General features: G+C 36.6%; 9 protein-coding genes and 1 non-coding gene across 11 annotated transcripts; 3 read left to right on the top strand and 7 right to left on the bottom strand.

Moving 5' to 3' along the window:
• Positions 1-10334: 10334 nt before the first annotated feature.
• Positions 10335-11258, bottom strand: LOC131908211 (olfactory receptor 5M5-like). The gene has a single exon (XM_059259259.1). It carries the CDS (start codon positions 11256-11258, stop codon positions 10335-10337), a length of 924 nt encoding a protein of 307 aa, XP_059115242.1.
• Positions 11259-16501: 5243 nt separating this feature from the next.
• On the bottom strand, positions 16502-17440 carry LOC131908210 (olfactory receptor 5M5-like). Its single transcript, XM_059259258.1, has one exon. It carries the CDS (start codon positions 17438-17440, stop codon positions 16502-16504), a length of 939 nt encoding a protein of 312 aa, XP_059115241.1.
• Positions 17441-35934: 18494 nt separating this feature from the next.
• LOC131908207 (olfactory receptor 5M5-like) lies at positions 35935-36918 on the top strand. The gene has a single exon (XM_059259256.1). It carries the CDS (start codon positions 35935-35937, stop codon positions 36916-36918), a length of 984 nt encoding a protein of 327 aa, XP_059115239.1.
• A 3856-nt stretch (positions 36919-40774) lies between these two features.
• LOC131908209 (olfactory receptor 5M10) lies at positions 40775-41710 on the bottom strand. The gene has a single exon (XM_059259257.1). It carries the CDS (start codon positions 41708-41710, stop codon positions 40775-40777), a length of 936 nt encoding a protein of 311 aa, XP_059115240.1.
• Positions 41711-43392: 1682 nt separating this feature from the next.
• On the top strand, positions 43393-43578 carry LOC131910206 (U2 spliceosomal RNA). Its single transcript, XR_009379059.1, has one exon. It is a non-coding gene; the product is annotated as a U2 spliceosomal RNA (small nuclear RNA).
• A 7508-nt stretch (positions 43579-51086) lies between these two features.
• LOC131907760 (olfactory receptor 5M10-like) lies at positions 51087-52034 on the bottom strand. Its single transcript, XM_059258857.1, has one exon. The coding sequence runs from the start codon at positions 52032-52034 to the stop codon at positions 51087-51089; it is 948 nt and encodes a 315-aa protein (XP_059114840.1).
• Positions 52035-57197: 5163 nt separating this feature from the next.
• On the bottom strand, positions 57198-58151 carry LOC131908206 (olfactory receptor 5AP2-like). The gene has a single exon (XM_059259255.1). The coding sequence runs from the start codon at positions 58149-58151 to the stop codon at positions 57198-57200; it is 954 nt and encodes a 317-aa protein (XP_059115238.1).
• Positions 58152-66896: 8745 nt separating this feature from the next.
• LOC131908205 (olfactory receptor 5AP2) lies at positions 66897-69608 on the bottom strand. Of its 2 annotated transcripts, XM_059259254.1 has the most exons (2): positions 69580-69608; positions 66897-67809 (listed from the first exon to the last, which is right to left on the bottom strand). In XM_059259254.1, the coding sequence occupies exons 1-2, from the start codon at positions 69606-69608 to the stop codon at positions 66897-66899; spliced, it is 942 nt and encodes a 313-aa protein (XP_059115237.1). The 2 variants fall into 2 exon arrangements, with proteins under 2 accessions (XP_059115237.1, XP_059115236.1); XM_059259253.1 differs by lacking the exon at positions 69580-69608 and having other exon boundaries at positions 66897-67850.
• A 7491-nt stretch (positions 69609-77099) lies between these two features.
• On the top strand, positions 77100-78032 carry LOC131908204 (olfactory receptor 5AR1). Its single transcript, XM_059259252.1, has one exon. The coding sequence runs from the start codon at positions 77100-77102 to the stop codon at positions 78030-78032; it is 933 nt and encodes a 310-aa protein (XP_059115235.1).
• Positions 78033-90247: 12215 nt separating this feature from the next.
• On the bottom strand, positions 90248-91183 carry LOC131908203 (olfactory receptor 10A7-like). The gene has a single exon (XM_059259251.1). The coding sequence runs from the start codon at positions 91181-91183 to the stop codon at positions 90248-90250; it is 936 nt and encodes a 311-aa protein (XP_059115234.1).
• Positions 91184-111233: the final 20050 nt, after the last annotated feature.

Below are 111233 nucleotides of genomic sequence, written 5' to 3'. Positions count from 1 at the left end.
CCAAACCCCACATTTAAAATGCACATTTACAATATTTATATCACACTTTTATCTCTTTAAGGATAGGAATTAAATCTTGTTAATTATTAAACCATGAGTATTCTAAATATGTGTGTGTGTGTGTGTGTGTGTGTGTGTGTGTGTGTTTAATTACGGAAAAGAAATATCAAAGGCATCATAGGAGAATGAGACATTGATAATACAAAAGCATAGAGAGTTTGTGGTGTTATTTACTTTTAAAAAACAATTGCATTTGAATAAATTATTTGTGCAAAGGTGTTTCTTGGAAAAGTTAACATTCAGTTAAATTTATCTACCATTTCAAAATACACTATTAGAATATTGGAGGGATGATTTTTGTCATATGTAGGAAAGAAATTATGTCTTTGGGAGAAAAATAATTTGAACTAAAGGTTTTATATTGGGCAAAATGCACCAAATGCTGCAAAATTGTATCAAGCTTTCTCTCACATTTGCAAGCTTAAAATGATGGCTTGAAAATAGAGGGTCAACTTTTTTTTAGTGAAGGGAGAAAAGAGAGGAAAGATAAGATAGCATTGTGGGTAGAGTATATGTGGTAAAAACACAAAATGTTCATATGTGTAAGTGCCCTTGTGATATCCATCAAGTTAAAAAAAATAGTGTAATAAAAAAAACACAAGAAATGCAAAAAAAAGAAAATACTCAGAAAAACCAAGAACAAATTTTTGCCCAACATACTTATAAAAGACAAAGCACTAATGTCAAAACTCAGTTGGAGTTAGTTCAGCAGTAGAAGACTGATGAAGCATATATGATCATGCATGATGCCCCAAGTGTAATTCCCAGCACTTGCATTCTGCCGTGTGGATGTGTGTGGATAGGTATATAATATATATGCATATCATATATCAAATGAATTAATAAGTAGTTATCTAATATATGAATTGCAGCATAGTATTTTTAAGATAATTAAAAGAACAATATTTAATACTTACAAAGAAGGAAAATTACACTTACTTCTGTAGCTAATATTTAAGAAGTTGAGATCTGGTGTACCCTAATTTATTTTAAATTTCTCCTCCTATTGCAACCGACTAACACTGAATTTTCTCTTCACTTCATTGCACCTTAATACTCAAAATACATTTTTATTAAACTTTTTATTTACTTTTATTTATTGTGAGTGTGTGTGTGTGTGTGTGTGTGTGTGTGTGTGTGTGTTTCAACATAAGTGAAGTTCAAAGGACATCTCATTCTCTCCTTCCACCACATGGACCCTAAGGATTCAACTCAGGTCATCAGGCTTGATAGAAAGTTCTCTTACCCATTGTACCACCTTTCCAGCCCTCATACTTAAAATCTTTTATTGGACAAATTTCACAAATCATGCTTCATCATGAAATTAGTGACCTCGTTTACTTCACTATGTAATTTAGAAAGGAGATAATCAACTAAGCCTCCTGTTCACTTACCCCAACGTTTATATACTTAATAGGTGTTGTTTGGATGGATTGGTTGTAGTAATAATGCTCCCATGGTCTTTATTCCTACACCAATTTATAGTTTTAAGCTATTTCTCTGAGTGTGACAAACACACCAACAAAACTTACTAGGTAAATACAAATATGATCCTCCTGTTAGTCTTAAGAAAATTGAGATAATTAGGAGAACATCCACCTGAGAATGGCTGTTAAATTCGATGTGTGAACACAAAATTATCTTGTTTTTAAATCTCCTCTACCAGATGTTGTTCTGTAACCTGGACCACATCATGAAACTCTCTCAGGTATATGATGTGATATCCAGAAAAATCCAACTGCAAATCTTTGCAGAGGACAGGAACAACCATGGCATTCTTACGTAGTACAACAAGGGAAAGAATTGTGTGGCAACTTCCCTTAAGCACAAACATGCTTGATCATGGGACTACTTTGTGTTTTTCATTAATCTAGACCTAACGTATCTGTTGTAACTTTTTTTTCAGAGCTGAGGACCAAACCCAGGGCTTTGCACTTGCTAGGCAAGTGCTCTACCACTGAGCTAAATCCCCAACCCCTCTGTAGTAATTTTATAATCCAAACCAAACTGGGGCTTCTGCCACAATTCCTGCAGCAGTCCTTACTCCCTCACAGACTGAGATATTGTGAATTAACCTAGTTAACAGATTTCCATGTACCGTATTTCTCACTTGGAGAAGTGAGTTTATATCAAAAGGAATATTGATCACATTTTCTGTTCCTCAACCACTACCCTGGTTCAGATTGTGTTATGAATTTCTCCATTTCATCAGAGAGCTATAAAAAGAGACTATGACTTTGGCCCAATATAGGCTAAATTTGTCTTTTACATGTTGTTTCTGTGTGGTGTTGGAGCCTAAACTCTTTCTGGAGCCTCTCATCATGTCCTTCTGTGTGCCCATGCAACTAAAAGTCATCTAATAAAATTCTTACCCCCAAATAATCCTCCTTAGTATCCCTCTTAAATCTGTCTCCAAATTCCTTTAGCATTGTATCAAATGTAGAGAATATGACTGTTCTTGACATAGGAGTGTATGAGAATCTGCTTAAAATGTTACTTCTTATATCTAAAGGAATCACAGCTTGATAAGTGACCATTATTTTCCAAATTGCAGGCTATAAACATTGAGCAGAAAAAGTGGCTCACAGGAAGGAAACTGAAAGAAAGCATCCCACAGAAGAGCCTTATTAAAAAAAGTTTTAGGCTCAAGGTCATAAAAACCCATGAAAAGATGCTGAAGGGGAGGAGCATTAGAGGAGATAGATGCTGTGCTTAACATTATGGGACCCTGGAAAGCAACAACTTTCGATTCAGTAAATAGAGTTCCTATCTCTCCCAGGTTTGGAGAGTTTCAGGAGCTATCTTTCATCCCATTTGACCTGGCCTAAGTGCTAGAAGTTGCAAAGCATGTGGCTAGGGGAAGAGCTTTTAATAAGAGGTGCAAGGTCACAGCAGCTCCCTGTACTTGGCATTGAGAAAGAGACTACTGGAGGATGTGCCTGGTGTTTGGGATAGAGAGAATCAGCTAGGGAGTCTGTGGTCTGACCTAAGTAGTGATATCTATCTCGTCTGTAGTAACACTGATTATGAACTGTAGAACTAAAAAGAACACCTCTTTAAAAATCCATGTCCTTTCACAGTCTTTCTAGTAAATAGAAATTTATAGGATTCTGAATGAATGAATATTCCAATAAGAAGCTTACAAAAATAGATCCTGTTTAAAGTCAGACTAAAGCAGGATGCTTTAAGAAGAGATTTCTAGGAAAGAGGAAGGAATTGCAGAAATACTGTTGACTCTCTTTGTCAGTGTTAGTGTGTTAACATACTTTGGGTCACAGCCTTTGCACCACACTGTGTTCAACCACTTACCCTCAGTAAGCCAATTTAAGAAGTCAAATTAATAGTAGCAAGCAAATAAAGGACATTTATTCACTATAGCCACCTTGAGAAGAAGAACAAAGAGATACAACAAATACCCTAAGTTTTCCTTGGGGTCCTGATATATTATTGAAGTTTAAACAGAGGGCCAAGGACATGCACATCTGAACAGTCCTGGTCAATATGTTGCCCTGTACACCATTGACCCATCCTTGTCTGGGCTTCCGTTTCATCCTATGAGGTAGTCTGGTAAGCTGTAATAACTGGGTAAACGAATTTACTAGAGACAAGTGACCTTCAGGTTGGGACATTTCCTTCTCCCAGAATGAGATTCTTGGGATAAATTCCATTTCTCTGGGGTCCATTTTTTCAATATTCTGAGAGTCAGATTGAGAGACACATGTCTCTTTAGAATATCTTAACTTCTCCCAGTTAGAATTTGAGCTTTGACTGCATGAAGACAGATGCAGAAAATGCTGTCTGGGTGTTTCCAGGAGGCAGAAGCACTTACCCCCTGAAAGACTGACCCTTACTGTCAGTGAATATACTGAACTTCAAAATCTGCCATGAAAGCAGCAGAGTGGCCTGAATATGCTTTTAGAAGAGAATGCATCAAAGTTGAATCAGTTTTAGAGATCTCCAGGGAAAAGCACAATTGTGTCATTCCATGCTTGTAAAAGAAGAGTTATACAATATGCTTCAAGTGAACAAAAGAAACATAACTAACTCCTCTTGAACAATTATTGTTAAGGTGAGCTATAATCTCAATAGTCAGCACATAATAACTGCTGTTAGAAACACAGTTTATACTGCTCAGAGCTGGTCTCCTTTCTAGACTTCTTTGGGTGTGCTCTTAATCACAGTAAATACCAAGATTTCTGTTTCCCACTGATTAGCTAATTAAAGAAAATCCTGACTGTCAAGGAATTAAAGTTAATAAACATAATTTCTTGGCCTGATTAGAGACCAGTTACTTTCACTTGACTAAACAGAGGGAATAAAAACACAAGACTTACTTCTGGCTCTGCCATGCACCTCTGTGCTCAGTCTCAGTAGAGGTTTCTGGACACTGCTATAAACTCTAAAATATACCCTATTTATACTTACATGAGGGAAGTGTGCCACCCTAAGCCAATCTCTGGAGGGACTGAGGTAAAGGAAGATTAGCTTCACACTGGGGAACACTTTCTTGGCTTTAATAGGAGCATTTTGGGATCCAGAAAGTAATTAACCACTTCAGTCATCATAATTTCTATCCTTTCATATTTAGAGTATCTTTTTTCTGAGCTCTGCTGAGGACATATTTTGCTTTGATTGCCTTTTTTAATATGCTAAAAGTAAATGAGGTGAACTTAGTCATTGCTATCATTCCCTAAGAAATTATGAAATCCTATGATTTGATGATTCCAAGTAAGCAACAAAAAAGAGCATTCAATTTAAATTAAAATTCTAGAAAATAGAAAAAATAATTAAAATAATAGATATCAATAGTGTATGATATGTGAGATGCTCAGTAGTTCAAGCACTTGCCTTTAATCCTGATTATGTGATTCTGATCCCTGGGACTCACACAGTGGAAGGGGATGTGGTGATATTTTCTTTGTGCTCTAAGAAATAAAGCTCACCTGATGATCAGAGGAAAAAGCCAGCTACTATATTAAACATAGAGGTCAGGCAGTGGTAGCACACTCCTTTAATCCTAGCATTCTGGAGGCAGAGACTCATCCGGATCTCTGTGAGTTCAAGGCCACACTGGGAAAAGAGCCAGGCATGGTGGCACATGCCTTTAATCCCAGCACTAGTTAACCATAGAGGTCTGGAGATCTGTACAGACAGACAGGAAGTGATAGAGCTGGGCAGAAAGAGGAAGTGATGTAGTTGGGCAGAGAGAGGAAGTAAGATGGCAAGGCACAGAAAGGTAGATAGGCATGAGTATACAGGAAGTAGTTCTCTTAGGCTGAGGATTTCCTAGTTGTAAGACCTTGTGATGAGCTTGTTCTATCCCTTCGATCTTTCAGCTTTCACCCAATATCTGGCTCTGGGATTTTTATTAAGACCATCTAGCAATTTGTGCTACAAGGAGAGAACAGTTTTCTCAAACTTGTCCTCTGATTGCAACTAACACCCCATGGCATGTACATGCCTATATATACCCCCCTCATGCACATAAGTAAATTAATTAAAAATGTAATGGATAAAATGGTGCATACTCACAATGGAGTACTATTCAGCAGTAAAAAGCAATGATATCATGACATTTGAAGGCAAAAGGATGAAACTAGAAAATATCTTGAGTGAGGTAATCCAGACTCAGAAGGACAAACATGATATGTACTCACTCATAAGTAGATACTAGGATAACCAGACTGCAACCCATAACTCCAGAGAAGCTAGCTAACAAGGAAGACCCTAAGAGGAATGCATACATTGCCCAGCGAAGGAGAAATAGATGAGATACACATGAGCAAACTGGGGGTGAAGGGGGGTAATGGAGGGCAAGGGATGAGGGATGACAACATAAGGGAATGGGAGGTTTGAGCTGAACAGGGACAGAGTGGGAGAGTAAGGAAAGACATAACCATGATAAATGAAGACATCATGGGAACAGGGAGAAACAGGGTGCTAGGGAAGTTCCCAGGAATCCACAAAATGACCCCACCTTAGATTACTAGCAATAGTCAAGAGGGTGGCTGAACTGGCCTACTCTGGTAATCGGATTAGTGTATACCCTAACTGTCATCATACAGCCTTTATCCAGTAACTGATGGAAGCAGATACAGAGATCCAAGGCCAGGCGCCAGGCCAAGCTCAAATGTTATTTCCACTGAGAAGTGTAATCCAATTACATCTTACTGTATCCATTACCTTCTTTGTCTTTTTTGCAGTAAACCCTAACACCTGTGTGAAGCATACATATCTTCTGGGTTTGGAACTCATCCTGGTTGGCTAGGAAAGAGAGCATGACTGAGGCACTCAGCAAATATGAGGATTGCCTACCCTTCCATATTCAGGGAATTCTGTAATGGTGGCTACCAAAGTAGATGTGTGGACTCAATGTAGGCTTCAATTCAATTGTTCTTCTAATTTTGTTAGCACCACTGCTGTATAAATGATGTTTGATGGATCTATTGAAGAAACAATGGGTATCAGCACTAAAGAAAACAGAGATGCTTCAATACATTTTAAAGATGTTTTCTTTTCTCCCATAAACAATTTTTAAAAATCTCATGTGAGATTCTAGATAGCAGTTGTAAAATCTGTTTTTGTTAAGATGACTTTTAGTAGTCAAAAGATTGTCACAATACTGAAACTACAATATTGATACTACAATAAAGATCTTATATGCAAACTGGCTCATTCATGGAAACGTGAGGAATTAAAGGTTTTTAACACAGCTGTTTAGACAGTCATGTTGGTGAAAGTAAATTGGTATAACATCTGAGATTACTAGGAGACAGTCTTACAGCAAAGTCCTAGATCTTCTAGCTTTTGAAATCATCTGCCTGCTTTCCACAAAGATAAAACCAATAGGCAAGCCAAAGTAGACAAGGAAAAGCCAAAAAGGCCTCAACCTTATAGGCGAAGAACTATAGGCAACTAAGGAATGCTAAGAATAAGAGAAATAGTCTTCCCCAGAGAAGAGTATACCAACTGTTTATCTAACACCAAATGGTCAGCCCTGAAAACATATACACAAGTAACATTATAAAGACTGAGCAGGTTACATTTAGGAATATATATATATATATATATATATATATATATATATATATATGTGTGTGTGTGTGTGTGTGTGTGTGTGTGTGTGTGTGTGTGTACGTATATATACATATATATGCGTGTAATACAATGAAAAAGAAGTCATTTTTAAGAGAGCAAGGAAGGATATATAGGAGAGCTCGAAAGGAGGAAAAGGAAAGAAGAAATGTTATAATTATACTATCATCTCAAAAAAAATTCAAAATTAAATGTAAGTAATGCAGAACTAGAAAACGATAGTTTTGTTAAATATTGGAACCATATTCTGTTGTGTATATACTGTAATAGGGGGAGGTATAAAGTCCTAAAGACATACATGTATATCTTCAAAAGAGAAAATTTTTAGAATGGGATTGATGGAGGTAATTTGGAAACAAAAGAAAACAGACAGGCATCTCCAGAAGCAGAATTGTTCTTTAATCAGTACAACTGAAGGGTCACAGTCTCTCCATAGAGTGGAGACTACGCACACATGGAATGGGGGTCTTGAGGTTTTATGGGACAGAAAAGCCAGAAGTTTGGGGGTGGCAGAGTCCATCTGGTCAGGTCCCCTGAAAGTGGTAGATACCAATGGGTTTGGTATGTGTACCTCCTCATCAGATGCTTCCACAGGTGTCATCAGTCAGGTCACCTTTCCTGTCCAGAGCTTCTCAGGCCACCAGAGGCTTTTATGAACCCTTCAGACATAATTTAATCAGCACATAAGAGTACAGCTAAACAGAACAATGAGACCGAACTATGTTTAAATGAATATGTTTCACAAATAAAGCACAACATGTGAAAAACTGAAATGTAAGCTGTGAAGAGTTTGTAGACATGACATCAAAACATCAGTACCATCACAGTATATTGAAAAGCTTTTACAAATGAAGTAAAAATGATAAAACAACTGTCTAAAAAGTGCGCAAAGAGCAAAATATTAAAAAGTATGTAATTTCATTTGTAATAATAATCTAAAGAAATGAGAATGTAGATTGAATCCTCCCCACTGGAGAATGTTTAAGAATGTGGTAGAAGAACATTTGCACATTCTTGGTATTCTGATAGTGAAGCATTTGAAGGAGAACCATGAATTTAAATGTGAATGCATCCTATGATGCAAAGTTTGCACTCACCTGAAAGAAACTCTATCACTGGGACATATTTAGACTCACATAATTCAATTTAACACTTGGTTTTCATATTGTCAAGAATGTGGAAATATGCAATGATACTTTAAGAGTCGAATTGGGTACATGTATCATGTCTTGCACTGTCACAGACAATATTAATGAAAAGTGATGTTATATGAATCGATATGGATATGCTTAACAATGTTAGTTAAAAATGAAACAGTTTGCAGGGACACAGAATTATTTTATCTCCATCAAGATTTGTCTAGCCAAATCACACTGTGTAATTCCATAGATACACAAACACCTAATGACTAAGGTAACTCTACATATTGATAAGATACACTAAATTACAAGAAGCATTTACTGAGAAAGCTCAACTTTTAATATCAAAATGTATTAAATCAGTGCCAACATCGCATAAAGATTGGGGAGTGATAACAAAGGGCTCATTACCTCATTTCCTTTTTGGTTAATGTTAAAAATTGGCCTTCTAAACAACTAAACGATAAATTCCTAAAATTAATTTTAAAATACATATAATACCAAATGCATTGCATTTAGGAAGCAATATAACTCCTGAAGACCAAACAGTGAACGAATAAAATAAATGTTATTTGATAATATGTAAAAATAAAAAGCATTTCAAAACATATGGCAATAAAAACAGTTAAAATGGAGAATATGCATGTGTATAACTATGTAGTAAGAAAATGGTAATACTTTAAGGTAAAAAATCTAAAATAAATTTAAGAATATATAAATACAATATTTGATAAGCAGACAAAACAGTGAAATAGGCTTTATCACAAAAGAAACTGGAACAAGCAATGAGTAGGTTAAACTGTCTGTGACCATGAGGTCAGAATTGTGCAGGTACTTAGGAATACCATGAACTGATAAGGTTAAAATATCTAAGGCAGCTATTCATAGAGAACAGGCAAGAGCTGTGTAACTGTCCTCAGCAGGAATGAGGATGTTCTAAAGAGACAATTCTGTTCCTCTCTTTGCTATCACACTACTGAAACAATGAATAATCACCCACTACCCCTAGTGGAAAACTCTCTAGGAATCTCAGATTGGGTAAAGGAAAAGCCCAAGAATCTGGTGTGAAGCAAAGGGGGAGCTTGCACCCCTAGAATTGATTGACAACTTGTCAGTTCATTTTGCAAAAGAGACTAGAGCTGAGGCATTGAAAATTGACAAGACCACATAGTACCTTGACCAAGACTTCATAAATATATAATTCCTGCATTGTATTTAAATTTAATACTCATGATCACAAAGATAGACTTGGAGTGTCACTGGACTCCTTTACTCTTCTTCTTAATATGACCTTATTGAATAAATGCTTTCTGCTTTTGTTTGTGTTTGTTTTCTCTGCTTCTCAATGTTACTTGTGCTTTTAAGTGGGCTGCTGAGGATGAGTCTCCAACCCTGGCTTGTTAGAGCTGCCAGGATCCACAGGCACAAACACCTTCTATAACTCTAATGAAGGAATGGAGGAGAGGTTACAATTTGAGGGTCATCCATAACAATAAAAGACTCAAAGTACAGCCATCAAAAACTATGCCTTTCGAACAAACTTTCCATGTGCAGTGGTGTCATTGGTTCAGTAATATCAGCTGAAAGACACATTTTAAAGAAATGATATTAGTTATATATCCAAAACAAACTTTTATTGCCATATAATTTGTATTAAAAATAAGCAAATGAAACTTTTTCTTTCTATGGATTGAAAAAAAATTGCAAAAACTACAAGTCAGAGCACTGGATAATTACATAATTTACAACTCTGAGTCACTTTTTAAGGGCTATGGATACAATCATGTTCTTTATTAATTAAAATAAGCACTGGCCCTGCTCCAGTTTCTGAATTACTACGCTACAAAAAAAAAATCACTGAGATTACACTGTAATCTCCAGCTAATGAATTAATACAAACTAGTAAATTGTACATGTGAATTTAGAAACATAAAACATAATCAGTGGCAGAAGAAGGTCTGTTCAATTAAAACACACAGTACTTTGTCAGATAATAAGAACATTTTACATACAGGTGAGTATGTCAGCTTTACTCAAAAATCATTTCTGGATAAGTTTCCTTATTGCATTTTTCACATCTTTGTTCCTCAGACTATAGATGAATGGGTTTAACATAGGACTTACAAAGATATAAAAAACAGCTACAATTTTCCCTTGTTCTACAGATGTCTCTGAAGGGGGCCTCAGGTGCATGCAGAACAATGTTCCATAAAAGATGGTCACAGCTGTCAGATGAGACCCACAAGTGGAGAAGGCCTTGCGCCTCCCCTCTGCAGAACGGATTCGCAGGATGGCTGCAAAGATGAAAATGTAGGAGATGAGGATGATGGTGAGAGAGCAGGTGAGGTTGGATCCAGCCACCACAAACATGGCAGTTTTCTTCACATAGGTGTCTGAGCAAGCAAGGACCATGAGAGGGGGGTCTGCACAGTAGAAGTGATTGATCTCATTGGGTCCACAGAAATTCAAACGAAGCATCAGGATAGTCTGTATCAGACCATTTACAAAGCCATAAATGTACTGTGCAGCCACAAGGGAGAAGCAGACACCTTTGGACATTTTGCTAGTATATAACAAGGGCTTGCAGATGGCCATGTAGCGGTCATAAGCCATTACCGCCAGCATATAGTAATCTGTGATCACCAGGGCAATAAAAAAGTGGAATTGAATAATGCAGCCAATGAAGGAAATGGTTTTTCTCTTGGATAAAAAGTTAACCAGCATCTGAGGGGCGACTGTGGTGGCGTAACAGAGATCTACAAAGGAGAGGTGGCTGAGGAAGAAGTACATGGGGGTGTGGAGCTTGGTGTCACTTCTGATTAAGAAAATCATGCTCACATTGCCAATCACTGTGATGAGGTAGATGAGTAGGAAGACCACAAAGAGCACAGGCTGCAGCTCTGATCGATCTGTCAGTCCCAGGAAAATGAACTCAGTCACTACTGTGTAGTTTTTCTTTAACATCTTGTTATCTTGGCTCCAGAGAAGCTCTAAAGAGGAAGAAATTTTAAGGGTATGATTATTATGCATGCAACATGTCATCATTCTGCATAACACTGAGTCCTCTTCTTCAAAGTTGTAAATGCACATGGCAGAAAAATGACTCAGGGCTCTGGAGATATAGCTCAGAGGTTACCAGCCCTTGTTGCTCTTGTAGAAGACTGGGTTCAGTTCTCAGCATGATAAGGAGGTGTCTCACATTCCTCTGTAACTTCAGTGCCAGAGACTACTGTGCCCTCTCCTGCCCTCTGCAGGCACAAAGTACACACACGCTGCACATACATAAATGCAGACAAAATACTACATACGTAAAATAAATAAATCTAAAACAAATTAAAGTGGCTTAGGAATATGTGCTTAATGTTCTAAAATTTCACCAAATATATATGGAGCCGTGTGTGTGTGTGTGTGTGTGTGTGTGTGTGTGTGTGTGTGTGCAAGTCTTCTCCATGTTTACTCTGTTTTCCATGAACATGATTTTTTTTTCTCCTAAAATGGTCTTTGCCTAAAATGTTGTTTTTCTCCAAATATACTTTCAGATGTGTTTCACAAAGTGTTAGAGATTGAGAGTTACCTAATTTTCCCTAGCTAATTAAGTTGGGAAATTAAACTGAGTATGACACATATCCATGTAATCATTGGATCTCTCTAATTACTCTTCTGAACCCAAGATGTCTTGTAAGCTGTTCCCTCATTTTTCAACTGAAGTTCCTCATCCCAAGTAGCCTACCTCATGATGCTCTCATACCAACAAAACTCTTAGTTTTTAAAAATAAGCTCAGCATCTGCATTTTTTTTTGCTCAAGAAGAAAAATAATTGTATTGAGGGAGAGAGCACTAGTCAATATTAAATATTTACATACACAAAATATTAATATATAAACACATATGGTATATGAGGGAATTAAATTCTATACATATGCCTGTGTACATGGATGTACATGTGCATACATTGGTGGTGTCGCATACTCATGAGGGGCATTAAAAATGTCCTGCTAGGATGGCAGGAGATAATGAAAAAATACTGAGAAACAAATCTTCAGACCATAATGATTTGCTATACCTTTAACTCAGCCTAACACTTGTAGAAAATTTCAATAGTGCTAAAACATGAATTCTATACAGGTTTCTAAAAGCATAAATTCTATATTCTTTTATAGCATGCTGAAGTAATAATCATGTTATGAATCTACCTGTGACAATACTGCAGGCATTACCATAGAAATAAAGAGCTCACAGATATCATATCATGGAACATTTCCATTCTCCTTTGATAACAAAGGTCCACATGTATCAGGATTGTAACCTGGCTCTTCCATGATAAGCACAATACCACTGACAGAAAGAAGTTATTTATGCACTCCATAAGGGCTTCTTGTGCATTGCATTTTGCTATTCTACAAATTAGGACTTAAGTTTTATTGGATAGGGTAATAAGATACCAAAGAAAAGTCATATTGGTAAATGAATACTTACTCTGAGAAACAGAGAAGACCTTCAATGGTGATATTGCTAAGCCATTAAAGTAGAATTCAGGTCAACTTATTTTATCTACTAAAATACATACCTCTAGATTCTAAAATTAAGAAAGGATGATTATTCCTCCTGTGAAAGCAGAGTCACTTTGCAATGACAGCACCGATGTGAAGAAGCTGAATCGTTTATAAGAGCAAACTCTCATAGATCCAATTCCCTGTGGCTCAATTATTGTTTGGAATAAATTGTTTAGATTATGAATAACCCCTAGCTTCCTGTTCTAAAAGCCTAAATCCATTGAGAGCAGTTTTACCCATTCCACACAGTCATCAGAGATTCAGATCTTCCAAGAACAGTGAACCAAAGGTCTCTTTACTTATTTTAGCTTGTGCTAAATATCTTTATTTTTAATTATATATATATATATATATAAAATTATATATATATATATATATATCAAGTATATATATATATACTAATGACTGCTGATAAAGGGCCCAGGGATGAGCCCCCTATTTGTTTAACCAATAATAAATGGCCAGTCCTGAAATCATATACATACAAGCAACACTGAATCAACTCAGTAGGTTGCATTTGTATATTTATGTTTATGTATGCACTTATAATAGTAATAGTTAAGGAAAAGGGAGGGCATTAATTTGAAAAGGAATAATAGGGCAGAGAAGGGGTTGAAAGGAGAAAAGGGATGAGTGGAAATTTGCTTATTTTTATAATTTGCTTTTGATATAGAGTCCTGACTATATAGCTCTGGCTAACCTGAAGTTCCCTGTGCAGACCAGACTGTCCTACAGACTCATTTCTGCCTGCCTCTTCTTAGAGTGCTGGGATGAAGGCATGCACTACAACATCTGACCTATATATGTTAATTAAAGTCAATATTAAGAAGTAAATAAAACAAATATTTAATAGCATATTTTTAAAATATAACATATTTTGAAATATTTGGCTGTATATTTCAGGGGCCAAAGAGTGGTGAAAGCTCAATTAACTGACTTTGAACTGGCTGTTTACTGATTCTGAGCCTCTCATCTGGCTTATTTTTTTAATAGAAATAACTATTACTACCTGTGTATTCTCAGATACAGCCAATCTGATGAGAAGACTCCCTTGTTGTTCTAGGTGTATTCTCTTTTAGCTGATATTTCTAATTATTTTCCCAACCTGGCATTATCAACTTCACAAGTAATTAAGTTTGTGTTTGATTAGAGCTGACTTTGATCAATAGGAGGAATCAGGGAAACATCAGAAGCAGGATAAGAAAAGTAGCTCTGTGTCCTTCTCATCCCCTTCTTATCTTAACATGAGCATGCTAAGGTTTCCTTGTCCATGCACAGAGAACTCCTCCCTGAGTGTTTCTTGCAGTATAAGATGTTCTTTCCGTCTCAAGCTCTCAATGGCTCTGGAGGCAGCATCACTGTCCCTGATCCTGGGGCCTCCAAGTGGGGGATTTTTTCTGCCGTAAGCCTGCTTCATTTTCATTAAATTCAGTTTTTAAGGTCACCTTTGTTCTCATTCATGATTAGATCCTAAGCTTAGACAATAGAGCAGAACCTGGCTTTAGTGCCATTCTGCAATCTAGGCCAGAGTAACACATGCTACGTACTTAATACATATTACATACAGCAGGATAAAATTAGTCACAATAGCTATTTTCTGTTTTGTTAAATGTTTGAAGTATTTCTGATGTGTCAATGTTTGAGGTTAGAAGGACAAATGAATCACCCTCCATCTGGGTCCTGATTCAATTGCTCAATTGAGAGTCATATGAGAGTCAAATACTATAATTACTGGCAATATGGCAGGCAAATTTGAGTTTGACCAGGTTGCTTAGGAATGAATTTCTCTTCTGCCCTCTGTATGGACATAACCTAGGTACAACAAGACAAAGGTTGAATGCCCAATATCAAGTCCTATAATCCTTTGCATAGGCAGGAATGCAAGATAGAGGAACCATGTGTTATTGGCAGTGTACAGTTTGGCAAAACATTGACAACAAACGAAAACTGTAGAGATGTTCATATATAAACACTCAAAGCAGTAGCACCTTTTCAGAGATACGTATTTATAATTGCATGAAGTATATCAGCAGGATTTCATATCAACAGGGAAGCAGAAATACACAATTGTTCCTTCAGAACAGAACAGATGCATATGCTGTGAATAGATGGTATATGGACAAGGACTATATGAGTGAAGAGTGCACCTAAATAAATTAGTGTGTAGAAGTCTAACCCTGTGAGTGAAAATACAATTTCAAAAGAGAAATAACCAATTTCCTTCTGTGAAGTTGGAAACCTTTTTTATAAAAACTGTGTGTGCTATGTTAACTATGTTATATTAACCTATGAACATATAAACAACTAGCTACTGAGCAATTATACAGAAGTCTAGAAACTTTCAAGTATTTACTGTAGGAAATTAGGACAGATACAGAGCCAACCTGGGAGAACTTCTATTTCAAATACTAGAAACGACTGTGACATCATGTGTAAATCTGATAGAAATGACTTAAATTTACGAGGAGACATTTCATATCATATTTTTGTCTGTGAGTAAGCTGTAAATAGTTTGTTTCAAATTTTAAAAAAGTTGCAACATGTTGTGCTGGAAAGATGACTCAGCAGTTGATGCACTGATATACTCTTCCTGAAGATCTGAATTTGATTCCTTTCACCCGCATGGCAGCCAACAACCACATGTTAACTCCAGTTCCAGGGCATTCTTCATTCTTTTCTGGCATGCACAGGAAGTACACACACCTGGTACACAAAATCAATGCAGAGAAAACACTCATTTACATAAAATAAAAAGTAAATAATCTCAAAAAGTAAAATCTTAAAATAAAACATGCTAACATTTCAACAATATGAAAATTAGAGAATGGAAAGCTATGCCTTTGTATATAATAGTATTTACATATATAGGTATAAGAAGAAATGGTTTAATTATTAATAATGCTAAATGAATAGGAAAAGTATGAACATTTTAATATTAAAATAGGCAAAGGATGGGGACATGTCACAAGAGAAATCTAAAATCGACACACAAATGAGACTGTTAATTATAATGAGTTTTTTTGCACAAAATAGCTGTACACTAATGTGGCTAAAGAATCAAATTACTGTTTATTTGGAAACACCAGACAATGGTGATGAAAGAGGAGAGGAGCAGAGGCACACTGATGAGAACGCAAGTTCAATAACAGAAGAACACCAAGCCTGCTAAGGGAACATTGACATTTCCATCAAGATCAAATGTATAGAGATTCCATCAGCTCAATAAAATCATTTGAAAGGTCTATCTTGCAGTAATAGTCTGAGATATATCTCTGAAAAATTCAGGAGTTAACTTGTAAAACATCTTAAAAAGAAAGAACTGACCTACTATGGTTGGGAAATTTCAGGAAAATACTTTGAAGAACACACACGTAAATAAAGGAGCTTACTGCCACGGCACTGGGCAATTCTACTTTTGATAACATATCTACCATTTTCCATATTAACTTTATATAACAGTGACAATATCTCCAGTCGATTTTAGAATTATTTTTATTCATTCATCAAGATGGACTGTAATATTTAACTTACAAAACAGCACACACTATTGTACTTTGTCATTTATGAGACAGAAATTAAAATTATTCAGTGGCAAAAAGTGATTGGGTAATTTTAAATGCCCATTTTCTTAGAAAGGGTTGTGTAACTCTCAACTTACTTCATAAACACTTCCTTCTTGACAACTTTCCTTATTGCTCTTTTCACATCTTTGTTTCTCAGGCTATAGATCAAAGGGTTTAACATTGGACTTACAAAGATATAAAAGACAGCCACAATTTTCCCCTGCTCTACAGACTTCTCAGAAGGAGGTCGGAGGTACATACAAAACAAAGTCCCATAAAAAACAGTGACAGCCACCAAATGAGACCCACAAGTGGAGAAGGCCTTGCGCCTCCCCTCTGCAGAACGGATTCGCAGGATGGCTGCAAAGATGAAAATGTAGGAGATGAGGATGATGGTGAGAGAGCAGGTGAGGTTGGATCCAGCCACCACAAACATGGCAGTTTCTTTGACATAGGTGTCTGAGCAAGCAAGGACCATGAGAGGGGGGTCTGCACAGTAGAAGTGATTGATCTCATTGGGTCCACAGAAAGTTAAACGAAGCATCAGGATAGTCTGTGCCAGACCATTTGCGAAGCCATAAATGTACGTGGCAGTTACAAGAGAGAGACAGACACCTCTGGACATTTTGCTAGTGTATAACAAAGGTTTGCAGATGGCCATGTAGCGGTCATAAGCCATCACTGTGAGCATATAGTAATCTGTGATCACCAGGGCAATAAAAAAGTGAAACTGTATGAAGCAGCCAATGAAGGAAATGGTTTTTCTCTTGGATAAAAAGTTAACCAGCATCTGAGGACTGACATTGGTGGCGTAACAGAGATCTACAAAGGAGAGGTGGCTGAGGAAGAAGTACATGGGGGTGTGGAGCTTGGTGTCACTTCTGATTAAGAAAATCATGCTCACATTGCCAATCACTGTGATGAGGTAGATGAGTAGGAAGACCACAAAGAGCACAGGCTGCAGCTCTGATTGATCTGTCAGTCCCAGCAAAATGAACTCAGTCACTGCTGTGTAGTTTTTCTTTAACATTTTATCGTCCTGACATCAAACAAGGCCTGAAAAATGAAATAAAAATGTATTTGGATTTTTTTTCATTTCTGCATACTTCCAATCACATTATCTGATGCATTTTTCTACTTTTCTCAAACTGTTAACATATGTAACAAAAAGAAATATCCTAGTAATCATTTTAATTATTTGACTGATGTTTTGAACATCTAAATTGATAGAGAAATAGTGACAGGTAGCAGAAAGGTAGATAATATATCAGTAGGTAGATAGATAATCGGTAGAGGGATGTTAGATTGATCAATAGATAGATAATAGCTAGATCCGTGTTTCTCAACCTTCTTAATGCTGCAAACCTTTAATACAGTTCCTTATGTTGTGGTGAACTTCAACCATAAAATTATTTTTGTTGCTACTTCATAACCAGAATTTTGCTGCTGTTATGAATTGTAATATAAATATATGTGTTTTCTGATGTTCTTATGGAACCCCTGTGAAAGGGTTGCTTGACCCTCAAAGGCATCATGACTCACAGGTTTAGAACCAATGAGTTAGATGGACACATAGACAGATTGTAGACAGATATATGATAGGTGGATGATAAAAATTGTAACTATATTCTTAATGACGCTCTAAGATTTTTTTCTGCATATCGTTTCATACTTCAGGTGTCTTTAGGTTGACAAGTGTTTATCACATTTCTTTATTACTCCCGGAACATGAGGGTGCAAATGTTTTTGTTTTGATACCTACTCCTATTTTTGTGATGGTTTGAACCTTGTCTGTGTTTCTCCCAGTTAAATGAGTTTCAGAAGGTGAAGCTATTAAAAATAGCCCATAGTTTCCTGAAATCGAGATCACTTCCCATGCCCCTCTTCATTCCCATAGGTATTTTTCAAGCTATTCTTTCCCCCACTCTCATCCACCTCAAGTAACATTTTACCAACAAATATTTCTCAGCTTTCATACACTGCTCAATTTCTCACTTTCTTAGTGCATTTTGCTCATGTAGAAAATAATTGGTGTGGGACAACCAAAAGTGTCTTGCCTACTTCATGTATACAAAATGTATGTATGGCTACACTCCATGAGCAATGAACATATGTAGCTGTGGACATACCTTGATGACATTCACTGTTCATGCTGGGCTGGTGTCAAAGGAAAAAACAGTGTATCTGCAGCCTCTGGTGGAACAGCAGGAGACAATGAGACAATTTAGAGAAGGGAATCTTTAAACTGTACTGACTGTGCTATGCTACCACTGATTCTAATTTTTTAATGTTTTAATAAAATACCAAGCTCAATACAAATCCCTTGCTATCTGTCATCAGAAATAATAGCCACATTAACTACAAAATTACATAGCACCTATGCTGTTCTGGATTATATCTAAACATTTAGGTAGAGTGAAAGTGACCATGGAGAGCCTCACAAAAATTGGCATCCTCTTTCAGTGACATACAAATACTTATGATGCTGTAGGATACTGGTCCTTATTTATAAGTACAATATCAACCAAAGTAAGTTACTTTATAATGTGTTCTGTGAATTGACATTAAATATTATTATTTATTACAGTACTCCATTCCATACTTGGAGACCTTAGAACTATTGACTAGTACAACAATGCACAAAACAAATTACCTAACTAAAACAATTCTAATTATTTTATGCTTTTCTTATTTGGTGATTATGGGTGTGACGTAGACAAGTACTTTAATGTGTTTATGTATTGAAATATTAAGATTTAAAATATTCAATATCTTTCCTCAATGAGATTTCTGTATTATATAATCAGTACTTTAGGGAAAGGACCTTGCATTGAGAAAAAATAACACATGTAGGGTACTACATGGCTACACCCAAAACATCTGAATGTTTGTGAGTGGCATAAGTGCATCTGAGCATGCTGGGCTTGGCACTTTTGAAATTCACTATACGGTGAAAATCTCTCCTACTTGTGCTTCCTGCGTGACTCAGTCCTCCAAAGTGTCTGAACCATTGGTCTTTGGCTTTCATAAGAATTGTGACTAATTGGCTTGTGTTAAGTTTCATTTTCAAGTGAGAAAAGTAACTAAATAATGTACCTTCATGAAATGTACCTCTTATTAACTTTTAATAATAAAGATTAGAAACATGAATGTGTCTAGTTTTCCAGCCAAGTGGTCATAAAAATTATGACAGTATGCTTTTATTATAGTGTAATATTGTGAACTTAAAAGAATCACAAAAATTACTAACCACCATTTCTGATAAAGCAAATGAAAATAAGCATATAATTATGCAGAGTCAGCAGAATGCAACCACGCCCAGGTATCTGCTCTCTACTCCCTGAGTTGAAAACTTAGGTCCTTTTGTTTCTAGTTGTATGGCTTGAGAGAACCATTAATATCATTATGTTTTAGTTTTCAAACCCATAAAATATTTTCATACGTAAATCAATTTTATGTGAGGAAGTTAATTCAGGAAAATCATTTAAGTAATATAATGCAGCAAATACTTTAAAAGTTTTAGTCATAATGAAGATGAGAGTCAGGGTGTGAGCAAGATTCAGAATCAAAGCGTGGACTCCTCACAGGCTAAGATGGTGGCTTCTATATGGTTATGGATTCATCCACATCTACATAAGTGTTTTCCTTATTGATAGGTATTAATGTTCTCCTTGGTCTATCACCTTTTCCATGATGTGAATATACACATCTTTGTCATTTATCAATGAGTAGTTTAGCCTGAGAACAGTAGTATTTCAATATAATTGATTCTTAATTCAGAATTATAGGTTGTAAATCAATTTAATTTACTGATTAAAATGTGTGTTTCTGTTCCAAACTTAAATGAACCATGAATATCCTACCTGAAGAAGCAGTGTAAGACCACAATGGTAGCATTGACATACAGACATTTGGGATTTTATAATAAAACTGTTTCATAGGCACCAAATCCCTATGGTTCTATTATTTTTTTCCAGGAGTGATTTGTATTATAAACAACTACTGACAATGATAAACTCTTTGGTGACTCTAGTTTCACTACTCAAATCATAAGAGAATCAAATCTCCAAAGAATGGTAAAGCAATGGGACTTATAATTTATTTTTGTTTATGATGAATGTTTTCATACTTCTGTCTTGGGGAAGCCTTATTTCCCTTGGTTGCAGTTTCTAAAATATAATAGCACACAAGAGAAAGAGTTTCAGAGTCTGAGAAACCTGAACATCAGTTAATTTTTCTTAGTTTGGGCTACCTATTGAATTCAAAACTTGCCTTTACATTTTCCGTAAAAACAGAGAATGTGGTGTCTTTATAGATACTGTATGTGTGGTGACGGTTTAGACTACGTCTTTTTGACCCTGACCTCACCTCCACCCTGTTTTTATCACCCATTAGTAACTGCCCCAGTGCTGTTGCTGTGGTGTTTAGCTTTACTCTGATTTCTGCTAATGGGAGGAACCAGTAAGATGGCACTAATGGAAAGGAGAGAGAAGTAGCTTCATGTTTCATCCCATTCCATTTCCGGTCCAACCTCAGCATACTAACACAGTCACCAACTTCTAAGAACTTAGTACTGAGTATATATTGTAATGGGACCATGCCTCACCATTCCAGGATCCTGTGATAATCCCTCTGTTCTGTCTAGTGAGTTTTCCTTCCATAATAAATTCCTTTGCCCTTTAAGCAGACTCTATGGATTACTCCCATTAATATATCAGATAAAAAAAATGGCATGGGATTATTTTTTGTTTCCAGCTCTCAAACAGCTTTGAAAATATACACTGAACTGGCTCCCTGCCTCTGTTGATTTAATTTGTTTGGATTATATCTTCAATCTTCTATCATTAATAATTTTTTTGGATTCCTTTAAGCTAAACAATTTCAGAAGAATTTTCTGTCATACTGTATGCTTGACTCGGGCTGGAGTGACACTCAATAGTTCCTCAGAAAATGTGGTAATAGAGACGATGAAAGTATTAATTTTGTTTTTTTGTTAAAAGTTTATGATATTTATTTGTACATCATGGTTGGAGTTTAAAAGATATGTATATACATATACACTCATATATATATATACACATATACACTCATATATATATATATATATATTTAATGTGTATTGCCTGAAAGTATGTCTGTATACCACAGGTCTTTCTTCCTGGCAGTGCCAGAGGCCAGAAGGCTTTGGGTCCTTTGGAACTGGAGTTACAGAGGGTTATAAGCCATCATGTGGGTGCTGGAAGCCAAACCAAGGCACTCTGTAAGAAAGTATACGGCCTTACCCACTGAGTCATCTCTTCAGTCCCTGAAAAGGCCTTGAATTACCTTTATTCTCTATCCAGACTCAATTGAAAGCTAAGCAGGGAATGCAGATGTTATACTTGCTGACAGCACTGAGTCATTCTTGAGTTTGACTTTGTTCAGTGATGATTTCTGCACCTCTTCTATGAAACGACCTTATTTGATAAGTAAAAATGTTAGTATGACTGTCTCCTCCCTTCACTTTTCAGGATTATGATCAATTCATGTGTTCTTATCAATGACACAGGAAAAGCAGAGAACTTAACACACAAGTAGCTTCAAATCTCATTCTTGTTAACATAGACACCTGATGAGTGCCAAGAAAAGATTCAGGGACAGTTTAAACCATTCTTCTCAAAGTCACTTGATACTCTGTATTCAGCTTTTTATCATGCTATTAACTCCCTAGAGACTTTATTTTTTTCCATAAACATCTGAGTCATGTTGATTTCCTTGTCCTTTTCTTCCACAGCCATATGTCACCTCCATAATATTTTAATTGCCTCACAAATCAAGTTTTCCTACAAATGTAGAAGAATTAAATTATCAAAATGTCATGAAATGCAAAACAAAAACCAATGATGCCTTTGAAAATATCAGGAGATACATTTTATTAAAATTCGGAAAATTTTTATTAATTATTTCTCTTAAAATTTACAATTTTGAGACAGATGTGAATAGAAGTCCATGGATTGACAAAATCAAGTTGGTTTTCTGCTTCCTTTCTACGTTGGATCACTCTCACTCTGGTATTAGGTCCCATACTTCCTGCCTGATATGTTCAGTGGTTCTTGAGTGCCAACTCTTCCTGAATGTTTTCCACATAAATATTAATGCATTCTTTTGTCAGCATGTTTTCAGAGTTACCCACGGAACATCTAAGAAGATAATATTTTGATTTGAAACCTAACACTAGTTGTGTTGTAAGTAAAACAGTACTTAATTACCCTGAATTTTTTCATCTGTGAGAAACAACAGGTACTATTTCTGTCATAGTACAGTGCTAATGTTATACTTGCTGTCTCCAACACACACACACACACACACACACACACACACACACACACACACACATACACACTGGAATGGGTACTACATCCATTTTAAGTGCCTTAGCCACTGGCATATATTACTTGTCACACTAATTTCAAATATTCATCACAATTAATTACACAAAAAGTGTGAAAATAACATCTGCCATTGTTTGATTTTCTTGATGAAAAGTAATACCAGTCAGAAAAAGCTGCTGTTCCTTCACACAAGAACATTAATCAATACCCACCCAGCCAAGTAAAAAGGCAGTAAAACTGAAAACTGTGGATGATTCATAGTAGATATGAGGTAAGCAATCTTTTTGTCCAAAATAAAATTATTATTATCAGAGTCCACATCTTTTTTTAAAAAATTAGATATTTGTTTTAAAAAGCAAGAGATTCCATAACATTTTTTCAAGGATATCACACACTGAGCCTATTCATTCCTCATTGCTCTCTTCTGTGTCATCTTTCCTTTGTAACTAACTCACCTATTCATCCAAAATGGCCACTTTCTGTTTCTATGTCAAAGATGTGTGTGTGTGTGTGTGTGTGTGTGTGTGTGTGTGTGTAGATAATTTCAACTTATGAAAAGCTTGTTTAGTATTTAAAATGTTGGAATTGATTATTTTTTTCAAAATCAATAGTCCAGTTAGTATAAAGCTCATGAGAAAAATCAACTCAAGAGTTTAGTAATTAAGTACAGGGATGTATTATTAATTATTTTTTCTATTCTTTTGCTCTTTGGTCTTTTGGGGGCCCACCACCCAGCTCACAAGTAAATCACACACAGAGGTTTATTCTTAATTATAAATGCCTGGTCTTAGCTTGGCTTGTTTCTTGCCAGCTTTTCTTTACTTTAAATTATTCCATCTACCTTTTGCCTCTGGGCTTTTTCCTTTTCTTACTTCTGTATATCTTACTTTCACTCTTACTCTGCAGCTGACTGTATGGCTGGGTGGCTGGCCCCTAGCATTCTTCTCTTCTCATTCCCTTGCTCTTTTTCCCCCAGATTTCTCCTTTTATTTTTTCTCTCTGCCTACCAGTTCTACCTGTCCTTTCTCCTAACTTGCTATTGGCCATTCAGCTCTTATTAGATCATCGGGTGTTTAGACAGGCAAAGTAACACAGCTTCACAGAGTTAAGCAAATGCAACATAAAAGAATGTAATACATCTTTGCATCATTAAACAAATGTTCCACAGCATAAACAAATATAACATATCTTAAAATAATATTCTACAACAGGGATGTGCTGTAGAAATATCTTGGTGTGTAAGAGAACTTGTTCTTGCAGAGGACCCAGGTTTGATTTCCAGAACCCACACAGTGCCTCACAACTACCAGTAACTCCAGTTTCAGGAGATCTGATGTCCAGTTCTGGCATTCATAGGCACCATGAATTCACATGGCACACAGACATATATATGAACAAAACATAGCAACACATAAAATAAATCTTTAAAAACATAGAATGCATGTATGTATTAATATACATCTGTTCAGTAAATAAAATGCTACCTTTGTGAATATTTTCAGGGCTGACAGTTTGGCAGTAGACAACCCCATGATGTTATCTTCCCTGGGGAAGACCACTTCTCTTATTCGCAGCATTCCTCAGTTATCTACAGTTCTTTGTGTAGGGTTGGGGCTTCATAGATTTTACATATATGCATGCAATAATAATTAGCAAAAATGAAGCTATGAATTTGAAGGAGATCAAGGAGAAGGGGTATATAGGAAGATATGTAGGGAGAAATGTGAAGAGAGACATGTTTTATTATATTATAATCTAAAAAATAAAAAAGTGCCTTTTTTTATAAAAAGGACTTAAAAGTTGAATTTGAAATGGTTGGTCATGAAGTGGAAGGAAGAAATGTAATTGAATTAGAATCTCAAAAAATACAAAAATCAAATATAACTGCCATTAATAAATGCAAAGAATTACCTTAAATGAGTAAATGTAACTAATTAAATTGTAAAATGTAATTTCTGGGCTTACTAGATGTCTCAATCAGTAAGTCATATGTCTCAGAAGCATGAGGACCTGGGTTTGGATTGCAAGAACTCACATAAGAGGTCAAGCATGGTGCTGTGTGCTATGATCCAGCAATAGCTTAGTGAGGGGCTAAGGCAGGAGGACTCCTGGGAGCTAAGTTAGCCTAGCCTACTTAAAGAACTTTCAGGTTATGGAGTAGACCCTGTCTCAGAGAAGTAACACCTGACACGCTAAGACATCTTCATTCTTACAACACACATAAACACACCAAAAATAAGTGAATCAATAAAAATAATTAATGTGTCTAATAAAAATTTCTCTACAGTTAGACTTTATGTGATTACAAAATTTGGGAGACACTGTAATATCACATTTGGTCTTGCAACTATTCCAATAGCTAATTAAACTGACAGAATGTCAATATAAACATCATAGGAAAAATTTTTATTAACTTTGACAAGTGTTTGTGTATATTTTTACATATTAATATATCTATATAATTAATTTACATGTATTTAGTGATTTTTCATCTAGGTCCTGAACTTTATTTATTTATTTTTTTGGTTTTTTTTTAGAGAGAGAGAGAGTTTAATTTGGCTTATAGTTCCAGAGAGATGGATTCCATCATGACTGGGAAGGCACCGCATTCAGGAAGGAGAGTGATTGCATTTCATCTAACTCAGGAAGAGAGAGAGGGAACAGAGAATGGGACCAGCCTATGCACCCTCAAAACCCTCCCCCAAGTAGCATGCTTCCTCCAGTGAGGCTCCCCTTCTTTGAGGTTCTATAATGTTTTCAAGCAGCACAACCAACTGGGGACCACGTGTTCAAACACAAAAGCCTCTGAGGAAAATTCCATATTCCAACCACCACAGTGATTATGTCCTTGCTTAGCACTGCGTCCCTTGTAGTGTGAATAGCTTCATCATATTTAGCACTAAAGAAAGAAGAGTCTGGAGCCATGTCTCTGCAGAATATAGGGGGGAAAAGGAATAAGCATCAGAAACTTTAATACAATTGTTTAGCTCTGAACTTTGAGTCATACATGTGCAAGAGATACGTGTGTATGTCCTGTCTGTGGTTTTTAAAAGTGTTTTTAAAGTCTATATAAAAAGCAAACAGCAAAGGAAATATGAAAAATGATAACTACCGTTACTAGAATGGATAAGACCTTTGTTAACTCTAGTTATTAATCAAATTCAATGAACTGATGTTTTCCTGAAAGGTGAAAACAAGTGGATATCAAAAAGCAATTTTTTTGTCAGGTGATAGTGACACTTGCCTTTAATCCTAGTACTTGGGAGGCAGACGCAGGTGGATCTCTGTGACTTCAAGACCAGCCAGATCTACAGAACTAGTTCCAGGACAGCCAGGGCTACACAAAGGAACCATGTCTCAAAGAAAAGTAAAAGAAGCAATTTTTTGTTCAATATATTTCTAACCCCCCCAATAATATATTTCATTAGTTTATCTAGCATATTTACTCTGAATTCATATCCCATACACTCATTAGAATAAGTCTTTTAAAATATTGTCAAATTTAACAAATACTTTTGCAGACTAGAGAGGCAGTCCAGCAGTTAAGTGCATACTTGTCTTGCATAGGATATGAGTTAATTCCTAGCACCTATATTGGGTATCTCACAACTTCCTGTAACTCCAGCTCCGGCCATTTGATGCCATCTTTTGGCCTCCATGAGCACTAGAAACACACACACACACACACACACACACACACACACACACACACACACACACACATTTGATCCCTCCTATTCCCATCCCTACCCACCCCTAGTCTATTCACAAAAATATATTCTATTTCCTTTTCCCAGGGAGATTTATGTGACCCTCACTGACTCATTACTTTGCCTCTCTGGGTCTGTGTGCATGCTTTAATCCCAGCACTCAGGAGGAAGAGGCCAGCCTGGTCTCCTGGATAGCCAAAGCTACACAAAGAAACCATGTCTCAATAAAAACAAAATGAAACAAAACACTATCATTCTGGCTTCTAATGTACCTGACTTTTGTTTGTCCTGCTGTCACCCATCATGACAGGAACATCTCAAAGTCATGTGTCTTTTGGCTAGATAGTCTTTCTGGCATTCCTAGTCACCCATATCCACCAAAGTCTTCATAGGGTTCATAGGTTAAGGAGTCTACTATGTGGAGTTAACTCTGTGGCATAACATTTCAGGTATAAGCTCATAACTATTCTCTTCCTCATATATGTAATTTGGAATTTGCAAACAGAGCACTATCAATGACAGATGCACAATTATGAACTTTTAAAATAACCTGAATCTGAAAATCACTTTGCTGTGATTACACAACAAGTTGATACATGGCCAATGCATGCATTAGGGTACTTTGGGATATCTTGTCCTTAGACTAATCCTACTATTGAAGCCTCCTAGAAACATATATGCATTTTATTGGTGGTGAGACTTTATGGGAGTATCTTCTAACATTACTAGCAGACACAATCTCACAGCAAGCCCCATGATTTTCTGGACCTTATAATCTCTCTACCCCCTCTTCTATAATGGACTCTGAACATTAGATGCAGGATGTTTGGGGTTTTTTTGTTGTTGTTGTTTGGTTGGTTTGTTATTTAGTTTGTTTGTGTTTGATAATGTGTCCATTTTGGACTAGGCTCTACAACTCTGCACAGTGATTGGTTATGACTTTCTGTAATCACCACTGTCTGTTTCAAGGCCTCAATCCAACATAAAGAACCACAAGCAGCTAAGAAATTCTTAGGGCAGGAGAAATACTCTTCTCCTGTGAAGAGTACACTGATTAGTTATCCAATACATAGTGGACAGTACTGAAAACATGCTTTCAAGTAACATTTTACAGACTGAGCATGTTATAGTTAGGAATATATATATGTACATATATTTGTATATGTGTATACATGTGTGTGTGTGTAATAACAACTAATCAAAAAAGCAGCCACGAATTTGAAAAAAAACATGTAATAATATACAGGATGATTTGGAGGGAGGAAAGGGAAAGGGAGAAATGATATATTGTAGTCCCAAAATTAAAAGAAAGAATACACACATATTATGCACATACAATATTATATATACACATATTTATCTATATGTAAACATATATGTATATATGCATACACATAACAAGAGTTAGAGTGGAATTGCCCTGTAACAGGGCAATAACACCCCTACTAGACACCAGAGGCTAACAAATAAAATCCCAGTGACAGGAATGGGGTATTTCTTTTGTAATTATTGGCCAGTGAGATTCCATAAACCTCCAACCAGTACAGACTATTGCTATTGCTTTAGTTACCTTTTAAAACTTGAGGATAATTGGACTTTTGGGCATTTTGATGTCTAATTTTTTGAGTTCCTTATATATTCTGGATATCAGACCTCTGTCAGATGTGGGGTTGGTGAAGACTTTTTCCCATTCTGTAGGCTGTCGCTTTGTCTTGTTGACCATATCCTTTGCTCTACAAAAGCTTCTCAGTTTCAAAAGGTCCCATTGATTGATTGTTTCTCTCAGTGTCTGTGCTACTGGTGTTCTATTTAGGAAGTGATCTCCTATGCCAATGCATTCAAGACTACTTCCTACTTTCTCTTCTAGCAGGTTCAGAGTAGCTGGATTTATGTTGAGGTCCTTGATCTACTTGGACTTAAGTTTTGTGCACGGTGACAGATATGGATCTATTTGTAGCCTTCTACATGTTGATATCCAGTTATGCCAGCACCATTTGTTGAAGATGCTTTCTTTTTTCCACTGTACACTTTTGGTTTCTATATAGTGTTATTCATTTATACCACATATTGTTTGTTTACATGAAATAGAATTCTCATTACTTTGCTGAAAAATGACTATCCCAAACACTGTTATTACATTCATTCTTTGTCAATATTTTCATTTCAACATATAATTCTGCTACCTATAACTCAGTAATGTAAATACCCCTACTGTACTGTGATCTTGTATTACTTAATCAATTTTCTTGACAATCATTGACCTATCATTTAAGATTAGTACTCTTAAGCTCTTCATGAATGTGCTGAGGAGTGTACTTGTGTTCCTGTTGCTGTCCTTGCTTATTAACTGTCTGCCCAGTATTATAGATTTTTAAAATTATCTACAGAGATATGATAACCCCTAGGCAAAGAACTCTCCACTGCTGGTGGGAATGCAAGCTTGTACAACCACTTTGGAAATCAATATGGCGCTTTCTTAGAAAATTGGGAATCAATCTCCCCCAAGATCCAGCTATACCACTCTTGGGCATATACCCAAGGAATGCTCAATCACACCACAAGAGCACTTGTTCAGCTATGTCCATATCAGCATTGTTTGTAATAGCCAGAACATGGAAACAACCTAGATGCCCTTCAACCGAAGAATGGATAAATAAAATGTGGTACATATACACAATGGAATACTACTCAGCAAAGAAAAACAATGACATCATGAAGTTTGTAGGCAAATGGATGGATCTAGAAAAAAATCATCCTGAGTGAGGTAACCCAGACTCAGAAATACAAACATGGTATGTACTCACTCATAGGAGGATACTAGATGTGGAACAAGGATGACTGGTCTGCTACTCACATCACCAGGGAGGCTACCTGGAAAACAGGACCCCAAGAAAAAACATGGGGATTGCCCAATGAAGGAGAAATGGAAGAGATCTACATGAACAGCCTGGACATGAGTGGCGCTAATGAAGGGCGAGGGTCGAGGGTCGAGGGAAAGAGAGCTTGGGGGAGCGGGAGATCCCAGCTGGATCAACAACAGAGAGGGAGAACAAGGAATAGGAGACCATGGTAAATGAAGACCACATGAGAATAGGAAGAAGCAAAGTGCTAGAGAGGCCCACAAAAATCCACAAAGATACCCCCACAACAGACTGCTGACAATGGTCGAGAGACAGCCCGAACTGACCTACTCTGGTGATGGGATGGCCAAACACCCTAATTGTCGTGCTAGAAACCCCATCCAATGACTGAGGGATCTGGATGCAGAGATCCATGCCTAGGCCCCAGGTGGAGCTCTGGGAGTCAAATTAGTGAGAAAGAGGAGGGTTTATATGAGCAAGAATTGTTGAGACCAAGGTTAGATAAAGCACAGGGACAAATAGCCAAACGAATGGAAACACATGAACTATGAACCAGTGGCTGAGGGGCCCCCAACTGGATCAGGTCCTCTGAATAGGTAAGACAGTTGATTGGCTTGATCTGTTTGGGAGGTATCCAGGCAGTGGGACCGGGTCCTGTGCTCAGTACATGAGTTGGCTGTTTGAAACCTGGGGCTTATGCAGGGTAGCTTGGCTCAGCCTGGGAGGAGGGGACTGGACCTGCCTGGACTGAGTCTATCAGTTTGATCTCAATCCTCGGGGAAGTCTTTGCCCTGGAGGAGATGGGAATAGGGGGTGAGCTGGGGGGAAGGGGAGGGGGCGGGAGGGGGGAGAACAAGGGAATCCATGGCTGATATGTAGAATTAAATTATATTGTAAAATAAAATAAAATTAAAAAAAATTGAGGATAAGACTTTACTGAAGAAGATACCACATTCTTGAGTCACAGAATCAAGTTGATATCCACCTGGAGGCATCAACCATGCTTTGCTTTTCCTTTCCTACACATTAGTATGTTTGTGATAATGGAATAGTCTATATATTTTAAATTTTTCCTTTCTATAATAATCTACATCTTTTAAATGTCAAGCACTAATGGTGAATGAAATTCAGGTGCGGAAGACTATCTTAGTTATAGGAAAGGTATATTATTACTCCAAAAGAACAGTAACAATGCATAATAAGCATATTATTTTAAATCTGGCCCATAAATTCCAGAGCTTTAATCAGATTTTAATTATATGTATGGAGGAAATAGTCTATTAACCAGTAATTCCTTAAAATTATAAATATATCCTTGTATAAATGGTTCGTCTTTATATACCAAACATATTATTATTTGAGCCAATTTTAAATAAACTAATTATCACATTTATTTACTAATTTAATGTGTATTCATTAAACACTAATTGCATATATAAATTTTTATGCATATCTCTACAGAGGATATCAAGATAAAACTGACATTAATTCTGTTTTCATAACATTTTTAGAGAATTAAAACAAGTAGAAAATTACAGAAGGACACAAACACTACCAAATGGAGAAAAAACACTAGAGAAACTCAGGAGACAAAAATCACAATTTTTTGTGAGGGCTTGATGAATGGGGTAATGAAAAGATTTTCTGATTTTTAAAAAAAATGACGGGAGAGATAAATCTTTAAATTGGCCCTTATGTTAGCCTAGATATCAAAACCAATCCACATTTTTTTTATTTATTTGAAGAGACTCCAAACATTTCATGATAAATTTAAATTAAATAATAAATTAATATTCTTACACATGGAGATGTTTCAAGTGTAAATAACTATAAAGGGAGCCTTACTGATTTCCCCTGACAATTCCTTGATTAATACTTAGGGATATCTTTTTCCCCAAGGTTAATTGCTCAGATATAAATTCTCCCACCTTTGGTGACAATCAGAAACCATTGTCTCTCCATAGGTAAGTCTGATTGTCCAGATGATGAAAAACTCAGAGGAGATAGTGTTTGATTTCTTATTATTTTCCTTTTCTAAACATAAATAGAATGGCTAGTGACCTTAAGAATTTTTTTTTTTCTGGTTTTTTGAGACAGGGTTTCTCTGTGTAGCTTTGCGCCTTTCCTGGAACTCACTTGGTAGTCCAGGATGGCCTCGAACTCACAGAGATCCGCCTGGCTCTGCCTCCCGAGTGCTGGGATTAAATGCGTGTGCCACCACCGCCCGGCAAGAATTTTTATAATGAAATGAAACTGTAGGCAGACAGACCCTGATTCTCCCATGCGGAAGGAAGCTGAGCTGACAACTGATGGATGATAAACAGGTTCTGTAACAATCCTTGTTGTAGTCCAGGTTTAGAGCCCTCTTCTGTGCTGAGTTCTAGTTCCTCAGTATGGTAGTTTTTGTACTGACATTTTAGCTATTCAAAAATCAGAACCATAGAATCTGACACAAGAAAGTATATTCCCACCTCCACATGCATTTAACTATTTTGTAAGTTTCTACTAAAAAAGGAAGTGTTAAGAGAGTTGGGTAAAACTAAGGAGAGAAACAAATGGTGAAAACGTTTCCTTCCTCATTGCAAAAAGCTCTTCTCATGTTGGCTTATGCTGAAACATGATGACATGGTTGAACCCAGGATCTTCCAGACAAGTGATCAATGTTTTGACCAAATGCATGCTCATAGCCCAGGCTTGTAAAAATTGGTAGCATCTTTTTGCCACATTCTCCTCAGTGCTGATATTGCAGGTCTAAACTATCAAACACGGCTTGTTTGTCCCCCTTCTCAACACTCTTACAGATCTCACCCTTTAAGCTGAATCACCTACTTTTGTTAAAGTTCTCAAAAACAAATTCTCTGAAGCTGGGAGTTGGCCTGGGATGCTACCACCCTGACATTATGCACAGAGATTTAATTCTTATACCAAAGCATAAATGGAGTGATTTTTAAATGAAACTGGAATAATTTATGCATTTAATTATTATATTTTATTGGAATATCACTATCTATTACATTTTCCCATTTACCTCTATTCATCTTATAATGAAGAAATCACACTGAATGAAGAGAGTGTCGTAATAGTGTTATTTATTCATGTCCTGGAGGCCCACGCCAAAGTATATCAAAAGGATTCTCTGTTCAAACATTCTAGAGGCAACAGAATACTGTGGGATCTGTTTATGTTTTTATTTTTTTATTTCTGAATTCAGGGAGAAAAATTTTATGATATACATTGATACAATGATAAACATTGATGACAGAAATTTTATATTTGGGGAGATCATTCTAGCATTTAATGGTGTGTTAAAATACACTAAAAAGAGAAACCATAAACTTACAGAATAAAGGCACCTAATGTTATCAACCAAAACTGTATTCATTCAAATGGGTTATCTCAACTATGAAAGGCAATTTTTGATCCATTCTTATGTAACACAATCACATAGAAATTTGCTAAGGATCTCATTCTTTGTTGGCATCCACCATGGATGAGGCTAGGACTCAGCTCTAGACCTACCTTCTGGTTGATAACCACTGGTCTAAATGTGAATATATGATTTTATTGAAACAAGAGAGTAGTTATAGTTGAAAAGATGTATACTCTGTCTTTCCTCCTGAACTTCTGGAATGTCATACAGTGATCAAATTTAATCCAGATTCAGCTTTAATTTCTTCCTAGTAGTCTAAAATGAAAAAGTTTAGAGCTATGAATTCTCCTCTTAGCACTGCTTTCATAGTTTCCCATAAGTTTGGGTATGTTGCAATTTCATTTTAATTGAATTCTAGGAAATCTTTAATTTCTTTCTTTATTTCTTCCTTGATCCATTTGTGTTTCAGGTGGGCATTATTCATTTTCCATATTGTAGGCTTTCTGTAACTTTTGTTTTTGTTGAAATCTAACTTTAAGGCGTGGTGGTCTGATAAGATACAGGAGGTTATTCCAATGTTTTTGTATCTGTTGAGATTTGCTTTGTGACCAAGTATATGATCAATTTTTGAGAAGGTTCCATGGGGTGCTGAGAAGAAGGTATAATCATTTTGTGTTAGGATGGAATGTTCTGTAGATATCTACTAAGTCCATTTGAGTCATAACATCTGTTAGGTCCTTTATTTCTTTGTTAAGTTTCAGTCTGGTAGATCTGTCTTTTGGTGAGAGTGCTGTGTTGAAATCTCCCACTACTAATGTGTGGGGTTTGATGTGCGATTTAAGCTTTAGTAATGTTTCTTTTATGAATGTGGGTGCCTTTGTATTTGGGGCATAAATGTTCAGAATTGAGACTTCATCTTGGTGGCTTTTTCCTGTGATAAATATGTAATGTCCGTCCTGATCTCTTTCGATTGACTTTAGTTTGAAGTCTATTTTATTAGATATTAGGATAGCTACACCAGCTTGCTTCTTAGGTCCATTTGATTGGAAAGCATTTTCTCTGAGGTAGTGTTTGTCTTTGAAGTTAAGGTGTGTTTCCTATATGCAGCAGAAGGATGGATCCTGTTTTCTTATCCACTCTGTTAGTCTGTGTCTTTTTATAGGTGAGTTGAGACCATTGATATTGATGGATATTAATGACCAGTGATTGTTAATTCCTGTTATTTTTTGTGGTAGTGTTGCATTTTCCTTTTTTGGTATTTGTTGGACTGGGATTATCTATTGTCTGAGTTTTTATGGGTGTGTTTAGCTTCTTTAGGTTGGATTTTTCCTTCTAATGCTTTCTATAGGGCTGGATTTGTGGATAGGTGTTGTTTAAATCTGGTTTTATCATGGAATATTTTGTTTACTCCATCTATGGTGATTGAGAGTTTTACTGAGTGTAATACACATGGAATATATACACATATACACAATGGAATACTACTCAGCAGAGAAAAACAATGACAGCATGAAATTGCAGGCAAATGGATGGAACTAGAAAATATCATCCTGAGTGAGGTAACCCAAACTCAAACATGGTATAAACTCACTCATAAGTGGATTCTAGATATAAAGCAAAGAACAATCAGACTGCAACCCACAGAACCAGAGAGGCTATATAGCAGGGGAACCCTAGGATGACTGTGGCTTATAATAAGTTTTGGTTTTACTCAATTACTGGGCAAGCCTCAATGAAACATTTCACTATTAGGATAAGAATGTATACTGTATCAAGCAGATAATAGATATAAATAAATAAATAAATAAATAAATAAATAAATAAATAAATAAATAAATAAAATACATCCTGATGTACCTCCAGCTTGTGAACCTCCTGCCCACATGTGATCAAGCACATTGGTGCAGATGGGTCAAATAAACTTGTTTAGGGGAGTGGAAAAAAAAGTTAAGGATTAATTACAAGGATTAGATTATACCCCACCAGAACCAGCTTTATTATTTAAGTAAATTCCTAGATGCTCCTTCTTTCTTTAATTTTGATTCCTCTTAACATTCTTCACTTGATAATAAGTATTTGCAGCTGTTCATACCCTAGTAATGTCAGAGAGATAAGAAATCTGCTTGCTCAGGAAAAAAATCAGTTTGCCATGCCAACAAATGTCCTCATTGATTCAAGTAATGATGTATGTAATATGGTCTATGATCCAGGCACTCGTTCATGTTCTAGGTAATAATACAAACTAAGTTTTTGCCCATATGCAGCAACTAGAGAATCACAGATCAAAACAAATAAATAATCATTTCAGTAGGAGAAGTGGAACTTAGACGTATAGATGGCAGAATCTAAACAGCTACTTAGTTTTCAAAATTTCCAGAGTTTCTCTTTATTGACAGTAACCACACGGTTTCTGGATGATCATCCAATGGCCCCATTCCATTACTCACCTACTGCAGGAGCTACATTTGAAGAGCAGGAGTCCAAGTTCCTCATTGGAAATGCCAAGAGTGAAGCCAAGTCCCTTGTACTATGGCAGACTTCTGGAAGAAGTTGTTTAGTAGCCATAGCAGCATGGTTCAAGCTCTGCAAACTCTCAGAGACTGCATGTTGTAATCAACACAGTAAACCAACTGATAAGAACATGTCAGTTCTTCAATTTTGGAAGTAATTTTAACCTTCTATTTTGTTTACACACACACACACACACACACACACACACACACACACACATATGTTCAGTTCTCAAATACAATGTCCAATATGGACTTGCAACTTCATGGAATTTTTAGAGTAACAGAACAAAAGAAGCTATAAGTCAAGGCGTTTTAAAAAAATATGTTGGTGGAAACATAAGTGGGCAATTACATCAGGCAGAGGAATCTCATCTGCAGGCCTCAGATGCTGTCTGATACCATTCTTAGCTTTTCACATGGGTAGAGAACAAGGTGATAAGTTATACATTCCAAAGGGTTTTATCAGTTTATCAAAATGTTAAATCTGATACAGAGGGGGATAGATCCTAGGGTAAGCCACATGAAATAGTAACCAGACTACATTCCATCGAAGGTCTTCTCTGTTGACCAGCTATTCAGAGAGCTTCTTTTAATAATTCCCATACATACTCCTAAGGAGCATTTTGTTGAGTAAAAATTGATGTGGGTTTTTACAAATAATTTAATCAATATTTCTTACTTGTTTTTCTATTAGGGACTATGAAGGTGTACTCAGACACAAAGCACAATGACACTGAGGCCACTGAGTTCATTCTTCTGGGACTTAGCACTCGACCAGAACTGCAACCGATTCTCTTCATGGTGTTTCTCATGACTTACCTCATTACGCTGACAGGGAACTTTGGCATGATCTTATTAATCAGGTTCACTCCCCGGCTGCAAACTCCCATGTATTTTTTCCTGACCCACTTGGCATGCGTGGACATATTTTATTCTACCAATGTCTCTCCTCAGATGCTAGTCAACTTTCTATCTGAGAAGAAAACCATTTCTTACATTGGGTGTCTGGCTCAGTGCTTTGTTTTTGTCACGCTGCTCTTAACTGAATATTACATGCTTGGTGCCATGGCCTATGACAGGTACATGGCAATTTGCAACCCCTTGCATTATAGTACGAAAATGTCCCGGCCAGTTTGTATTTGCCTCGTCACTTTTCCCTACATCTGGGGTTCTATGGTGGGCACAATGCAGGTGATATTGACCTCACGTCTTTCCTTTTGTGGACCCAACACCATCAACCATTTCTACTGTGCTGACCCGCCCCTCTTGATGTTAACATGTTCCGACACTTATATCAAGCAAACCGCCCTGTTTGTGTCAGCTGGGATTAATCTCACAGGTTCCCTTCTCATCATTCTCATCTCCTACATTTTTATCTTCATCACCATCATGAGGATCCGTTCCAGCGAAGGGCAGCGAAAGGCTTTCTCCACATGTGGCTCACACCTGACAGCCGTCACTATGTTCTATGGGTCCCTCTTCTGCATGTATCTGAGACCAGCAAATGAGACGTCGGTTGAGCAAGGCAAAATTGTGGCGGTGTTTTGTATTTTTGTGAGTCCCATGGTGAATCCATTTATTTACAGCCTGAGGAACAAGGATGTGAAACAGGCTCTAAAAAGAGTATTCATAAGAAACCTCTGCAAAGTGGAGAAAAGTTCAGCACCTACAGTTTCCCATTAAAGAAAAATACACCTTCAATTTTAATAGAAGCTGTGAATTTGAGAAGGAGGGGAGGAGAGGAAGAGGTGGAAATTATGTAAATACAACACTCATATATAAAATCTCCCCAATTTTAAATTAAAGATGTTTTAACAATACTCTGATTTGTTTTGATTGAATGTGGTTCTTTGGAATGATAAGAATATGTTTTAGAGTGCATAATTTGGGATTGAGTGAGAATATAATTGACATCATAGATCTGAAAGTTGTTGGAAGAGCTGATTGACAGGAAATGCAATCCCAGACATCATTTTTTGTGATTAAACTATATCCTGAGTTTACTCTTGCTTGATAAAGGTCTCTCTACCTGATTCATCAGCATTTAGACTCTTCCTTTCACTTTGTAAATCTGTATTGATTGACTCCTTTTTTGACCCAAGATGAGTTACAATATATTATTTGGATTTTAATAACATGATTTCCACTCATGTGGTGACCATACAACACATTTTAGCATATAAATTCTTTGTAATATTTAGGTAACGTTTTCTTCACCTTCAAAAGGAACTCTATATATACGTTTCTGCTTCTAACAAGTTACTAAACAGAAATTATCTGCAAAAGTAACAGACAATATTAAGTAGTATTCCCTGATGCTGACAAGAGGTATAAGAGCACTTGGATCAAGCATTACTCATAAGTATCAATTGTTAGTTACTTTCTGAAAGATAATTCACTCCAGAAGAAATCAGCATGGATTTTAAAATTTTCAAAGTGTTTGTTTATTTTTATTTTTTGAGATAGCATTACACTTTGACTTTATTTTTTCCTCTATTTTTCCTTTATTTAAAATTTATTTTGAAGAACTCTAGCAGGCCAAGCATGGCAAACACGGCACTAGCAGGTCTTGCCCTCCCTGTTTCCCTCTCCCTTGCTAAACCATTAGAATCCATTCTTGGCACTAACCACCAAGGTCTGTTCTCTTACTTGGCCACTTTCATATACCTGACTCATTTCTGAGGCTGATCAGCAATATCTAACTATCAAAACATCAAGGTCAAGCAATCAAAAATCCCCATTTAGCTACACAAATTAACCAGCTCCAAGATCTTCCTGTATCATCTGAATTCATACCCTTTCTGTATCTCTTTACAAAACAAATATGCAGCTAAAGACCAATAATAAGATAAAACAAAAACAAACACACCAAAATAGGACAAAACAAACAGAAAAAAATCAAAGAAAAGGGACAAGAAAGACACATAGACATGTATGTTCATGTACTATTTAATCCATCAGTTCTACTCTTTGTAGTATATCCTAAATCAATGGTTCTCACCCTCCCTACTGCTGCAACTCTAATACAGTTCCTCATGCTGTGGTGACCCCAACCATAATATTGTTTTTGCTACTGCTTCATAACTGTAATTTTGCTGCTGTTATAAAACAATGTAAATATCTGATACGCAGGCTATCTGACATGTGACCCCAAAAGGGTCTCAATACACAGGCTGAGAATCACTGTTCTAAATAGAAAACCAAAGTTGTGTGAACAAACATCATTGTAATTACAGTTGAAAGATTTTCTTTTCAGGAAAGCAACTTATTTTCTCTGCCTAAAACTTCAAATATTAAGAATAAAAATAATTATATTTTACTATTTCATTTTTATGATTAAAATGAATAATGTGAAAAGCAGTAACTATATTGTTAAATGTCACATGCTTTCATGCTTAATGATTCATGTTTTATCATATTTTAAAAAAACTGCTGAAATGCCATTCACCTAACACTCACACTATGTAATGAAACAAACAATTAAATTATAATCATAAATAAAAATATATATAAAGACTAAAATTAGGTCAACCACTTGTACTAAGAAAGGTGACATGTCTGAAAGAAAGCTGGATTTCTCTAAGACAAAATTTAAAAAATGAATGTCCAATATGAAATAGGCAGCCCTGAGAATGTATACTTATAGGTAATTATACAGATTTAGTAGGTTGTATTTATGTATGTAGGAATGTGTATGTGTGTGTAACAATAAGAAAAAGAGGACATGAATTTGAAAAAGATCAAGGAGTGAGTTCATGGGAGGATTTGTAAAGAGGAATGGGAAGGGGGAAATTATGAAACTATATTATAATATCAAAAAAAACAAAAAATGTTTTAAAATAACTATAGAATTATTTAGGTAATTCAATGTGTATTTTTCAATTATTAAAAATATATACATCAAAAAGGATTATAATCTGGACATCAAATCATTTTCATGGCTATAAATGGAAGCAATACTGGAAAGATTGGTGAAAATATCACAGAATAAATAACTTGCCATAAAAATGAAGTAGGACAAGGGATCACATTACAAAATGAGTCTTTGCCATTGCATTACTCTTCTAAACACCTGTCCTCCATTGCTGTCACCGCAGATCACATTTTTAAATCCCACTGTGTCATAATACTACTGATAAATCACAGGCCTCTTAAATATAATTATTATATATTAATGACCCAAGTCATCTCTCTTTTCTTAGAGTATTGCTTCTAAAAGAGAAATCTGACAGAACTTTAGACATATTCAGTGAACCAAGGCTCCAAAATAGTCAAGATTTACAAAAACTATAGATAATTTATTTTCTGCAAAATTCTGCTCTACATTTTGCAGCAAAGATTCCTATAAAATTTCTGTGTTGACATTTGATGAAAACATTAAAGAATCAAATATTTAAGGGAATTTAAGGAAAGTTAACTATATTTGTTTCACTATACAGCAATCTAGCTGTCCAATAATGAATGAGTTAAGATGAATGGAGAATATAGCTCTTTACCTCACCATTTCTGCTATTGAGTCTGTCGCTAAAAGATTTTTGTCCTACACTTTATCTAGGAAATCAGATTTCATTGACTCTGGCCCTTCTGTATTTATATACTTGTCCCATAATAATCATCAAAGATAAAGAGGCCATAATTTGAGAGAGAGTCAAAGGCATGGCATGGAAGGGGTTGGAGGGAGGAAAGAAAGGAGGGGAAAGATGTAATTATATTTTCACTAAAATTAGAAGTTATCCCAAACAAGATTTCACTAACTTTAAATCTCAAGAACAGTAAGATTACATTCACTCCTACAGACATGTTTCCACGGATGGGTGGACAAAAGTACATAGAAGTAAATAAATACACCCTATTTTTCCAAATTACCAAATTCTAAATGCAAGTGATTGTACTGAAAATTATGCAGAATATACAGCTGGATGAGTCTTATTAATACTCTTATCAATATATAAATAGATGTCATTCAAGAGAATATTTCCAAACTTGGAGAAGATTCCTAGTCCTATTTAATACATGGGATGATTTTTTGAATGCTATGTTTTGAGAAAACTAACAGAAATTTTGGGATGATGATCTAGATCTTTAATGTTTACAAAAATGTTCAATTAATTATTAGACATCAGACCAAGTTCTTTACCCAAGACATTGCATCAGAAATGATCTAATGATTCAAACAAGTATTTTTGGCATATGTTTTTAACCACATTATTCAAAGAAGATGAACTGTAAAGGTTAAAAGGATCATAGATTTGTGATTGTATACATGTATATGGAAGCAAGACTTTGTATGGAATCATTGAACACTAAATGAAGCCTATTTGTAGTTTTTCTGCTAAAGAGGGTATTTCACAATGTCTGTATCATAGATTTTACCAAATGTTTTCCCCAAAGATATTAATTTCAAGAATAAATGAGGAAAATTTACAAATAGGATACAGGTTGAAAATAGTCATAATGCAGAGGCAAATGGGTTGCTTAAAATGACTTAGTTTAAATAGACACAGAGTGAGTTCAACTAAACATGTACACAAATTGACATTTATTGAAAGAGTTTTCCTTTAATCACCTGTTTCATGGCACTGATGACATCTTTGTTCCTTAGGCTATAGATCAAGGGGTTCAACATTGGGCTCAAAAAAGTGTAAAAAACAGCAACTACTTTGGACTCCTCTACAGACTTCTCTGATGGAGGTCTTAAGTACATGCAGAAAAGAGTTCCATAAAATATGGTGACTGTTGTCATGTGGGAACCACATGTAGAGAAGGCTTTCTGCCTTCCTTCAGCAGAACGGATTCTCAAGATAGCTGCAAAAATGTAAAGGTAAGACAGAAGAATGATAGTGAGAGAACTTGAGAGAGTAAAGCCAGCTACCACAAACATGGCCATCTTTTTGACATGAGTGTCAGAGCAAGCCAGCATGATGAGAGGAGGGTCTGCACAGTAGAAGTGGTTGATTTCATGGGAGCCACAGAAAGACAAGTGGAAAGTGAGCAGAGTCTGAGAGAGCCCATTCAGGAAGCCAAAAACATAAGGGAATGTGACTAGAGAGACACAGACATTCTTGGACATCCTGGTATTGTAATGCAGAGGACTGCAAATGGCCACATAGCGGTCCAGTGCCATTGAAGCAAGGATATAAAACTCAGTAATCACCAGAGCAATGAAGAGGAGACACTGGGTGAAGCATCCAGCATAGGAGATTGTCTTCTGGTCGGAGATGAAACCATGCAGCATGTTTGGAGTAACATTGGAAGAATAGCAAATGTCTACAAAGGAGAGGTGCCCAAGGAAGAAGTACATGGGCGTTTGCAGGTGGGAATTGGTCCTGATCAGCATAATCATGCACAGATTTCCTGCCAGTGTGATGACAAAGATGAGCAGAAACACCACAAAGAGGATCCTCCCCAACACTGGGCTGTCTGTGAGTCCCACAAGAATGAAATCCATCCCTGCAGTATGGTTTAGGGGTGTCATTTTCTTACACCTTGCAAGTTGAAAGTGACAAGAAATGTGAGCAGTGCCTTCTCTTCTGTACTGCCCATAAGTTCCACTCATTTCTTCATGTCCTTCTTTTCATCTGTGGAACAGTTACTCTTCTCAGTATACACTCTACCTTTGCTATGCTATTTTTTCACCCTGCATATTTGTGTTATATCTCCCTTTCCTTCTCTCTGTATCTATTTCTCTCTCTCTCTCTCTCTCTCTCTCTCTCTCTCTCTCTCTCTCTCTCTCTCTCTCTCTCTCTCTCCCTCCCTCCCTCCCTCCCTCCCTCCCTCCCTCTCTCTCTCTCTCTCTCTCTCTCTCTCTCTCTCTCTCTCTCTGCCTGTTTCTGTCTGTCTCTTTCTGCCTCTCTCTTTGTCTCTCTCTGTCTCTGTCTCTCTCACGCACACACACATACACACATGCTTACATGAGTTTTGACTCATTTCTTCCAAACTTCCTTCCTTCCATATATGTATCAACTTGTCTTTTTGCATACATCTGTGTTTTGAAAGTTCCTACTTTTATTATATGTTCCAAACTTCCTGAAAAAAATTATAAAGTAAACCCAAAAGGTCAAAGTAAGAAATGCAGCTAGCTAGTTACTTCTATCATGCAAGTTGACCAAGTAATGTATGTTGGGCTTCCCACTTTTCTCAGCAGTGATATTATCTCATTTCAGATACAAGATAAAAAATGAATACTAATTGCTGCTTTTTGCTTACAACCCATAGATGTCTCACCTAACTTTAGTTATATAGAGAGAACTTAATATATAGAATTTGTCTTTTAATATGTAACAAAGATTCAGAATCCAAATTAGTCTTTCGATTGACAGTTCACACACTTACTCGTGTGCACAAACAAGTGGAATTTCTATTCTATTCCATTATAGGAGCTTATAGCAGTTAACAAACTCTTCCCATTCCTACAGCACACATTACACTGTAACTATCAATCATAGCAAAGCTATGCAAATGAAATGAGTCACTTTCTGATGTTAGAAAGTCTCTTCCTATAAAGGTAGCCTTTAAGCAGTCAATAAAAAATTCAACTATCTTAGAACAAGTGCAGAGTTTTTGATTTTTATTTTTATGTTATTAAATAATTCATGAAAATAATTTATGGAACCACAGGTATTTGAACAATGGCCTCTCTGTTATTGTGTATGAGGGGCTAAATATATAAAATCACAAAGCTTCATCTTGAGGCATTGCACACTCAGACAACTGTGTTTGTTCTCCAACTGTATATCTGAAGAACATGCATATGATCTGGATTCTCCATGGACACAGAAATATCAAAATATGAATAGAATGGTCAACAGCACTTTTTGAAATAAATATGTTTTCTAACGTGATAAGATAACACACAAACATTCAAGATACATCTTTACTTACCAAATGCAGAAAATAACTATCTGTGGATATGTATGTACCATATATTATAGAAACAAGGTAGAGGGATTTATAGTATATTGATTCAAAATAGTCCCATCGGTTTCAAAAATAATTCCAAAGATCCAATTAATATATTCTTTGATTCTCAGGGGCAGAACATTAATTTGATGGTTTGAGGAGCTGATTTTCCTTTGAGACCAAATCTCAACTGGATTTCTGGGTATACAGATTGCCATAGTATGCATAAAATCACAGCACGGATAGAAAAGTATACTGGCATCTTTATTAGCCTTTTGGCTATGATCAAGTAGAGTATTCCTTTTCATGAGTTTAATTCCTGTTACATCCTTAATATGAAGAAAATATATTAAATGGACTTTTGGAATTATGGTATGAAAAAGGACATTGCACATCCTGCCCACATGTCAACTTAATATTGCATCACTACCTGAAATAATTCACACAAAGAACTAAAAATATGTAAATCGTGTGCCAGAAATTTCAATATGTAGGCAATAACATGAGAATTTTATTTTATTGTTTGCTTTTACCAAGTACACTAAGTACACAACTGTTTCTTCTTATGAACACAGACTGAGGTCATGGGGAAGAAGTTCTGCTGTCTGAGGGGTGAGAAAAAAATAGTTGACAAGAGATTTGAGCAAATCCAATAAACTGGTGTGAAAGAAGCCAGGTGGTGGTGGTGCATGCCTCTAACTCCAGCACTCGGGCAGGCAGATTTCTATGAGTTCAAGGCCAGCCTGAGCTATAGATTCAGTTCCAGGACAGGCTCCAAAGCTACACAGAGAAACCCTGTCTCGAAAAACCAAAAACATTGGTGTGAAAGAATTGATAAAGTCTGGAGTATTTTATAGAGCAGGGCTTCAGAATTTAGACTGGGATTAATGTGATCTGTGCAGTTATGTTTTCAAGACACTAAGAAGCACAGACAAGTCTGAAAAGCACGATCATTTACAAATGGAATGACTTACAACTTCTTATTGGAAAGGACATTTAATAATAGATTCAAAAGGGATTGAATACTATTTGGGAAGGCATTAATTAGTGAGTGAAAGAGGAGGCAAATGTTTTTTGGCACATGTCTTTCAATATGCAGGTAAGTCCAAGTCAAACCACTTAAATGTGTCAAAATAAAGTGTGATGATTATAAGGGAGGCATCCTCAATTTTCAAAGACATACAAATAATTCTATGACAAATCAGTATTCTTTTTTTTTCAAGTAACAATATCACTATTTTATTTTTCTTTTCACATCCAATGAATGGTTACACAGAGCTAAGCAAACAGAAAAGATGTAGCATCATGAAAATACAGAACAGTTTTAAATCTTGTTTGGAAAGAAGGAGAACAAAGTTGATTCAAATCTGTAGCTAAACATGGTGTAGAACAGTGTGCAACATTTAGTCATGCTGGGTGAACTCCAACTTCATGGAAGATAGCAAAGAACTGCACTATGCCAATGGCGGAGAAGAGAAATACAAATGCTTTTACCCACTCTGTCTCTGTAGGAGTCATCAAAGCACCTGCGTCTTGGTATCTGAAGCACAGGACAGAGAAGCATTACATGGAGTTGTGTTTTAGTTCATGCAGAGAAAAGACTGAACAAGAACAGTTCCTGTAGTGTCTTCAATTGCCCCATAACCAGCAAGGACTGCTATCCCTCCAAGGCAATGGAAACATCTAAATTTAACTCTTCTCCTAAAGAAGTAGGGTGTTCTGTCCATTCCCACCTGAGGACCATAGACATGGGCAGGATGAAAACAAGTCCATTGAATTTGAAACAGGGAAGGATATTCCCCACAAGCTGATGGGTCTCACATAGGCTGTGGGTTCCTCATAGCTGATAAAGAATTGCTAGGGTCACCAACTGGATCAGGCCCTCTGAATGGGTGAGACAGTTGATTGGCTTGATCTGTTTGGGAGGCATCCAGGCAGTGGGACCGGGTCCTGTGCTCATTGCATGAGTTGGCTGTTTGAAACCTGGGGCCTATGCAGGATCGCTTGGCTCGGCCTGGGAGGAGGGGACTGGACCTACCTGGACTGAGTCTACCAGGTTGATCTCAGTCTGCGGGGAAGGCTTTGCCCTGGAGGAGGTGGGAATGGGGGGGTGGGCTGGGGGGAAGGTGAGGGGGGCGGGAGTGGGGAGAACAAGGGAATCTGTGGCTGATATGTAGAACTGAATTGTATTGCAAAATAAAAATTTTTTAAAAATTTAAAAAAAATTAAGCAAATCTAGTAAAATAAGTAAATATTGTACAAATATATCATACCCCATTTTAGGTGCTGAAAACACAGTCTGTGTATCCTAAGAATGGTTCTTGGGACTCTAGCACTTCTTTATCAGTATTCTTTTCTACATTTTTAAGTCAAAATATATTTCTTTCAACGTAAAACTGGAGAATTCAGCACCTGCCAGGTGAATCTTTTCTAGCCTGAGTATGAAAAATGTTCTCTACTTCCATTATAATATGAAGCAAAATTAGTATAAAATAGCATAATATAGTTCTAGATTCCAGCACCCTACTGGGGATGGGGAGATTAGAGCCTAATCTTCCTAAAGAAATGTCTTCCAAGTTCTATGTGAAATCTCAAACAATGAGAACTTTGACTTATATCAAACTTCCAGCTTGGTGCTGTTTCCACTCTGCTGTCTCCTTTTCCTCTCAGGAATGTCTTACCTAACTAATGGCTACTTAGCTACTGTTGTGGTTTGAATGTAATTGGCACACATAAACTCACAGGGAGTGACACCAAAATGTGTGGCCTTGTTGGAGGAAGTGTGTCATTGTGTTGGTGGGCTTTGAGGTCTTCTTTGCTCAAGCTTACCTCAGTGTGACACTCTGAGCACTTCCTGTTGTCTAAGAGTCAAGATATAGGACTCTTAGCTCCTTTTCCAGCATCATGTCTGCCTGCACATTTCCATGTCCCACCATGATAATGGACTAAACCTCTGAAACTGTAAGCCCCCCCAATTAAATGTTTTTCCTTTATAAGAATTGCTGCGGTCATGGTGTCTCTTCACGGTAATAGAAAGCCTAACTTTCTGCCTTATTTACTAAAATGGGGACCTATTGAAGAAGAAATCCAATGTTAACCTCAAACACACACACATACACACACACACACACACACACACACACACACATACACACGACACACTCATACACACAGTTGCATAAATTAAACACATTAGCAATAAACTCTGAGTTTCTAGTAATGCATCAGTGTCACATTAAGTAAAGAAATAAAAGCTTAGGATGTAAACTAATTACATGGGAAATCCGAGGCAAGTAAGGTAGATTGTTAATGTCATTCTATTACAGACAGGTTAAAGAAACAAGCTGAGTACACAGTAGGGTAGCAGTCTCAAGTCTTAAGTTTATTTCAACAAAACTAATTGCTTTTTATTAATTTTTAATAAAATATAAAGTAACAGATTTTATTTTGAAATTTAACCAAGAGTGAGCTCAGATTTGAATTCATGACTCCATGTTTCCTGTGTCTTCCACTCTGTCTGTTGTATGAATCTGAATCTGTTCCTGCCTGAATGCTGACTCCTGTATCTGTCCACGTGTATGTGTGTTTCTTTGTGTCTGTTTTTAAAAGGGCTTCACTCTATTTTTATTGAACAGCATAGAAGCATCACATGAGGAAAGAATGGTATCCTTCACAGAATTTTTAAACAGAATTTTACAAGGGATTAAGTCACTGGCTTCAACTGAACCACACTGACTCAAACAACAAACAGCACTAGAAAAAAAAAAATCATTGTTTATCAACCCATATCCATAAATGTCAATTTCAAACTTTATGGTAGATTTTAAAAGATTGCTTTCAAACTCTGTATTTGATGCTTTCAGCACATGATACACATGCACTAGTTTTGGTCAAGGGCACAGAAGTGTACACAATTTAAGATTACAGCTATGCATTAGCTTAGGTTATAAAACTTAATTACTTGCCTTGAATTTCCCATGGAATTAAATTTTATTTTAAAATTATTTTTCAGCCTGCTCCCCTTCCACCCCCACCCCCATTCAACACCCTTTAATATTGTGCAGCTATTGCCATAATCTAATTTTAGGTTACTAAAAAAAAACTTTTTATTGATTCTTTGTGGACTTGACATCATGCATCTTGATCCCATTCATCTCCCATCCCTTCATAGCCACACTCTGCCCTTGCACCTTCCCCCACAAAATGAAATAAAATAAAATATAAATTAAAAAATCCTATTGTGGATGCTGTAGGGTAGCCCAGTGAGTCACACAGTATATACCCTTTAGTTCATACATCTTTACTTACAAGTGTTCATTGCAATGAGTCTATGGCCTGGTTTGAGACCTTTGGCTTCTGTTACCCTATTGTTCCTGGCCCCTCACTGGGACTCCTGTTGGATATCCTGTTTTATATCCTGTTGTTGCCCTGTGTCATGGAGATCTTGCAGCTTTGGATCTGCAGGACTGGCCCCTTCACCTGCTCCAGTGTGCTTCACTTTCACTGATGGGGTGGATGTTGGGGTGGGCCAATTCATAGCCCTGGAGGATAGCTGGGTTGGTAAGCCCATTAGCTCTCCCTCATCCTCACCACCAGGGTGAGCACTCCAGCACTGACCTGACTAGTTTACCCAATGCAGCTGGCAGCAAGGGGTAGGGACAGTTCTACTCTCACATCCTTGGGACTGACTCGCCTGCATCCACACACCAGGGCCAGCTCTACTGCATTGCCCAGGCAAGGTGCAAGGCCCACTCTACTGAGTACTGCAGATAGTGATGGGCAGGGCTAGCTCTACCACTCTCATGCCCCCAACTCCAGCTCTTCCATCTACCACAGGTGGTGAGGGGGGAGGGGAAGGGCATCTTTCCCTCACCTAGGCCACCACATGGCAGATGGGGAGCAGGGTCATCTCTCCCATTTGCAGGGACAGCTCACCATCACCCTCACCGACAGAGTCAGCTCTACTGTCCTGCCCAGGCAAGAGGCAGGGCCAGATCTCTGGAGTGCTGTAGCATTAAGGAGCAAGATCAGCTCTCCTGCTCTCATGACCTCAGGGTCAGCTCTCCCTCCTGTCAAAGGCAACAAGAAGTGGGGAGAGCATCTCTGTCTTACCACCACATGGAAGATGACAGGTAGGGACAGCTCTTCCATGTTCATCCTCTTGGGACCTTCTCACCCATGTTCCTTTTAGCAGGGGTTAGTTCTACTGTGCTACCCAGAAGAGGAACAGGGACTGCTCTCTTGAATGCTGCAGCCAGTAAGCAGTGGGCTCAATTCTGTGTCCCCCTTTCCTCACCACGGTGATGTGACAAGAGCCAGGGACATCAACATAGAGTATGACTGGGGCAGGGCCATGGGCCCAGACATGGCCCTTTGCAGCAGCCCAGGTCCATACATTACCATGGTTTCAGATGGCAAGCATTTTACCCACCTCAGCTCACTCCTCATCCCCTTCCTCTCTTCAGATCTGCCTCTCTCCATAGGACATGAACCATTCTGTCTCTCTCTCTCTCTCTCCCCCATACTCCACCATATATTTGTTCACCATAATGGCACCCGACCACTTGGCCCCTCAAGGTGTCTGTCAGGCCTGTGGATTCTTCTTCCCACCCATGGCAAGGAGTCTCAGGTGGGTGTGTGGGTCTCCTTCATCTGCCAGGCCCTAATCCACTTTCCTTTAGCATAAAAGTCATTTATAGCATTTTTACTCCAACAGTATTATTAGCTATAAAATTTTGTGTATTAATCACCAGTATCACCTTATAAATTAATAAAAGTATGCATTTGCTATTTTATATTTAGTTAGGCCATAACAATTACAGATTGTTTAAAACTAATATTAGCTTTGTAAAAGTTTATATAATAAAATTGAATATTGATATAATATATTTTAGTATAACATATCACTAGTATATAGACAGTATTTCATCCATCTTTAGGAAAGTTTTTGTATATAAAAGTAAACTATTCTACCAAATTACTGCTTTGAGATAGAAAGTGGACACTCCATGCCTCTGTACCTTCCTGAGCACTCAGAACCTTCTATTTATTTTGTAGGTGGACATAGTATGTATCAAACCATAATAATTGAGAGCTTTAAAATCATTCAAAATAGAGCCAGTGAGATGACTGAAGGGGATAATATGTTTTCTGAGATCAGTCATTGGGACTCAAAGAATGGAAAGAATCAACTCCTATGAACTGTCTTCTGACCTCTGCCTACCAGCTTTGGGACATATATGTTTCTCTACTCTCAACACAAGTGCAAAATAAACCAAAGATAATATTTTTAAAAATATACAAAATATTTAATTCAGAAATTCTGAATGTATCCTAGATGGAAAAAGAACATTCAAACAAAAAGATAGACCATATAAATATGTTCCATGGATGCTGTAGTAAAATGCTTTGCAGGAAGGTGAAAGAAAATATGTCATTTAGTGAAAACTACAAGTTAGTCTTGTTTTGATTCCTTCTATGTTTCAATAGTTTTACATTTGTTATTCCAAATTTGATGTGTATTTTTTTAACAAAGACAAAATGACAATTACTAAGTATAAAACAATGAATTATTTATGTATTTAAATATTTATAATTAAATACTTAAGTATAGAGATGATACTTCTTTATGAAAATCAATGTTGATTTTCATGTATGGCATAAGATTTCAATTTCGCTTTAGTGCTTTATTGAGACATGTGAACATGAATTTACTTAAAACAATTGTAAAAGAGTATAATGAACCTCATTCATAGTGTTAGATATCAGGATTACAAATTTCTTCTTCACCCTGACTTCATAGTTCTTTTAAGGGGTATGTGAGCATTTACATTAAGAAAATGTAGTCTAAATAGCTGTAATAATTAAATTTTTCTACTTTCATATGAAACAGTAAGATAATTCTATATAAAATGGAGAAAATTATTTTACACAGAAACTTCAAAAAATTAGGTATTAGATATTTCTAAAAAAAAATCACAGACACCATAACCATCTTTAAATTTTCACTAACAAGAATAAATGCACGGTTTAAACTTATAATAACACCATCCTCAGGATCCCATCTAGCATTCTGATGGGTTGGGAATCGACAAGTCCCAAGGTTAGGATAACAGATTAGGAATGAGAAAATGAAGGGCTTTCATGTGTGTTGTTGTGGACTTCTGTGTAAGTTCATTCATTTCTGAGCCAAGGACTCCCAGGCCATAAATAAACACAATGACTACCTCATTATTTCATTAACAATGTATAAGTGAAACACACATACAAAAATGAGAATTAAAAGTTATTTTTAGCTGGGCAGTGGTGGAACACGCCTTTAATCTCAGCACTCGGGAGGCAGAGCCAGGCGGATCTCTATGAGGCCAGTCTGGTCTACAGAGCAAGATCCAGGACAGGTACCAAAACTACATGGAGAAACCCTGTCTCAAAAAAAAAACAAAGTTGCTTTGATATTTTGAGTAATTGTTTTTTATTTGTTTTATGCCATTTAATTGATGAGTTGGAAATCAAAGTAATCATTCTGTAGTGTTCTTTATAGTAGAAAAAAATTAACCATTGTTAAAAAAAACTATAAAATCATTCATCCTTTTTGAAATGCTCTATACCTTCAAGCATGCCATCATTCATAAGATACAATTTTACCTTGTTCTATTTAGGACAAATTAGTTAGAAACTAAATTTTATATAAATTAAGATAATATCTTTATATGGAATCTTGAATAGTAAATAAAGAATACTCTGAAATTATTTCAGTATTTTCCAATTTCAATATGGTAGATTTATTTAAAACGTAACTAGAAGGTATAAAGTACAAGAGGAAAATGTCAAAAAAAAAAAAAAAGACGTGGCTACTACAGGTATATGCTGTTACACAGGTAGTGAGTCTGAAATACTAGCTTTATCCTACAAGGATACTATGTTATCAGAGATACTAACTAATAAACACTTTCCTAAAACAAAATTTTCTGACAGAAATTTCCCTTGATCACCTGCTTCACAGCATTGATGACATCCTTATTCCTTAGGCTATAGATCAAAGGGTTCAGCAATGGGCTCAAAAAGGTGTAAAAAACAGCAATTACTTTGGACTCTTCCACAGACTTCTCTGATGGAGGCTTTAAATACATGCAGAAAAGGGTTCCATAAAATATGGTGACGGTTGTCAGATGGGAACCACATGTGGAAAAGGCTTTTTGCCTTCCTTCAGCAGAATGGATCCTCAAGATGGCTGCAAAAATGCAAAAGTAGGACATAAGAATGATAAAGAGAGAGCTTATGAGAGTAAAGCCAGCTACCACAAACATGGCCATCTTTTTGACATGAGTGTCAGAGCAAGCCAGCATGATGAGAGGAGGGTCTGCACAGTAGAAGTGGTTGATTTCATGGGAGCCACAGAAAGACAAGCGGAAAGTGAGCAGAGTCTGAGAGAGCCCATTCAGGAAGCCAAAAACATAAGGGAATGTGACTAGAGAGACACAGACATTCTTGGACATCCTGGTACTGTAATGCAGAGGACTGCAAATGGCCACATAGCGGTCCAGTGCCATTGAAGCAAGGATATAAAACTCAGTAATCACCAGAGCAATGAAGAGGAGACACTGGGTGAAGCATCCAGCATAGGAGATTGTCTTCTGGTCGGAGATGAAACCATGCAGCATGTTTGGAGTAACATTGGAAGAATAGCAAATGTCTACAAAGGAGAGGTGCCCAAGGAAGAAGTACATGGGCGTTTGCAGGTGGGAATTGGTCCTGATCAGCATAATCATGCACAGATTTCCTGCCAGTGTGATGACAAAGATGAGCAGAAACACCACAAAGAGGATCCTCCCCAACACTGGGCTGTCTGTGAGTCCCACAAGAATGAAATCCATCCCTGCAGTATGGTTTAGGGGTGTCATTTTCTTACACCTTGCAAGTTGAAAGTGACAAGAAATGTGAGCAGTGCCTTCTCATTTAATGATGAACTGTGCATTCATCATTGATTATTTGTTGATCTGCAGCACAATTCCTTTTCCCATCAAATGCTTCCAAATACTTACACATCATACCCAACCTATATGGTTTTGGTAATCTGTTTCTGTTTTTTTTTCTTTTCATTGTATCCCTTCTAATCACACAACAGACAAACAAACAAACACAACTGAGGTCTCACTGTTTTTCCTCTTCTCTCTCAGAATTGTATGCTTATTCATCATAGTCAAATATTTTCCTATACGTATTTACACAAGTATACCTATGTTCTTAGCAATATCCATGTAGAATAAATTGCCACATTTTTTAAAATATTTTTTCTTGAGGTAAAAGTTTTAAATGCATGGCACTTCATCATTTCTATCAAGTAAATGAAGAAATATGTGTGTCCAGTATTTGAAGCTAACATATCCTGTGTATTTGAAGTGAGAATAGAATATAGACATCTACTGGGCGGTGGTGGTACACACCTTCAATCCCAGCATTCAGGAGGCAGAGGCAGGTTAATCTCTGTGAGTTCAAGGCCAGCCTGGTTTACAAAGTGAGTTCCAGTACGGGCTCCAAAAGCTACACACACACATATAAAAAAAATGAACATCCAATGCAGCATGTTACTTACAATCTTACAATCCACAATTGTCAATAAGAGAACAAAGAGTCCCTGAGTTCTGATGTTTGTCTTTTAAAAATTATGATAGTTTCATAATTAAGGCAAATTTTCAACATACTATGGTGCCAGTTACTTGAACTCTCAATAACCTGGGTAGTTGCATAAAGAAGATTGGTAATATCTGGCTAGCCTTTGGAAAATTAATCCACATAGCAAAACCATGTCTTCAAAATCTAAACCCCCACCAGTACCACCAATGACAATAAAACAATAATCCTAAGAATCTAAGAATTGTTCTCTCTATGTTGGATGTTTATCAATACATTAACTCCTGTGCACTGCAAACTCCATTTTCTGACATTACTCATCAATATAAGATTACAGCAGTCATCACATCTTGTGCCCCCACAGAGTATATGTTGTAGAGCAGAAGGAATAGATATTAATTCATAGAAAAAGATATGCAACATATTGTCAAGTGAAAACAATTTATGATATAAAAAAAATAGTGGAAACATTTTAGACAGAATGTAAACTCTTCTTGAGAGGGAGGATTGAACAGTCAAAAGGACATTCAAGTGTCTAGAATAAACCCATCTTTATAGTGTGAATTTTTTGTGTGCAAAATGTTCTTATATTCTAACCCATTCATAAGATCATTTGTTAAGGAAAAGATGGATTCTTAAATATGGTATCAATGCCAGTGGGATTTATCACCTAGGATTTCTATGGGTTTGTAATATGTGATAAAATTGTATCAATGCTTCACTTTAAAACCATTCTTTACTTCCTTCTCACACACACATCAGAGTTCACATCTAATAATGGATTCTTCAGAGTCACTAAGATATATTGACACATGAATAAAATGTTCAAAGGCAACTGACAACATATTTCTGCACAATGATAGATAACAATCCATATACAAGCACACAAATATATTTTAGTTATCAAATACAAAATTTAACCTACCTGTAAACATTGACTTACTACATATCATACAAAGTAGGAAGATTTATAATGTATTTTCTCGGTATAATCCCCTAAGTGTCTAAAACCAGTCTTACAGGTCCAATTTAAATGTTCTTTGATTCTCAAGAGAATAATCTTAATTTAATGTCGTGAGGAGTTGTTTTGATATATGAAGCCAAAACCTCCCCTTAACATGTGTAAACAACCCCCCTCTCTCATGTGCATGCTTTGTGTGTGTGTGTTATTTTTATCTATTAATTTCAATAATAAAAGACAAGTAAATATAGTTAGATGATGTTTTGTATATTTAGTATACAAAAGTAAAAGAGACTCCACCTGGAGTCTCTCATTTATCTCTGTTCATACTAAAAAGAAATTATCCAATGGGATTGAGGGATAAAGTATAATACGAGATAGTCTTGAGGACAGATCACTGAAACAATAAAATACAAATACAACTGTTCACTTGTTCCTCATTTCTTGAATTTCATTGAACTCCACAATTAAATTTTTTTGTTTTTCCAAAGTAACTCTATCTATACAAATTTACAAAGTAAATTTTGCTCCCTCATAGTCAAACAAATCAAAATATCCTCTGAATATTTAGTTTTAAGTTGATGATAAGAAGAAAGTGAATGATTTGCAAATTATATTTCTTCTCTGTTAAAAAAAACCCAGATAACACTGTTTGCCACAAGAAAGTTAAATAAAATAGCACAAAGAAATTGTAAGCATGTAGATCATAGGAAATTAATTTTTTTGTAAATAGTGGCATCAATGTTCTGGTAGAAACCAAACACTTTCTTATTTGATTCAAAGTCTGCTTCACAAGATGGTTACTGCGTACTGGACCAATAACCCATGGCCGACTAATACATAAGCCTAAGGCATAGCCTGATACTACTTCTCTGCTAAATGAACATATTGTTAAACTTCTCACTAAGTTCTTATCATTACACTCATGCATTAGTGAACCTCTCAGTCCTTATCAGAGAAGCTTCTTTTTGTAGTAGATGGAGATTAATAGAGACTCTTAACTGATCAACATTTGAGAATAAGAGACTGTGAAGTGCTGCTATAAATGAAATGTCTACATCATATTCCCTCCCTTCAAGGCTCAGGGTTGACTGGAGAAGGAGGGGATGAAAAATTTTAAGAGTCAGAGGTACTGAGCATCTGCAGCAAAATATGTTTTGTTGGACATACCATAACTGTTACAGAGATTAAGTCCCAGTGGCTTTGTCTGTATCCCCCAAACCTGCAAAAGTTCAAGCCAGTCATACTTATTTTATAAAAGACTAGATTGAAAGAAAAAAATCAAGATACTGTAGCCTTGGTTGATTTTTTAATTATAGAAAAATAATTATAATTCCAATTTTATTGTGGATCATGTCAAAGCTAAGGAAAAAAGTATACAAAAATAACAAGGAATAATTCATTTTCTGCTGTAAGATTGTGTCTATGATGATCTGAAAACATACGTGTTATAACTCTTTATTCCTTATTGAAGTTAAAAATGAAATCTTGGCTAATTGTTAAAAATAGACATCAAGAGAGTTTAGAAGATTGCAAAAGGTTGTCTGGATGACACAAATTGTTATCAGTTATTGAGAGCTTCTGGTAACAAAAGGCCATGGGAGTATACAGCAGGCGACAACTAGGGTTCAGAAGATTAACCTATCAGACCAAGGGTTATGGTGGAGGAAACCATCAAGCAAGGTGTTTTAGAATTACAGTCTTTTGAATGAATTGGCTATTTCTTGTTGTAAACTTCTTATGCAGTAACAGTTATGACATCTCCCCATTACCGTGCATTTTCATTAAATGTATAAATATAATTTCATGATTACATCTCAATCTTATGGGCACATATATCTGTGGGTGGTCATGAAGATGGCTTTTCATTTAGCTGTATAATTTTGATATATAGAAAATATACTAGGATATGCTTCATAGCCAGATCCATTGTCCCACAAGACTGTAGACACTTAAAGGTTTCTTTGTTCCTTTTGCTCAGACTAACACAGAAAATAATAATCTCCCCTTAGTCTAACACAAACTGCACATATTTAGCTCATTTTTACCTCAGAGCAAGTTCAAACTAGACTAAAGGCCTTTGTTTAAGATGATAAGTTTAAAACTTTACAATTATGAGCAAGGCCAGAGTCTCAGGTGTCTCACCAAGGCTACTAACAAAAAACACCCTAAGAAAGACCTGTCAACTCTTCTCTTGCCAGGTCTGCTGAATAAAAAGCCATGTCTCAGAGTTTGTCATACTGGGCACTGCACCCCACACACACACACACTCCAGTCCTGAGACCTTGGAACCTTATGTCACCATGGTAATGGCTCTGCTTCTTATCGTCTATTCTAGGAATGTGCCATGACCTTGAGGGTTTTGAAACTGTTCTCAAGATTGCAAGGAGTCTTCTGTTAGAAAAGTGAGAAGTCAGGCAAGAGAGGAGCTAAGGATGAGAGCTGAAAAGAGGTTGTAGACTTAGAGAAAGAACACAGACAGAACGACAAAGAGATCAGAGAACTAACTTAGAACAATAAAGTGAATGGAATGAAAAAGCATGGTGTGCATAGATTCAATTGATATCCTTAAGATTAGAATTTCAGTTGCTTGGATGAATGTTCCTTGGACTCTGGGAGAAAATTATTAGGGCAGGACCTCAATAGTTTGTGATAATCAGTCCTACTTAAATTTATTTTCAGAGATACAGTAATAACATTTGGATCATACAGCATAGCAATTTTTTTTTTCATGGTCTGAAGCAGTTGATATCATGGAAAGAAGCAAGCATGAGACATTTCTTTGGTTTAAATCGCCAGAGCATCTACTTCAATGTGGTATATTATCACAAATATTAGTTGTCACATTGAGTCAGCATTGATTTTCTCCTACCCCAATAAAAACATAGTGCACATATCTAATTTAGCAAATGTTTAATAACAACTCCGTGCCGTTCTGGAAGAAATAGAAGTAAAACATTGAAATTTGTATTCTGCCTTCAACATGCTTCAAATAATTCAAAAAGTTCCAAATATTTCCATGTTATTTCTGATGTTCACATTCTATAATATCCAGTAACACTTTTTGTATTATACATTGTATTCTTGAGACAAATATGAAAAAAAATGAGGTTGATAATGCTAATGCATGTCTGATAAATTAGTCAAATGTGCCTATCATGATTGAAATATTTATTTATCATATACCAGATGTTTTGGCAACTCAAAATGCACAGCTAATTTCCATGTATGACATTGACCATACTGAAAAAAATTGTCTTGGTAAGATTTCTGATTCTGCTAGACAGTGCACAACCTTTACTTACAATATGTATTTATCAGGTGGGTGCAATAGACATCTTTTTGACATGGAAGAGATTAAGAAGTATCTGTAATTTTAGCACATCAACTTTAATACATAGAAGCAATTTAAGTAATCAGATAGCAAATTTAAAAATATATGCTAACCTGCATAAAATAAGAATGCATAGCATTATAGAACATGTTTCTGTAAAATTTTTTTCACTGCTTCTTTCACATCTTTATTTTTTAAACTGTAGATAAGAGGGTTAAGCATAGGAATCACTACTGTGTAAAATACAGAGTCAATCTTGTCCTGCTCCATCGAGTAGCTAGTAGTAGGTCTCAAGTACATAAAGAGAATCGAACCAAAGAAGATGGTGACAGCCATGAGGTGGGAGGCACAGGTAGAGAAGGCTTTGTGTCTTCCTTCTGCAGAAGGCATCCTCAATATGGCAATGAGGATGCAAAGATAAGAAATGAGAACAATCAGAACACAGCTGAGAACAGTAAAACTGGAAAAAACCATGATCACAATGCCATTGATATGGATATCAGAGCAAGAGAGTTTGAGCAGAGGTGGGGTGTCACAATAGAAGTGATTGATCTTATTAGAGCTACAAAAGGACAATCTGAAAGTCATCCCCGTGTGGATGGCTGCATTGCCAAAGCCTGCTAGGAATGAAGTAATCACCAGCATGAAACAAATTCTCCCAGACATGAGAACTGGGTACAGCAGGGGACTCCAAATGGCTGCATAGCGGTCATATGCCATCATGGCTAGCAGGAAGCATTCAGTTCCCAAGAAGGAGCCAAAGAAGAAGAACTGGGCAGCACACCCATTGAAAGAAATGCTCTTATCCTCAGCCATGAGGTTCACCAGCATCTTAGGAGTGACAGTTGAAGAGGAAGAAGCATCAACAAAGGAAAGACTGCTCAGAAAGAAGTACATAGGTGTGTGCAGACAGAGGTCAATCTTAATCAGTGCCATCATGCCCAAATTACCCACCATGGTCATCATGTAGATCACCAGAAACAACGCAAAGAGGACACCTTGCAGATCTGGATTGTCTGAGAGGCCCAAGAGGATAAATTCTGTCACTTCTGTCTCATTTTTGCCTTGAATTCCTTTCATGGTTCTGACCATCTGTGCTGCAACATAGAAGAAGTTGGAGCAATGCATTGATTTAGATGAATTCATTGTACAGACACATATATACATATATATAAAGACATACAAGCCGGATGGTGGTGGCACACGCCTTTAATCCCAGCACTTGGGAGGCAGAGGCAGGTGGATCTCTGTGAGTTCGAGGCCAGCCTGGTCTACAAAGTGAGTCCCAGGAAAGGCGCAAAGCTACACAGAGAAACCCTGTCTCGAACAACTAAAATGAAAAAAAAAAAAAAATACATACATACAAATGCTAAAAGAATAGTGAAAATTGAGGAGATCAATAAAAAATTTAATGCATCTGGTATCAGGTTAAGAGTAGTGTGTCTGAATATTGTGTGCCAACTCCTAAGGACCTTGAGACAAGTGCTTTATTATCTGTTAACTTTGATCACATTTCATATTATTTATTGGTTAATTACAACATGCTCTTAATAGGTTTTTGTGCTTATCAATTATTATAAATAAATTGGCATTTTTCTGGAGAAACAAGTCACATTTTTTGAACCACAGAGTATTCCTTCACAGTGCTATGGAAGAATTAAAAATAACAAAAGTTGACAAAAAAAATCAGCAATAAGAAAGATAGCAATTAGTTGAATTTGTGAAGGAGACAATGGACTATGAGTTGCTACAGCCAAGGAAAGAAATTTGGGATATTCTGGTAGAGCCAATAGGGTTTATTATTACTATTGGAGAGAGTTAGTAACTATAAAAAGATTTGTCTGTTCAGTATTTAGAATTTTTAATAATTGAAGAATCAGTTTGTAAAATTGACAGGAAAGCCTTAAACAAATAGGCAAGACATTCCAGAGCAATGCAAGCTTATAACTGAGAGTCACAGAATCATAACTACCTTACCATAGTTTGAAAATGTAAGCTATCCTGAAATAAAGTATTTCACATGTTTTTCACTTAATGAATAATCAACCATAAAAAGATAGGTATATTAACCTCATTTATATATTATAGAACATTATGTACCAAATGCTCACTCATTATCTCATTAGAATATACAGTTTTACATTTTAACTATAAGCCAAAAACAAGTTTAATGTTAGTATGAATAATAATGATGATGATGATGATGATGATGATGATGATGAATAAGCACAAAACAGTAAAGATATCATAAGGAGTTTTCTAGCACCACATTGGATCAATATAATAACAATATATTGTAATTTAAGTGGAAAAATCAATCGACTCTTGCAAATAGCTATGGAGAGGGATATAGTATCAACAGTAAAAAGTAAAACCCAGAATATATGTTCAGTCTATTCATTCCAAGTAAAATGTAGATAACAATAACTATCAGTAGGTTGGTTCAATTATAATCAGACCCTCATACTGTTAAATAGTAAAAGAAAAAATGTACTAGAATAAGTGTAAATCCATGCCTTAAAAATAGTAAACAAAGCACTGAGTTCCACATCACTCAAAGGAGATGGATAATTCCAAAATTAGAACATGCTATACTCTATTCTGTCTAGCTTTTAATTGAATAAAAAATTTAAGAACTAATAAAACGGTTATTGCACCTGCAGTCTGATAAGAGTCTCCCCACAAATCAGTGGTGGAGAATTAGCAGATACTGTTAAAAGACTATGTGTGATATTATCTTCATATGCTGGGGCTAAGGAAGTATGGAGGCACTCACTAGCCAGTGGCACATTCTAAGGCAAACATAGACTTTGCAATGCAACAAAATTTTCCCATCTTCAACATCATATTGCACTATACCTATGGGTCCCTGACACAGATGGATACCTTAGATCCTCTTTTGTGAAATGATAGTCACCTGTTAACATCAATAATAACTTCAGAAACAAGGAAAAGAACAACGGGTATTATTAACAAAATGCTCCCTCTGAGAGTATAAATATATTAAAATGAATGAAATAATAAAATGTCTCAGATATGGTAAACATACAAAAATAAAAATTAGTAGAAAAAAACCCACACACATAATGTATAAAATTTTAATGACATCCTGTGCCTCACATGGTTAAGTGTTCACTGTGTTGGTTTGTTTTTATTTTTGCTTTTATTGTTTATATTTCTTTTAGGTTCCATGGTGTTAAACAGTGTTATCTTCTTTTGACAGAGAAGAAATGTAACTTATGAATCATCAACACTCTGAGAATAACCAAGCTACCCTAATGTAATCTACATTTATACTCAAAGTCTCATTCTATTAACATTTATGCTCATTCAAAAATGTCAGCAACTGATGTGAACAGTTGTATAAAGAACAGCCATAGTTAGTTCTCTGAGCTTCCTTAACTCTCTAGAAAATATTTAGTTACATCAAAAGTTAACATGTTATTTAACAAGAGCATGTGATTGCTGAAAATACATTGTTAGAATTCTCAATAATGAATAACATTTTGTTACCCATACACAGAATGAGTTGCATCTCATAGTATGAGCATCAAGCTTCCACCTCTATTATTAAATAAAGTAGCTTTTCTGTTTCCCTGCAATACCCATCTTCATGTTATTGAAATTTCTCAAGCTGCTATCCCAAGGACAATGGTTTCTAGTTTAAATTTCCATGTGTTTTCAAAAATAGCTGTGAGATTTAATTAGCTGTTTCTTATAATCAAAAATTATCCAAATTACTCTGCACGTAGTGGCACACACCTTTAATCCCAGCACTCAGGAGGCAGAAGCAGGCAGATCTCTGAGTTTGAGGCCAGCCTCTACATAGAGAAAGTTCTAGGACAACACTGGTTATGTACAGAGACTCTATCTCAAAAATGACTCTAAATCATAGCATTTATACTGTATTTCTCTCCTGACAATCTGAAATGTTTTAGTAATGAAAATGAGTATAGCATTTATATCAAACAATGATGTTTGGACTCTGTCAGTGAATGACTGAGCAAATTCATAACATTGTGAATTTTCTTCAGGTCAGGTGGCACAGCCATATCTGAATGGAATGGCAGAAGTCATAAAGCCAGCACAGCTGCTTGACAAAGATCCAGCAAAGCTGAGCCACATGATGGCTGCCATAGCACCTTTGAATATCATCTCCACCTGTTGCATACTTGAGAGAATTTTGATATTTGTACAATTTCAGGATATTGGATTGATGGAAAATTTCTTATGAATCATTTATGCCTTCTCCCAGGAATGCTGCTTCTAAGCTTCCCCAGGGAGTTCTGAACATACTATTCCCCCTGCTTTTAAGGAGATACCCTTATCTACTTGAAGGTCTTTCTTATGCCTTGGAGGTTGTGACATACAAGGAAGCCAGAAGTTTCTTCATGAGGCTATGAAACATTTACACAGGAACAAAATATTCAAAATGAAGTAAACTTAAAAAGGTCAACAAGATTCAGTAGGATAGATGAGTTGGCCATAGTTCAGATTACAAGCTTCTTCCCACTGTATACTCAGACAATTACATTACATATACCTCTGCCCTGCACAGAGACATTGTGATGAGCAAAGTATAGAGTGGGAAGATGATAAAAATGTGAGATGTCAGGACCTCCCTCTCTTACAAAAGCTAGCTCATGCAGAGCCACTACAATGTCATATGACCAAGGAACAACAGAATGCCAGGATTAGACATATAGATAAATTCTATAAAGATATAAATATGAACATTGTATTATGCCAGAATTTGAATAATAACTACAGCAGCTTTAGTCCAATCATTTTTCCTTGGCCCTCTAACCATTAGAGTTAATAATACACTGCTTAGGACATGGCAAAATGCCCAGGGTGGCTTGAAGATTTTGTTTTGGTCTAGCATCCTTGAAGCAACCAAAGCTACCTTCCTGAGAACAGGCTATCATATGCCTCTAGATTCTTAAAAATTTATTTTATTATTAGTTTATTAATGATGACTAAAAGATGAGCAAAAGGAAGTGAAACACATGTCCAAGACCAAAAATGATATGATCTATGTTTTGTAACATCATGAGTGTACTCTGCTTACTAAATTCTGTATAAAGAATCAATCTTGCTACCAGTCAGTCAGGCTGTAAGATTCTCCCGACCACCATGACCTGGCTCTCTTCCTCCCCTCACTGACTCCTTACATCCTCTGTAGGACCCATCCACCAGGCGATTGATGCATCCCAGAAGTCAGGAAGTTAAAACAGCTACAATTATTTACATTGTTTCAATACCTTTTCCAATTCCTTGACTGCAATTACATCTGTCTGCTTCTTTCTTTTTCTTGTACAAATTCCTATACAGCAACAACTCAGAGGAAAAAAAAAAAAAAACAAGTGTCCTTCATTTTAGGGAAGGCATGCTCTTTGATTGTAAAAAATAACAGTTCAGCTAGATTTAAGAAACTGTTCAGTACCAGGATAGGAAAAAGATAAATTATTTTCTCTGCACTCAAGAGCTCATTGACTCTGTCCTTTACTTATCATGTCAAGATACAGTACCTTTCAAAGCACAGTGTCACTAAAACAGCTGCTAAACGGTGCACAATTATCATCAGTTAGAGTCTTAGGAGACACCGGACCACTCATTTATTTTAAGTAGGATATCCTTCAACCTCTTTCATCTCTAAAGGCTGAACCTCATATGTTGCCTCATTGTAATCCACTGCTTTTCCCCTCTGAAATTAAGATAATCTCAATTCTCTTTCGTATTTCTTTGCTTTACTCTTGGGACACCTAAGCCCAATGGAGAATGATCTGGGATTCTGGATTCCTAACCGCTCTTCAATATCTTTTTTATTTTCAGTGGTGGCTGGAGCTTGTGTGATTAGAAATAATGAGTCCTCAGAATGTCACAGTGCTGCCACCTCTGTTCACCTTCCTCTGGTGATGAACTTAGCTACATAGATAATAGTGGTGGATCAGCATGCTGGAGAGGATACCCAGTAGTTGAGAACAAAGGCTACATAGACTTGAACTCTGGCTCTGTAAGTCACAGGTTATATGGCTGACTCTTTAACTAAACTTCTTACCCCTTAGCATTTGCATTTCTATTGTCTACATCATCAATGTCTCCGGAAATCAAATAATGAATGTAAGATAGCATAATCAGTATATCTAGATGGCAGATATGTTAGAGACTCCCTAGGCATAATTCTCCCCATTTTCAGAGTAGGAAACAAATATCAGCTTATGTTTTCTAGACGGAGACCTTTAAGATTTGCACTATCCAAATACCCCTATCCTACAGATGGCATGTGTGAAATACATTTATCAAAATCAGGTGATGAGTGCATTGTTAGTGCTATTTGTCAAAGTGTTATCATCAATTTCTCTGAGTATTAATCAATACAACTTTACTACATGATGGAGAATGAAATATTCAGGAGATGTATTATGTAATCTATAAAAAAATCAAACAGGAAATGTTTACATTGTTTGTCCTCTATCTTAACCTACTACCTTACCATACTGATACTCTGGAGTAAAAAGAGATGCTACGCAAATTTCAATACAAATACATCTGGCAGGTGACAAAGATTTACTTACTACTTAAACAAATAAACCCTATCTAAATGCATACTAGCTATTTTGTAGGCACACTCATTCCTAAATTACATGATATTAGACATGTGAAATTGAAGTGTGTGTAGGAGTTTGGAGAAAGATTGCAAAATCTTGAGTGAATCAAAAGTTATACAGGAGATCAAGGTATCAGTCAACATTGAAGTGGTAAAATTAACTACTAGACAATAACTAAAAGAGTGTCAAGAACCAGAAAGATGTGGAATGTAGTCATTTGCAGATTATAAAACAGAACATCAAAAAACAGTTTGAGTATTGTTTTAAAAGTACTTAGTGTAGCTATCTACTACAGTTCAAGAATCAACCCCATGAAGTGTGATTTCTATATAATATTCTGAGAATTCATACTAGGTACAGAATATTATAAATGATTAAGGTGATATATTATGGGTATTTAAATTATAATAAACTTTATGAAGAAAAATAGGATTCTAAAACCCATAATTAATCAATAAACAAATACTAAACAACTAATAGGGAAAATGAAGATGTATGTAATCTACAATTTGGAGGAGTAAAACAACATTATATTAAAAATATAAAACAATTTTAATGTAAATGAGATATTTTAACTTGCACACATAAAACAAATGAGATACATGTTTTATTAACAAATGCAGAGAAGAGAGGACATCTGGGAGAAGGAAGGAGGAAAGGGAGGTAGTAAAGTGATGTAACTCTATTTAATTAAAAATACATTTATAAAAGAAAATAACTTACTTGTAAATATTGGATAATAATATTTAGTATAAAAAGTAGAAAATTTTAAATGTAATTAAGTGATAGAGTTCCTTCAGTATTTTCAAAATCAATTCTAAAGTATGAATTTAATTTTTTATTACATGTATTTATTACATATTTATGTGTGTGTATGTGTGTGAGTGTGCATGTGTGTGTATGTACATGCAGGGTTAGGCTTGTCACAATAAACTTGTAGTGAACAGAGGACAACCTGATAGAGTTAGCTCTTTCTTTCTATCATGTGAGTCAAGGAGATCATACTCAGTTTATCAGACCTGGGAGCAGGTGCCTTACCTGCTGAGCTATCTCAGCAGCCCCAATATTCTTTATTTCTCAGGGTCCTCTATAGCCAACAGCTCCTAAGGGCATACTCTATACTTGCCACAGGAAGTTTTGTTTAATCAATCATGGCTTTCAGGAACAGCATCACCCATCATTGCAGAATCTTTCCCTTGTAACCTAAAGTTTTTAACTAGTTTACAGAGTAGTAGGTTGTCATATCACTTTTTTTCAAGGTGATGAAAGCTGGCTTTTCTTTTATTTTTTAGTATTATTTTTGAGATTATAATATAATTAAACTTCTCCCTCCCCTTTCCTTCCCATATACCTCTCCTTATTTTATTTCAAAGTTGTCATCTCTTTTTAATTGTTATTGAATTCATATTTGTTCATATATATGTATATATATATGTAAATATATATAGTCCTAAATATAATCTCTTCAGTCTGTATAATATTATTTTTATATATATTTTCAGGGCTGGCCATTCGGTATTTGCTAACCTATTGATGTGCTCTTCCCTGTGAAGACGATTTCTCCCATTCTCAGAATTATAGAGTTGCTTCACCAACATGATTCCCTAAACATGAGCTGAACAAGGACAACACAAAAAGGCACACCAAAGTGAAGAGGAGAGACCCATGAGGCCTCAACCCTAAACATATCACCTTTTCTCACACCTTTCGCTCTGGTTAAGTCTCCTCATCTTCTTCCTCATTCTCCCAAATCCATCCCTGAGTAAATTTTCCACCCAAGGACTCCCTCTCTGTTTTCATCACTTATCTTCTCCTACCTACCTCAATTGAGACACCCTTCACCCCATTAGCCCTCTTCTCTGAGGAGACAAGTTAATTGAATGAATGGACTTCTTACAAATTTAACAGAAGAAGGGTGTGGGCTCTAGTCATAGCTGAGGGTCCTATAATGTGTAGAACTTTTGCATCTATGCCAGAATTAATCTGGCTTATTGAGTTAATGCCATTATCAAATATGGAATTCAAGACCAATTTGCAAAGCAGACTTGTTTATAAAATACGTAATTAGCAAATTGACCCTTAAAGATAAGTTTTAAAGATACAATTGTAAAAAGCAATTATTGTTGGAAGAGAAGGTAGATACATATTTACAGTTTTCTTATCTTATAAAACATTGGTATTTCCTGATCCATCCAAACAAATGTAGCTCTGAACACACACACACACACACACACACACACACACACACACACACACACACAGCAGACAATTTACTTTGACAAATATTTATTGAAAACAACTTGACTCTTTTAGGCAGTTTAATAGCAGTTAAAATACTACGATTCTGACTTCAAAAAAATTAATAAATCAATTGACAATGTCAACAAATAGTCTCTTACTCTTGCTCTAGCCCATCATTAACATATTACTTGCCAAGATTCCTTCTTGAGTCTCATGTAGGATGTTTGGCAGCAATAGGCATGAAGGTGCTACCATCTGCAGTCACTCAATGCTATGTAGACCACTCAGAGTATTTAATGGTTCTTTAAATTCCAGGTACTTGTGACATTGACAGTCTACAGCTGTCTTCTATGTTAGGAATTATGTGGTGCTGAAAGGACAATCGTGTTTCAAATTGTTGATCTTCCTACTACCCAACCCACAGAGAGAGAGGCCGTTGTTGAATTATAGTTTAAGACAAGTAAGTAGTGGAGTTACAGAACAGAACACCATGTAGGATCCTTTGAGTCCTTTATGCTGTGCATCATGTTTCAACCCAACCCCTAATCCTGTTTCTTCCTGATAATACATTCTAATAACTATGCTGAAAACAAAATCTCTTTGTTTAAAACTCAGTCGAAGACACTAAAATAAAAAATTTGTAAGAAAAGATTTCCATATACACACAGAGAATTTTAAACACAAGTATGTATATATACACATACATATTGAAACAAATTGCATAACTGCAATTATCTAAATATGTAAATTTAAAGTTGAGCCCATGTCAAATAATTTCCAATATTTTGATATCTACATCTCCTTCAAATATTGTTTTGATTAATCATAAGGGTCCATGTAGACTCATATAATACACCAGGAAATTAAGATGAATGTTATTTCAAATCACCTTTACTCATCCACAGGTTTTAAGCAATTATACTACTTAAAAAGAACATGAAAAATACAATATAATCAACATAAGCTAAAGACATGTAACCTGGCATCAAAGCACATGTTTCTGTAGGATTTTCTTCACTGCCTCTTTCACATCTTTATTTTTTAAACTGTAGATAAGAGGGTTAAGCATGGGAATTACTACTGTGTAAAATACAGAAACAACCTTGTCTTGCTCCATCGAGTAGCTAGAGGTAGGACGCAAGTACATGAAAAGAATTGTTCCAAAGAAGATGGTGACAGCCATGAGGTGGGAGGCACAGGTGGAGAAGGCTTTGTGTCTTCCTTCTGCAGAAGGCATCCTCAATATGGCAATGAGGATGCACAGATAAGAAATGAGAACAATCAGAACACAGCTGATGACATTGAAACTGGAGAAAGCCATGATCACAATGCCATTGATATGAGTGTCAGAGCAAGAGAGTTTGAGCAGAGGTGGGGTGTCACAATAGAAATGATTGATCTTATTAGAGCCACAAAAAGACAATCTGAAAGTCATCCCCGTGTGGATGGCTGCATTGCCAAAGCCTGCTAGGAATGAAGTAATCACCAACATGAAACAAATTCTCCCAGACATGAGAACTGGGTACAGCAGGGGACTCCAAATGGCTGCATAGCGGTCATATGCCATCATGGCTAGCAGGAAGCATTCAGTTCCCAAGAAGGAGCCAAAGAAGAAGAACTGGGCAGCACACCCATTGAAAGAAATGCTCTTATCCTCAGCCATGAGGTTCACCAGCATCTTAGGAGTGACAGAAGAAGAATAAGAGGCATCAACAAAGGAAAGACTGCTGAGAAAGAAGTACATAGGCGTGTGCAGACAGCAGTCAATCTTAATCAGTGCCATCATCCCCAAATTACCCACCATGGTCATCATGTAGATCACCAGAAACAACGCAAAGAGGACACCTTGCAGATCTGGATTGTCTGAGAGGCCCAAGAGGATAAATTCTGTCACTTCTGTCTCATTTTTGCCTTGGACACCTTTCACGGTTCTGACCATCTGTGCTGCAACATAGAAGTTGGAGCATTGCATTAATTTAGATGAATGTAGAGTATACATGACATAAGTATTCACAAATGTTATGGTAAAATGCAAATACACATGTTACATACAAATTCTTACAGAATAATGAAATATTGATACCATAGTCAAAAGTATCTTGGAACTGACATCAAGTCATACCTGAGTACTGGGTTCTCAGGACCTTAAACAGATTTAACTTCTATTGATTTTAATTGTGTTTGTGATTAACTATTTTAAGATATAACTGTCCTCATTACTAATGATAAAGAAATTTATAAGTATGTATGCCTACTACTTACAATTGAAGAAAATTGGCTCATGTTATTTAACCCACTGACTTCTCTTTCTCAGTCCATATACAGTAACTGAAATTGTTAAAAGTTCGCAAAATGAGTCAAGAGTAAGAAGGAGGGTCTTTGAATTTCTGTGTACTTTATATTTTTATGGACAATGAAAGAAATTGAAGCTATCTCATGCAGTCAAGGGATTTAAATCAACTAAACATCAAGAGAGTTCAGTAATATGCTCTAAATGATTAAAGAATCAGATTGTAAGGATGTATAAACACTCATGATGAAAAATACATCATAAACATCCAATAAAGTTCAAATCATTGCACCAAAATTCACAAGATCACAGAACTATTATAAAGCAGGTTAACTATGGATAACAACTATGTACTAAATTGTTCAAGCTTTTAAACCTGATTTAACAGTTACATGAATTCAAGCATTATTGAGGAAAAACTGCATGTTACTCCTTGAAGAAACACAATTTTGATATTTGCCTTCGTAGTTAAAATAAACTTAGTTAGCAATACTAACAAACAAAATAACAGAACCATAAAACACAGCACATAGAAATGCCTAATACCAATAAAGAATCAAAAGAAATACTTTAATAACACAAAATTGGAATGTAAGTAAAATTAACACCTAGCAGCATGGAATGAAGTCAAATAGAGGATAAAATAGTAAAAAGAACAGCTCAGAAGAGATGCCAGCTTTATCCTCTAAGCAACAACTTACACAGCACTGCATACCAGATAGACTTTTCACACCTGTTCCAGGACCCCACACTTTTCATTATCTCATATTATTTACCAGTAAACTAAATTGACATAGCCTCCCCAGGAAATTATGGTTCAGTATGCTGGACCAACCTCTTATCACTCACAGAAAGGTGTTTCCTTAATACATTCTAAAATTAAAGCATAGGGCCAACATTACCCAATACCTTTGCTCACGATGATAATGAAGAAGATATTAAATACATACAGCTGGTTAGAAGAGAGGACAAGATCTGATTTTGTCTTCCAGAAACACCCATACATACAAATGAATATTGATATATAGTTTCCATTGAGATAGGCACTCAAGAGTTACTCACTACAAACCCTCATATTTTCATATTTACTATAACTCTGTTGAGGTGTCATTGCTTTTGTTACTATATATGAACCTCACCACTCAGTGATGGAGTATTGGAAGATACAATCCTAAGAGTAGACATTGGAATATCAGGGTTCTCAGCTAATCAGTGGTACATTTTGTGTCATAATGTGGATATTATATTGCCACAATATTTGCCCTTTCTCAACATGACATTGTCCATGTCAGTGATTCACTGGCACAGACAAACTTTGAGAATGGCATCTTCAGGCTCTGGAGAGATGGATCAGTGGTTAACAGCACTGGCTGCTCATGTAGAGGACCAGGGTTTGGTTATCAGCATCCACAAAGAAGCTCAAAACCATTTATACCACCAGTTCAAGGGAATCCAACACTCCATGGATACTGCAAATGGTATATCCATACATGCAGACAAAACACTCATACACATAAAATAAAAAATAGACATTAAAAATCATTTCATCTCCAGAAAATAAGAACAAATCATTTTTGTCATATTTCCAAACATAATTCCCATGAGAATAGAAGTCTAACAAAAATAGTGAAAATAAAATGCCTCAGAAGTACTAGAAATGATGAATAGAAAGTAATAATCAGTAAAAGACAGAAGTAGTACAATGTGCTAAATATGCTTTTAATTATGTCTATGTTGTATGAGCCCTGAGCTAAATGTTTGGTTATGTTATTTTATTGAATGTCTATGGGATGAGCAGAGAGCAAATATAAGGTGCAAATTATTAACTTCCCAAGAGTCACAAAGCTACCTCAATGGAGCATAAATATATACTCAAATTAAATCTTGTTAATAAACAATTTGAAATAATTTATAATATCACCATCAATGTTGAAGTGGGCACTGGTACATGGTAGCTCAATTATATGAGCTCCATTCATACTGCTGAATTGACATAGTTATATATCACCTGGGGATAAGCTCAGTGGTAGAGCACTGACCTAGCTTGTGTGAGGTCTGGGACAACCCTAATTGCTGCCCCCAAAAGACTGTATCTCCAGCAAAGGAATTACAAGTTCACATAGTTATAGCAAAATAGGATCTGTTTTACACCCTTATTTGTGAATCATGCTCTTGAGTCTTCTTTTGTTTTCTTCTTATGTAGATCCTCCCTGTGTCTAAATCAGAACTGGAGACTCTCCTACCACAGCCTCTCCATAGCTGGAATTACAGGGATGAGCCACCAAGCCTCACATCCCTACTCTATTTTAATAAGAATATGTCTTGTTTCTCTGCAATATGATTCCTTCCCACCCTGCTGTGATTCTGCAGGCAAACCCACAGTCTAGACAATATTGAACTGGTCTTTGCACATCTACATGTATTGGAAAATAACTGTAAAATTTTCTAAAGTACTTCTTACATTTAAAATGGCAAGGAAGGGTATATAGAAGGGCTTGAAGTAAAGTAGGAGAAGGGTAATGATGTAATTTTATTACAATCTCAAAAATAAATAAAAATGAATTTTAATAAGTCATAGAATCATATTTATTGTTGCTGTTTATCTTTATTCTAACAACTACAAATCTATGACCAATAAAAATGGACATAGAGTTAATTTAATACATTTCCTTCATCCCTAGGTGCTTTTGGAATTTTGAATCAGTAGGTATCTCAGGAAATTAACACCAGAATGGCTTTTGCTTCAGGTCAGTCCTCCAACAAAGCAGAATATTGAAAGTACTCCCCTTACCTTATGTAACTGTTTAAACTCTTGTGATTCTGCTGTTTCTTTTCTATCAAATTCACAAACAAGCACAGCTTCAGTGAGAACACGTCTTTCTCCTTGAAGGAGTTATTGAAACTCTTGACTCCACACACAAAAGAAATTGAGATTTATTTCTTTCATGTTTCCTTAAAGGTGAGCATCCCAACTTATTATATTGCAATGAAGTTCTCTTCAAAGAAGACCATCTGTCACTGTGGTCCAGCTGGGTGTGGCCCACTCTTGCCAGACTTCAGAATATACTGGATAGCATCCACACCAGTTTTAAATAGGATATGGTTCTCATACCATGGTCTCTGAGGACTGATTCTCTCATCCATGAAATCTACATGTTTCCTCTCTGAAATTTAGAAAATATCAAGTCTCCTATGTATGTCTTTGCTTCTCCCTTGGGAACCCAGAACCCGTTGGAGAATGATTTCTCTGATCTATGTCCCTAAGTGCCATTGTACCTTCCTCTGCCTCCTCTGAAAGCTGGGACTGTGTCTGCTTGGAAAATCTGAGTCCACAAAAGAGCAGATTAGGCCCATCTCTTGTGTCACTCTCTGCAAGAAAGCTATGTACACACAGAAGTTAGGTCACTGGGTGACTGAGACCCCAGGGTTGTTTTGAGGGGTGACACCTCTGTTCTTTGTTTCAGTGACTGTGTCACTTTGGAAAGTTTCCTAGGTCTTTCTTAGCTCTATCATTTCTCATGGTTTTGGAGAAAAGTGTGAATTGCTGCATCTAGTACCCAGAGATAACCAACAAATAGGAGTATGCACATACAAATTATAAAAGAAGATGAAGAAACATAAATTTGTGAAGAAGTGGAGGCCCAATTGGTTTTGGATGGGGGAAACGAAGGCCTGGGAAAGATGTAAATATAGTATTCATGTATCAAGGTCTCCAGAAAATTAAAATTAAAAAATTATTTCCTACCATTGCACCCATTTTATAAACATATCTAAAATCTCCAAAAACATAATTATTAAAATACAAAATGGTGTGAGGTTTCCTTGTAAGACTTTGAAGCCATATTGCTCACACCTCACATCTGACCTGATCACTCCAGTGTGTGCGCATAGTCTGGCCTACCTAGGGAGACCCTGCCTCAACTTACTGTTTTTAAGGTATTGCATCACTCACAGATGATACACTAAAAATAACTTCACATAGTCAATGTGTAAATTTGGATGCATTTAGACATTTAAAACACTGATGTTATACAGAAAAATTTAATTAATAGGCATACACTTCTGAAAGTTTTCTTGTCTTCCTTTCTTTTTACTAATTACCCATGACACTTTTTCTTTAATTCATTAATGTCATTTTATAGGAAATAATTTTTTCAAAGGACTTTCAGGTATAAACAGAAAGCTTTCTCATTCACCTCTTAAATCATACCACAAAAGATTCTTTAGCCTAGACAATTTTTAAAAAGCCTGTGCATGCAGGATGTGGCGAGGCACACCTTTAATCCCAGCACTGGAGAGTCAGAAGCAGGCAGATCTCATTGAATTCAAGGTTAGTCTGGTTTACATGGGGTGTTCCAGTCCAGCCAGCATTTCATAATGAGACTCTGTATCCAAAAAAAAAGAAATGAAATGAAATAGTAACAGAAAATTAAATGGCAGTGTTTACACCAGATCATCGTATTTTCAAATAAACCTGTACATCTTTCATTTGTTACTCTCAAAGGATGGAGAAAGTAAAATTCCTTAGGGGATAGCACTTCAGCATATCTCTGAGTCTCTAGAGAATGCAGAAAACCATTTCATGATATTTCTTCTGGGAAACAATGTGTGACAGAGAATTAAATACCTCCTGCACAGAGGTGCAACAGCAGGATGAGCAAGCGGCTCTGAAACAAACGCCAGGGCGAGTCATAACCTGTGGATTAGCTGCAGAATATCCACTCAACAAGACCGTCTAAGGAGAGAAAAGCTTCAGCCTGTTAACAGGTAGAAAACAGCTCAGCTCTCTATTGGGACAGAATGGAGAAGAGATGTGACCTGCTTAGGGTAGGCTCACATTGACCAGTGCTCTCTGAGTACTGGCTCTTTTTGACAGCAGGTCCTTATACCACATTTCAACAACAACAATGCTCAGGCCTGGTTTTAGCTTGTATTTGCTGTTAGAAGTCAGAATTCAGAAACTGATAACATTGAAAGTCTTCTTCTCCACCACATCCAAGTCATAGGTCAGAAATCCATACAGAAAAGAACAGTTCACCGATTGGAAACAATCACTGCAACACATGCAGCAGCATCTCCAGATTCTTAATCCTTGTTGTTTTCATAGAAACTTCAAATTCAATTGAAGCATATAAACATAAAATGTGTTTGTCTAACATTTGCTTTAACAGGATAGTGCTGTTTCTAGACTTTTCTTAAATAGTTCTGCTTGTGGCTACGAATGTGATCAACTCTTTTTTGCCAGTATTGTACCATTTCTTCATAGGGGTTGAACATTCATTACTTGAAACTAAAGGGAAAACACTCTCTCATTCTCTCTCTCTCTCTCTCTCTCTCTCTCTCTCTCTCTCTCTCTCTCTCTCTCTCTCTCTCTCTGTGTGTGTGTGTGTGTGATTATGGATATTACAGCTTACTTTCTACTCATTTTTAAATATAACTTAGTTGCCTTAGAATTCAAATACTCTCTCCCTTGCAGTAAAGACAACAGGTGATGCATCACCACTGTGAGATTTAATAACCTTTAAAGATTTATGAATATGAACTTATATACTGAATTAAGCATTAATCTTAGTACACAACAGCCAAATGCATTCAATACTCAACACAAAACAATCATTGTACCCGGCACTTTAAATGTAGTCTAGCTGAGTTTTGCACAGTATTGTTTGGGTAAATGTTTTCCCTCCTATTTAACAAGTGAAAACTCATAGAGACAAATACTGTGCTGAGAGCAGCAAGTGATAATGGATTCACTTCTCTGTCCACAACACAAGAGAATAAGCGGGGTATTTTGTGGTGAGTGAAGCATCTTCTTATATTCTCTTTTTAAATCAAATCTTGAATCTATAAGGAGGGAGAGATGCATTGCTAATCACATTGATTAATTGAGTAACACATAACCAGCTATGGGTCTAAAACCTAACTCATTACAAGATATCTCTTATTCCTTTAAATACTACAGTTCAATGTCATGCCTGCAATTTAGAAATAGTATCTTGGTCTGGGCTTTTATCCACAAAAGTATAAAATTGGCTAATTTTTTTCAATAATATTATTTCCTCTCTTGCTGAAAAGAAAGGACATCCTAGTAAGGATTAAACTATTTCTTCAAGGGTGTGCATGTGCCTGAATGCATGTTTACATATCATATATATATGGGCACCTGCTTGCCACAATTCATGTGTGAACGAGAAAGGACATCCTTAGGTATTGGTCCTTGCCTTCCACCTCCTTCAAAAGGTCTCTTTTAACAAAAAGACAACTGCACACACCAGACAAACTGTCCCATGAGCTGCCAGGGATTCACCTGTCTCCCCTCAGCTCTCCTAGAAACATGGAGATCATATACATGCATTACTATGCCTGGCCTTACATGAGTTCTGAGGATTCAAACTCAGATCCTCACTGTGGAAACCACTTTACCTACTGAGTCAATTTCAAAGCCTTTTCCCCCTTATCTTTGCTATTAGTGGATTGTTTTTAAATTTCTACATGAAGCATCAAGGTTAAAGAATGACCACAATCTAGAAAATCAGCCAACCCACATTTGTATGATTGTTTGACTGACTTACAGCAAATTCCTTCAGTGAAGGTGGCTGTTTCCTAAGGATAAATATGAAATAATACATGTATTCAAATGCAATAATGAGGTGAGAGTAAGTAGAATAGTGTCATATAATTTGCTTTGGTTTTCTTCTTGATTTTTTAGGTAACTACATTGAAGTCCAATTGACAGAATACACATGAAGTACATGCAATTTGATGTATTTGAATATATGTATGCAAGTATGAACTTATCATTGAAAACAGTATCATAAACCAATTCATCGCAGGCAAAGGGTTTCCTGGAGCTCTATGCACTACTACCTCTTATTATTATTTATATATATACATATATATATATATGTATGTATGTATACATATATATATATATATTCCAAACAATCATACATCTATTTTCATCATTATTAATTAATCACTCATTTTATATATCGTTGTAAATGGGATAATGCAAAGTATCCAGTTTTAAGTTTTTGTTCTCTGAGTGTAATTACTTTTGTGTTCAGCCTTCGTAGTACAGATATCAACAGTTTTACCCTCTCTTTTTAGTTGAGTGGTGTTTCATTAGTAGTAGTCTATTAGACTTGTCCCCTATGCATGGACACCGAGGTTTGTTTAAATTTTTGATAGATGAATTATAAAATCACTATGCATAAGTTTATTTTTATATGAGGCTAAGTACTTGTACACTTTACATTTCTACTAACAATGGTAAAAACTTTAATTCCCCTACCTCTTTATCAACATTTCCATATTTTCCAAAATTCAATTATTTCACTGTGCATTTATCAATATTTCACTGTTGTTTAATTTGTATTTCCCTACTATGAATATTTGAGTATTTTCTTTTTTAAATATTAAACTTATTTAAAACCAAGCAGTATGTTCTGTGTAATCAAGAATGATACAATTTTCTAGTCGTGTTTTTTAATCTTATGGCAGGTTTTAAATATATACTCAATTATAGTAGTGTGTGTACGAAAGACAGACAGACAGACAGATAAAGCATACACAAGCACATGCCCATGTGTGTGCAGGTTCATATCGATGTCAAAAGAGGACACCAAATCCACAGGAACTAAAGCAGCAGGTGTTTGTGAGAGACCTGATATTGGTGCTAGGAGTCAAACTCCAACCCTTGTTGATATCAGCAAGTACTTTTAAAAGTTAAACCTTCTTTCCTGACCCTCAATTAGAATTTTTTTTAGAAAAGGAAATTTTATGCTCTAAAACTGAGAAGCATAGGGAAAATTAATAGACAACTTTCACAGCTGTCTTTACCTTTTTGTTCAGTCATCACATCCATGGAAACTTGGCTCATTCTGTGTTGAACCACTTCTTTTTTACTGAATTCTCAGGTTTCTATGTGAGTTACAGTTATAAACCTTTGTCAGAAAGGTGCTCTCCAAATAATTTCTTCCAGGAAGGCCTTTCCATTCTATTTCCTGGTTGATCTAATGGATATAATAATGTGCACTTTCTGTTTCCTGGTTGATCTAATGGATATAATAATGTGCACAATGGACTAAGAATAAGTTGTCAGAGGTAGGTCTGGAAAACGATAAACTTCTAGGATAATGTGTATCTCAGACACCCTCTTTTGTTGTGATTGATTATATTCTTGTACAAATTAAAAGCTAAGGGTACAATTTGTAACTGTTTCTAATCTTAGGATTTAGTCTTATGTAGTATGAGGGTTTTTTTCCCACAACCCCATAAATACATCACTCCTGCTTCCTCTACTTTGTTAAGCAGTAAAACACGGAAAGAACAGTGTTTCTCTCTTAAGTTTTATGTTGGCATTCTGTCCTTTTCTAAATCACTTTCTGTTCTGTCTTGTTTGATTTGATTCAGTTTAGTGTGCCCACTGTCTTTAATTCTGCAAGTGAATAGACAACCATTTAATCAAGGAGGGAAACAAAGCATCACAAATGGGTAATCCTGTGTTTTGTTTCAGAGAGAAGAACATCAGACCTTATCTTTTCTCCTAGTGAATACAGTGGATAACCACACAAAAAAAGTCAAAAATCTGACATCTCTCACATATGATGTACCCAGAAAGGATACACAACTCTTTGACAAAAGTCCCCTGAGTCACTATAATAGTCATTGAATTGAATGAGTGGGTAGAGCTTTGAGTATCATCTAAAATAAAGCCTTATTTTATTATAAGAAGTAGTCTATAATATTCTGACCACATAATTGCTTAAGTTTATTTTTAGTACATCCAGTGACAGGAAATTTACTAAACTCATTAATAAACTAGTGTACAAACACACACACACACACACACACACACACACACACACACACACACACACACCACTGCTTGGAGTAATGGATACAGAAAATCACTCAGTTGTGACAGAGTTTATCTTTATGGGCATCACTCAAGACCCTCAGCTGCAGATCATCTTTTTTGTGGTCTTCCTTATTGTCTACCTGGTCAATGTGGTAGGGAATGTTGGCATGATCATCCTGATCATAACAGACAATCAGCTTCATACTCCCATGTACTTTTTCCTCTGCAACCTCTCCTTCGTTGACCTGGGCTACTCCTCCGCCATTGCTCCCAGGATGTTGGCTGATTGTCTGACCAAGCACAAAGTTATCTCTTTCGCCAGCTGTGCCACCCAATTTGCTTTCTTTGTGGGTTTTGTGGATGCGGAGTGCTATGTTCTGGCTGCCATGGCCTATGACCGATTTGTGGCCATCTGCAGACCTCTTCACTATAGCACTCTCATGTCCAAGAAAGTCTGCTTGGCCCTGATGCTGGGCTCTTACCTGGCTGGCCTAGTGAGTTTAGTGGCCCACACTTCCCTCACTTTCAGCCTCAGTTACTGTGGTTCCAATATCATCAACCATTTCTTCTGTGAAATCCCACCACTCCTGGCTCTCTCTTGTTCAGATACCTACATCAGTGAGATACTGCTGTTCAGCTTGTGTGGCTTCATTGAGTTCAGCACCATCCTTATCATCTTCATTTCCTATGCCTTCATCCTCATTGCAATCATCAGAATGCGATCAGCTGAAGGCCGCCTAAAGGCTTTTTCCACCTGTGGGTCTCACCTTACTGGTGTCACCCTCTTTTACGGTACAGTCATGTTCATGTATCTGAGGCCAACATCCAGCTACTCCCTGGACCAAGACAAGTGGGCCTCTGTGTTCTACACTATTATCATTCCTATGCTGAACCCCTTGATCTACAGTTTGCGGAACAAAGATGTGAAAGCTGCTTTCAAAAAACTGATCGGAAAAAAACCTCAATAATTATGATGAATTAAAGTCCGATTTTCTAGAGGTAAATGGAAGTGACAGAAGGAAGTTGCGGGATATGTTGAGTGTAAAATGTCAAGTTCCCATCTCCTTGCTGAACAAACTTGCATGGATTTTCTAGAACTTTTTGCAACCTGAACCTCGTCAAATTTCTACAGCTACTTTAGAGGTGGAAATTATCTCACTTTACAGTAATACAATTAAAGCTCTAGCAGGTCAACAAACTGATCAAAATTAATAAAATATAAAACTGACTCGAGGTTCACACTTCTCATGGCAAACGTTCAGGTTATGAATTACCTAGAAAACAATTATATCCAGATTCTGTGTCATTTTAGCTGTGTAATCTTAGTCAAGTTATTTGATATCCTTAAAACCAAGATACCTTTATATCATTAAAAAATTTAAAGTTGTTTGAGAATTCTATACCTTTATGTAATGTGTTTTGATCAAATCCACCTCCCATTTCCTCCCCTCCCATTCCTTCCCTATCTATTTTTCCCTTCAAATTTCATATACATTTGTTAAGTCACTGAGTCCATTTAATGCTGCCTAATGTGAAGTTGCATAGGGCCATCTATTGGAACATGGATAGCCTCTAGGGAACTGCACTTCTAAAGAAAACACATACTCCTCCCCACAGCAGTCATTAATTGCCAATAGCTCCTGATTTGGGAGTGAGACTTCGTGACCCACTTTCCTGGGACATTCGTGCTGAGATTCTGTCTGGCTTGATCATGTGCAGATCTTGTATGCACAATCACAGCCACTATGAATCCATGTGTGCATTTGTCCTGTCATAGCCAACAAATAGTGATTTACTGCAGACATCCACTACCTCAGAGTCTTAGAATCCTTCTGCCATGTTCTGTAAAAATCCCTGAACTTTGAGAAGAATGGGTGTTTAGAGAATAAGACATGGGAGTGCTCAACTCTAAATAGAAAACCTTATAACATTTTAAAGCTTATACTACTGCACAACTAGGTTTCCATCATTTAAAATACACCAATAAGATAAGACCTACAGGTGGAAAAAATGATTATATTTCTTTTTTTAATCTACCTACCCATATTTATGGCTGTGCATAATCACACCACCAATGTGTAATGACAGGATGAATAGTTGTAATTTTTATGCTGTAGTTGCAGATAGAAGTATTTCCATAAAGTTGTAAGTACCAGAAATCGTGGCTATAAATTCAACTATACTTTTGATCCCAGTCCTACTAACTGTGTCAGTTAAATTTCTTGGTATCTGTGTACTTCCGTTTCTTCATCAATAGAATGAAGACTATATTTATATGTTATTAAAACTATGAGTATGAACAATTAATAGTTCAATAAATCCCTTATTGATGAAAGAACTGAGCTTTCTTTCACCTATTAAACTTTTTGACAACAAGTATTAAACAAGTAAATATATCAATCACATTCTTCATAACAGGTTGTAAAATTCACAATCATTGGTATCTTTCACATCAAACGAGAGTTTGTATCACTTTCTTAGTGGAAATAAGGGGAAAAAACTGGAGGAAGTGGGCACAAGTCGAGACAGCAACATGACATAAAGCTGAGATTAAGTTGCACTTGCTCTATATTTGAACTATATGACCTCAGGTGAGAATGTTTTAAACAATCAATAGTTAAGATTGATAGAAAATAAAAGATACACAATTTTATGAAGTTTATCCTTTTAGGAAAATACAACAATTGCAAATATCTTACATCACAGGAAAACTAATGTTAAATATTAAGAATCACAAAGTTCTATGTTGATTCACAAAACAACAGTGCATTTTCTCCAGAGATGAGAAAAATATTATGAAGGATAGGACATTTGAATTATCTTTAAAGCTTGAGCAAAAAGATAAGAAGAAAATGATAGGGAATTTATACTAGTGGGATAAGGCACAGTGTCAGAAACATTTACTCTAGCTGAATGTATACCTTCATTATCTGGTAACAATTTAAGAAACAGAATTTATTCCTTTGGAACAAAGGAGTTTATATTGTGTGCATAGTAGAGAACAAATTCACTGCTCTCTGAAATCATGTGAAATAGCCACCCCCACACAGCACTCTGCCCTCAAGAAGTCTGTTCTTCATCTTCGTCAGACTTTATTACAGCTTGGAATTTTTGCTATCTGTAAACTCTTGCTTATTCCTATCCCCATTCTCCAAACTCTACAAATTCACATGTAACACACAAAGTTTTATTATATATTGCACCTCCATCATCACTTCTTCACAAATCATTCCCACATACACACTCCAGGATGTTCTCATCTGTAACTAAATGAGAACTAGGTAAGTCCTTGAAGAAAGATGCCCCTCTTACTGAATATGGTTTTGGTTGTCACCAGTTTTTCTGGAGAAAATACTGATAGTGCTGCCTGTCTCCCAGACACATACTGAAACATTTGGAAAGCTGAAATTTAATATGTTTAAATAATTCCATATTAATAAATGGTGGCACTCCAATGTGCTACAGAAGCGCTGTGCACATAATTCTGCTATAACGTGAAGCATCTATAACTTAACATAAAGGCTTCCTTGGGAAACCAGAAAACATATAAGGATGATTGAGGACTAGAAAATATTACTTATGCACTAAAGGTTCACAAGCAAATGAATAGTCATGTCTCATTGGAACAGAAGAAAGCCAATGGAATCCAGGCCAAATTCTCAAACCAGAGAAACACATGAACTCCTAAAGGGGTGTCAGCAATTCAGCTTCTTTCTCTTCTAAGTGAGACTAAGAGGTTGGGCATCCATCTTTTCAACATAGCAGTGTTTCAGAATTGGTTGATTGAATGTGCTATTGATTGAACTCTGAGCTGCATACATATGCCAGAACTATAGCATCAAGCTACATCCTGCGCCCCTAGTAGGACCGCTTCAGGAAATGATGAAACTGGAGTTAGAGAGAAATAATTGCTCTTATGACCATGTCCTTAGCTTATGGTACTGTAGGTAGAATTAAAAGAAACTAAAATTTTATTCCTGTGTAGATCTAATGTGGTGACCATAACTGCTGTGAATCTAGGTGTGCAGTAGCCATGTCTTCTCTAGATCCCTTCTCCTCATCTTCCAGCAGTACTCTCCCTGCTTCTTATTTCCTGAAGTTTCCTAGCCTGAAGACAGGATGTGTAATCAAGACAGACTGCATGCTTTCATAAAATTATCAAAGAATAATAATAAAAACACTTATAACATTAGCATCATAATATTGACCTTAAAATTAATCAGGTGTAAAATATTGTTCAGGATAAATTTTGACAGGTTTATGATAAATTTACTTTTATATTGTTATATGATCCCTAGGTAGATAGATAAATAAATAGATATGCTTATCATAAATTATGCTTTCTTTTTTAATGGAAAAAAGCAAAGGTCATTAGCACAAATAATATCCCATGTCATCATGACAAAGTTAGAATCTAGAAATTATGATTTTGTTCTTTTTAAAAAATACCCTCCTGATTTTCCAAGATTTTTATCATGAAGGGGTGTTGGATTTCATTAAAGCCTTTTTCAGAATCTAACGAGACCATCATTGGTTTTTGTTTTTTCAGTTTGTTTATATTGTGGATTACATTGACAGATTTTTGTATGATGAACCATCCCTGCATCTCTGGGATGAAACTCACTTGATCATAGTAGATAATCTTTCTTATGTGTTCTTGGATTCAGTTTGGTTTGTGAGTATTTTATTGAGTACTTTTGCATCAATGTTTATGAGGGAAATTGGTCTGTAATTCTCTTTCTTTGCTGTGTGGTTTGGGATCAGGGTTACTATGACCTCATAAAGTGAATTTGACAATGTTCCTTCTGTTGTATATGTTGTGGAATAATTTGAGGAGTATTGATATTAGCTCTTCTTTGAAAGTCTGATAGAATTACATGCTAAAACCATCTGGCCCTGGGCATTTTTTTGGTTGGGAGACCTTTAACAACTGCTTTTATTTCCTTGGGGGTCACGTTATAGGTCTGTGTAAATTGTTTGTCTGATCTTGATTTAACTTTGGTGTTATCTATCAAGAAAATTGTCCATTTCCTTTAGATTTTCCGATTTTGTGGAGTACAGGTTTTTGAAGTAGTGATGCTTTGGATTTCTTTTGTGTCAGTTGCTATGTCCACCTTTCTGTTTTTTTATTTTGTTAATTTGGATATTCTCTGTGTCTTTTAGTTGGTTCAAATAAGGATATAAAGGACGTACCTAAACACAATAAATGCAATTTACAGCAAGCCTATAGCCAACATCAAATTAAATGGAGAGAAACTCAAAGCAATTCCATTAAAATCAGAAACAAGACAAGGCTGTCCACTCTCTCTATATCTATTCAATATAATACTTGAAGTTCTAGCTAGAGCAATAAGACAAATAAGGAGATCAAGGGAGTACAAACTGGAAAGGAAGAAGTCAAAGTATCGTTATTTGCAGATCATATGATACTGTACATAAGTAATCTCAAAAATTCTACCAGGGCACTCCTACAATCCAGCAAAGTGGCTGGATAAAAGATTAACTCCAAAAAATCAGTAGTCCCCCCTCCACATATACAAACAGCAAACAAGCTGAGAAAGAAATCAGGGAAGCAACACCCTTCAAAATAGCCACAAATAATATAAATATCTTGGGATATTTATATCTTGGGATAACTCTAACCAAGTAAATAACTTTATGAAAAAACTTCTTTGAAGAAAGAAATTGGAGAAGATATCAGAGAATGGAAAGACCTCCCATATTCATGAGTCAATAAGATTAACTTAAGTAAAAATGGCAGTCTTACCAAAGCAATCTCTAGATTCAATATAATCCCCATCAAAATTCCAAACTCATTTTTTTACTTTGTTTTATTTTAATTAATTAATTTGTTTATTTTACATCCCAACCACAGTTTCTCCTCATTCCTCTCCTCCAAGTCCCCCCCGCCCTCCACTGACCCCCACAATCCACTCCTCCTCCATTAACCCCCAATAACCTAATCACTCATATTCTCATCCCCACCCACCCTCAGTCCGCTTATGAAATCCCGTCTATTTCTCCTCCCCAGGAAGATCTGAGAATCCCACTTAGAACTCTCGTTGCTACCTAGTCTATCTGGATCTGTGGATTACAGTATAGTTATCCTTTATTTTATAGCTAGTATTCACTTATAAGTGACTATGTACAGTGTTTGTCTTTCTGGGTCCAGGTTACCTCACTCAGGATTATTTTTTTTCTGTTTCCATCCATTTGCCTGCAAGTTTTCTGTTGTCATTTTTTTAACAGCTGAGTAATAAATACTCCATTGTGTAAATGTGGCTCATTTTCTTAACTTTTGATGGACGTCTAGGTTGTTTCCAGGCCAAACACAATTCTTTTCAAACTTTGAAAGAACAATACTCAACTTCACATGTAAAAACAAACAAAAAAGCTAAAAAATTAAAACAAATAAACAAAAAACATTATAGGTAAAACATAAAGCAATCTTGTACTTCTGGTGATATCACTATCCCTGATTTTAAGCTCTACTACAGAGCTGTAATAATAAAAAACCACATGGTATTGGCAAAAAACAGACAGATTGATCAATGGAATCAATTTGAATGCCCAGCTATAAATCCACATACCTATGGACATCTGATTTTTGATAAAATCCAGAAATATGCAATGGTAAAAGGAAAACATCTTCAACAAATGGTACTGGTCTAACTGGATGTCAGCATGCAAAAGAATGCATATAGATCCATATCTATCACCATGTACAAAATTCAAATCCAAGTGAATCAAAGACCTCAACATAAATCTAATTACACTGAACCTGATAGAAGAGAAAGTGGAGAATAGCCTTGAACACATTGGCACAGTAGACAACTTCCTAAACAGAACACTGGTAGCATGGACACTAAGATTGACAACTAATACATGGGACCTCATGAAACTGAAAAGCTTCTGAAAGGTAAAGGCAAAGGACACAGTTAATAAGTCAAAATTACAGCCTACAGAATGGGAAAAGATTTTTGCCAATTCCAATCAGACAGAGAGCTAATATCCAAAATATATGAAGAACTCAAGAACATAGACATCAACAAATCAAATAATACAATTTTAAAACAGGACACAGATCTAAATAGTATTCTCAATAGAGGAATCTCAAATGTCTAAGAAACACTTAAAGAAATAGTCAACATCCTCAGTCATCAGGGAAATATAAATCAAAATGACTCTGAGATTCCATCTTACACCAATCAGAATGGCTGAGGTAAGAAACACAAGTGATTGGAGCTCTGGGAGTCCAATTAGCGAGAATGAGGAGGGTTTATATGAGCGAGAATTGTTGAGACCAAGGTTGGATAAAGCACAGGGACAAATAGCCAAACTAATGGAAACACATGAACTATGAACCAATAGCTGAGGGGTCCCCAACTGGATCAAGCCCTCTGAATGGGTGAGACAGTTGATTGGCTTGATCTGTTTGGGAGACATCCAGGCAGTGGGACTGGGTCCTGTGCTCATTGCATGAATCGGCTGTTTGAAACCTGGGGCCTATGCAGGATCGCTTGGCTCAGCCTGGGAGGAGGGGACTGGACCTACCTGGACTGAGTCTACCAGGTTGATCTCAGTCAGCGGGGGAGGCTTTGCCCTGGAGGAGGTGGGAATGGGGGGTGGGCTGGGGGAAAGGTGAGGGGGGCGGGAGTGGGGAGAACAAGGGAATCCGTGGCTGATATGTAGAACTGAATTGTATTGCAAAATAAAAATTTTAAAAAAAAGCAATTACATGAAAAAAAAAAGAAACACAAGTGATAATTCATGCTGGCAAGAATGTGGAACAAGGGGAACACTCTTCCATTGTTGGTGGGAGTGCAAACATGTACAGCCACTTTGGAAATTAATTTGTGAGTTTCTGAGAACATTGAGAGCAGATGTACTTCAAGACCCAGTTATACACTCCTGGGTCCATGACCCTACTGTTTGTGCTGATGTCCATGGCTTGTGATACCACTGAAGGTGGTATAAATGCTGGTGGTCTGGGCTGCCGTTTGAAACCATGTTGGTGTCTGAGGTCGTCTCTGTCACCAGGGCCATACAGGTGTGAATGGTCTTTGCTGCTACTCGGGACCATAGTGAATTCCAAGCCCAAGCTGCAGCTGAGGGCCGTGCATGGGTCATTGGTCCTACCACAGCCAGGGATTGTGTTGATGTCTGTGACCTACGTTACCACTGGGGCCGTGGTAGAGCTGTCTCTAACCCTCATTCAAGTGGGAGAGATGGCCCTGGCCCTCAACTGAGGTGGAATACTAGACTGACCAACTCAGCTACCACCCAGGCCCACATCCAGGGCTTTGAATTGGCCCACCCCAACATCTACCCCATCTAAGACCTATTGGAGCACATGAATGGACAGTTCCTGCGGAACCATAGCCACAGGATCTCCATGAATCTGTGCAATAGCTGGATATCCAAGAGAAGCTTCAGTGAGGGTCCAGTATTGATGGTGTACCAAAAGTCAGAGGCTTTGAACCAAACCAACAACCTAATGCAATGAACATGTGCAAGTAAAGCTGTTTAGGCAAAAGGGTATGCTGTGTGCCATACTGCAGCTCCAAAAGCCACTATGACAAAAGTTAGTGATGGAAAAGCAGGAAAGAAAGAGGAATAAAGTGGTTTTTGTTTGTTTTCTTTTTTCTTTCTTTCTTTTTCTTTGGGGGGTGAGGGTGGCGAAGAGGCTACAAGGGTGGATGGTGAACATGGAAGGACTGGGAAATAAATGGGATTGGGTTGTATGATGTGAAATTCCCAAAGAATCAATAAAATATGTGTTAATAAATAAGAAAAAAAGTTGCTTCTTAAACTGCACTGTAAAACTGATACAACTAAGCTCTGGAAGAAATACAGTTCATAACAACAGAATATATTCTGTTAATGCTAGACTTTCTTAAATATCCATTCTCACAAACACTGTGTAACGTTTTCTCAATCCCTTGTATGGAATTAGGGGTGGTGGGATAAGATGAAACTGAAAGGAAATTATTAGAAATTCAGGAGAGAAGATTAGGGAAGAGGAAGATAAAAACGGGTGGTGGGCCAGGCTGTGATGGCGCACTCCTTTAATCCCAGCACTCAGGAGGAAGAGCCAGGCGGATCTCTGTGAGTGAGTTCGAGGCCAGCCTGGTCTCCAGAGTGAGTTCCAGGAAAGGTACGAAGCTACACAAAGAAACCCTGTCATAAAAAAAAAAAAAAGTATTATGGGGGGTGAATATAATAGTGCCACACTGAAACTTGTTATTTTGTACAATCAATACTAGACAATAAAAATAAGGATACCTAAATAATAAAATAAATGAATAAGTAAAAATGTGAACATTTTAAATACTTACGTCTTTGGAAGCTATGTATTTATTTCCTCTATATACAGTCTGTGTGTTGCAACAGTCACAGAAAAATATGGGAAATTTACACATTTGGAAACTCGATAGAGTCAATGATCAAATATCTATCATTTTTATTAGATTTAAACTGTGGTTGGTATGTAAAAATGGAAAAAATAATAAATATTTTAAAAAATACATGGAAAAATGAGTTCCTCTTTGTTCAATGCCCAATATATAGTGAGTAAATTTATTCCTGTAACATTTCTAAAATGTTGTGTTCCTCTTTCATTTCAGAAGAATCAAATATAAGAAGGACCAAATACTTGCTTGGCCAGATCTAGATAAGACCTACCAGGTGTCTGGATTATTTTGTTTACTTGATTGCACCTGATCATAGATTGTTGTGTATGTAAAAACTAATGCAGATGAACAGGTTACTAGTGGATTCAGAGAGGGAGGAAGTCATTGCCTCCAGCTGTTTATCCAGTGGCTTTGGGCCAAGAAACTGTTTTTACAATATTTGTGAATGTTTAATTCAAGGCTTTTAGGGTTAGGAGGCAATCATCTTTTGTTAATTAAAAGAGAAAATTTTTAGCTGGATCAAGAACAGAGAGGGAGAACAAGGAAAGAGAGACCATGATAAATGAAGACCCCATGGGAATAGGAAGAAGCAAAGTGCTAGAGAGGTCCCCAGAAATCCACAAAGATACCTCCACAAGAGACTACTGGCAATGGTCGAGAGAAAGCCTGAACTGACCTACTCTGGTGATCGGATGGCCGAACACCCTAACTGTTGTGATAGAACTCTCATTCAATGACTGATGGAAGCAGATGCAGAGATCTACAGCCAGGCCCCAGGTGGAGCTCTGGAAGTCCAACCGGCGAGAGATAGGAGGAATTATATGAGCAAGAGATATTGAGACCATGATTGAAAAAAGCACAGGGACAAATAGCTAAACTAGTAGAAACACATGAACTATGAACCAATAGCTGAGGAGTCCCCATGGAACTGGATACAGCCCTCTGGATAAGTGAGACAGTTTATTAGCTTGAACTGTTTGGGAGGCCTGCAGGCAGTGGGACCTGGACCTGTCCTTAGTGCATGAGCTGGCATTTTTGGAGCCTGGGACCTATGCAGGGACACTTTGCTCAGCCTAGGGGAAAGGAGGAGGGCATTGGATCTGCCTGGACTGAATCTATCAGGCTGAGCTGAATCTCCAGGGTAGTCCTTGCCCTGGAGGAGGTGGGAATCGGGGGGGGGGGGGGGGTGGGAGGGGGAAGGGGGGGGTAGGAACGGGGAATCTGTGGCTGATATGTAAAATTAAATTAATTATAAAAATTAAAAAAATAAAAATAAAAAAGATTGGGAACTTAACCCTAAAAAAAAAAAATTGCATATTATTGGCAATTTTGAGTTTGTTTTTAAAAGTTTTAAAAAGTAAAGTTGTTTCTAAATTATCCACTATCAAATTAGCATATCTGTCTTATTTTGTGATATTTGGAGGAATTTAAAATGCTGTCCTATCCTTTCAACAAGTTATTCTAAAAAAAATTTACTAAGCAAGTGTGTTTCCAGATCTGCTGTGCATATTGAGAAAATATATAAAAATGTTTATAAATCAAGACAAATACTAAATACTAAAAGTACTGTGTAATGAATTGGACTCTTAATTAGTTATTTTGCCTTCTTATTTTACTTTCTAAATATTTAAATTTTATGTTTATAGTGACTACCTACATCATCAGAGCTGTCTTTTTACTGATTGTATGCAGCCTTTGAATTTAGGTAGAAGAAATGTTTGTATTATATATGCTAGATATTACTAAAAATAAATTTCAACCTTTTATTTTTAGTCTAAAGTATAGAATAAACAAGTAAGAAACACTTTTAGAAGCAGTTTATCTCTACATGAGCAATAAGCTAAGTGTAGACCTTAATATTGGTTATATTTTTAATACTAATCTATTTTTGACTATTCTCTTAATCCAAATAATAATTCCCTTTAGAAATGCCACAGACTTAAAACCTCCAAAATACAGAAAACTGTATTTTCACCAATATGCAAATTGATGAGGGAGTTGTATGAATGTATGTGGGGGTGTTAGTCCTTCATATACCATAGAAAAAATTCAAAATCTTATGTTTTGTCACATCAGCCTTCAGAATATTGACACTGTAGTAATAATGCTAGTCACTGCTCACTGTGGCCAGCTAATTCATGGTCTGGTAGCTCCCAGCCTTCCTGGCCACCTCTTGCTCCTCTTTCCATTGGTTCCTGTTACTGAGCTTTTTCTTACTCGCCCTCTGCTGAAACAACTACTCTATTTCACTATCCTGATATCCTTCCTTCTGGTTCTTATGTGAGGCTCAAGGAGGACACCCTGCCTATTGTGTGTCATTGTCTTTGATAATCACTTTCTCAAAATTGTGGTCATTCCAAAGTGATAATTGTCAGGAAATAAACATAATATGTATTTGTGTATTATAAATAATTATGAAAAATACTTTATTTTAACTAATATTATATCACATAGTCATTCAACAATTTGCAAAAGAATGAAATTATTGATTGGTCTAATACATATGTATGTATATATATATTCTTTTATTGAAAATAGATTTTTTTTCATACATTATATTCTGATTACTGGTAACCTCCCCCAACTCCACCCAGTTCTTCTCCAACCCCCTTCCCATCCAGGTCCAAACTATCTCTGTCTCTCATTAGAAAACTAACAGACATCTAAATAATAACAATGAAATAATAAAACAAAAACAAATAAGTCAGGATGGGACAAAACAAACAGAAGTAAAAATGCCAAAGAAAAAGCACAAGAAACACATATAGACAAAGACACACATTTCCACACACAGGAATCCCATAAAAAACCACAAAACTAGAAGCCATAATACATATTCAAAGGACCTGTAAATTAACAAAAAAAAAAAAAATCCCTAACAAAACATTGTGAGACAAAGAACCTCCAAACAGGATGTTGAATTCAATTTGTGTTGGCCATTTACTACTAGGCATGGGGCTAAAAGTGGTTTGTTTCCCCATAAGGCTTCCTTGAAGAAAACTACTAATCTTTTTCAAGTGGTTATTAATTGGAACTAGCTTTGGGATTAGGGTTGGGGGTATGTGTCCACTTCTTTCAGCTCTAGGACCCCAACTAATGCAGACATGTGCAGGCTATGTGCATGCTACCTCAGTCCCTTGGAGTTCATATGTTCATGGGTAGTGCTGTGTTCAGAAGGCCTTGTTTCCTTGGTTTCTTCCATTCTCTCTGGCCCTGACATTCTTACTGCCTTCTCTTCTGTAGGGTTCCCTAAAGCCTGAGGGGAGGAATTCAGACATCCTATCAAGCAAGGCCATATGCAATATCACCATGAAGTCTAAACCAAAATGTAGACTATGGAGTCCTGTCTCCAGGGAGACTATAAAACTGTCAAAATTATGGAATCTTACATCAGAAAAGACCTAACTTGCAATTCTACGTGTGTTGAGAATTTGCATTTCTCTTATCAAAATTATTACATTCTCTAGGCAGAGGGAAGAGGTTTCATCTTGCTGACAATTTCAACTAATTCATTTTACAACCTGATTCAAGAGATACACACTTTACCAGTGAGTAACAAAATGCATTCATGAAATAAAGGCAAATGTTTTGACACATTAAAGCCCTAATGTGTACTTAGAATAAATTTTTTTCCTATTTCTGCAGGTAGATTTATGTGTTTCTTTATGAAAGACCATGAAAAAGCTGATGATCTAAGTATGTTTCATTCTCTCTCTCTTCAGACTTAGCTGGTAATTATCTTAGATTAACAGCTGAGTTTTTGGGCCCTTTCACGTTTTCTTTTTTGTGACTGCTCTCCTCAGAGACCCTTTTACATCCTGGTTCCTTAGGCTGTATATTAAAGGGTTGAGCATAGGTGTCACTACAGTGTAGAATACTGCAATGACCTTACCACCAGCCCTGGAGGACTTCGACTGGGGTCTCATGTACATAAAGATGGCAGTTCCATAGAATAAGGTCACAACTGTCAGATGGGAGGCACAGGTGGACAGAGCCTTGTGCCTCCCAGAGGCTGATCGCATCCTGAGAACAGAAAGAAGGATTCGGGCATAGGAAACAATAATAAGAAGGAAAGGGATGAACACAATGATTATACTGAACACAAAAACCACCATCTCAGTGAGTGAGGTGTCAGTGCAAGCCAGCCTCAGAACTGAAGGAACCTCACAGAAAAAGTGATTCAGGACATTTGGTCCACAGTAGGGCAAGCTCAAGGTGAGAACATTGATGACCATAGAACTCAGGAAGCTACTGGACCAAGAAATGGCTGCCAGTTGGACACAGGTGTTTTGATCCATAATAACAGTATAATGAAGAGGGTGACAAATAGCTACATATCTGTCATAAGCCATGACACCAAGAAGAACACATTCAATCATTCCAAAGGAGAGTGAGAAGTACATCTGGGTAGCACAGCTGGCAAATGGGATGGTCTTTTTACTCCCCACCATGTTGGAAAGCATCTGTGGGACATTGGTGGATGTATAACAGATGTCCAGAAAGGACAAGTTAGTGAGGAAGAAGTACATGGGAGTCTGCAGGCGAGGTTCTATCTGAATAATAGTGATGATGATGATATTGCCCACAACTGACAATATATAGAAAAGCAGGAATACAAAAAAGAGAACCAGCTGTACCTTGGGATCAGATGAAAGCCCTAGAAACACAAACTCAGTCACTGTGAAGTTTGTTTTCATATGACCCATCTTTTCAGGCCACCTTTAACAGAATCAGGCACTCCCCTGAAGACCAAGTTTCCAATTGGGCAGTATATTTTTGACCAGAGATTTAAGAAAATAGTTAAAGATCTTAGTGTTGAATTTTAGTATTCTGAACCTTAGTGCAATTGGAAAGCTGCGTTCAGCTTCTGGAGAGGGTTTTCAGACGACATCACAATGCTAATTCATAGTTCAATGTAATTAATCAGAATTATTGCCATTTCTAAAAGAGAATTTCATTTTGCCAGCCAAGAATTACCCTATGTTCTATTCTTTCTCCAAATCCTTTGTCATAAATCACCTACTTCAAAGACATACAATTCAGGATGGCAGGAGGGAATAGCATTCATAGAGACAGTAATGAATACTACTGCTCTGTGTGTGACCTACTGATCAGTAAGTAAAACCATGGTGGCAACATATGCCACCTCATAGTTCCCTGCTGTGTCTTACACTGCATAACTACCCTGACACAGAGAAGAACAAAGGCTGAAAACCAGTTGAAGTAGGCATAAGGCACACTGATAACTGGTTCTCCTCATTTCCCTATGTTCATACTGTGTGATAGAGAATGGACTTATTACATTTAAATGATAATAATACTAATAAACAGTAATAATAATAATAAATCATTTGTGAGAATTTTAAAGATTAAAGAAAATAATGTCTGAATAATTTTGTGTAGCAATAAGAAGAATACAAAAAATATCTAATTCTGGTAGTACCAACAAAATATGATGGTGCTACATTCACCTGGAATTCACATCTATGATTATAACCAGTGGAAATGAACAACTTTACTGAAAAGGATCTAAACATGTTAAAGTTAGTAGAACTTTTTACAGAGAGCTCCTTAGGCTCTTCCTATTTGCCTCTAGAATATACATAGTGTTATATTTGGCTCACCTCATTCCAGCCCATTTAAGAGAAATAACCTAGAAATACATGAGATAGCAAAGAAAGCTTGAGCACAGACACATTGCTGAGGAGTATCTGCTAACCATTCACCCATCCATTTGTCCATTCTGTTTTCATTTTCTCATCTTCTTGTTCATTTCTTCCTTTTGATATTATTTTGATACTTTGCATCAGATATCTGCACACTAGTAGATATAATAAATACTCTTGATTCTCTAAATGATTGTGTTGTCCATGGGAAGATATAAAGAATGAAGTCTTATGGTGCCTGAGGAAATGGAACATATGCTTAAGAAGCTTCTTCACAAAAACGTATTTACAGGTCATGAAATGACCACAGCTTGCAAAATACCCTTTTGCATGCAGTTTTCTTTAGAGGTATTTTAAATACTTATGTTTAAGTAAAGTTTTTTAGGTAAAATCGTGATTTGAAGTGATGTTAAGATATCTAGACTGTGAAGTCCAGAAACTAAATTAACGATGGACTTAGAAAGTGCTAAGTTACAGGTTTCTTTTCCTCTTAAGCAACAGAGGAAGAGGAGAGCAGGGGGAGGCTTCCAAGTTCCTTTGCAGATCCTCCAAAAAGCACTTAGACCTTATATTACAAACAAGAAACGTTAGTGTGGTTGTTAGAAGTGACTATAATGGCAACAGATGGTATCTATGGTTTCTCCAATAGATCAGATTTCTCTATGTATAACAGCATGATGAGACACAATCAGGAGAGTGGATGTCTAGGGCTGCAGAACTCTAAAGGGTTTGCTTTACCAAAGCTTTCCCCATGTGTCTGGCTCCTTCACTCACTGGCTGATAGGCCTTGCACATTCATATTATCAGTATGTGCCTTGTTGAGCTCATCTGTAGAACAAAACAAAGATATCATCTATTTCAAATATCTGATATATAACATACAAAACAAATGAGATAATGAATGCAAACATAAAACAAAAGCAGGCATTGATCATAAGTTTTCAATGCATGAAAACTCATTATGAAATCATTGTCCCATGATCCTTATTAAAGAACTCTTACATGCACAGAAAAAGAATTATTGGCAATCATAAAGGAAGACTAAGTCTTTGATACATGAAACACTTAAATGATTTGCATTTATATGATTTTACAATTTATTAATAATCTGAATTTTTGGGATAAATACAGAATATTTATTGGAAGCCCATACACATGTATAGGCATAGGCACACCAATGTGAATTTATACTAATAAAATCATATCAAACTTATAGTTGCATATATGTTAATATGTGTGTATACAAAATTGGGTAAAAGTAAAGGACATAATATTTTGAGTAAACTTCTAAACACTCTATATTTCAAAGTGTCAAATAATAGGAAAATCCCTTAATTCTTTCTTGTGCATATTTGCTCCAAGAGCATCTTTAGTCACTCAATGTCTTCAACTGCTACAAACATCTAGAAACTATGCAATTGCAGAGCTTTTGTGAATATAAATCAACTCTCTTCCTATCTGAACACACAGTTGTGTCTCTTTCACAAAGGAAAGAGGGAAGTACATTTAGAAATAAGAATAAAATCCAAAGTATGGAGCAAATTCATAAAAATGAGGATGAAGTTTCAGGAGAGTTTGCATAACTCCTTGTAGATTTCATATAGACATCACTATCAATACCTCATTAACTATATGACCTCCATTTGCTTCACAGGGCAGTGGCCACCATTACCCAATGTCTTTTCCCAACATACCTGCTTTGAAAACTGTTTATACAGTAGGCATGATTTCCTTCTTGCAATAACCAAGTTTTTTGTTTCTAAGAGCCTGTTCATGTTTGCTTATATTCCTCCAGCCCATGGCTTATAATAAGCACTATTAAATGCTGCAAAACTCCAATAAATCCTTACTTTTTCCTGTATTTGTCTTCATCTTAGATGAAGAGTAAACCTATTTTCATGATAGCCAAGATTTAGTAAAATATGTACTCAAGAAAAAGAATTACTTACCAGTGATAATTTTGCTTAATGCTCAATAACTCTTTAATTCAGTTAAGAAGCAGTTGAGGTGGCATGATGTTTAGAGATCAGAATGTGTGGCTAAACTACCATTTTCCCCAAGGAAGGTCCATTGGCATTATATACACACAAACCATTCTGCATTTATGCACTACAAAGTTAAGAACAGGTAACAAAAAGTCTGAATATCTTTACAATAAACTAGAAAAGTCTTATGCTCCATCATAAGTTCAATAACAAAATCTAATATTCAAATATATATGAAGATTACCTATGAACTTCAAATACATATGAACTCAATATGTTTTCTGATGTAATCAAGTTGTTTATCACTTATCTTTGATTGTTAGATTTGGTGGACATGAGGGTTATCTTTGATTTTTTTTTTGTAACTACTTCTTTCCAGGGATAATTTTTCAAAACAATATATTGTAGGGATTAAAAGAGAAAATTCTGGAAAAGAAAACAAGACTATGAATGATGAGCCCAATGCACAGTACCACATCATTTGAGCAAGCTGAATTTATTCTTGTCCTATGATAAATGAGAGTTATGTTAGTATTAATTAATTAAATATTATGAGATGATGTAGTATTGTTGCAGAATATGTCCAGAAGTTTAGCACGGCATTTAACAGAGAATTTTACAAATCACAGCAAATAATATTTTATAGACTCCAAGTTGACTCAATTTGCTACAAATATTGTTGTTCTTTTTATGATTATTTGTTTAAAGACAGAATCTCATGTGAATCGGCGTATCCTTAAGCATCATATCTAGCTGAAGTTGGCCTCGAGCCCCTGATCCTCATCTCTCTAGCTCTCAAGTGGTGTAATTATAGGCACACACTACTACATGCAGATTACTAAAATCTGAACTCAATATAATCATGCAATTAATGTTCAGCATGTTACTGTAAAGGCATTTATAGCCTACTTTGGCTCATATAAGCCTTGCTGTCAAAATGTATGCTTTCTTTTCATGGGTCATTAGTTTCTCAAAACTAAAATTTATTTTGTTAGAAATAAAACAGAAGAAGCAAGGTAGTTTAAGGAATAAGAAATAATAGAGATTACCTTAGAAAACATTTATGAGTGTAAGAAAAGTTAATCTACTTTAAAACCAACTTTCTAATGAATTTATCACTGATATGAAAATTATGCTGGAAAAATAATTACCATTTGAACAAATGTGGACACAGCATTAGTATTGCTTAAAAGTTAGATATAGATGTTAGATTACCATTTGCCAGGAATTGACTTCATGAACCATCTTGAATGAATTTTAAAGTGTGTAAAGGAAAGAGGAAAATGTGGAAGAGCTTAAAGCAACAAATATGTCTATGAAATATCATAAACATTTAAATAACTCTTGATGTTGAATAAAAGAAAGTACATAACTTCACCCATAACAGATCTTTTCTTTACTAAAAATGAAAATATGACATTATTTCTGCCTACTATGATCTTTATTACAGTTGTAAATACATAAATTTCATCTGATCAGAGAGACTATGAAATTTCTTTAGAAGATTACTTAAACACACACAATAATCTATATTTTATTCCTAAAAATCACCCAAATTACTTATTATAATTATTAATTTTATACCTCAAAATCTACTACAATTAAAGCTGTAGATAAAATGTGCTCCAAGTTATAAGAAATGCATGGAAATAATCTATGTTGTACCTGCCCTCTTCATGTATAAATGCAAACAAAAGGCTTTAAGGTACAATGCTGGTGAAATTCACGTACAAGTAAGCACAACTTCACAGAAATGATTTTGTAATGATAATACTACTAGAATGCAGTTCAGCCTTTTTATATAATGAAAGAAAAAGTTAGTGTAAACATAATGAAATTTCTAAATCATCTGAGTTCTTTATCACATTAGACAACTGAATTTTAAATTCTTAAGGGAAAATGTCCCAGCCCAATAATTAAAATTTAATTATTTGTACTGAGGAAATCCTGGCTGATGTGTTTGGTTATTGTCCTTCTCTTAGATATTTGTGCACATAATTTGCATAAATTTTTCCATTGTCAAAAAGGTGATCATTAATCCTTCAATCCCTGTGGTTCTAGGACAAGAGAACTAGTTTAAATTTAGAAATTCAATAATGTATCAATGTCAGAGAGACTTTACACAGCCTTGAACTAATCTAAATCCATGAAATAGGTTCTCCAAGAATCAAGAAACAGGTGATTGTGTATTATATAAACTAATGAAATTGTCAAAAGAGAAACCTATCATTTTATACAATGGCCCTAAGATTAATTTAAAACTTAAGTGAGTGCATACACAGGAACAGCAATACCTAAAAAAATGCATCCTCACATATCAAAGTGAAGATTAATTTTAAGAAGTCTATGACACTGTTCAGCTGCTGTGCAGTAAGAAATAAATGTAGAATTTCTGTGCACAGAAATGAAAATAATTGCATTTCTACTATGTGAATAAATTGAAAGTGTATTAGACTCCATTTGCATCTAAATTAGCTGGACTACCTGAAGAAACGAAAACCTTGTCTTACCAAATTTGAATATTATACAGCTATAGAATCAGCAATATGTATTCCAGCAGAAAGTTATCAGAGAAATACACTATAGAAACCCAAGATATAAACGTAAAGATCCTATATCCAATCTAACCTCCTTCTTATCATAGTGACCACTAAGATAGCAGATAAGGTTTTAATATCTATTGAACAAGAAAGACAATAGCTTTGGGGTAGAACCTAATTCCATGAACACATTGTATTTTGAAAAATTATGGTCAAGAGTTGGACCTGATGATACATACATACTATCAATACTGATACTTACCTGGTAAAAGCAAAAGGATTTGCTCAAAAGGATTTTGAGTTGGGCCTAATCTGAGTTACAAAGGAGAACTTAAGCTGTCATTCCTCACATAGCATAGTCTACCATGGGTTTTTGTGAGACAGGATCTCTCACTGGACTTGAATTCATCAAATAGTTACACTGGCTGCTCATCAAACCCCAGGAATCCATGTATCTACATAGTCCCAAGTGAGATTACAACAATGTTGCACCAGTCCAACTTTTTCACATGGGTTCTGGGGATTGATTTCAGGCCCTATTGCTTAGAAGGCAAGGGCTTTACCAAATAAGCCATCTCCATATCTAACTTACTGTCTTTTAATTATTTAAAAAAATGCTTCATGCAATGTATTTTGATCATATCCTCCACCTCCCACAAACCCTCTATGATCCTTCCTACCCTCTCCCACCAACATCATGTTCTTTTGCTCTCTTACTCTCACTCTCACTCTCTCATTCTCTCTCAAAAATCTAAGTCAAAATAAACTAACTTACAAACAAAAACCCAATAAAACACACAAAAAGTATACAAAAGGATGGAATCTCTGTTATATTGGCCAATACAAGGCATGGAGCTTGCCATAGAATGTAGATAATAATATACTCCATTGGAGAAAAACTAGTTTCATTTTTGTGGGATCCCACAGTGACTCCAGTTTGTGGCTTGACTCAAGGTCAGAGAGTTCAAGCTTGTCTTTATTCCTTAAGGCTGGATAATAGGATGTTTGGCCGAAATCGTGGTTGCCAGATGTCTTGATAATTAAGGAGGTGTTTATGCTTGTTTATTCCTTGAACCATGGTGTCCTTGAGAGGGGAAGGTCTTTTGCCCCCCTTTGCTTTGGGTATAAAAGGGCTGTGAGAAACAAACTCAGGGCAACTGTGGTACTGATTCAGAGCCCTCCTGAAGCTATCCTGTGTCTCTTTCTTTTTCTTTTATGTCTACATCTCTATTTTTCCTATCTGTTTTTTCTCAGTTCTCACTCCCCTATTCAGGACTGTTTGACATGTAGGGTGAGACCCGACATGTGGCATCTGGACAGTGGATCTGAAGACAGGGAATCCGGTGAAGGACACCGAAAGTTGAATTGAGTGCTCAGATATCAATGTAGAAGTACAGTGACTAACTCGGGAATAAATTGTATATATAGAGCAGGGTAATAATAGAAAGCTGTTTAAAGATGTTTTAAAAACCAGAGGAGCTAAAGATAGGGCTGCAACAAGTAAGGTTTGAGTTTGTGATTTTTTTTCTGTTTTTAGGTCTGAGAAAGCAGTTTGAAAGTGTGAATGTCTGGGTATGTCGTGTGGGTTTGAATGAGTGATGGCGTGAGTCTGAGTGAGTGATCTAGATATGCTGAGGATGCAGGCCTAAGTTAGGTCTAAAGTTGTAATATAACTAAGTCATAAAAGTTTTTTATGAGGTCTGAGAAATGTAGGCTTAAGGTATAAGAATTTGTGAAGGCTTAAAAGAAAGTAACTTAGGGTAGAGCAGGTATGCCCTTGGTTTGCCTTAGCATGGGACCTTGGAATCAGACACATGGAGGAGAACTAGAAAGCAGTCTGGGGCCGAGCACCCACCTCGAATCTAACAGTCCAAGAACAAGCAGTGGCTTCAGAAGCGACCACCACCAGCAGCAGTAGCAGCAGCAGCGGGAGCAACAGATGTCCCAGCGGGTGCCAAGAGAACCAGCTTGAGTAGCAGAAGTCTGCATGTGCCTTCTGCCATGAGGAAGCCATGAAAGGGAGAATACAGGCAGCCGGGGCGTTTGTGAGAACCAGACCAGCATGATTGGAAGCTGCTTTCCACAGCCTTGAGGAGCTGTAAAGCTGAAGGAGGCCTTGGACAGTGGCATTGTGGGAGCTGCTCAGGCTGATGGAGCCCAGATGCCCAGCAGCAAGGTGAAGCGCAGCCTTCATGCTGCCGGTGTGCATCCATGCAGCATCGGATGAGTGAGCAAAAGATGCAGGGCCACAGGCAGAGCAAGTAACAGAGCTGGGGTGCAGCAGCCGTGGCTGGGTTTCTTCCGGGACAGGGGTACTGAATGGAGAGGACCAAGGCAATGCTGAGCTGTGGCTCATAACAGTGGGGCAGCCGCTTGAGTTGGAGCTGCCAGAGAAGAGCCTGTGCGGCATGAGGCAGTTGAGAACCTTCAGGCCCCAGGACACCGGGACCCTGGACAGGCAGGCCAGCAGCAGAAGCATTGCAGGTGGCCTTGCAGCAGGCAAGTGCATGAGACCTCACCTCCCCAGCACCTTGCCTCAGATTCTTGACTAAACATGGGTGCATTTTTGATAAACCCAAAACTGAAAAACACAATGGGAATGGTTTGCACTATGGCATGGGCAGCATACAAGAACTTCAAAGCAGCTGGCAAACCGGGTCCTTATTTTGAGCTTTCAGTGAAAAATGTTAAGACTGGTATCAGAACTGGCTTTTTGATCAACTATGGTGACTCACAAACTGTTCTGTGTAGGAATGGAGAGGTCTGCTTTTCTACCCAGGCTCAAGATGCAGCTTTAAAAAATATTTTAAAAGGGAGAGTTATATTCTCAGTTACCACCCTCTTTATTTTAAATTTGTATATGTACTGATGAGTAGGATAAAGGTCTTGCTGCTGGTATTTTGTACTCAAGGACTGGAGCTACTCATACTTTTCACACCACAAAAACATTTTCTTGCCTCTTGATTTGGATCAAGTTATGAGAATTGTAATTTAACCAATTGTATGTACATTGTTAATAATCTAAGTAGAATTATGGTGTTAACCTGTTAATGCTAGTAACCTCTCTTATTTACAATGAAAGTATTACTGGATGAGAAAAGGGCTCACCTGAGAGGAATTTGGCATGATGCTAATGAATCCTTAGATTTGATGTGGTTACATTAGGAAATTACTGATTTAAATAAGGCAAAATTGGATTTTTGTGCAGCTAAAACTGCTGTAGACATCCTGGACCAATTTAAAAAAGCCATTCCATCTTAGTCATCCTTTACTCCTTATTTAGGAGGTATTGCAACCATGGGAACATGTGTATTGCTAGGGATTATTTGCTTACCTGTGATTATCAAGCTACTTGTGAACTCTCCGTGGAAAGCTGATTCAGAGCTGCATAGAATTAAGCTCCGCACCCTCCCATGAAATTTTCCAGAGGCTGGTAGTCAAAGATGGGTAAGTCCTTTTCACCATCTTTCATCTTAAGACAGGGCATGAATGATTGGACTCATGTACCAAAGACAGGTAAGACTTGTTGGTTTAAAAAGGCAACGTAAAATGGGCACAGTCATCTGAGATACAGAGGACCTTTAAAAAATAAATTTGAAAAGGAGAATTGTGGGGATCCCGTAGTGACTCCAGTGTATGGCTTAATTCCATCTTGACTCAAGGTCAAAGAGTTCAAGTTTGTCTTTATTCCTTAAGGCTAGATAACAGGATGTTTGGCCAAAAGCATGATTGCCAGATGTCTTGAGATTTAAGGAGGTGTTTATGCTTGGTTGTTCCTTGAACCATGGTGACATTGAGAGGGGGAGGTCTTTTGCCACCCCTTGCTTTGGGTATAAAAAAGTCTTTGAAAAATAAACTTGGGGCTGCTGTGCTATTGACTCAGAGCCCTCCTGAACCTATTCTGTCTCTCTGTCTTTTGCTTTTACGTCTACACCTCTGCTTTTCCTATCTGTTTTTTCTCAACCTTCAGCTCCCCTATTCAGGACTGTTTGTCAGGTCAGGAGCAACCTGACACATTTTCATAGTCAGTATCAATTACAAATAGATTCTTGGTTAAGGAGCAGGACTTTGTGTCCATTTACTTCCCTTTCTCCATTCTAGGATCTTGTCTGGTTTGAACTTGTGCAGGTCTTATGCATGCTGTCATAGTCTCTGTGAGTTCATATGTGCATCAGCCCTACTATGTCTTGAAGACACTATATTCTTGGTGTCATCACCACCTCTGGCTATTGAAATCTTATGCTTCCTCATTTGCATAGATCCCACTGTGAGGGGTTTGATGAAGACATGTCATCGAACATTGACTGCTCCAAAGTCTCTTATTCTCTGCACATTGCCCACTTGAGTCTTTCTGTACAGAATTCATGTTAGTTCTTGTGCTTTTTATTTTGATTTGGTTTGGTAATTTTTTTGTCTTATTTGTGTATTTATTTGTTTGTTCTGATTTTAATTTTTTTAAGTTTTGAGAGAGAGAGAGAGAGAGAGAGAGAGAGAGAGAGAGAGAGAGAGAGAGAGAGAGAAAGGATTTGGGAGATGTTGGAGGGGAGAAATAATATGAACAAAATATTTTGTATAAAATTCTTTTCAATAAAAAAAGAGGTTCTGAGGATTGATCGAAATACCTATGCATTCAAGGTAAAAAATTTACCACTGAACTATATCCTCAGCCTTGGTGCAAGTATTTTGGATGTAAACATACTGTGGCCTATAAATGAAATGTGTGTGTGTGTGTGTGTGTGTGTGTGTGTGTGTGTGTGTATGTGTGTGTGTGTGTGTATCTCAGTCTGTGGAGAGAAATGCAAAGACATATCTAATGAAACTTATCCTGAATAATAAAAGTCCACATAGCTGAAGAGTCGTTTCATGTCTACCTATGCTATTCCCACTAGATTGTCAATCTTCTTTTCCTATAGAAGCTGAGTTCAGTGCTGGAAGGACAGGTACCAGCTGTTATTTATGCCTTTTCCTGACAATTATTCTGAAGGGGAAGCTGATGAATCACCAATCTTTTATCATGAGCCTTTATTATATCAAAATATGGACTTTCAGTTTGTTCTTGAAATTCTATAATAAAGACAAGTACATAAGAGAGAGAAGAGAAAACAATATTTTGCATAAAATCTTGTACAGGGTCTTGATTTCAGTGTCTCACAAATTGAATTACAGATTCCACCTTTTGTGCCTCATTATCCAATCAAGTTTCTTCTTCTGTTGCTGAAGTTCCAAAGTGGGGATGATGATGGTGTCCTCAAGGACACTCAAAAGCATTACAAAGCACTGTGTTCTGATGATTCAAACAGCATAATTTTTTTTCTTACAGTATTATAAGAAGAAAATCCAAGATAAAAGAGCTCTTAAAGTCAAGTTTTGGTGAGTGCTTCCTGTCTAGAACTAAAACTTCAAGGCCAGCAAGGTTACAAGAAGAGGAAGCAAAACTTTCCCTAGTTGGTCACTAGGGGTGGTAGTGAGTGGAACCATTCCCTTCCCACCCCTTGATTCCTGGACCTGTGGTTCCTGATATAAGTTGTACCATATATTGGGTACTTATTCAAAAGCATATACTGCCTTGTAGAGAACCCTACTCTAGCCCTCTAGACTTCTGTCACCTAATTGATGCTATAATTTTGTCTTCAAGAGGTCATTCCATCATTGTATAGAACCAGATATATCAGGATTGTGGGGAACATGGTAAAACCAATGTATTCCATGAGCATAGGCTCACTGTCACACTTATGTGGCCATGAAGTGAGTTCTTTTGTCAGAAGAAATACTATATGCAATATCATGATGGTGGATAAGGCATTTGTTAAGTTTTGGCAGATGCGTTAAATCCAAAAAGGCAAATTCGCAACAGTATCTATTCCAGTAAGGGCAAAGAATTGTACTTTCTATGAAGAAAATGGTCCAATGTAGTCAAACTGCCAGTAGGTTGCTGGCTAGTGTATTGATATTTTGTTTGCACTCTAACAAATAAAACTTTCCTGAAGATCAGAGGGTGGAGCTAGCAACTAGTTAACCATAGAGGCTTGGAGGTCTAAACAGACAGACAGGAAGTGACATGGCTGGGTGGAGAGGGGACTATAAGGTGGGCAGAGAGAGGAGCTCAGCGCTTCTTTTGGCTGAGGAGTTGGAGAGATAAGAGGTGACTGTGGCTGCTTTACTTCTCTGGTCCTTCAGCATTTACCCTGATATCTGACTCCTGGTTTTTATTATTAAGACTGATTAGAATTCATGCTACAGGCTGGTCACACTGGGAGAATGGTGCCATATTAGGGACTGAGAGTTGTTCTCTGCTGTTGGCAGATCTGGCCTTCAGCAGTGTCTGTAGCCAGGTCAGTCTTGGTAATGGAAATCCATGTTAATGTGACCGCATATAACCTCCATCTCTGCCATTGTAGTCATTTTTTTCATAGGCCCATTGGGCAATGACAGGGATGTCTAGGGAAAGAGATTGACTATCCACAGAATGGGTCATCCTATCTACTGATGATTGAACTTTTTCTCTGCTGAAGTCACTTTTTGCTGAGTATTTACATGAACACATCCTTTGCCTATTCAAAGTAATCTATCCATGTATTCATTCCCCAAATGTCTTTCTCACCAATTTTCCAATCATGCTTCATCAAAGTTCCCAAACATCCAACCAACCCATTGGCTAAACCCCATAAATCAGTAAACAATTGCACATCTGGTAATTTCTCCTTCCATGAAAAAATGAGCAACCATGTGTACTGCCAGAATTTCTGCACACTGTGAACATTTCCTGTCATTGCTGTCTTTCAAGGTTGTCTCAGATAGAGGCTGGAGTACAGCAGCTATCCAATTCTGAGTAGTACCTGCATAACATGCAGAGTCATCCGTAAACCAGGCTCTAGTCTTCTCTTCCTCAGGCAGCCAATCATAGAGCACACCTCAGAAGGCTGTATGTGCATACTTGGGAGAAGAAGGCCTTTTAACACTATTAGAAACCATTTTGGCAACTCTTCATGTAACTTGCTTATGTCTTCAGGACCTGCTCAGGCCTAATCATATATTTACCACTTCCATTTGATAACGGATTACTGCTGTGCACATTCTACTTTATGACTTGGTGGGTCAGATAGTGCTCAGACTGTGCTCTTGACTGTCAGCTTAGACAACATGGTAACGTGGTGGACCATTGTCAAAACTTCAGTTTCCAAGGCCCAACTACAGGCTCAGAGCTGTCTCTCAAAGGGAGAATAGTAGTTTGCAGATTATGGTGAAGCTTTGTTGCAAAGTCCCAAAGTTTTCCTCTGTGATTCACCTCTAGGGGCCTGACAAAGCCTCTCCAAATAGTATCTCATCTGTCACAGCAACCTGCAAAGCATCCTGGACCTATTGAAAAGCTCTCTTCTGTTCCAGATCCTACTCAAAGTTAGCAGCTTTCAAATTCACTTGAAATATGGGTTGGAGTAATACACCTGAGTGAGGAATGTGTTTCCTCTAGAATCCAAATACACCCAGTAAGTGTTGTGCTTCTGTCTTGGTGGTGAGATAAGCAGGTTCAGACAAAGAAAGAGAGGACAATATTACAGGAGGTGGAATTTGGGATGCAGCCTCTGCTAAGAATGAAGAGACTACCCCAGGTGAGATAAACCCTTCAGAATCTAGTGGTTAAATATTCACAGCCTTGGTAGTGTCTTTCCACACATCTCCATCCCAAGTTACAGCATCCCATTCCTTATCAATCAGTGCTCTTACTTTAGCCTCTGATACCCTCTGAGTCTGAGACTTGAATTTTAGCTGTAGTTCAGCCAATCTTACAAGAGCTTCATTTTAATTTTCTGAAATTTGAGCTCTATGGTTGCTAGAAAGAAGTTTATCTCCCAGACCACACTTGGAAGACTTAGATTGTTCATGTGCCCATCAATTGTATCATTGAGTTCATTCTTTGACACTGTACTGATATTCTAGGGGTTTGTTTATTATATCCCAAAATTCGTTCATTTCCTTAGTCAGTTTATCCAGAAATTCTAGAAACAACCAGCCAGCATTACGATTTTACTTATTTTTCCACAAATTGCCAAGAGTTTTATATACAGAGTCCCTAAATTCCTTATTCCATGAAGCAAGCCCATCAGATTTTTCTAACCGTAGGCATACAGTGTTCTCCATATTACCAAGGGAGTCCACAGTAACTATAGTTGTTGGCAAATTGCCAAGCCTGCTCAAGGTACTTAGAAAATTCATACTTACTGTTCTATTTCCCTAGAAACACTCCTGGTACCACAATCTTATTAGACAGGGTTCTCTAAGGAATGTAACTAATAATTTTATTTGAGTGGCCTACAGGCTTTAGTCCAAGTAGTTCAGTGATGGCTGTCTCCAGACAAAAAAAGCAGAGGATTCAGTAGTTATTCACTCTGTGATACTGGATGTCTCAATAGTCCAAGAGAGCTGCCAGTTTTCAGTCCTAAAGGAACTGGAGTCCTAAATATGTTCTAACACCTGTGAAGGAATGGGTCAGAATAAATGAACTTCGCAGTGACAGTGGGGAGAAGCTGATGGAAGGCAAAAGCTCCCTTCCTCAATGTCCCATGTGGCATGCCACCAAAAGTTGTGGCCTAGATTTAGGGTGGTACTTCTGATCTCAAACAACAGAGCCAAAAAAAAATCCTTCACAGGTGTACCCAGCTGCATGGGTTGCAGTTCCTTCCAAATGTACTCAAGTTAACAATCAAGATTAGCCACCACATGGTATTACCCTCTTCTCATCACTTCTGTATGTTTGGGCCTTCAAGCTCTATTATTCTAGGGATATAAACATATATAATATATTATATATTATATGTGTATGTGTACATATACAAGCATGCAGTGGATATTACTAGCCAAAAATGAATAAAGTTGTGCCATTTGTTATTGATTAGTCTGCATAGGACAGTATCTTTTACAATTTTTATCATTTTAAATATTTTCATTTATTCTTTGAAAATTTCATTCACATAGACAATGTATTTTAATATTATCCACCTCTACTACTTCCCTCCATCTCCCACGAGTATTGATCAACCCATCTTTCACTGACTTCAAATCCTCTTCATTATTATTATTATTATTATTATTATTATTATTATTATTATTATCATTATTTTCATTAGTTCCCTGGCTACAATTAGTGCTGACCATGTGCAAATAGTTGTATGGGCATCCACTGGAGCGTAGACAACCTAAAAGAAGGCACACCCTGAAAGAAAAGTGACTCTTTCTCAGAAGCCACCAGCTACCCATAACTTCCCAGGTAGGAGTGAGACCACAGAAGCCCTCCACATCCATGCTGAAATTTCAGCTGCTTTGATTTTGTGCAAGTCTTGTGAAGGAAATCATAGTTGCTGTGAGTTGATGTGTACACTGGCCATGCCATACCCAGAAGACGATGTTTCACAGCTCTCCTCTGCTGTGAGATGTTCTGTATGGCAAATATGTTAATAAATAAAACACTGATTGGCCAGTGGCCAGGCAGGAAGTATAGGTGGGACAAGGAGAGAGGAGAATTCTGGGAAGTGGAGGGCTGAGAGGGAGACACTGCCAGGCGCCGCCAGGACAAGCAGCATGTGAAGATGCTGGTCAGCCTCGAGCCACGTGGCAAGGTATAGATTTATAGAAATTGGTTAATTTAAGATATAAGAACAGTTAGCAAGAAGCCTGCCATAGCCATACAGTTTGTAAATAATGTAAGAGTCTGTGTGTTTATTTTATAAGTGGGCTCCAGGACTGGCGGGACTTGGTGGGAGCTGGAGAGAAATTCCTCATTTTAATTATCTTATATTCTTTCCAACAACTTTTCTCTGAGCTTTGGTTGGGTGAAGTTTGATATAGATTACCCATCAGTGTGGGAACTATTGGTGAAATTATTAAGGCCACTCCACGTAGTTAAAAGGGAGATTTATTTAATGGCATAACTTACAAATGAAGGGATAGGTAGGTTGTGGGTTCTGGGAAAGACTCAGCGCAGTCCGGAGGTGTTCTCTGGAGAACTCTCCTCGGTCTACCTCTAGCATTCAGGGTCCAAGAACCAAGAGAGCCACCCATCGGATCTCAGGTCTTCAGGGTCCTCTCTCAGCCCCGCCTTGTAGGCATAACAGTTACCAAAACCTCAATGAGGGTTGGAACTTCCAGATCAATGCTGAAACAGCTACCCACTACATCTCCCCCTTTTGTCTAAATAAGAAGGTTCTAACCTAATACAAGACCCTATACAATAGGAATGATTATCAAATATTGTCCAGGAGTAATAAGGGATAATGACCTAGATAAGATGGAACTACAACCAATACGAACAATATCAAGCAAGAAACACATACTAAAATCCAGAGAAGTATAGAGCATAGGTAAATGGCATGTTACAAAGATCATTCCAAAAGGTGTCCTATCCTAAAGAACCTAAATCTAATACTTATTAAGTTTTATCTAAGATAATATATATATATATATATATATATATATACTAAGTTGTAACTATAACTGCTAGTCTTCAATCCCATCAAAGACCTGAGAAGGAATATAATAATACCTGAGAAATGGAAGATGGATGCAAGCAACTTTTAGGAATCTTGCAATTGTAGACAGAGGCAGCTGGCAGCCTGGGCAGTCACCTAATGTTTCTCAGCATTGTTGGTGCATTCAAATTGGCTACAGGCCTAGAGTATCTGACAGACCATTTTCAGAAGCAGGAATTTTGAAAGACCATCTTACACTGTCTTGGCAGAGCTCAGAATTCACTTTTCCTTGTGTCCCGCTTGTCCAGAAAGGACAGCATTTGTACCGTAGGCAGTCGAGGCAGGGGCAGTTCTTTGCCCAATAGGCCATTTTGTGCCAAGAAGACGAATTTTTAAATGGAAATGTCTTAGAAGTCCAACATTTTCTCAGGATCAAATTGGTGCTGCCAGGAGCAATTGTGTCTCATGTTAACAGAATTCTAAGTTATTTAAATACCATATTCTCTAGGTCCATGAAGTGTTTGAAGATTACCTGTCCATCCGACCTATGTATCTGTAAATCTGGATAACCTAACTAACATAACTCTAGAGATGACAAGCATAGGTAACTATAAATCTATAAATCTTATCTACCTAAATAACCTAAGGACTAAGGCTTCATGTAAACAAGGTAAACAGTCTGTAAGCAAATGCACGGTAAAAGGATGATGACTTCAAAATTGTGACAATACACAAAATATCTTTAACAGAGGTAGGAATGTATAGTGCAATATGCAATATAACAATAATCCTAATTATATATCAATATACAAAATATCCTAAACAGAAGTAGAACATACATACAGTATGACAGATATAAATTTACATTTGTATCAATATACAAATATTTTAAATAAGAGTAGAAATATATGTACCTTATAACAAATATAGTTCTGTATTTGTATCAACATACAAATTATCTTAAACAGGAATATAAAAATAGTTTACATTTGTATCAACATATAAGAATCCATAACAGTGCAAATAATCTAAGGCTGTTATTTTACTAAATTTGTTTACTAGTATATATAATAATCTACCATAATATCTTATACCTATCCATTCCAATTTTTTCTTTTTTTTTGAGACACTTTTCCTTTTCTTAAGGAGAATACTGAGTCTAATATTTTCTTCCACCCCCAACCCTATAACCATCATCCATAACCCTGAGAAATAAAACCTTTAGGAGAAAGGGCGTCATTTTGGAACAGCTACCCACTACAGGGAACAGTCACAATTCCTTATTCTCAGTACTTTGATCAATTATGAGTCTCTGCATTAGCCTCTATGCATTGCAAAAAAAAACTTTTCTAGTCTAGGTTGAGAGTAGTACAAATCTACAGATATGACATACATATTAAGAAGGGAGTTTGACAATATGTTTAGCAAAGCACTATAGTAGTTTCCCCCTGGCCTTATGATCTCCCTACCCACAGTCTTTTGACCAGAATACAATACCAGACATGAACCTGCTCTTGTGGAGCAGGCCTCAGATCCAATCAGAATGTGGGCAATTTATTATATAAGTATCATGCCATTATTAGACCAATTTTAACAGTTTGACTGATGGGTCTGTATTGTGGCATAAAGGGTCCAGTGATGGGTAAGTTCTTTGATTTCTTTTATTCTCCAGAAACATGTAGTGTTACTTCTATGTTTCAGAAGACTAATCTGTAAAATGAGAATAATCACATTTATACTACAAGATCACTTTATGGCTCACTGAGATTATAAAGTATTTAGCAAAGTACCCAACACTACAAAATGCTTAGTCTATTATGATAATGTAAAAATTGATAAATTGCTCTCCCTATGTCATGTTGCTAAAAGAGAGCAATCACACTAGCCAATGTTGCCATATTACCTAATAAGGCATCTTTCTAATTATTTTAAATTCAAGTAGTGATTCGTAAGTAATAATAGGTGTGACTGTTGCAAAATGTGTTTACATAGAAACTCAGAACTAGTAAACTTCCACCCCTAAAGTAATATGGCTAAAGATCTATCAAATTTCATAGAGTGTTCTTGAGGACTGGAAATGTAGCTCAGTTAGTAGAATGCTTATCTAGCTTTCATAAAATCTTGGGTTCTACAACAACACACTATAAAAGTGAACAAGTGGTGCATCCCTGTAATTTCAGCATTATGGGTGATGAAGAAAAGAAGATCAGAAGTTCACAGCCATCCTTAGCTACAGAGTGAGCTCAAAAGGAACCTAAGCTACATGAGACTCTGTCTCAAAAATTCGTTGTTTTAAATTATCAATTTAATCGACTATTACCCTACTGCAAAGCCTCATACATCCTATCAGAACAAACATGAATTTTAAACTGAAAATGCACTGGGCACAAAACCTAATTGCGCTACCTTGTCTTGATTTTAGAAAGGTAACTACTTGCAAATATATTTACTTTACTATAATAGTAATTGCAATATGTATTTCTGAGTTTTTGAAACAAGAGTGGTTTTGTAAAGAGTGGTTTCCTATACATAATAATCAACATCATTTTAGTCATTTTCTTATTTTGCATTGAACAAGCAAATCAACAGACTTTTGCTTAATTGACTTTCAGACACTTTCAAAACTGTGAACCCCTGAGATGGGAAAGAAATCATATACACAAGGGAATCTGAGCAGGAATAAGTTGCCTGGATCTCCCTGTTGTCTGCTGTTGGTTATGAGTGTGAGAGTCTCAGGTAAGTGTTCTACCCTAGGTGGTGACAGTAGAATCTTTCTGGTCTCATTAGTTATCTTTCACATGAAATACATAGGGATCTGCCAGCAGATGATTTGATCAGTTCTTAGAATATCTTATTGAATACTTACCTGTGACAACACCTATTACCTCTTGGAATTATCCTCTGGTCTCTAGGTTAATATCCAAGCCTAAGAGAGCCACAGAGCCCACTAGCAACTGATAACCTGATGAAAGGGAGTAGCTTTCTGGTTAAGTAGCAGGTCTCAAGAAAAAAAAATTGCTTCTGAATAAATGTTAGCTACTTAGCAAACCTCAATTTGGTAATTTGTGAAAATATTGCCATTAATACTTAAGTACATAGAATATGAGTGATCTAAGGAAGAAAGGAAGTATTACATATGAAATACTGTACTTGACACAGAGCAAATTATTCTAAATGATCAATTATGATTTCTATAAATGAAAACTATCAAAAGAAGCCAAACAAATTAGAATCAAAAGATGTTAAGATTCAGATTAAATCCAGGAGTCTTCAGGGTATTTTTTTTCCAACAGAAAATCTTTGTGTAGTTACAGCCTGTGTTAAAACTATTTTTACTTTATATGAATTGTTTTACAATAAATGACTCATAATTTCATAGTAAAATTCAACATGATACAAACATTGCATTTTGCATTTTATTACATTTTATAGTGAAGATGAAAAAATTAAATTAATGGGATATTGATATTAAATAACTGTTGGTGGTCAGGTGAGAACAGATTAGAAAGGGATAGGAGAAGGGTCAGGGGATAGATTAGAGTGGACTTCTTGAACAATACATCTTAAAAAGTCACTTGAAAATGTATTAAAAACTGAACTATGAAAGTTAGACCCGTAAAGATACAGGAAGGACAAGTGTTCCATCAACAGGTAAGGACAACTAAGAATGCATTGAACACGTCCTATTCAAGGGCAAAAAGAGGGTAAAGGCAGGAATGGAAAGAAGAGTGTGGGGTTCTAAGCAGAGCAGTAATGGGGCCAGGAACAAACATATGGCCTCAGCACCTTTGTGAGGATTATGAACATTTCTCAGAATAGGCTGAAGAATGACTCAAGTGTTTAGAACAAAATTATAAACTGTTTAGAACCATAATAACATTTACACATAACTACTCTGGATGCCATGTTGACTCAACTCAGGTGAACACAAAGGTATACAATTGCACGTAGACTTCCAAAATAATACAGGTTAAAAACAACAACAGTGACTTCATGGAGGAGGCATATGTTAGAGCAGTGGAAAACTGGCTAGATAGTGGGTATATTTTGGTCAGTAATCAGAGGCAGTGTGAAGCTAGAGCTCAGTAGAGAATATGACTGAATG

The sequence above is a fragment of the Peromyscus eremicus genome, chromosome 4 (assembly GCF_949786415.1).
Source record: "Peromyscus eremicus chromosome 4, PerEre_H2_v1, whole genome shotgun sequence".
NCBI lineage: Eukaryota > Metazoa > Chordata > Mammalia > Rodentia > Cricetidae > Peromyscus > Peromyscus eremicus.
Note: the sequence above shows the minus strand (reverse complement) of the source record. Positions and strands in the feature narration are given on the sequence as shown.

What these genes read in the sequence shown, in the direction of transcription:
- LOC131908211 (XM_059259259.1), bottom strand. Translation starts at nt 11,258, where the DNA reads ATGTTAAAGAAAAACTACACAGTAGTGACTGAGTTCATTTTCCTGGGA.
- LOC131908210 (XM_059259258.1), bottom strand. Translation starts at nt 17,440, where the DNA reads ATGTTAAAGAAAAACTACACAGCAGTGACTGAGTTCATTTTGCTGGGA.
- LOC131908207 (XM_059259256.1), top strand. Translation starts at nt 35,935, where the DNA reads ATGAAGGTGTACTCAGACACAAAGCACAATGACACTGAGGCCACTGAG.
- LOC131908209 (XM_059259257.1), bottom strand. Translation starts at nt 41,710, where the DNA reads ATGACACCCCTAAACCATACTGCAGGGATGGATTTCATTCTTGTGGGA.
- LOC131907760 (XM_059258857.1), bottom strand. Translation starts at nt 52,034, where the DNA reads ATGACACCCCTAAACCATACTGCAGGGATGGATTTCATTCTTGTGGGA.
- LOC131908206 (XM_059259255.1), bottom strand. Translation starts at nt 58,151, where the DNA reads ATGGTCAGAACCATGAAAGGAATTCAAGGCAAAAATGAGACAGAAGTG.
- LOC131908205 (XM_059259253.1), bottom strand. Translation starts at nt 67,850, where the DNA reads ATGGTCAGAACCGTGAAAGGTGTCCAAGGCAAAAATGAGACAGAAGTG.
- LOC131908204 (XM_059259252.1), top strand. Translation starts at nt 77,100, where the DNA reads ATGGATACAGAAAATCACTCAGTTGTGACAGAGTTTATCTTTATGGGC.
- LOC131908203 (XM_059259251.1), bottom strand. Translation starts at nt 91,183, where the DNA reads ATGGGTCATATGAAAACAAACTTCACAGTGACTGAGTTTGTGTTTCTA.